General features: G+C 42.3%; 1 protein-coding gene and 1 long non-coding RNA gene across 6 annotated transcripts; one reads left to right on the forward strand and one right to left on the reverse strand.

Moving 5' to 3' along the window:
• The first annotated feature begins 17972 nt into the window (after nucleotides 1-17972).
• On the forward strand, nucleotides 17973-70018 carry LOC148054547 (uncharacterized). 2 transcript variants are annotated; one of them, XR_015706277.1, is made up of 4 exons: nucleotides 17973-18095; nucleotides 18822-18965; nucleotides 19745-19849; nucleotides 67573-70018. It is a non-coding gene; the product is annotated as an uncharacterized LOC148054547 (long non-coding RNA). The 2 variants fall into 2 exon arrangements; XR_015706278.1 differs by lacking the exon at nucleotides 67573-70018 and adding an exon at nucleotides 22967-23002.
• A 34846-nt stretch (nucleotides 70019-104864) lies between these two features.
• SLC38A4 (solute carrier family 38 member 4) lies at nucleotides 104865-140421 on the reverse strand. Of its 4 annotated transcripts, XM_087767148.1 has the most exons (17): nucleotides 140311-140360; nucleotides 131588-131729; nucleotides 123632-123862; nucleotides 122682-122772; nucleotides 121289-121404; nucleotides 118156-118229; nucleotides 117929-118021; nucleotides 116216-116297; nucleotides 116041-116123; nucleotides 115886-115944; nucleotides 115216-115494; nucleotides 115018-115097; nucleotides 113795-113895; nucleotides 112699-112823; nucleotides 109896-110040; nucleotides 108826-108923; nucleotides 104865-107396 (listed from the first exon to the last, which is right to left on the reverse strand). In XM_087767148.1, the coding sequence occupies exons 3-17, from the start codon at nucleotides 123748-123750 to the stop codon at nucleotides 107295-107297; spliced, it is 1647 nt and encodes a 548-aa protein (XP_087623274.1). In that variant the 5' UTR covers nucleotides 123751-123862; nucleotides 131588-131729; nucleotides 140311-140360; the 3' UTR covers nucleotides 104865-107294. The 4 variants fall into 4 exon arrangements, with proteins under 4 accessions (XP_087623274.1, XP_087623273.1, XP_009466945.1 ...); XM_087767147.1 differs by lacking the exon at nucleotides 131588-131729 and having other exon boundaries at nucleotides 140311-140421; XM_009468670.2 differs by lacking the exons at nucleotides 131588-131729; nucleotides 140311-140360 and adding an exon at nucleotides 127987-128104.
• Between the last annotated feature and the right edge of the window lie 3758 nt (nucleotides 140422-144179).

Below are 144179 nucleotides of genomic sequence, written 5' to 3' on the forward strand. Positions count from 1 at the left end.
ACGGGTTTTTTTGTAGCTGAAGAGCTATCTGCTGTGTGCTTCTAGATGTCAGCTTGCAGCTGAGTCTACACTGTAGATTCACCCCTCGCTGTAACATGGCCTACCAGTTCTCAGCCTGCCAACGCTTTCTTTTTAAATTGGATTAGTTGGTTTTACTTTTAGAAAAATAAGAAGTAGCTGGCAAGCGCCTGTGTTTTCTCTTTGCTCATGTTTTAGCAAATAAAAGGCCTTTGTAATACAGGAGGTTCTGTTTTCGTGCTGTTTCTTCCTACATATATAAACAAACCTTGTGGAATACTGTAAAACTATCTGTAGCACATGCCCAGTAGAGTCATTGATGTTTATGGTATGCATCGAAAAGTTACGTGTACAGTAATACTGTAAAAGTCAAGTCCATCCACATGGTTTTTAGATGATACTTCCTAAATTGCCCGACGAATATCTAGTGAAATATGTAATATGTTATGTCAAAGCAATCTGTACTAATAGCTACGTAGCATTCATTTTGCCTGTGCCTAGTATGAATAATGTAAAAATCCCAACAGAGTAAGGATCTGCATCGGGTGAAGTCCTCGGTCCTGCCAAGGGTCTGGGGAAGGATGATAATGCAGAGTAGCACCAGAGACCTGAGAGCTAGATGGTGTCCCGACTGAAGCACCTGTGCAGTGGTCCCCTCTACATGACGGACGTGGTCTGTCACGAGGAAGAGCTGGAAGTGGCGGGGAGTGGGGAAAACGAGGATTCACCATTTTGCTGCCTGGAATCAGTGGTCCCCAAAGACACAGGTGGGGCTGAGGGTTCCACCATCCTTCCAAGCAGTTTGGTTCATTATTCGTACCTCACATGGACTGCCGGTGGCGTGCAATTAATGAAATTATAGGTTCTGATTATATGCTTTCTCAAACAAAACTTCCACTGAAGCCAAGAGGTATTACGAGTGCGTAAGGAATGCAGGATTGCATATCCTGGCCCTTGGGCTTTATGATGGTGAGTTGGAGTTGCATATTAAATTCGGTTTAAGCCTTAATTTTTTCCCTCTGTGTTTATCCTAGTCTAGTTTCAGTTTTGCAATATGAAAACAACAAAATCACTACGTTAAGAACATAAGCAGCAGCATTCTTTTAAAAAATAGTACATTTACTATAATTATGACTTGGATTTAAACCAAAAATAGGCAGAGATTCTGAGTCTGAGTTCTAAAGCCATCTGATTATGCTGTCGTACTGCAATAAACTCAAAACAGTGCGTGCTGCATGAGATACATAGTACTAGTCATCCGCAAGAAATAGTCAGCCTTAAATGGACATTGCCAGCTGCTACAAAAATAATTTTTACTTTATATTTTTAACTCTGTAACATTTTTAGGGGTTTTAAAAATAGCATTTCTGTCTTAATCTTGATTCAGCTTTTCCACTCAGGAAACACTGATTTTTTTTCCTGTGTGAAATTAATGTAAGTTTTGGTTTTTTGTTGGTTTTTTTTTTTTTTTTGTATAGTACAAATCTAGAAAAGCTTTGGGAATGGTATTTGTTAATTAACTGAAACTCTCTCATTTTCTATAAGCCATCCCACGTATTTTTGTTTAGAACCTTACGGGAATAAGAGCTACTATTTTTGTTCTTTTACCATTTGCTGGTGGCAGAGAGTACAGTTTAAGATACACATTTGGATTCCCAGAGATGTTATTGCCATAATTACAGCAGTCCGTACATCAGCATCACTTTTTATGTCAGCAGATCTTTGAGGATATTGTTTGTCAACTAAATAATGCTTCACATCTTGGAAAAGTCACTTCCATTTTTGTGGCTCCCTTAAAAATAGCGTCAGTTTAAGAACGTAAAGTTCTCTAGGCAAGGCTCTATGCAGGAGCTGTATACAGAAGGGAACAAAACTGGAGTAATTGTGTAGTTATCAAGACGTTTCTGTGCTTTACTGGTTAGAGTAAGTGTGGATGCACTGACGGGGCAAAAAAAGGGCAAAGAAGGGCAGGAGATCAACAAGCACTATACTTTGATGGTAAACAAAGCCTCAGTGAACCAGCAAGATCAGTATTTCTTGACAAAAAATATAGTCCAAATGGATAGCAATAAAAACATATTATAATTGCATCTCCATTCTGTAAATGACTGTGTGCAAAATTGTATGTATATCCTTTTTTTGGTGAAATTGCTGATATTCCTAAATATGTCAAGGACTGGATGACTTGAGGACTTTGTGGATGACAACCATTATCTACTGAACTTAAAATTCCACTTTTAATCTACTGTACATAAAGCACAAGAATGGCTGTTTACAGTATCACAAAAGGTCTGTCAAATCTGAAACTTTTTCTCTGGCAGCAGCCAGTAGAGGATTCTTCTGCGACGAAGGGTGGGAAAGAGCGTAGGACCATGCAGTTGTATGTTCTCGCAGTCTGATAGTTAGGATTTACTGAGCCAAAGGTTGTATCCACGTGTTTGTGGATTTAGTAGTTGCTGGCACTTATTTGCATGAAATTGCTGAATCATTTTTGAACCCGTGTTTAATTTGATATCTGTCATAAGCAGTCAAAGCTTACTTAGGCATTTACAAAAGCTTCTTCCATTTGTTAATTTTTTTCCCCCAGACTTCTTCCTGATCAGTTCATTTGAGATCCCCATGTTTTGCACAGTAAAAATTGGGTTCTGTGTATCTTTATTATACTTTGCATGGTCGTCTTTCTTGAAGCCGAGGAGTCCTAGACCATCTAGTAGGTAGAAACTGTTTAGTGTCTTCAATTCACCTGGATTCCTGTACTAGAGAAAATGAGGATTGTTCAAGGTCTTATAGATGTCTTCTTTTTTGTTAGAGAATAACATTTAGACCTGGAGTCTCCTATAAAGTGGCAATAAGCAGATTTTACCTTTACATTTTTTGCTGTTGTGCTGTGTTCAGGCTGATGTATGTGCATCTGCACGTTCTGAGGAAGGACTTTTTCCCGGGCTTTTTAGATTGAGTGTTTGCTGTAGGTCTGCGTATTCTAAGTTGGCTGGTGTCCACGTGTAGAAAACTTGTAGCCATTTATTTTTTATTTTGGAAAGATGGTTTTTAGTTTTAAATAATTGTAAGCAGCATTTGTAAACATTTTGCATGTGGGAAGAAAAATCGCTCAGCTACTTGAATGTGCACAGTTTTTCAGTGGACAAATGCGCGTCTTTAATTTAGTCAGAGAATCTGCATGGATCAATTCCTGGCAAAAATTAGGAATGGTTAAATAAACCAGTTTATACAGTTTCCCTTATATGCAATGAGAAGATCTGAAATGAATTAGTGAAAAAATTATTACATAAATTCAGTATGGTGGGAAGGACATTTTTGTTTATATATGTACCAGAGAATTTCTTTGCTTGTAAAGACTTCGCCCCTCCTGTTTATCTCCTGTCTGCAGAGTACTTCTACGGAATAAGCAGCTGCTGAGTCACTGAATGACTGACAACCCCTGTTTCTACTAAGAATTGGTTGACTTTCTCTCCTGTGTATCAGGCGAGCAGTGTTACGCCCCTTACTTAGGAAATGAAAACATGACACAGCATTATAGCTGGCTTCATTGAAAATGCTATAAGCAGGAGAATGGAAATGTGTTTATGCAGCCATGTAAAGCAAATCAAAATCTATCCACATTAAATTATTTACTGGCAGTAATGATTTGTTATTAAAGAAAATAATATAATAGTGTTCATTTCAATGTGCTGAACTAGCAGTTCTGCAGTGCAGTTATTCAGAGGGAGTTTTGCCTGAATATATGAGTAGTAATACATCTGAGAGAGACATGGTGCTCTCTGTTGGCAATGTTTCCTGAACAAAGAAAAATATGTACATAACTAGAATGGTTAAGTCTAAACCTAGATAATCTACACTTTATGATACCAATATATAACCTATATTGAATAGTTTGTGAGGTCAAAATAAATTATGAGAAGCTGTAAACAATGCCTTCCTCTTCATAAATGTAGGAAGGTTTTATTATGGAACCATAAATATGTCCAATGCATTTATTTCCCCTTCCTATACGATGTTTTAAATTCTCTTTTCCTTGAATGTGTAAGTACATGTTTGGATTGTGACAAGCAGAATCCAGTTTACATTTATAGAAATATCTTCAGCTATTACTTACTTTAAAATCCTTTAAGTAGTTAGTTTATGTTGCTGGTAAAAGCATAATTATTCTATAAACAGCACAGTAGTTCATGTTTCGCTTAGCCATTGCTTTTTTTGTTAAATATATAGGTATAATCTTTTAACAGAGACTGAAATTTACCTTTGACCATTAAAGATTTTACTGTCATTTGTCATGTAAACAGACATCTTTTTGAGATTTATTGTACTCCCGTGCTCTTCCATAAAAAGGTTTGTCCGTGTGTTCAGCAGGGAAAGAGCGAGTCCATTTATTTGGTTGTTGCTGTGGAAGTGCTTATTACACCATTCTTCTGATGGCCTTCTTTGGATTGAAAACAGATTATGGTATGAACTTCAGGTTGTTTGGATTTTCTATAGCCCATGAGTACCTCAGTTGCCCTAATACTGAGACTTCACTGTGTAGGAAAGTTCATAATCTGAATAGGGTCATAGAGTCTTCACGTGCATGATTTTGCACGTGGACTGAAGCTTTTGCACGACTGGACGTGATGGATTTCGTGTTGCTCTATTTCTGATGGAGTATACTTTATTGAAATAATGGCACTGGAATTTGATATGGGACTTCGTCTTGTCATACTGAGAAGTCTTAAGCTTTCTTTGTGGCATGACATGAAGAAGTAACTATAAATTCTACAAATTATCTGAAGAATTTTAAAGTAGCAGACAGTTCTAACTAATGTGTGTAGAATACATAATGATGTTTTACTCTCGATTAGCACACATGTGGAACAATCTACATGACTCACAACCACCCCAAATGAAGAAACGCAGAAAGTCTAGATCACAAACTCTCCTTTTTATTCCACATACAGTATACTTGCACACACAGGTAAGCACATGCAGACAAACTTAACGAACAGGCGATCTTGGCTGCTGTTAATGAACGAGGAGGCTACGGGAAGGAATGGAATCCCTTCACCAGAAATTTAAGATCACTTAAAATATGATCTTGTGAGATATTGTTAAGTAGATTCACTAATTAATGTTGAAATAGGTAATATATTTAAAAAGAGAAACATGGTTTTAATGGGACTTTAGAGTTCATCATGGCTAGTGAACGCTGTTATTAAACACAATTTGTTCCTTTCTGTTCTGATTGCTAAGTTGTTTTGAACGTCATGTTAGTTTACAGAACTCCTCAAGGTCATGATCTAATTTGATATAATTTTCTAGTAAACAGTCTGAAATGGAAAAGTCTTACAGAAGAATAAAATCGTTGAGATAATAATATCAATTAAAATTTTGCTACAGGATGAAGGAAATGTAGGTTAGTTATTTTATCAGTGTACTAGACATGCCCATCATTTATTATTTTTTTCCTCAAACTTTACAAATCTTCTTTATTTTAATATTGTTGGGGTTGTTGTTGGGGTTCTATTTGACAACAAATACCATTTGTTGTCAAATAGAAACTTGCAGACCTTCACTGTTGCCAAAACAGACTTAGAACACATACAAATCTAGAAGATTTTTTTCCTCTGATGGGAGATATATGGGACAATATCACAGTAGAGAGAATAACTGACCTAGACAAAATCATACAAACATGTAGAAAATGAAACAAAACTAACAGTGTTGCCTTTCCACACCTATCCTTCCAGTTCCCCTAAGTGCTGTGAGGCATCTTTTGTTCTGTTGTTCTTTGTCTGCTTCGCTTCTTGCCGTCTACCTCACGTCCAGGATCCTTACTCCTCAGATCAGACTGGCACCTTGTAAAACTGTAATGACAAAAAAACTTCTCTGCAGTTTTTGTTTTTCTGCAAAGTTTTGAAATGAACCTATAATAAGGCTTTATAAGAATAAAATGAGATTAGAGGCAGAGGAGGGATCATTAGGAGGAGTTACAAAGAGGCAAGAAAGTCATCAAGAGGCCACTTTATCACTTTATTCACTAAAATGTCATTGAGATCTTGTCATGGACCCCTTACCACAGTACTCCCTAGGCTGGGTTTTTGCCTGCGTGAGTATAGTTTTGTTGACAGTCACTGGCACAAAACGGTCATACACCATCTTCCCAAAAATTGAAGGACCATAAGGCTGTCTATGACTAGCACAGAGCCGCTTTGGCAACTCATTTTTCATTTATTCGCGATGTCCCTAAAGGTTTGGGACAACCCAGAACAGGCTGTGCCTCTGCATACCCGGTTTTCTATATGAGCTCCATGCCGTGGGCAATGGCGGGGCCTTGCCTCTGGCTCCCCCAGGCCCCTGAAGGCACTAAGAGGCTGTAGCTGCCCTGAGCAGCCTCCCCGGGACCCCCACCCACGCCCTGCCTGTTTAAGCTCAGGTCTGGGCATCCCATTCTTGCATGGTGGTGTAGGCGTAGCTGTGTCCAGCTCTGTCTCTTGCAGTCCGGGTTTACTGGCTGCCTTCCTGGCTGGAACTTGGACCTACCTTACAGGCAGCCTTGTCCCTGGCGCTCTCCTGCAAGAACACCTGGCTGCACCCCTGGGATGGACCATGGATCTAGTTCAATACCCATGTCTGCGATTGTTGGTGAACTGTGACCTGACCACCACCCTGGCCCTACCTGATGTGGGACTGCCCTGTTGCTGGGGTGCTGGTGGTCTCTGCCTGCCTGTCCTGGGGTTCCCGTAGGCTCCTAGCTCATCCTCCCTTGTGGCACGCACAGGGTTTGAAACGAAAAAACCGTCGTGTGTCCGGGCAGCAGATGGGTGCAACTAATTCTGACAGCACTAAGGACCGACAAAGCTTTCCTTCCTTTTTGGATCCTGGCATCTAGTTTCATCCTTCTTTCAGGTGCCTGCAAAGCCTTTCAGCTGCTTTTACATTTACAAACCGCTGTAAAGTGTTTAAAAAGAAAAATGTGTCCATCTCTTTTCCTGACACTGCCTAACTTCACCGAACAGCTTGATAAGAGCACACCCTCAGATGGGCCCAGCTTCTATATACACCTCCATAGTCTACTAACCTTTGTGGCTCCTGGAAAGATGGTACAGCTTCATGCTAGCTAGCTATATCTTTCATGATGACTTTCAGCAGAAATAAATGTTTTTCCAAAATGTTACAGCATTTCAAGACACCTTTCACTACGGTGAGGATTTTGTATTTACATAATATTATGTTGCTTGCAGTTGGAGACCTTCAGTAGGAATTTGGCCCCGAATCCTGCAGTTAATAAAAGGAAGGTGTGGGAGTCTCTTTGTGTAGAGTCACTACAAGCTTTCGTGGGTCAACAAAATACTTCCTTACTGAGTGCTACACTTAAAAAACAATTAGTTCAATTCTGACGCTCCAGCTGCTTATAAATCATGATGAAGGCAGTATTAGATTAGATGATCTATTTTTGAAAGCATACCTTAGTTAATAGGTTTCTGTGTGGGCATCTGAACCCAGCATTCAGGGAACAGCCTTTGCCTTTTAAAGTATAGCTGATCTTCTTTCCTAACCAGTATCTGCAAACTAAACCAGTAATCTGCAAACTAAAAGTATTGAAGAACAGTAAGGTCTTATATTAGTTTATAGAATGCAAAACATGCCAGTACATTTATTGTAACATCTTCTCTCAAGGTTTTGTATTCTCTATTATTGAATGAATTAAACCAGCAGAATTCTACTTATATAAGTTAGCAGGGCTATGCGGATACTAGTATGTTTAAAGCACGTAGGATTGTTGTACTTTACAGTATTGTCTTATCAGGTTTCATGCTACTGTACACACAAACACACGCATACACACTATCATATGTAGATGATCATTGCTGTATGAGACCACATAATTATTTTAAAAAATATTCCAGTAGTAGAAGTTACAAATATTCTTGTTATTATGTGCCTGTAAAATGTATGCAGTTGCAGTAATCAATCTGTGATTCTTTTAAACATTATCAGAACTTGTATGACTAATTCAGCCCTTTATCTGTCTTTGGATGATCATGTAGAAGCTAGGCACATAGGAATGCCGAACAGATAATATAATTGGTAGTGTAAATCTGAGTGGGTAGGGAGTTGGATTTTCTTCAGTCAGTTCTTCCTAGCCGCTGTCTTTGAAGCTGTAATCCTTCTGAGCCAAGCATGGTCTCAGGTTCCAAACACCCATTAATACCACGATAAGAAACTTGCTGCGGAAAGGTTGTGCTGCGTTGGGGTGTCACTGCTCCCACAGCCAACCCGGCTGTGAAGTTTCCTCATTTGTTTCAGTGCAAAGTCAATAGCTTTCCAGGATAACTTTAAACAACCCAAGCTATTTTGCATGAAATGCATAAAGAAAGCTCACATGTCTTTCATCAGCTCAGCTCTGGACATAGTATCTTTCACTAAATTTGTAATCACAAACATCTGGTGACTGGTAGCTGTTCTTGCAGCTGGGCGGAGTTGAGATACATGGTGTGTTCTGGGGTGCAAATGAAGGGAAGAGGAGAAGAGACACAGGATGGTGTGATCTGCTCCACTTTTGTTAATGGTTTAACTTCTTTCAGCGGGGCATGTACGTCCTGGAGATCAGTGGAGTCACCAGGTCCCTGACAGGCACGCAGGCATTAGGATCGGGACCCAAGTTTGTAGTCTCTCATGCCCAGTGCTGGGTAGAACATTTAAAACTTTTCTTTCTGTTTAAATACTCAAATACAAATATTACCTTCTTTAAAACTAGTGAAGCTGCAAGAGAGTGAAGGCTAGTAAAACTCTTAGTTTTCTTCTGATATTTGAAGAAGTGCTGCTTATGCCAGATAAGTTAAAGAGATATAGGAAAAGAAATATCAAACTTAAAAATGTTTGTTTGTACTTCTCATTTTCATTCATTTCTACAACCAGATATCTTTAATACCATGCCTAAATATACAGGCAAAATAGCCTCAAAAGTTTCCTGAGATAAGCTGACATAGAGTTTCGTAGCAACATATGCATTCTTAAGTACAGTATTTCACCATTCTCCAGGTCTATAAATAAAAAATTATGCGAGTAATAAGTGATATTCTTGCCTTTCTATTTTTATAAATCTCCCATTTCCAGTGGAAATGAAACATAAAGTAACTAAACTTTGGTCTTCCTGTGCTGCTTCTGATCTTTATGATAGTATATTGTTGAGGAAGATATTCCATATTTTGTATGGAATAAATACTTACTGTGAAATTTTAAATTTATTTACATGCTTAAAGTTGCACAGAGGCTTGTTCAACCAATTAGCTGTATATTCACTTTTGGTTGCTGTATATACAAAATCTGAAATTCTAACTGGTAACTCTGGTTTGGTTGTTATTTCTTTTCCTTCCTTCCTTCCTTCCTTCCTTCCTTCCTTCCTTCCTTCCTTCCTTCCTTCCTTCCTTCCTTCCTTCCTTCCTTCCTTCCTTCCTTCCCTCCTTCCCTCCTTCTGTCCTTCCATCCTTCTTCCTTTCTGCCTGTCTCTCAAAGGTAATATTCTTCATTGTATGTCTCACAGACTTTTGTTTCAGTGCCCATCTTTTTTACTTTGGCGCAAAGATAGCTACACTTGAATGTTTAGCAAAATGATCTTGTAAAATTTATCCTCTCACAGTTGTAAAGCATGAAATTACTCTGATGGTATTGTACTCCTGTAGGTGTAAGATAACAATCATATAAGTGAGATGCAGGCATTGACTAACATCAAATACTACCACACAAGCAGTGCAAGACAGAGTCCCTACTGAGGCAGATTCTCTGCTAATATAATATTATTACCTGTAGCTGATCAGAGAATTTATTCCAGGCTATCTGTGCAATCCTTCCTCTAAGTTTAAAAAGCCAGATTATGCTTTCTGTGCACATGCACTTGTGACTGAAATCAATGACAGAGACATGCTACTTTAGGTACAGGAGAAGTATTTGACACAAAGCATTACCTTCTTTTCTCCTGCCAACTTAGACCATACCAGAAAATATATTCCCAAGCAAAGGGATAATTCAATTAAAACCCCAGTTAGAATTTATCTAGATTAAAAAAAAAAAAAAAAAAAGGAATACTGAGCCCACCCTGGAGTCCAAAGAGCAGGTTCTGGTTAATTGGAAGCCTAGGGAGCCAGTCTCCTTCCTTTTGTGGGTGGTGGTAAAATAGTTACAATAATTAATCTGTTCTAACTCTGCAGCTAAAATTCTCCTGTGGGAAAAAAACATTCCAAGAAAAAAATGACTTTGAAGAACGAGGTGAATACTTTATTCTGAAATGTTGTGTCTACTCAAGAAATAGTTGTTTTCCTAAAGCTTGTTGATTCATTTTGTTATGAAGGAAGTTCTTATAAAAGTCCTCAGCATTCATATAAAGTTGCCAGGCATTAACACAGTCATGAATATTTTGAGTAATCATCTTGTTACTGTGTTTTTTTCTTTTTTGGAAAATACTTGAATTCATTCCCAAGAAGCTATTTTTCTATTTTCTACCTTTTCTCACAGTTGGTGTAGAGATGTTGGTCTTTGACTTTTATTCTTAAATTTCAAGGTAGTAATTTTTAGTTGGGGAGTCCTACATTAACTTAAACATACACTGAAAAAAAAGTCTCCAAAGCTGCTGGCTTGTTTGTATTTTGCTTCTGGAGCAAGCAAAGATTTTATTGAACGTTGCATTAAAGAAGTCATGGAAAACAGACAAAGAAAGTAGCTCTCGAAAGTCAGCTAGTCCATCCTCTCTTCTCAAGGCATATCTAAGGATGCCTAAACCATTCTTGGCAGAGATTTGTCCAATTCTGCCTTGTTGCAATTTAAGTCCGCTACCGTCTCTTCTCTCTGCAGTAGCCTTTTACACATCTGAAGACCATTATCATGTCTCTCCGCAGTCTTCTCATTTGTAGATGATGAAGAGCCTGGTCCATTCAATGTTCCCCAGGCTTGGAGAGCTCTACCTGCTTTCCTCTGTGTTCTCTCCATTTGATTCCTGGCATTGCTGGAAACGATGCTTCAGACCGAAGATAGTACTCCATCTGAACAAAGCCTTCCTATTGACACTTTTCCAGGATGATATTTGCTTTTCTTGCAACCTTGTGGCATCACTGACGCATGTTCAGTCTGTGACCCACTGTGACCTCTGATCCCGTTTGTGGAACTGCTGCCCGGTCATCTCCATCTTATATTTGTTTAGTCGATTATTCCCAAGTGCTGTGCTTTGGATTTGTCCTTAGTGAAATGCATTCCGTTTGTTTAATGACCACATGCATCTTATTTTGGTAATGCATCCTCTCTATTTCTTCAGTTCATCCTTCTGAATTCAAATCCTGCTGCCTGTGTAGGGCTTACAGCTTTTCCAAACATTTCATCCTTCGCAAAGCTGATATGAGTCCTGTTGATTCCATTATACAAATCATTAATGACAATACTGAAAGGTGCCAGATCTGGGATAAGTATTGTACAATGTAATGCATATGGAATGTCCTGGTCAGTGACTCTTCATTACTGAAGCTCACAGGACAGGCATGGTGTGAACAGAGAATTATTCTGCCGATATGCCATGACTTGAGAGAGATGAAGCACAATTGTGTCAAGTTGTCCAGGCTTGGGGAGCACTGAGCATCTTTTGCAACAGTGCTGATGAGGGTCCTCATGAGGTCCAAAGCTGAGAAGACAATAGCCTGAAGCATCAGTGCCTCTTCCACACAACCAGGGGAGTTATATTTGCTACGGTCCCTTCCTCTTTGTGTTTGTGGACATAGAAATCAGCCCTACGTAATCAGACTAGAACTTTGGTTTAGTATTTTCATAATTTAAACTGTTTAATGAAAAATTAAATCGAGTTTAGCCTAGTTTCTCTTAAAAAAGAGCGTTCTCAAGTAGAAGGAAAGAGTTAAGAATATGAGTAGGAACTAGAAGTATTGTTGGAAGGGAACAAACATTCAGGAGCCAGAGTTGGTGTAGTGCTCTGACTAAGCCATGGTGTATATGTTTTCCTCTTCATGGAAAAACTTGTTAATTTTCACTTTTAAAAGTATATTTTTTTTCCTGACTTAAGTGCTATAAATGGCATGTTTCATTAGGAAATTGTATTTTTCTCAAAAAAATGCTGAGAGGTGTTTTTTTTTTATTTTCGTCAGTGCTTCTCCATGAAAATGAGCTACCCAATATATTTGGGTTTCACACAAGTTTTTCAAAATTTCATGTGTTTTAAACTAAGGTTTCTATTACAGTTATTTTTTTCAATAACTTCCAATAAACAGATACTTTACAAGAATAGTAATTGGACAATATATTTTTCGATGGAAAGTGCTTTTCTTTCTTACAACTTCCTGTAAAATCTTTTCTTATCTAAACTCATGATGAAGATGAACTTGCTGTTCTTGCTAACAATGATTGCACTCTTTCCCAAGGCCGGTTACAAGAAAATAAATAGTTTGAGCTGTACTGGCACTTACACTTTCTGTCATTTAGCTCAGCATAGGAAAAAGTAGAGATCCACAAACAAATATTTTAAAATGTTTTGCCTGCCCATCAACCTTGAAATTAGCTGCAAAAATAATGTACACTTATACATAAATCCTTTGTTTTAGGTATGGTAAGGCAGGATTCCTGAGACCAAAATTACATTTTTGTAAGGGCTCTTTAGGAGTACTTGCTTATTTAATGCAAGTAAATTACCGAATACCACACCTGTTATGTATTACATGGTTTCTAAAGTATAGCCCTGCATTTCCTTTCAAAGGAGTAATACATGGAAAAATTACATTAAAGAATGATGTGTCAGCCAGGTAATTTTCCCTTAAGATATAAATGATTCAGAGAGGTTGATTCTTGCTGCTGTGTTACTCAGTGAATAACAATACAGCCTGATATAAAGCAATGTTTTGCTTTATATTGCTTTACATTGCTCTTGACTGAGTGACACTGCATTGTATCAGGATAAAAAAAACCAGAATCACATCTATAGTATCTCAAACATTAGAATAATTAATAAGTGATTTTTGCCATCGAAAAGGTCCAGTTCTGGCACAGTCAAATTTTGAATGAACTGACATGGATTTAACTCAAGGTTTGCTCAGTACAAGACTAGTCCAAAAGAGAGCAAATGTAGTTACCAAATCAAGGACGTATAACCACAACTGAAACATAATTGATGGAAAAAAGGAACTTGAGGAATCCAAGACAATAAGATAAGGCAGTGGTCTCTCCATGGTTTATTAAAGTTTGGAAATGCACAACCTAAGAGACTAACTTGCCCCATAATTTTGCAACTCTCATTCAAAGCTGGTATTTTGTATTTCAAGTAGTATTGCTACTTGAAATGAAAAGTTGAAACTTAAATGGGTATTTTCAATTTTTTTATACTTTATGATGTGTAAACAAAAGCTCAAACTTTATATTTTTTAAATTTGGTATTTTTTTGTTATTACTTTTTCATCTTTTACCCCCAAATCCAGATACCATCTGGACTAGGGAACTCTTGAGTTATGTACTTGTTCTTGAGCAACAGATGCTGTTGACTGACTGAAAAGCATCAGTTAGGAGTAACTGAAGGGTTAGGTCTGACTTTGTTAGCCAGTATGAGACTAGCCTACATATGGTGGCTGGCAACGGGGTGAGGGACTGACTTACCCAGGTTGCTGTCACCTGCCTGCCACTTTCTTCCAACTGGAAATTTTTGTCCCCCTCCCTACCCCCAGCCTCCAGCAGAATTGAATGTCTGGTTACTCATTAACATTGTTCTGTCAAAATGATTTGAGTGAGTTTAAATACTTCATAGTGAGGGATTTAAAAAAAAAAACAAAAACCTGGATCAATTTTGACAGAACTGGGTTAGAGGAGACTATGCACGCAGTGACGCCAGCAGATGGGAAGGTGCAGCCATCTCACCCGGGACAGGTGGTGAGGCCTGAATAAGCAGCTTGGGGAAGTCTGCATGGGTAACCACTGACACTGGATCTGCCACAACCAGCGAAATTTGTCCGACTGGGCTTTCTTTAAATCTAGCCTCACCTTCAGTGCATTTTTCAATTAAGAAAAATATGTAAGGTGACAGCAGCGTTGGTGAAATAGCAACATCACAACATCTGAAGGAACAAGCAATCCCAAGGAAAGGAGGAATTTTTTAGCTGTAGTTTGTAGACTCTGGGGTGGTGGGATGAGTTTGTAACCTCTTTAATGCCTGTAATTAATATGCCTTTGGAAGTCACAGCTGCTGCTAAAGCCTCGGCGCCTTCTCCCCTTCACTGAAGGCATTGGGAACTTCCAGCAGAGTTCTTCACACCTCCCCATAGCTGCCTCCCAGCCACAAGAGGGTATTTCTCAGGATATCAGTCTGTGTTATGAAGACGATGTTAGTTTAAAGAGTCCTGCCTCCTCCCATGTACCTCTTGTGCTCATCTCTCATTCCTACCCCTACACCACATATTAGCCTCTCCAGGGTTACTTGTAACCTAGATCCTTTCAGCAATCCGTCTTCTTGCAGAGCCCCACCAATAGCTCTATGAGTATTGCTGGGGAGGAAGCAAACTGGTGTGGTGAAAGAAGAGAAGCCCAGGCTTCTTAAACTGGTTTTGCCACTGAAGCCAGTGACAAGTGAAGCAACCACTGAGACAATAATTTCCCAAATTATTTTAGGATAAATATGTTAAAATATTCTATAAATTATGTGGAAGACTGTGCAGATGACTGTGCACGGGTAGGACATTTTGTTCAACTTTTTTAGGACAAATAGTCCAAGAATATGTGCGGTTATTATGCTTTTCACCATGACAAAATAAGAGCATGCAAATTTTGTCTTTGGCTTTAAGATCAAGAGTACTTTGCAGTATGATGTATTAAATCTGATTGTAGCCACTTGCATTTGAAAGTTTCTATTTATAAGCATAAGAACTAAAGCACTGACTTAACATTTTAGCTTCTGTAAAAAAATTGCTCTTAAAACCCAGCTGTTTTGACCCCAGCCAAGAGTGTGAGAACCATTACAACATTGCTCATTGATGGAAGTCATGTGTCAGTTTGGTTAAACAGTTTTAAAACCTGTATCATCTGGGCAACAGTAAGTTCTTTTGTACTGTTTCTTCCTGTATTTGTGAAGCTGCTGTTGCAACAGAATTCCAGTCATTTGAGAATGCCAATAACACGAGCAACAATCATAGTTCAACTGGCCAAGCACTGATGTACAGTATTCTTTGTAGGAAGATTACTAACAGGCAACAGTCCAAAATACTTCAATGACCCTAAAAATGTTTCCAAGAAAATGTTACTGATTTTAATAATGGCTATGCAATACGTAGTAAACATAAACGCAAGAGGTTAAGAGATCAGCAAAGAGTTCTCAGCAGCACGGATTTAGCACAGGAAGCAACAGGGAAAGTCTAAGGTTAAAATGTTCAGTTAAAGCCAGAACGGAAATTGGGGCAAGAAAAAGAAAACATGGTGACATCTCTGTGCTAGGAAGATGACTCACAACACAGTTGTAAAACGTAGGTACAAAAAGTTCTTACAAATTCTAGAAAGTAAGGCAGAGTTGGTAATCGTGTCGTGTTTTCACCACAGAAAAATCTATTTCCTCTTTTGATTAAAAGGTCAGGCAGATCAAATGCAATCAGATAAAGCACATGGTAAATCACATACTTGAAGTACTCACTTTAATTAGTTATGAAATATAATAATGTGTCAATGAGTTCTTTTCAGGTTAGGCAGAGGAGGAGTTTTCTGAAACTATTTAGGCACACAATAAAAACGCAGTTTTAAGTGAAAAGGAAAGCACCTTGTTCTAACTTGCTTACTTCTAGAATATATCAACCAATTAAAACAGCTGAGGAAAGTGTCGAGACCATCTTTATAGTTCCAAATGGGGAGAAATACAAATGCTGTGAGAAGTTGAGTTCTCTGGCTTTGACTCAGCAAAGCTCTTAAGCACATTCTTAACTTTAAGCACAAACATTCCCATGGAAATCATTGGTGGTGACTCAACAACTTGCAAGATCAGGTCCTTAAAAATGTTTATTTTCTTTCATTATTTTGCCTATGTGTTGCAGGTTCTCCTACAGCAAAGCAGCAAGCTGCTACATGCCCCTGTGGGTACAGAGGAATTTACAATATAAGCATTTTGTAATATATTTTGTGAAATGTGTGCCGTCACCTCAAGTCTTTTCTGTAGATTCATTGTAGCACAGAAATGCTGCAGAACTAACACATATTCACTCAAGGGGGATGGAAGATATGGCTTCTTTATTGTGAAAAGACATTTATTTGTGGGAGAGTTTATGGAACAAGAGTAACGTATCGCAAGGTTTATTACTTTGCATGTGAGGTTGCATAACTACTTAATGAAACTGTATTGTTTGCTGACTGGAGTCATGGCATTTTGTAAAGGAAAGGAACCTCCTATGAAGTAATACAGAAATATTCTGGCTGTCACATTTGTAAAGGAAATAATCTGTGTTCATTTCTCAATAATAAAGTGTTTTGAGATTATGCAAGTACACCAATGCAAGATGGTCATTAACTATTTAAGAGACAGAGTCTAACTACTCCATTATGTCTTTTTTTTTTTAGTTCTTCCTGTTTTGTTCATATTAGTTTTACCATTTGTTCACACTTATAGCCTCCTTTTTGCTTCTAGAGAAAAAGAAAGAACCTTTCAGATGTAGGCAGTTTACTGCCTGCAATATATAAAACTGCAGTTTCCTTGCATTTCGGTGCAGCCTCTATCTTGATTCTGGGTTCAGTTAATACTTTGTGGAGTAGAATAACATCCTCTTCTCCTCCATTGTTCCTGTTGATTCTGCGTCTTGGGATTTTCACAGGAAAAGGGGCTCCAGTTTAAAGCCAGTCAGAGTTAGCAACTAAGGGTTTCAAGAATGCAGACTAAGCAATTACCACAGAAGTGGCCAGAGCAGCTAGTTTGAATGTGGGTCTAAGATTTTCCAAAATTTTCCTTTGAGCAGTGGTTCTGGTTACAGCTAACTAATAATCAACAGTTAATACTGACCTTCTTCACGAAGTCCTGTTTGCAGCATCTAGACAGGCAGAATCCTGATTTCTGCCAAGGACTTCCAGGCAACACAGTAATAGGCAAATGCTAATGCTAATGCTGCTGTCAGTAATAGGGAGTTTATCACTGTGCTTTAAAAGACTGTAAGCTGAGAATAGATTGACTTGTGTTGTCAGACTTTTCCTTAAAAATGCAACAAAAAGGTAAATTCAGAGCCAAAATCTACTTACTTGGTTTCTGGCAGTAGCTCTGATGCAACAAATGTTTCTAAATGTATACATGTGTGAAATAAAGTATGCCCAAAATCGATGATCACCTCCTGTTTTTTTACGTGAACATCTAAGGCAGTGCAGAGTGGCCAGCACTGCAACCCTTCTGACCTTCTGCTGGTCAGGGAGGCATGAGGCTCTGCACTGGGACACAAGAAAAGGATTTTATTTTACAGTCTGGAGAAGCAGTTGCAGTCTGTCAAAATATGGAAAATTGAATCACTGTAGCCTGTGAACCACTATACATTTTGTGACACAAGAAAGAACCAATAAACTGCATCCTCTGCACAAATGAGGCTCAGGAACAACAGCGTTTGCTGGCGTGAGAATGCACCTCTTTCTTCGCGTAAAAAATGTGACTTGTAAAACTTATGCCTCTGATAGCACATTATTTACTATTCTTTGGAAGTTATCTTGCTTTTTAAATGTTCAATTTTTCTGTCTTTGAACATTTTCGCCTTCAAGAATTAGCTTTTAATTTCTTCAAACTGGCCTGTATCTGCAATGATTTTAAGTGACCTGGAGAAGGTCTGATAAGGGAACTAGACTGAGGAGGTTGTCTAGTATATTTTGGGGGCTATTTGATAAACTCTGTTTTATAAAATAACTCTTCTCTGCAAGAAATAATATAATTTTGCAGATTAGGTACATTAAGCTGATTTCTACATTCCTTTTTCATTGTAGTTGTCTATGACTCTCAAGTAGCAGAAAGCAGAGGCTGCTTGGAAGATGCTGTTGGACTTTGAATTATCTGTGTCTGAGGAAGGAAGCTGGTTAGAAACCAGTGTTTTAGACGTTTTGCAGGAGGATAGGTAAGGATAGGTAAGATTTGAGGTGTGTGTCACTACTGGTGATGTGCATGATGACGTGCCACAATAATAGAAACTTGCTTCAGTTTTAAAGTTCCTCCTGGTGCTGGTGGTTGGCGGCTCTGGAGGTTGGACTGTTGCTTCGGAGTAGCTGAATGAGCCATTAATTCAACTCTGTCTCTGATAAAGCGTATGCTCAATATTTGTGCTGAGTACTTTACTGATACATACCTGTGTAAATTAGATTTTTTTCTTAAAGAAATCCCCATTAACTGTTTACAGCTATCTCAAATTTATTCAAAAACTTTTCCTGATAAATTCTAGGAATTCTTTTTGATCTTGGGGTCCTTCCCAGATGTTGAATTTTTTATGTATTTAGTTAAAATTAACTTCTGACGCTAACCAGTTCTGGCATCATTACACATATTGGCATATTCATGATGAGTGAATGCAAAAGGGAGCACAAACACATCCAAAAAAATTCAAATTTTAATTTGAGTGAATACTTCTTGAAGGTTTGGCCTGGTGCTATTCAAAACGCAGTGCTTCTGAATCAGAAGCGATAAACGCACAAGAGAGAGTGCTGGAAATAATCCACGGACATCCTGTTCTTATTAGACGTGGGCTAAAACATTCTGACAGATTTCAAACCTGCTGAAATATTATTCATTAAAAATTTTGACGTTGACTCCAGCATTATGGGGAGCACATCTTACTTATCTCTTTAAGGGTGACTGTGAAAAAGGGAGAAGACAGAAGTATATGTGGTGAAAAACAGGGTGAGAAAAGAAGCAGAGAGCTGACTGTGTGAAAAAGAAAGAGACACCCTGGGAAAGCAGCAGAGAAAAGGAAAAGAAAAAAATCCCAATTTTTGTAAGTATGTCTCTTTAGGACTGAGACTGTGCCAAACCTTGGACTTGGAGGCTGTTCTGTCCTTAATACATTGCACATGATTGTCTGAAGCTAGAAAAACATTTTTTGTGGTTTTTAAAAAATTGAATTATCCTTATATGAAATAAAACAAACTATGAGTTTAAATGACAGAGTAAAAAGAGACCAAATTCATTTTGCAAGCCCTCAGAGAGTTTAAAAATCCCTTAGGTTCACAAAAACTCAAACTCCATAAGGTTCATATATTCCTAGAGTAGGATGTACAATGGAGTTAATTCCATCTACTTTAATAAAGTTTTCATCAGACTCTTTCTGTTTAGCTAACTGATTCTCCTCTCAAGACATGTTTGTATTAAGAGCAAGATCCAAAATACCCAGTTGACACTTCTGTGCAATCTAAATAGGAGTTAAGTAAAGTGAGAGGTTATAAAACCTGTGTAACTTTTAAAGCTACAAGACCATAGGTGGTTTAGTATGATGATGAATGTTTATTTCAGCACCTGTGCCTTGTTCCAGATAGGCTCAGTTGCCTTTTAAGATCCGTGTCTTGACCCATTGGAAGTATTTAGTGTGTCTAAACCCTGGAGAGGGTGGCTCTTAGTGTATTCCTGAAAAAATGTATTTCCTATTGGCTACCTCTAGGTAGCTCCCCACTCAGCAGGGGTTTTTAGCTTGTTCCTTAGGAATGCCTTTCCCCACTCTATATGATGTTTAAGCTCCCAGCTTAGTGTCTTAACAGACTAAGAGGCTCCATTTTTCAGGTGTTGGACTGCCAACTGGGCAATGTGAAGCTGGCTTTAAGTGTTAGCTCCAATTAGAAGAAAAGCTTGCAACACTCAAACCTGCAATGCCAACGTACCTTCTAGGTAAGTAATACCTATCGAGTGGATGCCAAAGCAGGGGTGTGCATGGAGTTAGATACTGAAACAAGTTGATACTGATAGTCAATATCAGTTGACTCTGATAATCAATAGTGATACCATGGGGCTGGGTGAACATAAGAACGGCTGTGCTGGGTCAGAACGTGGATTCACCCAGCCAGCATGCTGTCTATGATACTTGTCTGACATGGAGGCATTCTGATCATGAAGGTGATTTTCGAGAGTGAGCCTCATCACTAGCACTTCAGGTAGGCTGACTCCTGCAGTTTCCCCAGATCCAGGGAACTTGACTGTAAAATTTGTGATGTGAGAGACTGTTTTTGTTCTTTTTCCTGAATTAAAACATATTCCTACCTCCAAACTACCAATACTCTTAAGTGGATGCTTAGGGAAGAACATAGGAAAAGGTGATCTGATAGCTGCTTAAGCCCATATAAACTTTTAGCATCTTTGATGTTCCTTGCAAGGAATTCCACCCATTTAATGAGAGCTACACTTTTCAGTTCAGTTTGAATTCTGATTTGGAGCTTCATTTGATATCCCTCACTCTTGAGTTGGTATATGCAGTACAAAATTGGTGCCAGACTGCCCTCTCCATAACACTTATGATTTCACACGCTTCTGCCCCATCCCTTGGTCATCTGTTTCCCAGACTGTGGAGTCCTGAATTATTTGATTGTTTCCTTACATGGAAGCTGTTGCAGACCTCTGACCAACAGTCCTTGCTCTTTCCCAGTTTTTCTTTATTATGAAGTATGTTCTGAGCCCCATTTCTTTACTCAGCTTTTGAGCTAACTCTAGGTTGTAGGTGGAGCCTTCCTCCAGTCAGGAGTCTTCCTTAGAGTTAGGTACCTTCACTATTAGTCTAAAAAATTATGTGTAGTGACTCCTTTTTCTTAGGACACATTTATATACATGCATGTATGTGAGTAGGTGTGAGTACTTGAGATTTGCTTGACCTTCTCTTCTACCATGGATGACACAAAGCTGTTTACTTATTATTGTACCTGGAGCAGGTTTGGAAACTCAGGTGTCCTGCCTTCTTGGCCAGTATGTGACTCCTTGACTGGAGAGTCACACAGGCTCTTTCTTGCACTCAAATTATAGGATCATCACTTATGCCATGTGCAGTGTGACTGCTTCAGGGACACCCTTTCTGCAGCATAGCCTCTCCTCCCGCTTCAGGCCATCTCTGAGAGACAGCAGAGGTGTATTTGCACTCGCTTGGGATCTGGGTGCAAGTTTTCCTTATCTGCTGTAATTGCTAAGCTATTGTGTAACAGGACTTTTCTCCTCCTTTAAGCGACATAGCAGCTGCTGCAATACTTTCTCCAGTGCTTGCTCCTATAGGTGTAGGGAGTGTGTTCATGTGCCACACAGCACTAGGAAGCATGCACAGTGGCACGGCAGGTATCATAGGAAGTGGGTCACGGAGCAGTTGCTGGTGACTTTGGGTCATGTGCAGACAACTGAAGAACTCTGCTGATGAAGATGTAGGTGCATACAGGATTAGGCAGCAGGAAAGATAGAGTCATAGAATCACAGAATGGTTTGGGTTGGAAGGGACCTTTAAAGGTCATCTAGTCCAACCTCCCCTGCAATGAGCAGGGACATCTTCAACTACATCAGGTTGCTCAGAGCCCCATTCAACCTGACCTTGAATGTTTCCAGGGATGGGGCATCTACGACCTCTCTGGGCAAACTGTTCCAGTGTTTCACCACCCTCATCGTAAAAAATGTCTTCCTTATATCTAGCCTGAATCTACCCTCCTTTAGTTTAAAACCATTACCCCTTTTCCTATCGCAACAGGCCCTACTGAAAAGTCTGTCCCCATCTTTGTTACAAGCCCCCTTTAAGTATTGAAAGGCTGCAGTAAGGTCTCCCTGGAGCCTTTTCTTCTCCAGCCTAAAAACCCCCAAATCTCTCAGCCTGTCCTCATAGGAGAGGTGTTCCAGCCCTCTGATAATTTTTATGGCCCTCCTCTGGACGTGCTACAACAGGTCCATGTCTTTCCTGTGCTGAGGACCCCAGAGCTGGACGCAGTACTCCGTGTGGAGTCTCACTGGAGCGGAGTAGAGGGGCAGAATTGCTTTCCTTGACCTCCTGGCCACGCTTCTTTTGATGCAGCCCAGGATACGGTTGGCTTTCTGTGCTGCGAGTGCATATTGCCAGCTCATGTCCAGTTTTTCATCCACCAGTACCCCCAAGTCCTTCCTTGCAAGGCTGCTCTCAATCTCTTCATCCCGCAGCCTGTACTGATAGCGGGGGTTGCCCCAACCCAGGTGCAGGACCCTGCACTTGTCCTTGTGAACCTTATGAGGTTCACATGGGCCCACTTCTCCAGCTTGTCCAGGTCCCTCTGGATGGCATCCCGTCCCTCAGGCGTGTCAATCGCAACACTCAGCTTGGTGTCGTCTGCAGACTCGCTGAGGGTGCACTCAATCCCACTGTCTATGTCATTGATGAAGATATTAAACAGTACTGGTCCCAATACAGACCCCCGAGGGACACCACTCATCACTGATGGTGTTTCAAGACTTGCAGTTTGGGCTTGGGCATTTAATAACCACTTACATCTAACTTAGATGCCCAAGATCTCATGAGAAACTATTTCTTACCCTCCTTATACATTAATATTTCTTTCTTCTGCAAGCAGTTGCCCACCTGAAGTGGGTACTTAAACACAGGCAGGTTAGATATGCTCAGACACTATTTTATTTGGGACTGAATAAGTGCACAAGGTTAAATGGATCTGCATTAGATGTTATGATATTGCGCAGAAAGTATTTGAGCAACTATTGCATCATCATAGTTGCCTACGTCATACAGCAGTGTCAACCCAGAGAAGAGGTCAATAATGTCCTAGGTGCCTGACATGGACTTACTAGGAGACAGCTATTACACTAAGGAACTATCTCTACAAATATGGTATTACTGTTATTCCTGCTTAACGTATGGACTTGGGGCCCAGAGGGATTTTGACTTAACCCAAGGTCACTCACAAAGTGTTTGACAGAACCCAGAAGTGCCATCTGTTGTCTAGCATCCCAGTATACTGGCCACCAAAGCTTTTTTTTTCCTTTTTTCTTTTCATTATTCAGATATTTTGGAAAAGTTGTGATCCCTGTTCTTATGCTTTCTACTCCCGTCCTGAGAAAGAAACAAATCCCTTGTAGGGAGCACAGAGAAAGGTATTGATGGTCCGTGGAGCTGGTGAGAATAATCTTCTTTCAGTGACTTTTCTTTCCTTCTAAGCATCTCCAAATCTTATTGCTTTCCATAGAGTAGTTTTAAAAAATAATGAGTGAGTCATATTATTTCTCTGTGAACAGAAAGGGCTGTCTGGTTTTCATCTGAAGAGGAAGTAAGTCAGCTTTCACATCCTTACTTGGGGACAGCTGGTTTAAAATCTAGATGATTAAAATTGGAAATTAACTGGAATAGAGATATTCAGTTTAGAAATGTATTAATAGAATACTACAGTTGGGATTTATACCCATGGCTAACAGAAGATTCATCTGTGTGTTTGTTGTGAAATTTCTACTCATTGTTATCTAGTGAGGCAAGACAAGTTTCCAGACAAGTATCTGTAATGTAACTATGAGCTAATTAGGGTAAAATAGTGTACTGAAGTGATATTAGTGAAAGGATGTGTCAGGTTTTCTTGGTTTGGGGCTTTGCTCATCTGTTGTTGTGGGTAAAAGCAAGGAAAGGTTTGAGAGAGAAGAATTCACCTTCACCTTTTTCAGAAGAGGAGAGGTAATGATTTAATGTGATTAATGATTTAATGTGATTAATGATTTAATGGTTTCATGATGCAGAGCTGTCCCAGCCAGAGCGAGTCACTTTGACTTCTGGCCAGGAGAGTTCTCAGCAGGGTCAAGACAGAGGCTGGAGCTGCATGGGTGCTGATCCTCTTGCCCACTGAGGTCCCATGTGGTGGCTGTCAAAGGAAACTTTTCAGATGGGACTCATTGGGTCCTGCACTTGAGTCACAACAACCCCATGCAACACTACAGGCTTGGGGAGGAGTGGCTGGAGAGCTGCCTGGCTGAAAAGTACCTGGGGGTGTTGGTCAACAGCTCCCTGAACATGAGCCAGCAGTGTGCTCAGGTGGCCAAGAAGGCCAGTGGCATCCTGCCTTGTATCAGGAATAGTGTGGCCAGTAGGACCAGGGAGGTGATAGTGCCCCTGTACTCGGCATTGGTGAGGCCGCACCTCGAGTACTGTGTTCAGTTTTGGGCCCCTCACTACAAGAAGGACATTGAGGTGCTGGAGCGTGTCCAGAGGAGGGCAACAAAGTTGGTGAAGGGTCTAGAGCACAAGTCTTATGAGGAGCAGCTGAGGGAGCTGGGGCTGTTTAGCCTGGAGAAAAGGAGGCTGAGGGGAGACCTTATTGCTCTCTACAACTACCTGAAAGGAGGTTGTAGCGAGGTGGGGGTCAGTCTCTTCTCCCTAGTAACAAGCGATAGGACGAGAGGAAAGAGCCTCAAGCTGTGCCAGGGGAAGTTTAGGTTGGATATTAGGAAAAACTTCTTCACCGAAAGGGTGGTCAGGCATTTGAACAGGCTGCCCAGGGAAGTGGTTGAGTCTCCATCCCTGGAGGTATTCAAAAGATGGGTAGATGTGGTGCTTGAGGACATGGTTTAGTGGTGGACTTGGCAGTGCTACGTTAACGGTTGGACTCGATGATCTTAAGGGTCTTTTCCAACCTTAACGATTCTATGATTCTATGATTTTGTGATTCTATGATCCTATGATCTTTAGATCTGTGCAATCAAGTGCATTAATGTAATGTTGCTAATTTCTCTGAGGAAGCTCCAGTACATGTGAAGGATACTGTGTCCCTTCACTGGTGTGTTGCTTCTCTGCCCACCGGGGATCAGGAGTGAGAGTGGCAATGGTGATGGCAGGGAGACAGTTCAAGGAGTATAATCCCACATGGGAGCTCCCCCTTCTGTGTATGCAAAGGAATAGGGGCTAAAATTCATGGCAAGACAGAAAAGAAGGGGCTCATTTCTCACTGGGGTAAACTAAGAAGGTAGGAGCATGAGAGTTTGTGTCTGAATTTGCCTATTTCAGTTTGCAGACATAATGAGTTGTAAATAAGAATGTTTGGATGAGGTTTTCTTTACAATTGACTATTACCTGTACAATAACAACACCCTGTTCTGTACAGCTGTTTGAAATGAGTAGAACTGATGCTGAAAAATGAAATAAAAACATCACCAAATTAACTGCATAACATCCAGATCAATATACCTTTCTATAGCAGAATAGCAGGTGCCACTCTGGTTCATAGTAAACAGTTGACCAATGGCTACTGATACATTATAGCACCAGATAGACCTGAGAAAATGCCAAGGAAAGATTTTCTTTTTTTGAAATATCATAATGAAACTCCATCTAGAATGGATTCCCTGCAGGGGATCTTAAGCTAGAAATCCAGAGATACCTAGAAGTAGCTTTAAACAATGAGCAAAAAATGATAATAATAAAAAACGCTTTGTATTTTATGTAGGGGAAAATAAGTGTTTTTTCAAATACGCATCATTTCCAGTAACATCCATCTCAGGAAGGTAAATACTGTAACCGCTTCACTGTGTGAAAGTGCTTGTTTATTATGGTCTGTGTGAGCCTTTTTTTGGCCATGCGTACAGAATAAGGAATTCTGCTCTCAAAGCCTTAAAAGCTCTGGTGCTAGTGAATACATGAGGATAATGCTGCTAACAAAAATAACTTCCTTTTTTTTGACCCATTGCCTCTTTATCCCTTTTTGAGTGACTAGTGTTAACATCATTGTCCACATGTATTCATGCACAGGAGCTTTTAATCTCAGCTTTCCTGCACTGAGTAGCTGTGCATATGTGAACACACAGTAGCTGTCATGTTAGAAGATGGTGAAATGACTTCTGCCCTAAGTATTCTCCTGCCATTTACTCTTTTCTGGAGTGTATTCACATAAATGTTCTTTCCAGCTTCCTTTATTTAATAATGTATAAGCAGTTACATCCTGCTATTGAAATTATTTTTTGCTTAATATTGAATGAATATAATATACATTATACACATGGATATAATATGCATTATACAGCGGTGCTCATGCTTGTTAGCTACTGTTTTACAAACAGCAAAAAATGAATAGGGACTGATCAAGTTATACAGTTCTTGATGTTTGCCTTAGCATTGTAACCTGCTAGTGTCAAAACAGACCTGCATGGTTATGTTTGCAAAATAAGGATAAAGGAATAGAACTACCAAAAATGCATTGGAACACAGGGAAAGATATATAATCAAAACATATTCTCAACTATATATAAAAAAAAAAATTACTGGATTGAACTTAATGTTATGTTCATGTATGAACTAAGAAATACATTAGTTCTGAAGAAATTTAGCAAATTCTATTTTACGGAACAGAGAGTTTTCAGAACGTAGATTGTACAGTTCATTGGTCAGATTGATTTCTTTGCATTATGGTCAAAACTATCTTTTGGGTGGTTTGTGAGTAACATCCTGCTGAATATATTTTTCATTCTTGTGTCTGCAAAATAAGAGCTGTTTATTATTTATGCAAGAAGCCTAATCAAAATAGTGTATAATGTAGCTCTGAACCAGATAAGGATGTAATATTTTTGGAAGCAATTGTATTTTTATTAGACAACAATGATTTGCCTTTAGTTTTGTGTCTAAGCATTTATTATTTTCATCTTGTTTTCCAGAGACACTTCATTACAATGCTGTTTATTTTATTGCTACTGGAGCATTAAAAAAATCTGTTACTTATAAATAGAAACTTAATATGGGTTATAGTTCTGATGAAAATTGAAAATAAACTCTCATTAGGTTATGGCGTCTCATATAAGAAATTATTAAGATCACTTATGATCTTATGAATGAACCACCTTTCATCTAAAAGAACTGGGAAAAGGCAAAGGCAACACAGTTTGTTTTTCTGCTGCACCGCATTTGCAGGCAACAGTACTGCAGACGAATATGCAGTAAAAAGAAACAAAGTCTGAAAGTTAATACCTCAGGCGCCAAACACGTCTGTGAAAGAGGAATGCAAGCAGACATTTCTATCTGCAGTACGTTAATTCCTAATAGGCTCTTTCTTTTTTACAAAGGTCAGATTATTGGACGGAACAGAATCCAGTCTCATGCAATGTATTACCTGCCTTGGTGTGCGTAGAGTAATGGCATAGCTGTATTTCCTTGCTATGGGGTTAACACCCCCCGTAAGTGATTAATACTTCTGCTGGTAAGACATGGACAACTCAACAGGTCAAGCCTATCAGAGCTGGCTGCGTACAAATCTGGCTTTTCAAAATATTCTCAGCTGCAAAGCGTTGAGTGTCCCCGTAACAACAGAGGGACGGGATGCTGAGGAGGGTGCATGCATAGCGGATCAGTCCCCTCCTGGTGTTTTGTTCCATATGGCACTTCATTTTTCAGTCTCCTGCTTCCCTTTTTAACTGCTGATGATGTGATGGAAAACATCAGGTTGATAATTCTACTGTCTGAAACCAGGGTGTGACATAGTCATAGTGTATGAAATCAGTGCAAGCCTTGCCATAGCCTCCAGTGAATTCAGGCTCACACCCTTGACGTTTTGCTACGGGAGAAGCTGAGCCTGGGCAGAGGCATTGGGAGGGTGACCAGTGTGTGCCCAGGCCCCAGCAGAGACCAGAGTCACTTTGTAGATGGCTTCCCATCTCCTGAACAAGTGCACAAATCGCTGCCAGCTGCAGGGGCAGTTTCTCGTTGTGGCCGGCTCTCCAGTAGTGACCACCAACCTACATCACTTACAGCCACCAAACAACTGAGAAAATGCAGCAGCTTTTCTGTGTTGTCACCCACAGCTGAACTTATAAAAGAATCCGAGAGGTTAAAAATAATAAGCAAGTCATTGAGTCTTTGACTCTTTTGGGACACATTTTCTTTCTAAATTGGTGCTCTTAATTTAGATTTTGGACTCATTTATACTGCCGTTTTCATATACAAACAAACAACTGCACAGCTTGTAACTGTGCAGGACTGCAGTTTGTGGTTCTGATTTGTCAACATTCCTCTTGGTTTCAAATGTAATTTTTCTCAACTAAGAACTACAAAATTTGGTCATAAAGCCAATCTTATGCAGGATTTAAACTATAATTAACAGGTAGTGTAATAGTAATAGATTAACTTTCGTCAAGGGAAGCTATGTGGAAGAAGAGTAATTGAGCCTGGAATTTCTCACTGCGTTTGTTATCCAAATATTTGACAAAAATAAAAATTGATCTTTAGATAAGTAAGTTATATTTTCCAAGAAGGAAATTGGTAGCATACAGTGTGAATTTGTGTTTCAATGATCCTTTATGACTAGATTTCCATACAAATATATAATCAGTATATACAGCTTGTGATTAGCATGGTTTGAATATCATAGATTTCACATAACTGTGATTATTATTTTTCTTCCAATTTTTCCTCTAACCTTTTCAGAACTAACTGAGAATCCTAAATGATCAATGTAACATTTTATGCAGGTGGTTCTTGTTGAAAATGCAGTGTTTTGTACCATGTAGTGAGAATAAAAGTTGTGAAGAGTGTCTAATAAAAATATGATCATACTAGAGAGTTTGAATCAGCTGAGTCTTGTTGACTCAGACTGTACCATTGACTGTGAAAATTTTAAGGGAGGAGGAGAAAAGCAGGTTCTGGAATTTATACCTGGTATTTTTTTCTCACCCATCATTCCTTTAGGAAAGAGTGAAGTTTGCACTTTACAAAGATGCAGGATGTGAAATCTCCAGATGCTCAGAAAGATGTGTTTTAGTGTTGCATAATGAAATCTGATGGGTGGAAATGCCCTTCAAAGGCTATTTCCTTCCCTTGAAAAACAAATGCTGTCATCAGCTATTTTTGATTAGCCTGTCAATTATGATCCTGTCAAGGCAATGGAGCTCTGGTTACAAATGTACCTTCAAGCCTAGCAAGAGAAATGTAATCACGAGAAAAACTTGGCCATTTGCAATGGCATAGAATTGTTCACATAGTCCATGATGAAATGCTGCATCAAGACTCATCTCTGTAGGACGTGCCTGAGTCTTAAGCACCCGTGACATTGGCTGTGGTTGTAATGCATTTGTTGCTGAGAGGAAACATAGTAACTCCTAGAATGCAGAGTTTGGAAATGTGGGGAGAGTGGAAATGAGAGATGCTCAATCAGCAGTAAAAAAAAAATCCACTCTTGTATCTTGGCTACCCTATAAGTATATTGAGAGAGAGAGAGAGAGCAAAATCTTCTGGGGAAGCAATTCAGTATACTATGGTGCTGTTATTCTAGAGAAAAAATTACACTAGTGTGTAAAGAAGTGGAAAACAAACATAGGAACAACAGATTTGAAACAAATCTGGTTCCTAATTTCCGCCTCCAAATGAGACTACTCAATACATGATGTTTATATTTCTTTAGTAATACAATGGGTAGGATAAGGTACTATTCTTACTTCCACTATTCTTACTTCTTAGTGTAGCAATCTAAACAGCTTAATTCCTTGCTGTTCACACTTTTCAAATATTTTGTAAGAGTTACCATTTTTTTCTTTTACCCTCAGGCTATGTGTTAACCTCTTTACTCTCTCAACATACATTAGTCTCTGTAGCTCTTTTATCTCCTCTGTTGCTCTTTGCTGAATTCCTTCCAATTTGTGGCTGTCATTCCGGTATTGAGGTATCCAGATCTGTATATAGAGTCATACAAGAAAGATCAGCATATCCTAGTTCTGTACCAACAGGCTTATAAACATTTTGACATTCAGTCTCAACTCAGTCTTTTCTGGTAGGGCTGCTCTTTCTCAAAGGATTTAGGGTTATTATTTCTTATATGCATTTTTTTCTAAACTAAATCTCACTTGCTTGTTTTCCACCAGACTTTTTTATCTCATGGTTTTATTTATGAATGCTGATCCAGTTTTGATGTTTATGTTGCATCTCACCCATCACCACAAGCAACCTCCTTTGCTGAGCACAATTGCAAGATCTTGACTTTGCACCGTTTCCAAAGAGAAATCCTATGCTGCTTACTCCTTTCTTCCATGTTTTAAATTAGCAAACTAGGTAGCAAATGTTTTAAATTAGCAAACGAGCTTTCCACTGATCTGTGGGACATTCACAAATCACCTCCAAATTCGGTATACAACTTTAGTGCTTCCTGGTCTTTCAGGAGTTTTGCGCTCTGTAGTCAAACCAAAGCAAAGACCAGTACACAAATTAGAAAAGAAAGAAAAGGGACGGCTGCTCTCAACCCTGCATGGGCTCCTCTTCAAGGAGCCGGAGGTGACAGACCCTGACAGCAGTCAGAGCCACCACCTTCAGACTGACCCTGCCCTTCCAAGCTGATCGAAAGCAACCCAAAAATTCCACCTGGATACCCACTAGCGGTTGTGCCTGCACCGCCTTTGATGAAGCGCTCCTCTGCTGTCAGTCCCCCTACAATAATAAAGGTGTTTTAACCCATGCGGGGAAGCCAGCAGCATGGGAGACAGCTTTCCCTGGAGTTACAGCTGCGTGGTGAAATGTGCTCCCACAAGACGTACGGATGGCCACGAACCTCCTTACTCTCAGGGCTAAATGCAAAACTCCTTCCTTTGATTTAGTACTTGCCTAAGACTCTCTCATGTGCAACAAACAAGTTATTTATTCTAGTAGCTGGAAGGGGAGAAAGAGAATTTGTGTTTGTTTAAGTATTTTGGTTGTACTTTGTTATTATGGTTGCGTGGGTTTCATGCTTACCTAAACAACCAAAAATATTCCAAAATACCCTGGTTAACCAAGTAATTTAGTTAACGCTTCAATGAAGGTTTGATATAATTCACCCTTTTTGAGCAAACGTCTTTTTCTACAAATGAAGTGACCCAGCTGAGTTCCTCAGCTGACAGGAAAGAGTGCGCAGGGCCTAAATCTGCCCGAATCATGTCATCCACAAGGAAAGCGTGGAGCATGAGGCTGCTGGGTTAATTACCCATCACTTCTCTGCTCCCTGCCGTTGGTGCCCACGAGGGACTTCGCCCTGGGCGCAGGTTATGGCACCCAGGTGTGGAGGGCTCCAGCCTCACGTGGGGAGAGGGGAGAGCAGATGTCAGGGCAGAGCTGTGACTCTCATCCGCAGGGCTGTTTTCTAACGTGCTGGTTTTGACTTTGTTGTCAGGAGTAAGAATGATGCAACTGCTCAGAAACGTTGAAGCAAAAACCCCTGCCTTTAAAAGTAATTGCTTCCTCCCTTTGTAAACTGCCTACTCTTTAAGCACCACGAATCATTGTAATTAATCCTTAATTCAAGTTGCTGTGTCTATGTTACATTGTTATGTTTACTTAGACGTAAAATGCATTATTCTTTACAAGATAATGGCATCAATCCACACAGTCTCTGTGACAGGCACAGGCAGCTCTAAACTAAAACATTAGGTGGAGTGTTAAAAAGCTAGTTAGGTGCCAATATGTTAATTAATTAATCACAGGCATGTTTCAAAGCATTCTTCATACCTCAGGTGGGGCTCCTGGGCTATTATGAAATGCCAAACTTCCCTTGGGGCTTTGAGGATTGCACTTCTAAATGCCTCAGAAGTTCAGGGAAGTAAAAGGGTATGTTTTTGGTGTGAGTCACTGAAATGAGGTTGGAGATAAAGATTTCTTGTTTTGTTTTATATTGGGGGAGGAGGGCAGTAATCAGCCAGCAAGCAAGCGTTTCAGGAAGGAACTAGGTGGAGGGCAAAGATATATTTTTCTAACCCTATGAGCCTATTTTTCTAAATGCATTTGATTTTTAATTTAAATTTTTTAGTTTAATTTTTCTGAACTTGCTTCATTTTAAGTTCAAGTCTCTGGTATATATCAGCCAGCCTTCTTTCAAGTTCTGGGGAGAAAACTGTGGTTAACCTTTGTGCCAGTTCCTTGTGCAGTAAAGGGTAAGTGAATATAAGCCACTTTTACTGTTCAGTACCAAGAACTTGAAAACAATGCGTTTTCTCCCTTGTTTTTGCAAACAAAACATTCTTGTTTTCTCTCAGCTTTTTGTATGTGAGGTACCTGCACGGCTGTATCTGTAGATCCCCCACAGCTCCTTTTTTTGTAATAAAAGAGGAGATGCCTTTCAAATAACTTCATTACGTTTTAGTGGAGGTCTGGGGTGGGCAGGAAATACCATGAGACTTGGAAAAAATAAAAAAAAAAAAAGAAAAAAGAAAGTAGACTTGATGATTATAGGAAAATCCGATTATTTTGTAAGCCACACAGCTCTAGCATGGGTATGTTTTGGAGAAGTGTAATCCACCAAGGAAGCTCCTGAGCTCTGTAGCTGTCTGGTGAGCCCTGTGCTGTGAGTGCAAGGCACAAGATGACACCTGAAAGGCACCCTTGATGAGGCTTGGTGAGACTGACACCTGAAAAGAACCGTGCCGACGAGAGACTGGAGTGTGTCAGAGACCTGAAAAGAGCTCTCAGCAGGACTGAGCTGAGAAAATGTGGCTGGTGGTGTCTGCACGCAGACAGCGATCCGCACTGTCACCCACTGTCTCACCTCAGCCTCTCACGCCAGAGGAAAAAAGCTAGCGAGTTGTGGGCCACCTGCTCTGCCTAAAACTTTCGCTTGACTTGGCAGGAAGAGTAAGTGTAATGGAATTTTTTTAAAGGGTTGGGCAACTCTGTTTATATCTGACTCACGTTGCATGTAGATTCATGAAATGTAAAGCGATTTCTGGATTAGATACAGCAGAGAAGTGCCTCGCGTGTCAGGACAAAGCCAGTACTATGTGGCATGTTAGCGCCGAGGGAAGGTCACTCAGTTTCGAATTTTTTCTAATTACCATTCCCACTCGGTATCTCGTGCTTTACCTGCGGCAAAGTTGTGCAACGCCCTGGGAATGCGTTTTTGCTTTCCCAGCGAAGGTGCAGAGGAGAGACGGCGTTCAGAGGATGGCCTAAGTCCTGCACAACTCAGCCTGGAATATGTTCAGGCAGGACTTTGGGAGTGCATCCAGTACTGCGCAGATATCACTGATGAAGCGAAAAGATATCCAAATAGTTGGTCTCTTTACTCTGATTCAAAGAGTTCTCGGTCCACTGGAGAAATGAGAAAAACAGGAAAAGTTTTTCCTCCTTTGGAAACTTTACAAAAGCTCCTTAGAATGAGGTCTTTGAGACCCACTCTGCAGTTAAAGTGCTTTGTGAAAGGTGCCTTGTTTCTGAAGAAAAAAAAACTTCAACAGCACTTTAAATATTTTGGTTGAATTCTTCTAAGATTTCAGTTGACGGTTTAAAAATATATCATCAGGAAAGGGGGAAAAATTCAGACGAATGTTGGTGTAGAACAAGAACAACTTTTCACCTGGATTTGTTCTGCAATAATCATGGGAATATGGGCATAAACCCAAACAAATATGGAAAGGGAGTGGCTTACTCAAAGCCTTATAAATAAAGTACAAAGGTATTGCAATAGGATCTTTAAACTTGGTAGAGCATTTGGTAACCAGGAAAGATTTGGCAAGGATCTCTTATTTACATTCTACTGGATTCAGCTGTTTTTAGCTATTTGTTTGTTGCTTTCAGCTGAAATGGCTAAATGCAAGCCCACAAGACAACTCTTCTTTTATCGATTTTAAAATTGTTGGGTATTACTCTGTATTCCTCTTGAGTGTGGTAGGAGAATATCCTGGATTAAAATGTTAAACAAATAGTCTAATAAAGCAATTGACCTTTTTTTTTTTTTTTTTCTCTCTCCCTGTTATGGTGGTTGCAAAAGTGTACAACAAATGCAGGTCTGTCAAAAACTCAGGAGTTAAATAATGTAGAAGGAAGACATGAAAAAAAAAAAGCTGCTTTATGCAGGCAAGTTTTGACTTTTAATAATGTATTTTATTTAACTTTTCTAGAACTGTGCTGCCAAGTGGCCCTTAATTTACAGAGCTGTCGTGCACTTGAATGCTGTGGAACAGCTTGTTTTGAAAGAAACTACAGAACAAAACTTGGTTTTATGTTACTGGAAAGATGTGTGCTTTCTTTCAGTATCAGCAGGCAATCGGAGTTTCTATGGACCTGGTGTTAAAAGAGTTATAACAGCATGAAACTGGAATAATACGGTGATGAATGAGCCTGCAGGTTGGGGAAAAAAATCATGTGCTTTGAAACAGAACGGTGTTTGGTAACCAAGGAAGATCCTGCCACTATATATGGTCACTTCTTTGTTCGTGTTCATTCAGGAAGAGCCGCACCTTAGACGCTTCATGGCTTGACACCGCAGGGTGATAACTGACTGTCACTTTTCTGTGTATGTGGGACGAGCACTCTAATATAATAGTCTGAGTTGGACTTGCCTGTTTGCATGTTGCAGCTTGTGTTATTTTTGTTTCAAGCTTGTGATCACAAATATGAACTGAATTTCTGCACCTCTGCTCATCGGCATTGATGGAGTGGGGTTTCTCAGAAACCATCTCTGAATAATTCTGGAAGGATTTGTATGTGCAGCACAACAACTTATGTACATTAGTAAATAGTCTGGCTTTATGACTAATTCATATCTTTGCCTGTTACTTAAATCTTTGTGTTTTCTTTCCATTGATAAAGACAGGGAGATGGGAAGTTCCCTGAAAGCCAATGGGAAATACCCATTGATATAGTGGAGTCGAGGACTAGCCTACTGTTGCTAAGCACAGGCAGAAAAGCAGATAGACAAATGAATTAAGTGGGAACGAGGAACAGAGGCTACATCTCTTTCAGGAAATGAATTATTATGTAGTAATTTATTCTTAAAGCTTAATTATATTAATTAGATATTACATAGATATCTACATTGCTCTTCAAAAGTGGCCTTGAGGACAAAAGTTGCTGCCATTTTGGTCTCTCTTGAGCATTTGGCTGTGCTTGACTCTGAGCCTGGCAGACACGCGGGATCCTGCCTGCCCCAGCAGGCACTCTCTGGCTGCTCCTGAGCTTTTACTATTCACATGGGCCACGAGTGTGGCATTGACAATGGCCTCCAAAGACAGCCTATATTCACCTGTCATACTTCCCACACTGATTACAGGATGAATGCAGGGAGGAAGCAGAGGGCTTATCTTCCATTTTGCAGCTCCCTCCTTACTGCCTGATATTCCCACTTGCCCTTGGTCTTACAGAAATCTGGCAATGGTGTTCTGTTGCTGAGATGGACCCTGACTCCATCCACCCAGGGTGTGGTGAAGGGGCACAGTAGAGCAAGCCTTGGAAATAGCAGGCTTCTGCCTCTGACATCAGGGGTCAGAAAGTCCGTGTTTAAAAAGATGCGTGAAACATTTCAGCAAAACTTGATTTTACTGTGGTGCCAACCCTGCAGAGGGCAGGATAAGAAGATGGACTACTTATCCAGGTAATATTTCAAGTGACTTCTTGCATTAGTTTAACTGACAAGACACACAATCAGCTCAGTGATTTTTCTCCTGCCTAAATGGGTATTTCTGGGGAAATGTGACACCTATATGTCTCCCAAGTTGGATCAGAGCCTATATCCACTGGATCTCACAAGCATACAAAAAAGCTGTTCAGTGCTAAGACTCAGCCCTAGAGGCTTATGTAGTCCCTGCACTGAAGACTTGCACCTTTATTTGGGTTGTAATTGCATCTAAAGAGCTGTGATATAAGGTATGAGAGACCAAAACAAAAACATATGTATGTAGCCGTGGTAACCTTCAGAAGTTCCCTCATGTCAAGAGAGTATGGGGGTATAGGAACAGTGAGAGGATGGGCTGCATACCTAATGGTGGGACATGGCCTGGCAGGGTTGTGATTTTGCTCCTGGTTGGTAGGAGAGCACAGAAACCCACCCTTCCCCGGTCTCAGTTTTGTAGTATGGCTGATTAGAATAAACTGCTACTTCTTCTGAATTAATTGGAAAGTCTGCATGAGTTCCTCATTTATACCCATATGGAATTCAAAGGCCTCTTCCCTGTTCAAAATTCTGGCGAGGCTCTTTTTGCCTGGTTACCCTGCCTTGGTAATGTCATGTCTCCCAAGGTGTGTCCACCCAGCTTGGATCAGGAATGTTTTTTGAAGAAAACCTTCCCATCATCACCATTTGCTGTGCTTTGAATTGAGCTGCAAGTCTTGGAGTACACGGCTTGACTGAATTCTTTTTGCATGAAGCTAATCCTGTTGATGTTCTCCAGGAGCACACCTAATGGGACACAGGGTCAGGCTAGAGCTCATCCAAAGTAAACCCTGAAATGCACATGGTGTGGTTGCTGGGTCCTCAAGCAGCAACCCTCTTGCTCTACAAATCTGCCTCTGTTGGGACACAGGCCTTGCAGGCAGAGATCTTCTTTCCACTGTTGTCTCTTTCCACTTTCTGCAGCTCCCTCCCAGTCATTCCAGATTGCTCCTTGCATTCTTCAAATCCTTCTTCAAAATCTGGCTTCTTTACAGTTTTCTTCCACTATTGCTTTCTAATGAGCAAGCTAGCTCTGAACATAGGGGAAACATGAAGCAGACCACAGGGTGGCCATAAGCCACAGTCCTGGTGTCTGCGTTGTCTGGGAAGAATTAACAAGCAAGACAAAGATGAATGCTGGGCTCTTAAGAATTTTTCTATCTATCTCCTGTTCCCAGTTCTCACCAGCCATGAGATCTACTCTCTCAGCTGGATGGATGTTTTCATAATTTTTTCAAATATGTGTATTTTATTAAATTTAAAAGGAGCTAGTTTAAAAATAGGATACAGCACTCTGGGCTGAGGCCTCTGTTAGCCAATATACACACAAAGGGTGTGTATGCGATTCCCGCTGTCCTGCATGACCGAAGTGTACATATTTTTACTGATGGAAAAGCAGCCAATCCAGTGATGTTGAAGGTGGTTGGAACTCGGTTTCTGCTTCTGAAAATGCTGGGGTGTATTTAACCTTGTGCATGGGAGTGGTATGGGTATATGTTGCCTACGTACATGCTTTGGGACTTTCAGGGGAACAAGGTACTTAACTAGTTAAGGACAAGCATGTGCACATATAGCAGGAATGATTAAACTTGGCTGCGCAAAGGCCTCCTCCCTCCCCTGGTCCTTTTCCCCCCACATCTTCTCTCCAAAAGTGCATTAAACAACTTCCAAACTGACTGATGTGCTCTGGGGATTGTAATTATTTGAGATCTCTATATTTCCCAAGTTCTGGAGGTAATTATCATTTGGCCATATCCTTCAAAGTGCGCTTGCTGAGTGTGGAGCTCTCATAACTGTGTGCCTCTGAGATATTTCTTACATAACTCCCAAGTTATGAAAATACAGTGTTTAATTTTTACAGGCGATGAGATTGTTTGGTCTATTGTTTCCTGTTAAATTCACCGCACAAAATTCCACCCCATGGGAACTGAAGGCAGTCAGTAACCGAGATGAGGATTTAGCCCATTCGTTTCCGACAAAATTGGGATATTTCACGTTTGATAGTGCATCTCTTAAAGGGACAAATTCCTATGCAGTGTGTTGGCCACTCCTTCTGCATTAAAATCTTACCTTAGATGTGTTAGGATTCCCATTCAAACTTGTCAAGTGATTTAATTTATCAAAAAAAAAAAAACAATATATGTTTTTTCTGTACTCATTGATCTTGTCTTTTGATGCCATGCCCATTGTGCTACAATGCATCTGGAAAATAGCCCGTGATTTTTCTTAAGGCAGGAAATAGTATTTATGGATGTACAATAATGTTTTACAGTGTATACGATCTGATCAAAAGATTACCAACTTCATTTTCAGATCAAGTCCAAACAATAACAGAAGCTATCAAGGTACTGTGCTTTGTTTCACAGTTTCTCAGGAATATGCCTGAAATTCTGCCTTCATTAGATATACTTTCCTCACTGCATGCTTTGGGGTCTGAACAGATGTGCTACAGCGTGAGAAAGCACAAAGCAAAGTGTAAAATGAAACAAATACAGCAGTGAAATATATCTGTAATGCACAGTTTTAATTGATGAAAATCTGCCTGTATGTTGCCCTAAAAGAAGCAATATGTTGAGCAAGGGTGAGCAGGAATACTTGTACTTCCTTTAATCATAAGTTCTATAGTTTCCAGGTAGCTGAATTTAGGGTGGATAGTCAAACAGCAACTTTTTCTTACAATATGTGATTAAAGAGTGGAGCTCATTGCCACTATGTGCTTTAGAAAATAATGGATAGCAAGATTCAACAATTCGTGTGAAAGTTCAGGTAGGCAGCTGCCATATAGCAGTATCCTCAGAAATGCTAGTAACAAGTGCTAAAAAAACCTCAGGCTGTGAAGTAACCTACAGTTCTTAATGGTTAGGATAACTTCAACGGGAAGCAGAGTCTTTACATCAGTCTTGTATATCTTTTTTTCCTTAACATATTTATTGGTGGTACTACTTGGGGATAATGAACTAGCTGGAGTAGAGATCTGGTTGTGTACTGGCAAATCCAGTGTTTTCTTTTCACTTTCCCTTCCATCTGCAAAAAATGTGTCATTTTGATTCTGCTGAGAGGAGGGTTTTGTGCAGGCTTCATAAGAAACATAATTTATTGGTGTAGCTTCTGAGGGGTGAAGTGGAATGAATCTTTCTCTTCAGGATGCAAGAAAACCAGCATTAACTCTCACCTCTCAGGCTTTCTTACTGGCAGTAAAGATCTACAACTGAACTGCATGCCATATGGGTTTGATTAAAGCCCTTTGAAACATAGTCTAGCTGTTCCAAAAGGAATTTGGTTTCTTATCCCTTATTTTCATGATAATGTAGTCTTTACAGTCTTGGAGCAGTCTTAAAGTAAGATATTGATATTGTCTAACATCAGCTGACTGATGATGCCACAGAGAGCCCATTCCAGTTATGGGACCTTTGGGAAGCCAAGGGACCGAAGTACCCAAGAGTCCCCTTTCTCCAGAGGTGCTGCAGGGGCAGGAGCATGCTCTGCAAGTGCTGTGGCATCTCTCTCCCCTTGTAGCAGGACGGAAGATGAAACAGCACACAGCAACTAGGAGTCATGCTGTCTGTCCCTGGCTTCAGCTGGCCACAGCCACCACTGGTATTGTGTGACTGTCACGCAGTGCCGGCACAGGTAGGAGCTTCTCTCTGTGATGTGGTACCTGGCAGAAGGGAATGGGAAACCGCACAGCTTTTTTGTTCACTCCTTCTGTGCCTTATTTATATCTCTGGGAATTGGGCTTTAGAGTAAAAATGGTGGAAACAAATGTTTTCCATATGGGACTATGGGGCTTACCAGCTGCACTGTGCAGGGAGACTGACTCCGTCTGATTGTTGCAGTGACCTGGGGTGTCCAGAGCTCTCCAGAGTCCTTGCAGAAATGAGTGTGTCATTGGGGTAGAAGCTGTCTGAAGTCTCCTGGAAGCTGACGATTGTAAAAGCCACCTTTGCCTTAGAACATATGTAAAAAAACCTGAAATGGTAGAGGCTGATGGCCATGACATGATACATCGAAGGTCATCTGGGACATGAGCTGTATCATTGCAAGGGTTTCAGAGGGGGATAGAAGGGAGGAACAGGGTATGTCTGGGTGTGGGCTGGATAAAACAGCGTGTAGGCAGTGCAGCCGGGTTACCACAAAAGCAGGCAGAGACCACTGGAGAAAGCCAAGAATGGTCAAATGAGCTTCAGTAATGGGGCCCTGGGAGGAGGAAAAAAAAATAACAAGAAAAAGGGTCATACTTTTTGGGTGAGGTGCTGGCTGGTGAATAAAAGGCTTGGAATAAAGAGCAAAGAAATTCCTTCTTAGTTTGATGATTGTATTAAGAGAAATACAATTTAATGCCCATTTTCAGTAAATAAACAGGGTTGCTACCCTGTTTATACACAAGTCAATCTTCAGTTTCCTCAACAAAAACAATCTGAACATTAGCTAAAGGCTCTGGCCCAAAGGGGTAATAGTAGTCTCTAACGGGAATAAATAGAGGGTAGGCAGTGCTCTTTCAACCCACTCTTTGAAGAGCGAGCTGAATACAGCCTTTAAGAAAGGTACAGGTACACAAATATTTACCTATTAGGTCTCTATTCACGATGAGTTCAACCCTATTGTACTCGATTGTTGCTTTCGCTCCTCCAGAGGTTTGCGTCCTGACATGTGACCTGCATTTGCAAGCAGTAATTAGTGAACCGGGTGGCTGTACACCCTCACCGGGCATTTTGAACGGGTGGCAATGGCAAGCTGCCTGTGCTGCACTGGCCAAACCCTGTGCGTTGTTTCCAGCTTCGGGGGCAGCGCAGAATTTGGCCCTGGATCAACCCGGGGGCTCCTGTTATTGATTCACATCCCAGGAGCCTGTGGTAATGCTAATAGAGCATTAGGGCATCGTTACAGTAATTGCTGGGTAGAAAGTGTCATATTTTGAAGATGCCTGTTGGCAGAGCTGCCTTTCTTATTTACCTGCCCTGTAATTAAGATACAACTGGGAAAGGTCTTAAGACTGTCACTTTCACATTGTGCCCGTCATGTAGTTTGATTGCAGTAAACCATTTTATGGGATTAATTAGTGTAATCTTGGATTTGCAGTTTTGTGAGATTAACCAAAATGGCATTTTTTTTTTTAACAGAAGTGGGCAGATGGTCTAGGATTAAAGTGAAGAATAGGAATTCTGCTCCAGCTAGACCAGCCTGAAGGAATGAGCTGCATTGTTCTGGGGGATTAATTTCCTCCTGGGAATGTGCAAGACAGGCAAAAACACACCGCAGGTGAAGAAAGGAGTCAGGGCTTTGCTTCGCTGGCCTTGTGCGATGTCTCACGTTTTGTTTTTCCTGTTGCCCAGGGCCCTGTGTGGAGCAGATCAGGGCTGGTGGCTCTGGGAGGAGGGCCTGGGGAGGCAGGCAGCAGGTCTGCGGGCAGGAGCAGCTCCAAGGTGCCACCGCTGACCCCCACGTGGCAGGCAACAAAGGCCCTATTGAGAGGGGACAGGGAGGCAGGGCTGCGGCCGGGGTGGAGGAACATGATAGCAGCCTCTCGAGGCCAGGGAATCTGTAAAATAAACCGCTGGGCAGCGTGAACGTGGAGGTGAGGAATGTGAAACCGGAGTCGAGTTATTTGGGAGCAGCACCCGTCCAGCGCTGCACTAGATGTTACTGGCCAACAGAAGCGGCATAGCTGGTTATAAAATATACCGTCAATGAGACAAACTCTTTGTTGGTAAAAATAACTTAAACTCTAGTCAGATCAACTGCCCACTTTTACCCGAGAATGAGGGCAGCGCATGTGGCTCACTGGCCGTTGGCTGGCCACCTTCCCCACCCTGGGTCCGGCCGGGCTGATACAGCCTGGCAGCTGGAGCCGGTGCAGCCTCTGCAACCCGCTTATGGAGGCAGGCGGCAAAATGACTGCTGCATCCTGGCCAAGGCTGTGCTTTCTCCTGCTTGTGGTTATGTCCCAGACGCATTCTTGGGCTATTCTGCCCAAGGATGAGGTTTAAGGCAAAATCAAAGCTGCACTCGCCGAGAGCTGTCATCCTGCATTCCCCCCTCGCGCTTTGTTTTGGCTCTTGTTTTCAGCCTTTCTATACTGATCATAGTTATATCTCTTGGGTTTTCCTTCTGTCAGCTCAGGTCTGGCCCACCACAAGTACTGGTGCTAGCATAAAGGGAGCTGATGGGTCCACACAGGCAGAGGGAAGAGGGGCAGAAGGGCACTGTCCCTTTCTGGGGAAGCACGTTCTCAAACTTGCCCCTGCTGCTCCCCAAGAGAGGCATCCCGGCCTCTCTAACCCAACTTGTGGCTATACTCTGCAGATGTCTTCAAGAAAGAGAATGTACCAATGGTTTGTGCAGAAAAAACTGCTGATCAGAAGGCAGAAAAAAAGGTTAAAATCCAGAAATGGCTTTGCAAGTGCTTTCCTATGGAGCAGGCAGTGGGTCCACTCTCCTCACGATCCTCATTTCTGCTCTTTCTCTACTAGATCAGCTGCTGGCAGAACAGCCCAAACCAGCTGAAAATAGTGACTGGTGCATTTCAGTTGAGGATAATTAGAGAAAGAAATGAAAATTAAACTTGAATTGGGCAATCAGTCTTCCCATCGATCCCCATGTTGTGCTATTTCACCCTTAAAAATCTTGCAATGCTAAGTGTTAAGGAATGTTGCTGTTCAGCAAAAAGAAAATAAGGACTGAAAAGAATCAATTCCTTTTGATGCAAACAAGCAAAGCACATGGTAGGCAAAGCCTGTTGTAACAACCAAGTCTTCCTATCTGACAAATTTTGTGTAACATCAACTTTGTTTATAGTTCATAACATTACTAAGAGGAGTACTCTGAACTGAGAGTTAGGTGTTTACTATCATAGCAAAGGAACAAACAAATAGAAAATGCAATAAGACCTGTTTTAAAAGGAAAAAGCCTGATTAATACTAAGACAACTGAGCTATTGTCTAAACAGTGGTTTTAAACTTGATTTAGCTTGTAACAAAATGTAACAGTACCCACCACAATATGCATTATGTCTAATGCTTTCCCTTGGGCTGCAATGGAGGAATAGTTCGTTCTTCTAACTTGTTCCAGGTATAAGAATAATGGTGGTTTTTATTACTTTAAAAATATCCCCAGAAGCTGATGGCATTATTTAACAAGAAGTGTCAGTATCCTGTGCTGTGTCCCTGAAGAACCTCTGCGGAACACGACCAACAGTTCATTAAACAGGAGGGACAAAGAATATAGCAATAAAAATCTGTTATGTGTGACTTTTGATTATCTCATTTAGTTTACATCTTACTTACCTGTATGCATTTCATCAACCTAAATTCTAATTAAACTGAACAATAAACTCTAACTTTTCAGTCATAATGTTCCTGCATCCTCTCTTTAACAGCAATATTTTAAGGAACCTGAAACATATTTGTACCTTCTCCAAGCTCTGGATCCATTTTCCTTGTTTAAGAGTTGGAATGGAACTGACTAAATATTTGTAACCAATAAAGAGTATTTGGCTTTATTTGTGGAGTAATTTTATTCATTCTTTGTATATATTGGGATGGCTTAATTTATACTGAGGTTCTTGAACAGATGTTTTCACATTTCAGAAGTCTCCTGGATTTTTATTTCAAATAATTATTCCTAAAATGGAAACAGTAAGTTGCTATTGGATGATGTTAACTCTTTGATGTTCTTAAGTTATAGTTCTGCCAGGACTTTACAGCCATGCTGTCTGGCTTCAATTACCTGGATGCTATTATCTGGGAAAAGGCAAAATGAATACTCTGCAAATTAACTGTAGATTGTGTTCTTTGCCTAATCTCTGAGAATTAAAGATAATCTAGCAACCTAGTCATCATTTCATGAACGTTTAAAAAATGCAAGTGAAAGAAAGGAAAAGGAGCTTATAATATGGAGCATCTCATTCCTCCATAGACTTTTCTTGTTTTTAGGATTCATGGTATTAGCTGCCGGTGAGATCTGTTGCTTTTATTTGTGTATCGCTATGCCCTCCTGTATGCGTGTGCATTACTTCATTTTCAGCGAAGCCTGAAAGTGTTCATCCGCATTCCCAGGAAAGAGGCTCTCCTAAGAAGCGCTTATTAATTCTGACTTGCTCGAGGAGTATCTGTCTTCCCCAGCGTGTCACATGTCTTTTGTTCTTGCCTGTAGCTCGCTGGCCTAGCAATGAAAGTTGAAATCTGGCTCTCGCCTAAGTCATGCCTATTTATGGTAGAGCCCAGATTTAGAGAGCAAAATCCTTCCTTTCCCCCTTTAAATGTAAATCAGTGCCATGATATGTGATGACAGTCCTGATGAAGTATCTGAAAGCCTGTCTTCTGGTGAAACAACATGTGCACTTAAACAGAATAATTTCTAGCTTCCTTCTAATATAGGAAAGCTATTTATTATGTAACTTTCAAATCCTTTTCTAAAGATAGACTTGCTTGTAAAAAATGCTTAAAGCATTGGAGACTGAAATTCCCAGTAAAGTGCCGCTGTCACTCCTGTGGTATTTTGCCTGTCCTCTTCTGGTCGGGCCACTAAGGATCAAGAGATGGGGCAGTGCTAGGCTCCTCTCAGAGAGGCTGGAAGGTTTCTGGCTGTATGCATTTTCTGGTGCTTCCCCTGCCACTTCTCTTCCTCACCTCTCCTCTGTCCCAATTTATCTGTGTGTCCAGAAAAAGCAGGATTGAGATCAGCTCATTTGTCTACTAGCAGATGTCTGCTGCTAGTGACTTTTTTGTCCTATACTCGCTCGGACTGTATGTAAAACAGTAAACTAGAGATGAAATGACCCATATGATGTTTGTAATCTCCCGTGCCATCTGATCTCCATTTAGGAATTTAGATTTAATTGTTCTTGTGTAGGCTGGTAGATAGTAATCTGTGATGTGGGATAGGCAGTCCTTAATATTGTTTTGGATTATGTATTTCAATTTTTGCACTCTTGTGCCCAGAGCATAGGATGTACATCAAATACTAGGTCAGACTAGGTCTGACTTCCACTGAAGTCAGAGCAGCAAGCGCAGGATTTGCCTCTTGTGTAAGATTTTATTAATCTAAAGAAATAGTTGTTCATCCTTGTTGTGTTTTGCCAGCTTTTAATATTATCTCATAAAAAAAAGAAAGAAAAACAAAGAAATGCCTCATATAGAAATGCTTTTATTGAAGCTGTATCACAAATTGAAATTAAGCATTGCCTTTTGGAGTATCATTCTTGCTGGGACTCTGTTCCCAAACATTTATGATTTAAACCAAAATATGAACACATTGTATAATAATATGAACATTCTTTTGAAGTACAAGCCGAAGAGATGAGGGTGAAGGGGAAAATGTGTGTGCGTGTTTTCTTAAAGCAGGGTACTGTATTGTGAGAAGACTACTGTACTTGCTCTCTTCATTCAGTTGGAAAAGAATCACAAGTCTTTCATGTCAAAATGAAGTGCTTTTCCAACTAAACTGTTATTCTTCGGCGTTGCTGCCCAGGAAACTGAATAGGAGATTAACAAAGTATCCGGCTAGAAGGCTGTCGTTTAAAAACAGTACCGCTGTGTTTATAGTTGTGCAAGACCAGGCAATAGATCACTTGAAAGTGCGGAAATTGGAAAATGGCACTCTACAGTTGTGGAAAATCCCATTGCTCAGAATTCGGGTGTTTTGTAAGGAGAGAATTTTCTTCAGCAGATTTGGCTGAATTTTTGACATTCTTGTATTATCTCATTCTTCTGGAGGAATATAAACAGTGCTCATCTTTCAGTATAGCTGTTGCAGCTGGATGGCCTTTGGGACTGAGATTTTTTAAAAAATGAAGACGTATCCTGAATGTGGTACTTACAAACTGGCAGCTCTAAACAATGAAATTTCCACTGTGATGGGTGAGGTATGACAGACAATTTGCTTTGTGTTGCCCCGTTGGTCTGTCTATTGTGACTTGCAGAGGAATTAATTCCAGGCTGGATATGTAATCAGATTTGATGCCTGACTTCCTGCTCCACTAAAGTGACCAATAAAGATGCCATTAATTAATAGTGAACGAGTGTGAAAGCCAAAACTAAAATCCCCTTTTTGTCTGTTTCTAGTACTATTTTTTAGAAGATTGGAAAGTTTTGCCTGTAATGATTAGAAAACATTCACTTTTCCTTGTCAGCATTGTCTACAAAACAGTAAAATTAATTGTAGTCCTGCAGTATGCTGCAGTACCCTGCATCTCCAGCTGCCTTGCAGAATATGATTTTCTCAACAGCTGTGAACTTCAGACTGGGAATTGCATAGACGTTAGCCACCCTTCTGTTTTCTTCCATCTACTTCACCAGCGCTACCCTTAGCCATGCATTCCCATTCCTTCCTTTTGTAAATGTTATGACTGTGCTACAAGAAGTTGGTGTAGATACCTGAGCTCAGCTTAAAAAAGCTAACTCTGGAGAACAGTCCAGAGCAGTGGAGCTAACTGTTCATCTCAGATACAGCTTCTTAAATTTATCATTTATATATCTTGTATTAACCAGAACAGGGCACAGGAGCATGAAGTCAGGACTCAGTACCAGGCTGCTGTCCTCTTCCTTGGTCTTACACTTCCTCTGAATATTGTATTCCTCCTTTCTATACACCAGCCCAGCTCCGAAGTGAGAATTCATCTCCATCTTTCTCTTCCCAGTAGTCCCATTTTTAAGGCAGGAGGTGATAGGTGAGAGTGCTGGGTCTGTACCTGGCAAGAATGGGGAAGGTGGTTGAACTTGCTGTCCTGTTCTGTGCTCACAACTTCCATGTTTTGGGCTAGGCTTAACCCAGTCTACAAGCAGAGTTTGGAGGTGCTCAGAAAACGCACAAGAGCCTGAGCCTCATTTGACTGATGAGAACTTGGATACCCCACAGCTTAGGCAGCTGGGTGGAGATCTTATGGATCACTTGCTTGAACTTGCATACCCAAATTTCTCCTAAATTGCTATAAGTGCCTATTTATTTATTTATTCATTCAGATTAGGCCCTTTCTTTTGCTCTGCTTCAGTCTCCATCCAGAAAAGAATAATAACAACAATTGCTGCCTCTGCAAGATGTTGTGTGATGAATATTCAAAGGCTTGGAAAACACCCATCTATGATGACAGCAGGGGTTACTACGTACTGAGCACAACTAAGTTACTTAGTCGCTGTAGCTTCTGGTCCAGGAGAAGCAGACTGAAGGGACAGTTATTTTTTCCCCCTTCTCTACGTGTATCTTTGTATTGATGAGAATTTATGGAAGGATACTTTTTCTTCATGCATCTCCCTCTTTGTTTTCTCTCTCATACGCACACAATATAAGCCACTCTCTGCAAATTTGCCTGGTCCAGCCATGGTGGATGAAATTCTTTTTTGATACTTGCTGTCATTTCAAAGTAAAGTGGGATTTTCGCCTCCTGTAAACATAGAGTCTTACATAAAAGTAGAAGTACGCTTATCTGTCAAAAGTTAAAATGTGTGTGTATATGCACCCCTGTATGCAAAGGTGAGGGTCATAGTTGCGGATAGATTTAACACTTATGTATAACATCAACTCAGTCATATACTTGTAATTTAAAAGATTTGTATGTAAAGCGTTTTTAAAAAGCATAATCCAATTGTATGTTTCATTAACAAAATGACTAATCTCACTAAATATTATGACAAAAGTGCTGACGGAACTTAAGCTCTAATCTGTGAATGCAGCATTATAATTTTACAAGAGTAGCTTGCTCTTAATAAACATCAAAGTGAATGTAATTATTATGTGACTTTAGCCCTTTTTTCCCACGATACTATAGTTAATCTTGACAACAGCTAGCATTTAAGTACTGTGTTTTAACTCCCCTGATGATAAAGTTTAAAAATACCTTCGGTTCAGATTGTTCCACTCTGCCATTATCCTCCTTCGGTTGGCTTGGGAATGACCTTCATTCACTCTTTTGTCTGGAGGCAGGTTTTGGATGTGCTGGACACTGTCTTTTGGAGGCTGTTCTGTGTGCGTCTTGGGAAATGGAGCTGGGGACAGCAGACAGTGTGAAATTTCCCATTTTCTTGCAGAAGAGTGCCCCCATTTTGAATAAGCTTAGGCTGTGTTAGTATTTGGAGGTTACCTTTATATTTCTCTAAAGTTCATTGAGCTCAAAAGCAAAGCAAAACAAAACCAGAGCAATTGTAGGATTTGGAGCAGAGATTGCCTCTCTAAAAAAGCAGATGTGGAGCAATGGAGGGTGCTTTATCATGGTCGGACCTGAGTGATGTTCTGTCCCGCTGATGAGGAACGCGCAGCATGGCCGTGAAGCCTGCAGCCTGCAAGAGGCCCTGTGGCCGGGCTTCTGCAAAGGCATTATTCTTTTGTCTAAATATTCTTGATGGAGGTTTTGATAATAACTTGGGAGAGCGGGGAGAATTTAACTTAAATCTTCCACAATTGATAAGTGCAATATGCAAGGGTCTGCTTTAGGGGATTTGAGGGACGATTGTGTTTCAGGCAAAGGAAACAGAATCAAAGCTGGAACAGCTCATCACTTACCTCTGTAGATCTTAGCCCTGTTTTATCTCCTTTCCACTAATGGTATCATCTGCCAAGCCCAAATCTGAAATATTTCTTTGAGAAATTCCCCTAAAATACAGACAAGTACGTTGCGTACAAAGATTTCAGCACATTTGCTGGCACTTGCAGTCTTTCCTTCTGTGCTCTTTTCCACCCTGTCCTTGACTTCTGGTTTGAACAGGTCATTTTCTGATAAAACACATTACAGCGTGAGTCCTAGTAAGTTACATTCTAGGGAGAAGAAAATACAGAGCTGAATCATGAATCTAATGAAAGAAATACTTATCATAGTCTACAGACATAGAAATATATTAGTAGGGACAGCACTGTTGTTGCATTTACTGGTATCTTTAGTTTATTTTCTGTCTTAATGGGCAGAAGCATTTGCTCTTTCTGCAAACAAAAGAGTATTCAAAACCCTTTACTAAAAACAAATGATCTCACATTGTACCTGTATTTCTTGAACTGAGAACAGAACAAAATCAAATGTTTTTGTCAGGCATGCTTTACAGCTGTGCATTCCTGCACATAAAGGCCCAAGCAGGATCCTTCTCGAATGACACAGATGATTATTATTTTGTTCCCAAGGGAAAGTGGTATTACAGCATCAGTATTATCCACTGGTAATGAGGTGCTTACAGATGAAAAGAGGAGGGGTAAGACAGATATAACATGAGTGACTACCCTGTGGCAAATATTGCTTTAAAAATGTTTTCATAACACTTCAAAGAGTCTGAGTGAGGGGATCATGTGGTAATACTGTCTAACTCTTGCTTTAAACAACGGGGACTTCCACCCTCAATCCTGGATAACCCTGTTAATATTGCTGGTAGTTCCTTTGCTTGATGCCAAGTGCACGATTAAGATTCTGATTCAACAAATCAGAGATGATCATTTAACCAGAAAGGATCATATGATAGATGAAAGGCTTCTGAGAGGGAGCTCTCCTCACTTCTGTGGATCTGCTTTGTGTTTCTTCCTTACCTCAGTCCCTGCCACTATTGCTAATATCTGTAAAGGGCTCTGGAAATAAAAACTTCGTGACAGTGTCTAAATGTTTTAACAGTGATGAGTGTTAGATGGAAGGATGGGGGAATACTGTCAGTGAAATATATTTGCTTTTGGTTCTCAAATGTTATGTGGTGAGGTTACCTTTTTGAAATGGCTGAGATAATGGGTGCAGCAGAGACCCAGACCTTACCGTCTCTATGAGATGGCTTCCTTGGAGGCTTTGCATGTCTGAAGACTGACAGGGTTTACTGATTTGCACAACGGTAGGAGCAGTTCTTTCTTCTGGCTTCACTAGGGATCTAATATGGAAAGTATTTCTGAACTGGTCCCTTTGCATGCAACAAAAGCAGAAACACAATTCAACTACTTGTAGAGAGATGCAGTAAAGAGTCATTAGCCAGTTTTTTTAATGTGAAACCTTCAACGTGCATAAAAGAATTGGCTCTCCACACCCGGGTGATACATCAAGTGCTGATAAGCTGTTCCTCCACAACTAAAGGGAGGGGTTCTCAATTTGCCTTGTATCTGAAAGACCTTTTTTCCTTTCCTTTTTTTTTTTTTACATTTTTTTTGTGTGTGGATGGTCACTTAACTTCAGTGACATAGGTGCTTCTTACACTGTGCGTGCATGTTAGTTACACTTTTCCTTGGTTAACTGGGCAGCTGAAGGGAATGCAGAAAAGGGAGAACTGCACGGACAAAACCCGGAGAAGCAGGAGATGTATGTGTGCTGTACCACAGGCAAGGCTGAGCAACCTGGTCTGCAGAGCGTGGCTGGCAGCTCGGCATGGGATCTGTACGTGGTGCAGCCCCTGGCCCTGCCTGGAGCAGTTCAGCTGCCCTGCCCCATGCTGCAGCTTGAAGGCTGCGCCTTTAGTGTTTTTAAGCAGAAGACCATCAGCCAGCTCTGAATGTGTTCATATCCCCGGTAATTCTGGCACATGAAAATTCCCCGATCAAAGCTTAAAATCTATCTCCTACGCTGATAGTGTGTGGGGAGTTAGTGGTTTAGTGAATGAGCTACTGCACTGGTAAAGCCTTCAAATCTCTCTGATACTGCTGTAGTGCAGGATGACCACAACCATGAATCCTTTCTTGGAAGCAGTGATCAGCAGCGGGGGGAGGTGGTGTTTTTCATTGGAAAGGCTCTCTTGTTGGGTGAGTTAAAAAAGGTAAGATGCCCGGTAAGAACCTGTGCCCAGCTGCTGAGGGAAAAGCAGCGTTGTAACGGGAGCAGGGCCAAGGAGGAGAGTACGTCAGAGGTGAGATGATCCTTCCCTTGAACTCTCTGCTGGAGCAGTGTGTGCAATGTTAAACACTTGAAATAAAGAAATACAGAGATCAATTGGAGATCGCTTTTTCCTAGGCCATGGGAATGATCAGAGGTGTACTTAAAATATAAGGAAAGACACAGAAAGCAAACTGTTCACTTTTCTCTGAGGAGTGAAGGAAAACATGGTGATAATCTTCAAACAAGTAAAAGGTTACTGCAGAATGAAAGGCAATGTGGTATTGTTATACATCCACTGTTGCTAGGACAAGAATTAATGGGTTTACGTTTAAAAAAAAAAGTTTAGGCAACAAGTTTCAGTGGAAAAAGGTATTAGGAAATACTTTCTCAGGAAAAGGATAGTGAAATGTGGAAAGTGGTTGCCTGAAGATGGTGAAGACTGATGCTGAAGCTTTTAAAAATAAGTTTGAGAAATATCTGTTGCAAATGATGTGTAGCCAGTCCTTAAAGCACAAGGATGTAGTACCTGAGTACTCAGGCCTCTTCTGGACCGTTTTTATGATTTATATGCTGTATTTTTTTTAGCCTTTCATGTAAAGGTTTTATCCTTCAAATTGATTTTTTTCTCTTCCCCTATTTTTTCTTAAATTCAGCCTTGTTCTTAATATTGTGATTTTTTAAAATGTCATTTCACTTCCTGTTTATCTCTATAAAATGATAAGCCATTTTCATAAAGTTCTTTATCAAACAAAATTACCTCTGCTGTTTGAGGGTATAAAATTGGTTCTTACTGTGAAGAAAATGCAGATGCTGTTCAGCCACCCATGTTAAAATTTACTTAAGCTACTGTAAACTGGCCAGAAACATTAAGAATACAAGTGGACCCCTCCTGGATTTATATAGGGTGCTTGTGGGAGCAGAGTGGGGCCATTTCAGTGTACAGGTATCCGGAGGACGGCTTGTGCTGCGATGCTCATAGTGAGTGGTAAGTTCCCTCTACCAGCAGTGAGCACTTAGAGACTGATGATATTACAGGTGTATGTAATGAAGCCAGCTTTGCAGTTTATTTTTGGGATGATAATGAATTATGGGATCTATCACATTATCCAGATGACTTACCTTAATCATGTCTTGCATCAGTGTTTATTGCTCGTTACCTTTCAGTGTGCCAAGCTGCTTGATGCATTTTGCATCAGTGATGCTTTTGAAGTTGGATAATTAAATCACACATTGCACTTAGTTTTAATGGAAAGGATTTTCTTGTCCTCTCTTCTTTCCCTGAATTCAGCAAGTAGCAGTAGCCACCATCCTAAAGCTTTTTTCCTTAGAAATGATGAATGCCTGACTTCTAAGCTTGGCTCTGCCACAGATTTGGCTTGCAACTCTCGCAAATAATTTCTTCCTTCTGCTCAGTGACTCTTTCACCCAAGTGGAACAGATGCTACTCAACTATATTTCAGCTTTGCCAGGTAACATGTTTGCATGCTATATTTTGCAGACAGCCTAGTAGAGCAACTGTAATTAAATCCTGGCAGAAGTCAACAGAAAGGCCAAATGATCCAGGGGTGCTGCTAATAGTAAAGCCAAAATACATTTCTCAGAGAAGTAACCCAAGTCCTTCCGTGCGCTTTAAAACTAGGGTGACCTCCTTTCTGAAGGCCAGGTTTTACTTCTTCACATTTGCTAGTCATTTCATCACTTGCTTCAAAGACTTCAGTTGAAACAGTATCGTGAGTGCTCTTTTCTTTTCCCTTTTCCTTTCCACTTTCTTAGATCTTCTTGAACCTTGTTTCTTCTTACGGCTGTCTGCTACACAGAAGACTGGCACTGCTTGAGGATAGAGACAGCACATTTGTTTAAATAATGTTCTAATATTATTCATCAATGTAGAATTTTCAGGTGTATGAAAGGGGAATGCCCAGATAAAGTGGTAGGCACTGTAGCTATTAGTGAAAACACTTTGTGTTACTTTATATTTTTAAATGGTCTCTGCTCTATCAACCAAGTTTGCTCCATTTATTTATTCAGAAGATTTTCTTTGATCCAATGTAGAGATTTCACACAACTCGGTGGGACTTGAAGGGGGATATATTGAAATATGGCTACACTGCCTGTGTTTTTCTGTATCTTTCATGGTCTCTCCAGTTCCAGAGAAGTCAGGTTGTTAAGATGCCAGAAGTGTCCCCACAGTGCATCAGAGTGTGTGCTTGAAGAAATCTCCCTGTTGTAATACTATCTGTGAGATTCTCAGAAACTGAGAGTGCTGGCCAAAATAACTCCGGAGGGACCACAGACAGGCCAATACTAACATGGTTTTAAAATCTAGCTCTATAAGCTTACATGCAGCTTTTCTAGGAGCTGTTTCTTCAGTGAGCATGCTGATGGGATTTCTGAAACTGAAATAAAATGAGGGTCTGTCCCTCAAGTATTTGTCCATACCACAGTCTGAAGTCACTTGCTAAGAGAGAGTGGATAGTAGTATATAATATGTATAAATAGCAGCTGGGTCCTCTTCCCTCTCATGAGCAGCTCGTGCCAGACTGCTGCATTCCCGGTCTGCGTGTTTGGGATGCAGAGTGAATTAGATTAGAAGAAATTGCATGGAAACAGTCTGCATAGTTTTGAAAATATCTACAAATCTGAAAAAATACACATAACTTACAGTCACTCGCAGTGATGACATCTGGCCTCTTGGTGACTCCCTGGGTTGATTTCCCAGGTGTCTGTCAGGCACTTCTGGACCTTGGGGATAAGCACTGATCTGATGTTGCCTCCAGTGATATTTGGGAATTGCACTGCCCTCCCTCCTATGTTTAATTTCTTTAGGAGACTTTTGAGAAGCGCTAGCAAACCCTTACAGATGCCAAAAGCTTTGCACGGGTGGTTTTTATCCCACAGTTGCTTTGCTCAGTGTTTAAGCACAGGCCTTTGCAGGCAGAGTGCAAAGCAGACTTGCTAAAGCATCTCCTGTCTCTAGAGATCTGCACGCCCTTGGGACTCCCTGGGAGTCTGTCTGAGCTGGATAAGCTACAATTTTCCTTTTTCCTTCACTGAGCCCCTGATTTGGGAGGATATTGAAAATCTCTGACAGGAGAAAAAAGGAGTTGCTGCTCCTTTCATAACTTTTTGCTTCCTCTGTTATCTCCTTGCTTCCCCTCTTGCCCCTCCTTCGGGGAATCCTGCCACGTGATTTGGTCCAGGGGGATCATGCCCCTGAAAAAAATTATTTTCCCTCTGTGAGAACCATCCTGTTGTTTAGGATTATCCCATTGCGGTGGAATTGTATTGAGCTGGGAGGATCTGTCTCGTTACTCCGTCCTACTGCTCCCTGCAGTATTAGCCCAATAGGGAGGTGGAGAGAAGGCACAAGTGTGCATATTCAAAATGGTGTTGGCAGCTTGTTAAAATAGAAAAAAAGGACCATAAACTGTCATCACACTGCATCTATGTAATTTTTCTGAGAAGTTCAACTTGGTGGCAAACCCCCACCTTTTGTTTGATCATAAATATGTCAGTGGAGGACTCTTTTGGTTGTTTAAAATTGCTTTTTTCTACCAGTTCATGTTGTATTTTTTGTTACCCACCCTCCATATTATCAAACACCACCAACACTGATGTTCTTACAGTTTCTTTAACCAGCCAGAAAAAAGAAGCTGTTCTTCTTTTTCTTCTCTCCTCTCACCAGCTAAAAGTGAAACAAAACTTTGTAGCTGCTTTAAAGACCTTCATACTATTGACCATGATATTCTTACTTCTGTGAGAAAGTACAAAATACCCTAAATTGAGTTTTCTAGTAGACTTCGCAATGGTTTTACTGTGGTAGGCTTGGGACTGAAGTGCCACTGCTCTGTTATGGATACACCATCACCTGGTGAGAAACAGAGGAGAGGTCCAGAGCTGGGTAGGGGCCCCGGGAAGCTTTCTGTCAGCATCTCTTAGCAAGCAAGTGAAAATACTGACCTTCAAATAACGCCTAGTTCTGTTATTGTGTGACAGGCTAGGCTAAATATGGTTAAAAAAAAAAGAGTAGCCTTTCAAATTTGGAAAGAATAAAAGGCAGTTTTCTGTCCTAGGAAAGAAAAGACAGAAGATCAGTACCTAATCTGTGTGGGAGCGGGGGGGGCTGCTTGGCCCAAATACAGTCTGGTATATTTGGGCAAGAGAGACTGGGAAGAGAAAGGAGGAAGGAACTTTGATGCAATAGGAAACTTCTGAATTTATCAAGGCAGGTCCTCTGCACAGCCCTGGAGCTGCGTCCTTATATATAGTCTATGCTATTCTTAGAGTGTGCAGCAGAACAATGGTTCCATTCGAAGAAGCTCTTTTATAGCTTGCCAATATAAAGAAGGCTGTGCAAAATGATATGATCATGTAATTGAACACTGTAAATAGCTATGCTGACCTAAACGATAACTTTAAATTAGCTCACTTTCCTGCCACATCTAAACTTTGTAGACTTAACAGAATGAGAAAGACCTGATTAATTTTTCTGGATTTATAAATGTTCATCTTACTTATATGTGATTTATAAAATCAAGCAATTTGATCGGACAATGATGGGAGCCTTTTTGGTGTTCACTGAAGTAGAAGCTGGATTAACTTAATCCCTTTGCTGGTTTGACCTTCATGTATAGTTATGAAACTAAGAGATGTGAATTCTGTGAAATCCAAACCTCAAATGTGAAGAAGGCCTTTTACTTGTTATGATAGTGCCACAGCTTCCCCTATTAATTAGGATTTATTGGGATTATTAAAATTGGTTTTGTGCAATGCAATAGAACTGGTGGTACAGGCTTGAGTCAGGCACGTATAGTCTACAATTGCATTTTGAATGGCCACTGCCAAGACAGCAAGCTAATGTGACAACTATCCCTGGTTGGTGCAAGCCACGAAGTGTCCCGGCTTGCATGGCATCAAGGCAGCTGCTTCATGCCCTGTGTACCATGGGATATGAGCAGTACTGCACTATGGAGGTGATTTTTGGTAGTTCCCTTCCTTACAGAGCCAGCTGTCACCAAGTGCAACAGCCTCTTGAAGGGATTCCCAACCGTCTCAGAGTAGACATCTCGCCCAGCACCTTTTCACTTTCGTCCTGAGCAGTGCAAGAAGGGCCTGATCTGCACCTAATCACACCCTTATCGGTGGTCGTGTAGTTATACCAAGTTGCTCAGCAGGCAGGCTTTGCTCTTCACAGCGGATGACGTACAGCAGCATGCGGCGGATGCAGAGAGGGAGCTGATGGCGCAGAGGTGGCAGGGCCGGGGGTGGTGCCTGGAGCGGCAGGGTCCTGCTGCAAGGGATAGTGCGAAGCCTCCTGGTAGTCAAAGTGGTCAAGGTGGGACAAAGCCGGTGTTTTGGGTTGCAGGGTGAGAGCAGGGCAGGGAGTGGTTGGGCTGGCCAAGGGCCCAGCATTCAGCTGTATGCCCAGAAAATAAGATCCCGAAAGGAAAAACAAAACCAGAGTATGCCAGAAGTAGTAAATGGTCTGCAAAGCAGGCGTTTTTATTTGATTGCCTGATGCTGGGATCGTCGCGGGAGCAGGTAGGAGCGGAGCAGGGCCTTGCACCTGCCGCTGGCCCAGGCATTGCGTTCCCCTTTGGGATGCTGCGGTACAAAGTTTTGGATCATCCCCTGAGTGCCCTTCTCAGAGGTCCAGCCTGACTTGTGGCACATAGTTAAACCATCAGAATCCTCTCTGGAGTGGTTTTGATCCAGCGTCATGAACTCACACCAGATGAATGTGTTGCGTCATGGGGCCGTGACGCTTTTCTTACAGCCTTTAGATACTGCATGTCTCAAAAAGAAATCAAGAACGTTGAAGTAAAGTGTTTCTAAAGCATTACCATACTGAATTTTAAGTGCACGGCACCTGGGAAATTATTAGCAGGACTGACATACAGCCATTTCATCTTGGCTGCTTCTTCCATATACCTTTGCTTAGTAGCTGGGACTTATGCTGAATTTCATTTTGTTTCCCTGCTGTAGCCTTAAGCTGTGGGCCAAGTGGCAGGCTGATATTAAATCAAGCTGCGTGGTAAAGGTGTCGCTGTGGAAAAGGGGTGCCCCTGCATTCACTAACGAGCGATAAGTAACTCCTTCCCGAGGTGATCACTCTGGGCGGCTTCTGGAGGGAGATCCTTTTTTCCTGTGTTCACTTTTGCTGTGGTGTTGGAATTCATGATAAATGTGGTGGTGGTTTCTCTCCTCTCTCTCTGGTGATTTAAACCATGCATTTTTAACATTGCGGCTAGAAAGAGAAAATGTGAGTGTCGAGGGCTGAGCTGGGAATGGGACCCAGAAGTTGGAGCTGCTCGACTTCTGTGTGTCTGGAGCCTCAGCTGGAAAGCTGCTTTGCGTTTGTTTGATTTGCATTGATATACTGTTACATCATATATGTGATACAATAGATTAAAAAAAGCCATGTGGCTCTTGTCAAGAAAAAGTGAACTATGCACTTCTAGTAATTATTACCATATGGTTCTTGCACTGTTTCTACATATATAGTTAAGTCACTCATATCCCACTGAAATGCTGGCTTTTTTGATCTGAGAGAACAGTTGAAACAACATGTTTATTGCTATAACAGTGACCTTTTCTCATTTCAGTTCCCTACATCTGTTCTGTAGCCACATCCTATGTGCACAGAGAATCTTTAGGAAAGAAAGTGAGCTTCAGATGTGTTTGCTTAATGTAATTTAGATAAATTTTAAGCAAATGGATTAAGCAAATAATTTTCCTTTTAAATGATTTAAAAACTGGTGATGATAATGCAAAACAGAGGCAGGAACGGTCTTACACGTGCGGTAATTTAACTTAGCAAGTTGAACTAGTTGTCACTTCACACGCAGATCTTACGCACCAAATCTTTTCTGAGTGAATTCACGTAGCGCCTGAGTGTGAATGGTCATATTTAATCTTGTCAGTGACATTTTAAATGCTGTACAGTTTGAACTAACCTGCTTTAAAGCTCTGCTCCTTTAACTCGTGCTGTTATTGTCTGCTGCAGTTGTTGACTCAGTAGATTTTCTGATGTGGTCTGGGAATGAGTTCTTTTGGACTTTCACATTATCATATTACAATATACACCACAGATTATTTATACTGGGGGTTAATTGCATCATCTGAGTGGAATTCATTTTCCATTGTGTCTACAAGTTTGCATTTTAAAATGGTATTTTTTTCTTATGGAAATTTGGAATAAAATGACATTGATTCTTAAGGAAATGGGCTCTGCATCATGATTTTTGGTATATGCTTGGCTTTAAAGAGACGTGTTTGATTGTAATAATTAACTGGGAATTATTATTACAGGATGAAATATATCACTTCTGAACTGTAATGGAATATGGAATCTGTCCAGCTAAATGTAGCAGATAGATAAATAAAATAAATAGTATTAAGCCTTTTCCAAGGGACAGAGTTGCTAAGTAAAACTTATCCATGCTTAGTATAATCTTAACTCTTCTCTTCTCCCAAGCATTTCTATTTCATTTTAAAATAAAATCTGGAAAAGTTTCCCGGGACCAGTAACTAGAAATATGTAATCTCATTCATGTGAAAAACAAGTGGAAGACAGAACTTCATTGTGTGAATACTTATTTTTTGTTTGGCTGTCAACACATAAATGTGAAAATAAATTGGAGGCGTTAACTCAAAAAAACATTTTTTGTCATGGCTTATTGGTGAATTTAAAACCTTGAAGTTCATTTTGGGTCAAGCAAACATTTCGTTTTTCCCCTGAAACAAAGCGCCTCATTGAATTGCACGAGATGCCACAGAAAGGAAGGGCAGATTCACAAGATGGAGGACACGGGGCCTCCCCCGCCGCTGTGCTGCCTTCGCCCGACGGCCCCGGGGTTACGGCAGGCTGTGGGACGTGGAAGCCCCTACTCCGGCCGCCGCATTTCACTGGGCTGTGTCGGATGAGGGTCGCCCACCTCCGGGAGAAGGCCCTGCCCGAAACTCGGGTGCGACTGGCGCCCAGCCTCCACATTTCCTTTTCTCCCTTTGATAGCAGTGTGCGGTGAACAGGCTTTAGCTACCAAAAATAAGAGAACTCTCTTCCTCCTCTTCATCCCGACTGAAAAACAACACGGGAGCTTTATTTTTTCCTCCCATCTCATAAATAAAACAATCCTTTCCCTCAGATGGCCTTGCAGGGGGAGTCTCACCAGGGCCCCGTCTGGGCCACACAATGGCCATGGGCGGCCTCTGAAGCAGCGCCAGCCCGGCAAGCGGCAGGAAAAGCGGGGCCAGCGTCCCCGAGCGGCGTGGCGCGGGGTGGCCAGGAGGAGCCCGGCCTGGTCTCGCTCCCATATCGGGGCGCTCGGTGCTGCTTCTGCGAGGCGGGGGAGCGGCTGCCACTTCGGTGGCTTGGGGAAAGAGCCTGTCCTCACACGGAGATCTTTCCAGAAAGCAGCCATGCTCTCTGGAGCACCCAGACTGGTGCACGCATGATTGTAAATGCCCAGATTTTGGGCACATTTTCACTTGACAATAGCGGCCTAGAGGTCTTGCAGAAAAAAGATGTTGTTTGCCACGGCTGTGTATTTCCTCACACGGATCTGCCCTGAGCTGGAAACAATTTAAACAAATCTGTTTGATAGGGCTTGCGAAGCTTTCCTGGTTGACCCCCCGTTGTGCTGTTGAAAACTGGGGTGAGCAGGAGGAAGGATTTGTCAAGATGAAAAAAGACCAAGTCGCCAGGCACGCATGTGTGTGTGCGTGTCTGCGCACACAGAACAAAAGAAAAGGGGGAATTCTGAAGCTGTTAATTTGTTAATAATGAACATATAGTTGCCAAGGCCCAGTCTGTGTTCATGGGCTGTGGTTATTTGCAAAGCAGAAAGGACCAAAACAGGGGCTTGGTAAGTCCTTTGCATTTCTGTTTTCTCTGGAGGTACCAAGGCTGGCTCGGCAGTTCTAGCCCCATACGATGCAGCATATCAAATTATCATTTAAAAAAAAAAAAAAATCACCCCAAACCTACTAGCATGCAAGAGCGGATTCATGAGTAACCAGAGGTATGACGATGCAAAATGCATGGAGAAACAGAAAACCAAAGTGTGCTTTCAGTCAAGTTGAAAGTTGATGAGTGAGAGGACTTTAATTTAAGACAAAAAGATTGCATTCAACTCAGTAAGAAACATATTTTTTCCTTGTGCCAGTCTCTCTAGAGGTACTTTCTACTATTCAAACAGCAAATCGTGCAATAGTTTGGAGAGCCCAGAGTCCCTTTCTTTTTCTCTATGCATGAGACTTTCTTGACTCCTTATATAAGGGAGCATCAGAAAACACCCTCCTGGGCTGGGGTTAATGTGGGCTAGGAAAGTAAGCACTCAACATGCTCTACTGCAGCAAAAGCTATCTTTTGGGTCTGTTTTTTATTTTCAATCTAGGAATGAGGGGGAAGTTCCTGGAGAGTTACCAAACCATTACAGGTGGTTGAAAATATTTAACTCTTCTTTTTTAATAACAAACATTTACACTTTTAAAAAATTGTTTCTAAAATCTAGCTGACTCCCTAGAGCCATTCAACGAGTTACTGACAAGATCAGTCTGGGATGTGGGAATTACTTCATGAAAACAACCTTTTCCCTTCTTCCCGGGCAGAAATTCGCTGCAGGTGCCAGTGGCCCCGTTTGCATCAGCCAAGATTAAGGTGAAGCTTTCTAGCTAAAATTAACACCTACCTTGCCCGTAAGGGGTCTTTTTCCTGATAAGTTACGAGAACTTAAAGACTGCTTTTTAACTTCGGAGAGGAAGCCATGTCTGTTGGAGGGTGGCAGCGCTTAGGTGGAAGGTTTCTCTCCCGCTGCCATACCTGGCCAGCCTGTGTTTCACGGCAATCCAGCTCCCAGATGTGTGTGAGTTCTGAGAGCCCGCGTGGGTGTGCAGGGAATGCGCATTTGCGGTTCAGTCGGTACAATGCTGATGGTTAACGAGGTTAGCATCCTCCAAGGTTGCTAATAAAGGATGTCCTGCCCCCTCCCTCTCTTTGGCTGGTGCTGTCAAGACCTGCCTGGGCGATTCAGCTGCTCCTCTATTAGTGAGGTGCTCTAGCTTCTTGGTTCAGACTCCTGTAAGCTCTCCAGGCCCAAAACTTGGGCCTAATATGTTTGGCTGGACATAAATCAAAGGAGAATTAAAAAAAAAAAAAGTTGTTTATGTTTGAGAGATATCATATCATTCGGACTTCAAAATATTAATTCTGTTTAAAGTCTTTTTCCCTCCCCTGTGGTTTAGATTCATTAGTTGCTAGACTTCCTTAGTCTCAGCTACAGTTTTAGTATAGATTAAGAAGAAAAACAGGATCTTTGTTTGCATTATAAATAAGTCTAGACTGTGCAGTGATTGCCAGTATATTTTTCTTATTCCAACTGTATGTCAGCTTGGGATGAACACTTCGTCACTGTCAAGCCACCTGTACAACTGCAAAGTACCAGCTGAATCTGTCAGTGGTGCAAAGAGGAAATGAAGAGACTTCAATCCTCTGAACAGAGTTCCTTATCACCTAAAGATGTTGATTCAGATTAGCTTTTGCTATGACCTTCAATATGAAAAATTTCCAAGCTTTTTATCTACCGCAGTATTGATCTGCCAAGGCTATTGTGAGATTGTGTGAAAATGAGCTGCAGTGATTTTACCCTGCTCTTGCGTGCTGCAGAGCTCGTGTGCCCCACACAACACCACGTGAGTGCCTGCTGGGTTTGTGCTCCCTGGGCCCCTGCGCAGAACATGGGGACGGCTGTTGCCTCAAGCTCTGCTGCAGGGCTCCCAGCTCAGCCTGCGCTTCCTCGCCTTGGTTCACCTCTGCCATTTCAGTGGCCGCTGACACGTGAAGAGCTGCACTGTTGTCAGTGCTGGCCGCTCCTGGGTTGCTAAAGGAAGTATTGTAGGGAATAGTTCCCCAGTGTAAGCAGGAGTAAACACGTTTTTTGTTTTGTTTTTTTCCCTTTCTGGAGATGCTTGGATTTCCTCACCTCCCAAGCTACTGACTGAGGTCACCTTAGGGATCGCTATGTGGCTGCAGCCTCACGGTCTGGTGTAAGTGCTATTTTTCCCCAAAGACTGTGGTTCTGTTCCCTGCTCCCACCTGTAATTTTCCCAGTCTTCCCTGTACTGGCATTAGTGCTTATGTGGCCAGCTATGTTGGTAACCCTTCTTTTTGCTGCGTTAGGTAACCAACCAGCAGAAAACTGATCATGAGACTGCATTGAGAGGGTGGCTTTTCTCCTGGCTGCATGTTCCTGCTGCTTCCCTCTCTCATTTGGACATCTTCAGGGAGCTGAATGCTCAGAAAACTAGCAGAACCACAGCAACAAAACCTAAGTGATTTCAATTTTCTTAGGGTTTAGCTCTCCCATATTTGCAAGCTGTATGAGTAACTGAGCCAGTTTAAGAGGTAGGACAGGGACTTTCACTTTTGGCAACCACTCAGCTCTACTTGGTTCAACTCTGATGAGAAGCAGAAGTCCCAGTCTCTAGCAGGCTCTGGCTGCCATTTAGTATCTCTTGGTATGTTAGAGATCTGACTCATGTTTGCTTGACAAGCAGCTAAAACGGGTTAAAGTATGCTTCTCCCTCAGGCACACATTGGCTGCTTTGCACCTGGGGTCAGGACACCGTGTTTTGGGCTGGCATGGCTGCAGCACATGATCTGCTCTGCTCCTGGGCAGCCGCCTGCAGCAGCAGGGTGGAGCAGAGGGCTGAAGGGAAACATCTCCCGGTGTTGTGGCCAGATTTGTGAGAGCTCATCTCCCAAAACCCATCCTGTGTAACGGGAGCCAGGGACTCTGTGTGGCGCACTGGGGCGAGTGGCCGGGGCTGTAAGCACCAGCTTTGCTGCCAGCAACTGCCTGATGGCAGCTCCAGCGGCGCTGAGAGGACCCTGCGCTGGCTTTGAGGAGAGGTGGTGCTGTATTTCATCGGGAGTGATATTTTTGCCCAGGAGTGTAATGTGAATGGATTGTAAGCGATGCACTGGGTCCCTTTCAGGCTCACAATGCAAGAATGGTGTTTTTGGTTTTTTTTCTTGTTGCCTTTTCTATCTCCTCCCCAGCAGCCATTTCTTCTGCAAGCAGTAATAACCCAGATCCTTTAGCTTCTTATCCTAGCTGAACCCTTTGATCAATCTAGTATCTCTCTGGACATTTTCCAACATGTTTCTAGTCTTTCCACCTTGAATGAGCCTCACAGAAAAATGTAAATCCTGTTTTTCAGGCAGAATATTTCTTGTTCTTCTGCTCTTCTGTGTTTTTTCTTAAAGAATACTCACAACACTTTACATAAAACCTAGACTGACATGTTTTAGGAATTTATTGAGTATTTCTGCTTATTCCTGGCATAGGGCCCAACCAAAGGCCCATTGAACTCTTTGGCGGGTTTAGAGCAATAACCTCTGTTTGAAAACTTCTGATGCTCCTTACTCTGGATAAGGGCTATATGTCAGGTTTTCTATCTTAAGACATACGCTCTCCCTCACTGCTTCTCTTGTCACTTGTGAATGTCACAGCATGGGACCATTTTGCCTACCTGAGCTGTGGAGCAGCACTGTGAGTCTGGAAAGAAAAGTGACAGTGCTGTAACTGCCAGTCAGTATTTGCTCCTGCCCGTGTCCGCTTCTGATTTGGGCCCCAGCAGCTACCATGCTGGTTGATATTAATGCTACAGTCTGTTCTCAGACCTGGTTCTGTTGCAAAAAACATATAAGGAGGAATGCTCAGGGGCCTTTTAGCTCTGCTAAAACAGACCTACTGGATTTCTTTTTCTTCTCCACTGCTTTCCTCTCCTTCGTCCTCTTAGTGTGGCATGAATGTGGGTTCATATAGTTGTGCAATGCAAAATACACTAGATTTAAAAACAATACAAAGCAAAAAACCCTGAACTGAAATTGCCTCTTTAAAGCTGCGGCATTAAGTTTGGCTGTGATCCAGCCTGGAGACTTTCCTTGGCAGCGACTGTGACGCAGATATCTCAGTTTGGAATTGCTCTTTCAGACCCAGATTCACACAAGAGTAACAGGAACATGATAAGCCAAGTTACGCGAGGCAGTGAAGCCCACTGCAGTCCGGTGAAGACAATCTGTCTGTTCACCTCCTATGGACTTCTCTGGGGCTGCTTGCATGTAAGAGGCGGGTAAGGGAAGGGGATGAGAGGACAGAAAAGTAGCTGTGATTTTAAGTCCACCTGTTTCTGAAGGATTTAAGTCATGTAGGTGAAATAGTTCAAGCTTCCGTTATGGAAAATGATTATCTTTGTTTCACATGTTCTTTCTGCTTTGCCTCATTAAAAGCTTGTTTCATTGTTGGACTGTGCTGAACTCTTACTGGGAAAATTACTGATCTTTGTTTTCTGGCCTGATCCAGCTGCCTTTAAAGCTAAAAGAGATCTGTTAGATTCAGTAGGTAAGTGGGGAGGTGAGAACAAGCGATGCAAAACCAAGTACTCAGTGCTCTGATTGACCCTGAATGGTAGGAGAGAGATCCAAAGACTGAAGTCCTTTTTAGGAGCAATGGTATAATTGAGGGCAAAAAGCACATAACTGTAGCTCATTCATTTCTAATTTGGGCAAGGAGGAGTCTACCCACTTCTTACTGTCTGGCTTGGAATGACAAACAGGTGAGCCTGCCCATTTTGCTTTCCACCAGGACATTGCTGGTTTGCAGGACCACCTCAAAACCAATGTGCATTTGTGTTGCTCCTCACAGCAAGCACTATGTAGGGGCATATACACTCTGCTGCTATTTAAAGCATCAATACTAAGTTAGTGTCTGAAATGCTACCTCTGACCTGGTTGGCAGAACTGAACCAGTGCAGTATGGATGGATTAACATCTCCTTGCTCTGCGTTGACTCAGAGGCAAGCTCTCGGAGGCAACAGTTAACTCAGGGCAAGGTCTTGTCCCAAATGTCTTGATCCTGCTCAATTTCCATGAATTTGTCATTACGTTTTGCTAACAAGAATGAAGTGGCCTCAAATGCTAGTGTAATATCTGCTTTTTTTTTTCCCCTTTTTTCTTTTTCTTCTGCTGGGAATGAAGTATTTCTTTCTGTTGCTTAGAAAGCCCAGCCAAAGCTCATCCATATTTCTGATGCTGGATGCAGTCCATGAGTGAATCATGATTTAGTTCTGCATGACATAGAGAGTTTTTCTTTATTTAAATAATATAGTTTATAGAATTGCATATGCTAGTTCTTTAAAAGCCCATCCACTGAGCTCTTTCTTCATAGTACTCAAATGAGAACACAGTGTTTTCTGTATTGTTTGGAATAGCCTGGGAAACAATGCCTCCCAGTGTGAACAGATCTCCTTCAGTGCGCTGGCAAACTCATCTCGGAGGAATGTGGTTATCGACTAACCCATGATTTCTGATAGCAATAGCTAAAAAGAGTGGAAAAGTACTCAGCTGCCTGCAGTCCAATAGCACAGCAGTTTACCGACGTGCATGATAAAGTTGCTTCTATTTAAAATGGTCATAAATCCTATTGGCCCAAACACAGCATCCTGGCTGCCCAGGAACAGCTGTGGACCAAGGCCTCTGGTGGTGTAAACTGGTGTGGCTCTGCTGGTTCCCGCGAAGCAGTTTCATCTGTGCCAGTTAAATATTTCATCTTACTATACGTTACAACACTGTTACTTGCAAAGAGAGTACTTTGAATTAATGCTTGTGCTTGTGGGAAAACATTGGGATGGAAAATGTAATCATCCATTGTTAACATGGGTGTCTGGATTCAATGACTGAAAGTTGGCATCGGTTCGTAAAATATAAAATAAGGAACACGCAGAACAAATACACTTGCATAGAGATTGATGCTTTTTTCCCCCTGGGGGGAGACTGGGAAGAGAACAGGTTTTGAGCTATTTCTCCAGTGAGCAGAAGGGAGCTGAGGGATTTTAGTTCTTGGAATACTGTAAAGGTCAGTGACATCTGTCCTTGCCTCAACTTGGACACTGCCCAGATTTTGGGAGCGAGCTTTTCTACTTCTACCCCATGTTCTGCGTGGACAGTGTTACGGCAAATTTCCGATCACAGATGAGCCATGTGCGGGCAGAGGGGACCCGTGCTCCTGTGTCTCCGTCTCCCCTTCCTTGCAGTGGCCCAGGGTTTTCTTCCTCCAGCAGCTGCTGTGGACTGAGTTCCCCAGGGTTTGCCAGGCTTCGGGGGCTGGGTGCAAGGGGGAGTGCGGCAGGAACGTGATGGTAGAGCAGAACATGGTTGTGCTTTCACCGTTCTTATTGGATTTCAGGGTGGTGCCTTATGAGGAACACCTGAAGGAGAGCAAAGTCTTGCAAACCTGAAGGAAAGCACTTCCAGCCATGGCCTGCCTTTGTTAGAACAGTTGGCTGAGATGGGGCTGGCAGCTCTCTGCACCGCACAGTTTGAGCTAAGGAGTGAGATTGTAACGATGGCCGACAAGGAACAGGGAAAGGGCCCTAAAGCCAAGGAGAGTGAAGGGGAGGATGTGCCTGCACTCCCTGCCCCAGTTGATCCCTCTGCCACCATGTGCTCAAGAGATGAGCCACTCTTGCTGCTACTGCCCTTCTTCAAGAGCATCCAGAACCCCCCCAAGACCCTCAGGTCTGCCCTGTGAAGCTGGATGACTCTATAAGCCGATTCATCTGCAGCACTTGCCTTGGTGATTTCGCTTAGCACTCTCATTTCTTTTGTTTTTACATAAATGTCTTTCTTAAGAAACATTTTTAGCTGGCAGGAAAAACAACAAAAGAAAAATCAGCATCAACACAACAGCTGTGTAGTTCATCAGAAAGATTTCCTAGGTCTGGCACCACCCTGGGCCCCCTCCTTCGTCTGCTGCCGCCGTCTCCGCTAGCTCAGATGTTAACACTTTAACCTCATGCACAGTAGGGGTAGGGAGGGAAAAAGTTCAGCTCCCTGGTACCATCGGGAACGTGGATTTCCTGGGTCCCAGGCTGCAGCCTGCGTTTCAGAGGCTTTTTGTTTTGGAACAAAAGGGTTTGAATTCCTCTTTCTGAGCAAGAAATAGATGAAATGTAGTTACTGCAAGCAGCCACACCATGGCACTAACAGTGAAAAACGGCTCTTGGCGAAAACCTAGAGCTCATGTCAAAACATGCTATAATAGCACATTTTACTACAGCACAGGAATGTTAATGTGATACCATTAAATATTATGTTGCAAGGAAATTACATGTCCCAAACCATTGCAATGTGTATCTGTGACCCCGGGGAAGCTCTTTCTCTCAGTGGTGTGTTTATACTCATGCCAATTTGCTTTTCCCATAACTCCCTTTTTGCCATCGCCCTGCAAATGTAATTCATGCTCCGAACTGGTCTGTGAGGCCATGGCTGCCTCTGACATCCAGCGTCTTGCGCAAGGAGGAGCGGGGCCAGCTGACCGGGCAGATTCAGGGAAGTCAGACATGGTTACCGCCAGCTTGTTTCGTAACGAGAGACCCTGAGAAAATGCTTTGCAGGGAGCACCTATGAGAAACCATGAGCTGCGTTGCCTCTTGTCGCTCAAGCAGTGTGTGTCCCAGCCTGGGGTAGGGGCTTTTGGAGGCTGAGACTCCTGCATTTTGCCCCTGCCGTGGCTTGTATGGAAGGATATTATGAACAGGTGCAGATTTAGTGGGGAATTTGCTCTCCCACGAGGGCCGACTGGTGCAATATATCCTGATGTGCCAGGCGATGTGGTTGTGGTCCGTCATAGTCCTCCCTTTTCTCCAACTTAGACAAGACTGGGTCTCCCTGGTCCAAGTCCTCCCTTAACAGCTGACACAAAGCTTAGTGCCTTGCTTTGAGAGCAAAGGATCATTTGCTCAGACTCCATTTGTTGAAACCTCAGATTAAAAAGCCCAGCTGCGAAGCGACTGGAGTGAAAGGCCCTCTGTAGCAGGAGAAGGTAGTACCTGGCTTGTCCTTTCACCTTGTCCTTTGCTCTTCCTCGGCACTGTCAGTGCTTGGGTGCTCTGCCAGCCACATGCACTTTGAGAGGCCTTTAGAGATGCTGGGGTAATAACCAGTGCCGCTGGAGCGGGCACAAGGGCTTCCCAGAGAGAGGCTGCTGTCACAGGGGTGTTCTCATGTGAGGGTAAAAATAGAGGCACGTAATTACATTTTTCACATGGGACTGATGTCTCAGATATTATTTCACTGACTGATTTGTGTTGAGTGAGGGGAAAACACCTCAATTAATGTGTGTCAGTGCTGTGTGATATCAAAATGTCTTTAAAAGTTGAAATTGCTCTCCTATATTCTGCAAGCTGGTGAGAGCGATTGCATGGGGAGATGATAGATTTGCAAGCAAAAGCCTTACATTAATCATTACCTGTCTCATTTTGCTAGTTCTAAGTTAGAGGACCAAAGCAGACTATGACATGAAGAACATTTAAGGAAGTCATTAATGTTATTTCACTCTGGAGGATGGTAGGCCTGCATTTTCTTGGGCTTTAGGGTTTGCTTTTTTTTTTTTTTTGTCAAGTCCCAGTCCTCTGTTCTGAAAAACTCCTGTTTTCCCCTTACTCTGCAGGTGAGAGGAGAGGACCAAGGTGGAGCTGCATGGAGAATCTGGCTCCTCAGCCAGAAAAAAACACCACAGCAGCACAGTGACCAGCCCTGGAATTAACTCTCCCAACATATAACTGAATTAAATCATGCTCTGAGTCCTGTGCCTGTCAGGACCCTTCCAAGGGCTCCTGGATACACTGGAGGAGGTTGGGCGCTCATCGTGCAGGCTGCCACCAATCTGCCCCAAGGAAGCAGCAAGGGGAGCAAGGCTGGGGCTGCGCTTCCTTCAAGGGTGCACACAGGGGCTGGCTGCGGCCTCGTCCCCTGGAAAGCTGATTCAGCCATGCCGGCCTCACACAGGCAGCGATGCAAACCTCAGGATGTGTTTGTTGCCACAGCCTGTGTGATTTTCATAAGCCGTTCAAATTGGAGCTAGTAATTTCCATTGTTGGTGGGAGAGGTGGTGGGGAAGAGGGGAAGAAGGCTGTGTTAAGGAAAAATTTGGAATTTTTTGTCCTTTTTCTGTCAACTGACAATTTTTTCTGTGGTCAGAACTACTGAAAGTTTATTTTTTGGATTTTTCTAAGGATGAACTGCTGCTATGGGGAAGCAAAGCAGCTATGAAAGCTGTAACACCCGTATCCTATTTTCTGTCAAAAAGGGAGAAAAAAAAGTCATTTTGCCTAATCACTGTTTTCAAAAGCCATTACCACGCTAACGCTTTAGTATGGGCTGCCTGTATCCTCGATACCATCACCCCAGGGAGTGAGCCTGCCTGCTGGCAGCCCAGGGAAGCACAGGCCCAAGGATCTCCAAAACCTGGATCTTCCTCACAAACCTCTCCAGGGCACCATTCCGTGCTGCCTGCTTCACCTGCTGATGGACATCTACCTGGCCAGCTCCTCAGACACTGCCTCTTCTGTTCAGACAGAATTGCGTCTTTTTTTTCTGGGCTGATTTGAATCGGGTCCCAAGCGCTAACAATCAGTGCATTCAGGACTTATTTTGGTGACACTTTGAACCTCAGCTGTGCTCTTCCAGGAAGGGCCCTGGCTCAGCGGTGCCCCTGCACATGGCTGGGAATGAGCATGGAGCCCTTCTGAGAGCAGAGAGCCATGCCCCAGCCCGATGAAATACTTTTTTATCTATTGTAAGCTGAATGGGCAGGAGAGCCAACAGTGTGCTCCTTGGCTCTCCCCTTAAACAGACTGGGGAGGCCCAGGCACCTCTCCAGATAACTGGGGGTTCAATCTTACCTTGCAACTTGCTAAGTTATCAAGACTTCTGCCGTTTAAGGTTGCATGTCTGTTCTCCACTCCACAAAGTACAGATACTCTTTTTCTTTTCCACACAGAACAATTCAAAGGTTGAACTGCAGGATGAGTGTAAATAATCCCTTCTGGTGAGCTCTCTAGACAAAATATTGCCTGTGAGCTAATACCATGAGGGCAGTTCCTCCATCTGTAATCCAAGAAAACTGCCTGAAATTCTAAGCAATGAGGGAGAGACTTTTTAAAGTTAAGCAGAAAAAAAATAACAGTTGCTCAGGTTGCAGAGATGACAAACCAGTAGTGTTTGCATTACTGTTTCTTTAGTGGTACTCATACTGAAGTCTGTTCTGGATGTACCCCACTTCTGACAACATGCATAATTAGATGTAGCAACTTCATGGTTTTTTTTTTATCTCTTAAAGACTCCTTGACTAATATTTGTGTTAGTTAAAGTTGTAATCTAATCGCATCTTCTGCAAGTCCACGCACATTTTTATGCACACAGTGGGTCAAGTTCTTTTCCGTAGGCAAGGTCTTTTTGGTGACAGATATTTGGAGAGCTGGTTATAACTCAGTGTAACACATCATCCTCCATTCTTTCCTTCCTTGCAGTGTCTGGACAATGTGGACACCAGTTAAAAACTGCTGTGATGTGAGCACATCTTCTTCCACCCCTTTGGCTCCTGTCCAGCTCATTGCACCCAAAGCTCAAAGGGAGGGTGGTACAGAAGGCACTGATGCACGTTTCTGCAGACTGGTCACTCATGCTGCAATAATGAAATTCCCAGTTGGGATGGAAAAGGAATTTCACTCCACTGGCACTGCTGACTAGCTCAAAAGGGAGAAAGGGAGACTTTGGCCTGGGCATCTCGATTCTGCACAATTTCTTGGCCATCGCACTGAGGAAGACTCCTGAAGGCTGATGGCCCTCCACCCAGCTGAGGGCCATCTCCCCATTGCAGTCACAGCTGCATGACTCCAGGGGCAGGAATTTTCTCCCTTATTAAAGAGAAGGGGCAGGAAAGGCTAACGTAAGTCTAGTTGGCAATTTCGCAAGTTGATTTTTGTACTTCAGGTAGATTAACAGCAACATATGTGAGTTCTTCTATGTTATGTAGCTTATTTCAGCCTCCGATTAGGTTACATCGTGTGCACAATCCCTTCCTTGACACTTGACACAACAGCTGCCAAGGTTGGTTTCTGGACAGGCCTGTCTTGGGAACAGTGTGTGCTGTGATCTGAATAAAGGGTGCTCAGGTTGGATGTGTGTCTCTGCTTGCCCCTTCCATTGCAACTTTGTTGTGGTAACTTTATGAAACCCAAACCAGCTGCTTCCTAGTTTTACACAAAACACATTAATTGAGACCTCTGGCTTTGGTGAAACAGCCAACTCCTACTTGTAGGAGTTGTTTACATATGATGCTCGTCTCCACAAATTGCAGAAGGTTACCTCGCCCCAGAATTTGATACAGGGAATATTAAGTATTGGTAAGTGAAAGTGTATAAAAACTTTGTAGTGAGTCCTTCATGGCCACGTACCTATTAAAAATAGCTGCTGACAGATCTGATTTCCACTCATCAGAGTAAAAAAGACTGCCAGGCGATTCATCTGTGTCTGTCACTGACTATATTTTCTGGTTGCCCTTTTAGTCAGCTCCTTGCACAAGTTCTCCCTGAAAAGTGTGTAGTGAAGCTACCTTCCTGAATCAGCTCCTCTGGAAGCTTATCAGCTACTAAAACCAAAACAGTCCCCAACTACAAAGGTAGCAGCAGCAGCAGGAGTGGAAATCTTTGCATCCCCTTGATATGTTTGACTCAATCATATTTCGATCAATGTATTTAATATATTTATATATGATTCTTGGTGCACTTTTAACAGGTACTTACAAATCTACAAATTCTGTGCCTCTTTTAAAACATGTTAACTTTTCAGGATTATTTAAGGCATGCTGGAAGATGGAGTCTATATCTCTTGTTATGAAGTCTTTTAAGCACTAACCACGTGAGCACCATTGATTTTGTGTCGAGGATCACAGTCCGAACCCTCCCAGCCTGTCCTTGGCCTGGCGCAACCTCTCAAGCCCCTGAAGTCAAGGGCAGAGCTTGTCTGACTTTAACAACAGGAATGAAGTCCTAATCCTTGTAAGCACCTTTTCTAGATAAGCCCTTGGTGCATGGAAGAGTGTGTTGCTCTGACTGTGTCAGCACAATCAGAGCAGGGCAACTCTCCCAGCGCAGTCGGATGCTGCAGCAGCTGCTCCGGCTTGCTTGTATCGGTACAGCTCTGTTTATGATGGGGCTTTTACAAAGGCACGTGCGGCAGTTTTTTTAAATAGTCACCCAGCAAAGCTTTGCTGCCCTCATCCTTGGCTGTAGCAGCTGGAGCATGTGCTGGCTCCCAGGCACAGCTGACCCAGTTTGGGTCCATCAGATGCAGGGTGATGAGGGTGAGCGGTGCAGAGGGACTGAGGCTGAGGGCAAGACCTGCATTTAAACTGGTAGTTGGAAGGGTGGTCCAGCTGTGCGTCAGCTGGGTGTGCCCTTCAGCAAACGCTCATGGCTAAAGCAAAAAAGCTTGATGCTTACCAACCACAGATACCTAGGGTATCTAATACAGCAGGCTTAAGTGCTGCTGCCCAGTGCCTGGGTCGCACTGGTTTTGTCAGTCAAACGGTTGATTTCACTGCCAACTATTTTAGTTCATTGACCTTCTGGAGAAACGAAATAGGAACAAAGTGGTTTTGTGGTTCAGAAGCATCAGTTTGTTTCCTAGCATGACAATCCTGCTGCTCTTCCCCAGGAAAGTTGCTTTCTTGGCTCATACCCTTGCAGCAGCAGCCAGAATAGTATCAGCAGCCTCATGCCTCAGTTAACTCAGCTTTACATGACATTAAAGAGCATGCCAAGCCAATAAAAATGGGAACCTGAGCAGTGGTAGGCGGTAGCCATTCATCTGCTCCTTGATGTTTTGGCTTGTTTTCACTGCCATAGAGCCCCCTGTCCTAGTCCGGTTGCCTCTGGCAATGGCAGGGTAGATAGGGCCATGCAGACACAGTATGTGAGAAAGAGTGACCTATTGTAGCAGGAGTTTTGTGTTTGTGGCTTGTGCTGTCATGCAATGAAATCATCCATGTTTGGACAGGGAAGGGATTGACTCTGCTGCGAGCTGGTAGCTGCGTGGAGTAGCTGGGGTTGCAGCGAGGCTCTGCTTCCCCAGATGAAAGCACCGTTTCACCTCAGCTTATCCCTGGTCCATGTTGATCGTGGCTTAGCCATGTTACAAACACTGGACTTTTAGCCACATCTTGGGGAATGATTGGAAATGAAAAGGAGAAAACACCGATTACTGTGTCTGCCCATATGCTCTGGTCTGTTCCCATTCAACAGGCTGTGAATCACATTTCCGTGGGGTGTGAAGAGGACTGGGGGATGGGGAGAGCTCCTGAGCACTGCATAGAGCTGCAGAGCCACAGGAGAGAACATGGGCAGTGGCTGCTGTGCCACTGGTGGAGGGGCGAGCAGCCAGGGAGCTGGGACAGGGGCTGCTCCCTGGGATGGCTGGCTGCAAGCCGGCTTCATGCTGGGGCTGCCTTAGCGTGGTACCATCCCGGGGCAGACATACTCTACTGCTCAGAAAGGCTTAGGAGCTCAAGCACAGCATCATGCTAATGCAGCTCTCAATTTTCTGCACTTTGAGTCTACAGCTTCTAGATAATGACACCCAGAGCCACAAAGATAGCCAAATCCTACCTGAACAGCATGTTTCATTGAAAACTGCCGCCATACCTGTGGGTCTGGAGGCACTCTAGTTTTTACTAGCAACTTTCCAGAGATGCTTTAAGTTTGGTCGCAGCACAGCACATCCCGGTGATGCCATACTGGCTGAGTGGTTCACTGCAAGGTGCTTCTCCCAGCTAAGACTGTGCATGGTTCAGCATCGGATGCTGAGACTTATCTCCTCAGCTGTGGGGGCCAACATCTCAGCTAGTCATCTCAGGCTCCCTTCCTAGGCCAGGAAGAGAATCGATTGTTCATGGAAAGAAGTTTATCTTATATTAAAATGGCTGGTTGCCATTGTTCTTATCCAGTAGCTCCATGCCTGGAGACCTGGTCGTGGGGTGTAAGGCAGGGATTTGGGTCTCCCCTCTGTCTGAGAGGATCCTCAAGCCAACTCCTTCCTCTGAGTCCTGAATCACTGGGCTATAAACCACCCTGTGGGGGCAGGAGTGAAGAGGAAAAGCATCATCCTTCACTGCCCCCGAGAGACTGGGTGGATGAGAAGACCACTGCCTTTACAAAACTCATGCAAAACTGACGAGCAGCAATGGGAGGTGTGGTGTGCCTCTTCTCAGCCAGCACTAATCTCTGAAGAAAAATGGTTATAGCTGAAAGACGTGGCCTCAGCCAGAAGTTTCCCACCACCTGAGGAGAGTGGTGTTCTAACTGCTGGGCTGTTATGTGAAAAGTTGGAGTGCAGCTCCATCCTCCACCTGTGTTTTAATTGAGAGGCAAGTGCCTGAGTAGCTGAGTCAAAACCGAGCTGCTCGGTGCAGTTGTGTGTTAGGAGAGGCACCTGGAAGAGACAAACCGTGGTGCGCACAGCACGGCACAGCACAGCCGAGCCTCCGGGGGCCAGGGAGGGCTGGGAGGAATGTGCAAAACTGAATTTTGGATGCAGGTGCAGGGACTGGTTGGCACGTCCCCTGGCCACGAAGGCAGCGCCTTGGCTGGCAGCTCGTGATGTGCAGCTGAATGTATCCCCAGAGGTGCTGGCAGCATCTGTGGGGCCTAGGGGGCTTTTGGAATCACAGGACGAGGGACTGCCGCAGGGGCTGGAGCACTGCTCTGCCTCCTTTGCAACAGGAGAAGCGATCTGCCCAGTCCCAAGTGAATCCTTTGATCTGCCAAGGACTGATAGGTGTGGGGCCCTGCTCCCCTTCCTTTTGAGGGAGGAAGTTTTGGCTGCAGGAGAGGTTTCACAGCAACGCCTTCTTGCCTTGCAATGGATGTAGGCTTTTTTAAAAGGCTCCAGGTTTAGGGATTTTTCCCTAGGCCAGTGTTGCTGTGACTCCTATACCCTGAATGCCTGCACTGCATCCGTGGGGCACCTCTCCCATGGGGCTGGGCACTCTGCTGTGTGGTGGAGCCCCCCGAGCCCTGAGGCAGTGCCCGGCCCTGTGTGGGATCTCCCTGAGCTGCTGCCCAGAGCCACGTGCAGGCTCCACCTTGCGAGCCACTCGCTCCTCCAAAGACATTGCCTTGGCTGTTACTAGCACTGGAAAAAGTGGTTGGCAATGGCTGGACTTGCCCATTTTCTTGTCTCCATGGGAAATATCTGCGGCTGGTCGCACCTGGCTGTGCTGCTGATGGGGCTGCCCGGGGCTGCAGGTGATGTGTTGAGGCAGTGCGGTGCTTACTGGCTTGGATCCGGGGACCAGCCTTCCCTGGCACATTTGAATGTGCTGGCAGAGAAGTAACTTGCAGTGTCATATCTTGAGCCATATTTTACCGGGATAATAATACTCACCTTTAAGTTTTCCTTATTGTGCTTTTCGTTAGTAGGTTGTAGAGGATGGCCTTTGCCTCACATGTGAGGCATGCTGTGCCAGAGCCAGGGAGGGAGCTCCCTGGATGGAGGTGGCTGCGGTCTACCTCTATCAGCCAGCAGCAGGGCTGGGCAGCGAGGAGCCTCCCAGACCCTGGTGTGGTTTCTGGAAGGCAGTCTCTCGCTTCCCAGGACCCAGCCTGTGCCTTCAGCTTGTGCACCGACATGAAAACCCAACATGGAGATGAGGAAAAGCAACAACAAACCAGGTGACTGAAAGCACATCTGAGCATTGGAGATATATTTTGGTAAACATGATGCTGCTTTTTCATCACATCCCTCCCCTCTCCCCTTGCTACCCCAGGATACTTTTAAAGCCTGCAGTGAGATGCCAGATTGCAGTTTATGCATTTCAGGGACCTAAATGAAAACAGATGCCGTGTTCCTGCGAGCCGCCTCCCCACGCTGGCCGCAGCAGCCCTAGCGTCGCGGGGGCTGCCAGCACATGGGGTACGCTGTGGGGGCACGGCCCCCCGCACAGGATGCTGCCGAGCAGATCACCCTGCCCTTCGCCTCTCCCCAGGGCCCTAGTACTATTTTTTTGTATTTTTTTAGTTTTAGTCACTTTCCTCACATGGAGACCAAGACCCCAAAAGGGAAACCAAGAGCAGCCTCCAACTTTCTTTATCCCTCCCCGAACCCCTCCTTATTGTTCGGGGAAAACAGAACTGAAACAAACTGTAATGTTTGGGAACGGGCTAAAATTAGGATTCCGCATGAATGATGAAACTCACCAGGAAAGAAATTAGTTAATTCCCGCCCCCCCCACCCAGGGCCTGCTTCTTCCTCGTGGTGGAGAGTGCTTTGCTGTGCAGCTGGGAAAAAGGTGTCCAAATCCCCTGCTTGCAGCCACAGCGAAGAGCTGGCTGTTGCTTCATTACAGGAGTTAAAAAGGGAATAAGTAACATGATAAAGACAATCATCAAGCGAGTTTGCTCTTTACTTCCCTGGACTTTTTCTGTGAAGACTGTGCTGGCATAAGAGCCCGGCGAGGCCATGGGAACCTGCATCATGGTCCCTGCAGGATTTAGCTGGAGCGACCGGAGACGTCGTGGTCCCCATGGGCTCGCCAGCAACAGCTCTGCTGTGCTGCGTCAAGGTCAGTGCCCATGAGGGACATGCGGACAGCCCATCCCCCTGACAGCAAATAAAACCTCAGCCAGGGAGGGCTGCTTGTGGCAAGCCGTGGCGTTGTTTCAAGGTTTCGTGAGCCTAAAGAAAAAGGGTGGTTGAAGGGAGAGAGGTGCCCTTTATGCATCTATTTATTAAATTCAGTTTGAGGGAGCTCTGCTATTGTGTTCTGAAGAAAAGAGGGCTGTTACGGAGCAAAGGAGCTGAAGTGTCTGCCAAAGTGTCTAATACGATGCAAAGTCTTTAGTCTTTACATAAAGAAACTATGCGGCTCAACTAAGTAGGCTGGTTAAACCCGAGCAGCCTCTTACACTTTAAACAAAAACTAGATAAAAGCTTCTCCCTGCCACGTGGCCGGGAATAATGGTGCTGCCTCCAGACTCTTTGAACCTGACCTGGGATGCACTAATTTATCTCCCTCGACTGGGCTGAACTGAAGAGCCCTTCCTGACTTCAGGGAAGCTGTAAATATGCACATTGTGAAAAATGCAGCTCTTGCTTACGCTACAGTAGAAAATGACAACTTGCTTAAAGAATACCTGGCTCTGAGTTGGCAAGTTTTGGAGACCATCAAGGCCGATCAAATCTTAAAAATCAATAAAAATATGCCATGGAATTAAAAAATGCTCTGGTGTGTAAAGTGTCTAGGTGTTTTTAAAGTGGTGATTACTATACTGACAGTGGAAGAAATTGTGATATGGGCTGCATTTCTCCACCTTAGCGTATTTTAACAACAGAAGAAATATTTTCAGATCTGGAATTCAGACACTGAGGTGGGTCTGTGTGGCCAGGGCCTGATTCTTTGAAAGTGGGGCCAAGCCTGGCGCATGGCGTGGCCCATCGTGTGGCTCTGTAAGAAAGCATTCGGATGCTCTTTTCCACCAAAATGTTAAAAATGAAAAGCCCAGTCCCTTAAAATAGGCTCTTTAGTTCATAGATGAGAATTTGTGTGTGGGGAGGGCTGAGTGCATCATTTCGGGTCAGGTAAAGTCGAAATGTTCAAAACGTGCCTGCTGCAGAAGGTGGAGCTCAACTGAAGCAGTGGCTGGATGGAGAATGGCTCCTCCTGATACAGCTGCTGGCATTAAAACTGCCCTTTGCATTTACGTCAGACAGTATCCTGGGCAGAACTGTTGATGGCCTGCAAAATACATATGTGCTTCTTTCATGACCCCACTTCTACGTACATACCCTGCTTTCTCTGTTTTTTTTCAGGATGTTTTCCAAGCAATAACTCCTGTTTCTATTGTGATACATCTACTGAGAATGGGACAATTTCCCACTGGCATTTGTCAAATTAATGTAAAATTTCACTTTATGCACGCATTTGTTTAATACAGTTACAGCGTCTTATTTTAAAACATGCCTGTTTTTGTTTAGGTAAGCGTAGCAAACTTAGTGGTTAGGAAGTAATGCTCATTACTGCTATTATTGTTAGTTAAGCCAAAGCTTAAGTGGATGAAAATAGAAAAAAAGTCACGTCCTAGCATGTATTCATCCCATGACAGGTTTTTTTTTTTCAATTGTGCTTGGAAAGTGTGTGTTTGTTTGTGTGTACTGTATTGGTGTATTTTAAAAAGCTGGTTTTATTGCCTTCGTTATTGGCTTTATCTCAGAAGTGAATGCCATGAGTGTGAGTAAAAGATGTGTGTGCGTGCTCTAGATGAAGCTTGGGGTGAAGGCATTTTTGCAAGTGTCTGTAGACATTTCTCCATTTTTCCAGCTACCAAAATCTGTCTGCCTGAGAGTAGAGGACCTGGTGTGGGAGACGCAGCGGGGCAGCGTCCTGCAGACCTGCCTGCCAATGTGGTGGGGGGCCTGATCCTGCCTGCATGAGGGTTATGGACCCTGTGGGGAGCATCACACCAGGACTGAGAGACCACCTGGCTCTGCTTGCCTTGTTTTCCCACCGGGTCTAGAGCTTGGTGCCCATGGCTTGCAGAGATGCATGCACATAAAATAAGACAGGGGTTTCCCCTCTGTGCTGGGGACAGGGAAAGGAGGAAGCCCCTGGGTTAGGATCAGCGGGGATTTTGTAACTGTGAGTCTGGTCACTGTGAATTTATAAATTGAAGCATGTTTTTGGAAAGCTGCTTATATGGTCTGAAGCCTTTCTCCAAAGTAATTATAGGATTTATTAAAAAATTTTACAAGACTACTTGATATGAAGGGAATCTCATTTATAGCAGGGACAAAACAGGAGAGGTTCATTGGCAGGAGTCATTAATAAGCTCAAAGGGGAAGAGACTGTCAGAAAAAGGAAATTCTCTGGCACGGCAGAATGGCAGGTAATTAATAATTACTGCAATTATAGTAGGTAATAACTAGCATACATTCTCACTGTTCATCAGTGGCTTGCCAGGCTTCATTAATTGCAGATTCTTTCTGGTAAAAAAAAAAACAAACAAAACAACAAAAAAACCCAAACAAAACAAAGTCAACAAACAAATCTCATCATGTTTTGGTGCAAGTTCAACTCTTCATGAAATCTAGAGGGTGACGTTTGATATTGAGCCAGAACAACTCTGTTTTCTTAATTAAGAGGGACGAGTCCTTCTGAAGGCTTCGACACAGCTTCACAGGGCTGTCACCAGGACTGCCAAAACCTGGGCTCCTGCAGGCAGTGCTTCCAGGGGTGAGGGAGTGTGACTTCTCCTTGGACCCACCAAGCCTGGAAACGCTGAACGCATTTGCTTTCCTAAAAGACAACATGGCTCAGTTCTTCAGAGTGTATCACAACAGGATGGCCTCAGAAGATGGAGCCTGGAAGGAAGTGATTTGTACTTCCAAAGCATTAAGATAAGGAAAAATACAGAAGCTGAAGTCTGCTGTTGGAGGAGAGTCCTGTCTTACAGCAAAAAGTAGATGCCTGGTGTGCCTTATGGGGCAATGAGGTGTTGTGTTAGTACTGCTGTTAAAAATGGTTAGGCTTTTAGGAGCATTTGCATCATATACGGGTTGCATAAGGGGTTCTCGGGATAATTGTCTTCAGGAAGCCAATAAGTCTGTGGAGACATTGCTTACATTGGGGATTCAAAGCTCTTCAGAGGAGATAACATAAAGGGAAGTGAATTTCTGTACTCTAAGAGGCATAAGAGCAGGAGAACAACTCTGCAGCAAGACCTCAGATTTTAAAAAATTGTGGAAGGAAGGTGTAGTGACTAAAAATTAGAGCTTTGGGTAATGTTAAAAATGGGAAGCTGAAGTCATTGTAAGCAAAATAGATGCTATCTTAGAATGGTGATCTCTGATAGCCATTAAAACTGTATGGGGAGAATGATTTATTTATTTACGTTCATGAAAAACAGACAAACCGCTTCTGCGTGTTGTCATCTAATGGTATGGGTGAGAACAGATCAATCAGTTGGCTTTTGTGGGAGTCCAATGAAAAAGTGCCTGAAGACTTCCTAGCTAGGATGGGAGATGCCTTGAAGAAATTAAGACGTTTCTTGATCAGGGAAAGGTAAGCTACATTACCATAGCCACAGTGAAATGAGCTTGGAGGCTGCTCTTGGGACAGCGTTTGCTAATAAGGAGGAATGTGCAGCTCTAGCAAATTAAATGTTTTGGGTGGGTACATTAGATTAATTTATTTGACTGACTGAGAATATCCACAGTGCCCTGAATTATGTGTCTTTTATTCTGCTGTGTGTAACTACTGGAGCATTGAAAAAGATGCCACTTTCAGTGACAGTCCTGTTTGAGCCAAGGCTGTGTAAGTGTGTGATTGCTGTTGTGAAATGTGCTGTTTTCACGTAACTGAGCCCCGGTGACCCAGGATAGAAATGATTACCTCATTTATTGTACAATGGATGTTGATTCTCTTTGTAAAAAAGCCTTGATGATCAAGGATGTCTTCCGAATACATGAAGAAACGTAGCATGTCTAGGGGACAATTTAAGGCTGAAAAAGTGCTTTAGACTATGAGACCAGTATAGCTACCTTCAGTTCATAGCACAGGCAGCAGCGATGCAAATGCTATTATTCACTAACGGGTGTTGGGAAGGAAGAAGGGGATGCAGAATTAACAGGTGAGATGGTGAACTTCAGAGGAGGATGTGAAGTTTTAAGCAGAACTCGTTGCCTCGCTCAGCACTGCCTCTGGAGGTGTGCGGACGTGAGGGAGGCCAGAGGGACTCAGCAACATCCTAGGTAGGAGTTTCGAGAGCGGTGCTCTTGTGTAAACAGTTGTACAGCTGTTGATGATAAGCCCAGAGCTTTTGGATGTGAGGGATGCCATTCCCACGAGCTTGGGAGGGTGAAAGGGTGCGCAGCCATTGAAAAGCCTCTGTTCATTGCTGTTACCAGAATTTTCTCAGAAAAAGGAAGTCTATAATTAGACCAATGTGGGGTCATGAATATAGCAAAGCAGATGAAGATCCCTAGAATTTCATCTAAACAGAGATGACTCAGAAAGGGTGTCAAATACTCTGGCAGGACTCTCCCATTGAGCGACCAAAGGCAGAGGAACAGTAAAAGTTTGTCATATTTGCCATTACCTTTTTTTGACATTAAGTAGGAGGTTTTATTTCTTTTTTTTTTTTTCTTCTACTCTTTTGGGTAAAAACCCCACAGTAATTGTCTCCCCCATCACCCTTTAAGTTGCATGCAGGCCTCTTGATGTTGGTTATATCCAGAAAGTTTATACTGTTTTAATAAATAGTTTAAAAGCCTGCTTAAAATTCTTTTCTCTGTTTCATCTGTAATTTTTCAAAATAGTTTAAAAGACCTTAGGGATTTCACTGCCCATCTTGTCTTTTTAGGCTTAAGGCCCAGGCATTTTTTGATAGACTGCCTGTATCACTGCGGATGTACTTTGAACCACAGTTTTATTTGGAGAGGTGCTGCATACCTTCACCCTGGAGTCTCCCGGTGTGCATCTGCAATTGACCCCTCCCACTGCTGCTTATAAAACTTAATTTTGCTCGTTTAGGGAAAATATAAACAGTCTACAGTTAGAGAGCTATATTTTTACCTGCCTCTGAATTATGATTTCTGGTTGCTGCAGAGCGTTTAAGCCCTTTCAACCCCAAAACCTCATTGGTGCTGCAATAAATCTTGAAGAGATCCTTCAGTGTAGACATGTCTGGTAGCTGCACTGTCACCTGCTAATGTCAGGATGGAGGACTTGCTCACACCACAAACATCGACAGCAAGATAAAGCACATTTATTAAGCACTTGGTGAAAGGTAACATTTCACAGCACTCTGAGGAGACACCTGTGCTGTTAGAAAGTTAAAGGTAGAGTCACTTGAAGCTGCACTTATTTAGCATGCTCTCTTAAACAGCCATGCCACAGACAGGGACAAAAATAGCTGCTAAATGAGAAAATATATGTATGGATTCGAAACACCTCCAATCAAGTTTCACATTCAATGTGAAGAGATTTCAAAAAAAAAAAAGTGAGGCTGGTGAGCCACAGTGTTGGGTTTGGACATTGCCAGGATCGTTTCCCAGCCATCCGCATTTGCTCCTGGATGCGTTTTTCTGCAGAGCCTTTTGGTTCAAACCACACCTTGAGCAGGCCCAGCATGGGCTGCCAGCCTGTCCTCTGTGCTCATTTGTTGTTAGCTCGTTAGCTAATGAGCCACTGCCCTCTCTTTCCCCTGCTCAGATCCTTGCTGCTGCTGCTCTCCTGCAGCCAGAGCCAGCTCCCTTTGGTCCAGGGTGCCCCCAGACAGCTGCTATCTGTCTCACAGCTCAGTGCTGGAGGGTGGGCTTGTGTCCTGCTGGAGACCTTCTGCAGAAGATCAGCACCAGGAGGCCCTGCTTTCTGCAGCTGCCCTTGAACTTCCTTCTCAGAGGAAAACGGCTTGTGGCAGAGGCCTCAAAGGCAGGATTTTGGATGTACATGGCCTGTACCATATTTAAGAGCAAATTGCTTAGCACAAGGTTAGGAGGTGTATAATCTGCTCAGATGTTTTTATATATCAGATCAGATGTACTCTGCTATTCCACAGTAAGTTGGGCTCCAGCCTTGTACTCTTGCAGCTACACTGAGCTCAGCTGCAAGCTGATACACATCTGTGGACCCCCTTAGTTGATACTGCTAGGATTGAGACTGTGTCCAGATGAGTGAGGCTATCTTGGGCATCAGAAGGCCTGTAACCTTGGAGTTATTGATCCCTGCCAGAAAAAGTTTGCAAAATTATTTGAGAAGGAAAGTGTGGCTGAATTCAGTAGTAGAACGGCACAGTCATAGCTTTTATTTCTACATGTGAATTCCCCTTGGAATGAAAAAAATAATCTGAATGTGTATTTTGTGCATTTAAATCTTTTGGCATGTTTGAGAAGGTATTAAACACCTAAAGCTCAGGTCTTCCAGATTGTTCTCTCTTTCTTTGCCTTTGGAGCTATGACAGGTGACACCAGCTGGAGTCTGTTATGCTCCAGCCCACCGGTGTTTCCAAATGGTGCAACCCAGTTAGAGAGGCAGCCTACTGCAAGGAGTTTGGTACTAAAAGATTGGATTACTTATTTGTAACCAGAGCCATTGTTCAAGTCTATTCTTCACAATGTACTTCCACAAAAAGTAATTTAAAAAAAATCGTTTGAGACTTTTATATTATCTTTAACATGTACCCAAATAATATGTCTGATGTTCCTGTCTGAAAGCTCAGCTATAAATCAGCTGGGACCAGGATTTTCACAGCTCTTTTCATTAATATAAATTCTGGGACAAGCAGTGAACAAATAAGCCTCATAATTTCAAGCTGGTGTTTTTGATTACAAAAGCTCATCCCATAACTGGAGTGTACACTTCTGAATATCTTTTAAAATCTGCTGATTGTTTCTTCTGAATATGCATGTATCTGAGATCATAATTGTGCTGCAGCGTTGTAAAACTGTTCAATTTGGGAGTCTTCGAAGTCTTGTACATCTCTATCTTCTGCAACAAAAATGAAATCAGAACATAAAATTAACTTTTTTCCATCAAAATAGCCTATTTCAGCTAGCATATTTTTAAACGAGTTGGAATATGATAGCAAATACTAGTGCTATTTGAAACTGCCTGTATTTGCTTTTCTATTTTGTGCTTGCAATAACTGAAATTAGGTAGAGGGTGAATACCAGCAGGTGTCCTAATTTCATTTTTTTTTTTTTTTAAATAAGCCAGAAATGAATACTAAAAAATGTGTACACATGTGATTCTAGGAAGATATTTGATATTTTTGATACAACTGTTACCTTTTAGAAGTTGTGAAACTTATTTTTGGCTGAGAATTATCCCTATTTCAGGTATGTGAATAACAGCAGAAAATTAAGAAGTGTTTTGATAGAGCAAAATGTCCTTTATATGTTAATGTGAATTCCAGAAGGTTTGTTCAGTTTAAATGTAATGCTTACTGGGCAACTGCTGTTACTGAAATGGGCTGCAATAACAAAGAGCTTAATAGTTAGCTTTGGTACAGGGAGACTTGCAGGAGCCAGGAACTTCCTGAAAGCACAAGTCAAAGGGGCAACTTTTTAGATTTTTATCCTAAATATAGCTCTTTCGGGCAATCCCAGAAGTTAAACAAGCATTAGATGTTGTCATTACAGTTGCTGGAGTGAGACTCGAGGTATGCGAGAGGCTCCACCTCGGGCTCCCCTGGACGTCAGGGGCCGGAGAGCAGAGGTGAGGGGTGGGTGAGGCAGGTGGTGCAGCCACATAGAACTGAGTAATGCAGAGTTTGGATAACCTAGCGGGAGTCTATCTTGATACAATCCTGAGGGATGGGGCTGGAAAGGTGAAAGAAAGTATGAGTTACGTCAATATGGGATTTATCTAGACTCCTTCCAGGCTCTTGATTTTGGCTGTGCGTGACAAGGATGTGCAGCCCCTCCTGTCTCATGCTGTGATTTAGAGCTGTATTCTTGCCTCTTGGTGGCTGTGAGGATTTTGACATGGGCAAGTTTTCCAGAAACTTATTTCTTAAAGTTTCCCTCTTTGTCCGTGTTTGAAAAAATAAATCACTGTTGCTTGTCTTAAAATCCATTTGGATATTAAAACAGGCTGTTTTTTCTTTTTTTTTTTTTTTTTGTCTCATCACATAGTTTGTGCTCTGCAAATGCAATTTCGGCCTAGCAGTGGGTGCCTATGGATTGCGGACAAGCTTGGCAACAGTATGAATGAACAGAACAAGGAACAACTTCTCAGAATTGTCTGAATGGTTTAGTTTGATATTTCAGAAATAAACCAAATCTGCTACATAGACAGATTCAAAAAAGAAGCCAAGGGCTTAGGGGGTAACTGGTGGAGTCAACCTTTTTTCTTCCCTCTCCCATCAAATGTCCTATAGTCTCCTGGCTGGGATGCTTCCTGAGATGCTGGTTTGCAAGCCTCCTCTGAATTGGACCTGTTCTCCCTCTGTGAGCTTGTCCTACCTGCCAGGAAATAGGGAATTTGGAGAAAGGTCTCCTTCAGCCTCTGCACTGACAGTGTTGTCTAGTGGCATGGAAAATACAGTAACTGAATAAAGGTTAATGTTTGTCAGGAATTAAAAAAAATCAATATATATTTTAAATTAATTTCTTCTTCCATTCTCCTGTCTCAATGTACCTCAACTCCTGCCCATCATGAGAGAAGCTGTGGGTAACTACTGGGAAGAACAGTCCTGTTCCCATGCTCCTGCTGCCCTTCCCTTCCCTACTGCAGGTTTTAGTAGCTGGAGATGTTTACCAGTAGCAATATTTGGTGCAAAGACTGCTGTACTGTGCTTAATGGTGAAGAACAGGAATTGGCTCTGCCCTAATGTATTTGTTCAAAGAAGGAAAAGGCACAGAAGTACCATAAAGGACCTTCTGTTTCCAAAATCAGCTCTGAGGCACTCTGTGCCCACCACGGTGCTATGAATCTTCCCACAAACTCAGCATGGGTTTCCAAATGCTAGGGTGTGAAAGGTGCCAAGGGGACAATCCTCCCTCCCATCGGTAGCACTGCCATCATAACTGCACCGTGGTGTGGTGGCTGTCCCCTCCTACACGCACAAATACTTGTCCCTCTCCACTTGCACAGGGCTAGTGTCATGCTTTTGATGGAGAACCTTTTTATTCTCCTCTCCCAGAGGTGGTGGTGGTGCCTTGGTGTCATTCACACAGTGATTTAATTTTGGTGATGGGTCTTGGCAGGCTCATCCTCAGATGCCTTGCCAAGGCTTTACTTGGAGCTGGCTTCAGGCCACCCTTGAGGGCACCCATCCCTTGCAGACCAGAGCTAGGTTGTGTCTGCGTTGGGAAGGGAGGGCCACTGGGCAAGATGCAGCAGGGTGGCAACTTCATGAAGAGGATCTTGGAAAGCGACAGATCCCCCTTGCAAGGGGATCTGTGAGAAGTGCAGTGGGGGAAAGGAGGGGTCTCTCCTGGGGGAGGGTCATGGCTTGTTGTGATAGCTACTAAGTCACCTGCCTGACTTACTTTCACTTGGCATCAGCAGCTACACTAACTATCCTGAGAGAGGCCAAGCAACAAGGCAACCTGGTCCATTTTGCTCTCCTCAATTAGTCTGCTGCCTGTTCTGCCTATACCAGGAACCAGCCCTGCCTCTGATACACCCTAGTGCTGGTGCTGTCATTTGGTGCAGCCCCTTCCAGCCAGCCACCTCCAAGGAGTTCCCTGGATCAAGCTCCTCACTCATGAAGGGTGATACCTGTCACAGTCCAACAGCTGTGGCAAGGTAGCTAGTCCCTCCTGGGGCATGCATGGACAGTTATGGGTTGCTGCCTACCATTAAAAAGCTTCTTCATAACGAAGAATGACTTACATGTCTGAAGTACTTGGACTTCTGAGACATTGATTTAAAACAGCAGAAACATATTTACACGCTGCCATCCTGTACTCAGCACTCCCCTCATGCCCATGAGTAGATAAGACTGTACAAGTCGATGAGACTTTGTTCTCTTGGAGACCAAGCCACAACTTGCCTAGGGCCCACTTCATGCCTCTGTCAGCCTCATGAGCCTAAAAGAGCTTTTGCAGCCCTTTCTCCCCTGGTCCTTCTGCAGGCTTGATCTTTACCCTTTGATCTCTGGATCTACAGCCTTAGAAAAACAACAGTTTCACTGGGGTTGGGGCAGAGCCTTCACATCTTCCAGGCTGTAAATCTAACTATTGTGTTTGAGCATTGCCTGTGATGCTTCTTATCGAGATCATTGTTCCACCCTTTCCTGTTTGGTTTCTTTCACAATTCCTTTTGAATGGGCTCCCTAGTAAAGAGCCCATCATAAACAAACACATCGAGCTTTGCACAATGCAAAATAACATGGATTTCCCAGTTTTCCTCCCTCGCGGCATAAAAAATGCACCCCAAATATAAAATGAAAGAATCCCAAAGGGATGGAAAACATCTAAGAAAGTCATAGCCTCGAGTGGCAAACCACCGCTGGTGCAGCTGAGAACCCCCATCCAGTTTCCAGCTTTCCCAGGGTTTTCATAAGTGGGAGAAGGCGGTGGTGTGGGCCCACAGAGCCTCCCCAGCAGCACCCCCGGACCAGCCCTCCAGCAAGGGGTCTCATGTTGATTCAGTGTCCTCTAGTGGCAAACCTGCGGCACAGGCACGATAGCAGTGGGAAATAGGGACCCCTTTCTGCCTGGCTTCAGGAGACTCAGCAGAATGTGGCCTTGGAGTAAATATCTTGGGGGAAGGAGGGCTGTTGCACGGGTCATCCAAGCCATGGGTATAACGTGTAGCACCTATATGTGTTGGCCAAGTCACAGTGTCACTGCCGTCTGCTTCGGCCTTTGGTGTTAGACATGCCACAGAGGCTTCTGGGGAGTGCCGTTACTGCAATCCTTCAGGATATTCTTACAGCTGAGCAAACAGTCCAGAATTTTTCAGGGTTGTTCACTGTGAATGACTGAGATATACTTTCTTAAGAGAAAATTTTACTGTTTCACCTGGGTGAGAGAGAAAAAAGTTAAGCTGCAATAGGGAGATGGAGCCCTCTCCATCCCTGCAGCTGGCCGGGAGCCAGGCGCATTGCGCAGCAGCAGCAGTGCTCAGGAGGGCTGACGGGCCGGCCCTAAAATCCCTCCCCCACAAGCACTGAGAATAACACGCTCATTCTTGATGTTTTCAGCATATTGGCACAAATTCTTCTCGTCACATTGAGTAGCCTTTGATTGCTCCAAGTATCATAACCAAACTGCATTTAAAGCGCTCTCATTGATCTCCTTTTCTAAGTTCTGTTGTGATTTCTTGCTCTCCCCCCCTGCCATTCCCATCATCCCAAATTCTTCCAAACTCTGCTGTTGGATGCTGTTTCCCGACCTATGATTTAGTGATTTCAAATCCCTTCAGACTCTGGCTATGTTTTCTGTCTGGAGATGAACTCTGGCTAAGCTCATTTCTAGCGGTGACATGAAGGCATGACTTGTTATTTTGGCACGCAGCACAAAGTCGATAGAGAAATCAGAAGATCAAATGGATCTCTGCATTAGGCTAGCTTCCTGGAAAAGATGATGCACTTTTAGTTGTTATCAACACAAGCTCCCAATTAAAAATATGTCATAACACTACCATTGAGGAATAATGATTCAGCTTCTCAGATAATGGAAGCTGGTTTATCCACACCAGAAACACTTCATTTCAGTGGCTGCAACCCCCCCAGAATATCTTTCTGTGTTGCAAAACCACATATCAAACCTTTGGCTCTAATCATTCTCCCACAAATGTGAAGTCTAGCACTATATCTAGTGTTTTCCTTAAACAGATGTAGAAAAGCTTTTTTTTTGGTTTTTTTTTTTTTTTGGCCTACTTTTGCTATTCCTGAAGGGGGCAAGGAAAACTCTTCAAAATGTCTGAGGTTTTTCAGATGACACTGGTTGGCTGACTTTATTCACTGTATTGGGGGAAATCGAGACTGCAAAATTACTTTATTTCTACTTCTGTTTGCACAACGTTTTGCATCAGACAAACTGGTTTTGAACATCTCCAACAGATTTTTTTCTTTAACAATCCACACTGTTTGGATAAAATGCAGAGCTGGTTCTTGAAGATCGTACAGGAGCCCAGACCTTTCCCCTGCCTTGCTAAGTGTTGAGAACCTACAAATTTCACCGAGGACATCCTCCCTCTCTGGTCTCAGTGAAGTTTTCTTGCAAAGTGGAACACTTCAGAAAACAGGGTTAAGGACTTCAAAGTTAAAGGCTGCTCTCAGGATCCAGCTAGAAGGGAAGCAGCAGCTGCTGTCTTCTGGGAGAAATCCAGACCTGGCTCTACACTCGGGTGAGGCAGGCACTGGCTGAGGATGGCAGATCACTAGGATGGTAAAACAGTTCTGGTCTTACCACCTGCTTGGACCAAGCCACAGCTCTGAAAAGCCAGGTTTGCTGCTTTCTGCAACTTAGGGATGCATTTGGGTAGATGCTGAGCTCGTGTCTGGCCATTGCCAGTGGCAGCAGTCACCCCATCACCACCCTGTCACAGTGGGCTGTAGAAGTGGACAGCCTGGCTCTTGTGCCCCACGCCATCCCTTCCTCTTCCTCCCCTGGCAGGAACGGCCACTTCCCAACCCGTCAAAGACAGTGTGGCAGAACCCAACTTTGCCCTTGTGGCTAAAAGCCTGGAGCTGATTCAGATGGCATCCACCACATTGCTCATGCTCAAGGAATGGGTGGAAAAGGCAGGGCTCACACTGGGGGAAGGAAGTGAGGCTGGTTTAGGGCTCAGCTGGAGGTTTTATCTGATCAGAAGTATTTTGCCTCAGATGCTCCTAGTTCCTGCTGGACATGGAAGCCCAGGGGAGCTGGGAGCAGCTGCCTCTGTGCTAACTGAGCTGGGCTGCTCCTCTATGTCTACAGAAATAATGTTCCTTGTAGCTCTTGGCAATCTTTCCTTTTTCCCACCACGTGCCTTAAACCTATCTATAGTACCCTGCCCTTTCTCCTAACTGCTGGCTGGGCAAGAGGCAAGACATTTTGTGTTTGGCTGGAGATATGGCCAAATGGACAAACAGGCCAGAGGAAGAAGGCTCAATTTTCAGCCTTTCCCCTGGCAAAGGCCCTGATTTGGATCTCTTCTTTCTCTAGATGCTGATTTTCATGCAACTCTTAGAAACATTAATTTCTTGAAGGCTGCGAGGTTCTGTCAGATCGCACCAAAATGGGCCAAAAATTGGTCCAGAAAACAGCAGGAAGAGCTGACAGAAAGAGAGAAAAAGAAATTGCACAATCTTCATTTCCATGGGAACCCAGGCTAACGTGAAGATCTTTATCCTATCAGTCCATTCTTAGCAGTGAGAATAGATAAAAGATAGTATGATTTGTAAAACTGCAGGCTGTGACTTCCAGCATGTCTTTATGCCCTCATGCTTCTCCACCATCTGCTGCTCATTACCAGCCCTCCTGACCCTTGCCTCCGTGCCAGCAAAGCTTTCCCCATGGTCTTGCAGGGGACCAGCCTGCAGAGCAACAGTTCTCTGACCAGCTCTCACTCCCACTCACTTTGTATATGGCAGGGTAGATGGAAACTCAACAGAGATGTGAAGAAATGTGTTGTTTGACTGAAGTGTCTAGATCCTCCTTTCATGTGCCCAAATTCTTTTGTTGTTGGACCGGAGTGCCTTGAAATGAGACAAAAGCTGCTGAGCAGCTTTCCAATCGATCCTATGTGAGAAATTCATAGAATCATAGGATAGCTTGGCTTGGAAGGGACTTTAAAGATCATCTAGTTCCAACCCCTCTGACATGGGCAGGAACATCTTTCACCAGATCAGGTTGCTCAAAGCCCCATTCAACCTGGCCTTGAACACTTCCAGGCAGGGGGGCATCCACAGCTTCTCTGGGCAATATCTTCCAGTGTCTCACCACCCTCACAGTAAAGAATTTCTTCCTAATATCTAATTTAAATCTACCCTCTTTCAGGTAAAAACCATTAGCCCTCATCCTAGGGGTACATAGTCAATTCTTACTGAGTTGAAGCACCCTCCCACAAACAGTATTGATGGACCATGGTTTTCATTTGATGTGATCTTTTGCTTCAGACTATCTAAAAAGTTTATATGTTTGTGTTCTAAATAGTTATGTAAAGACATCCTAAATAATCCTTTCTTGGTTCATCCTTCCAATCACCTCTTTTTTTCTGTACTGTAGAGGAGATGAGCAACAATTTGATACCCAGGAAGAAATGGGAAGTTTCTACACTATTCTACTAGTGTGGTATCACCTTTCTTCCTAGAGAGACAAGGTGATGTCATGATAGTGCATATGCCTTCCTCTGAATAGGGGTTTTGACAAAAGTCCCCACAATTAGCTGTTCAGTAAGCAAGTGGATGAAGGTCAGACCTGATCATGTAACTGGTTAGAAAACAGGAGGAGCTGACTTGATAACACATGGATCTGTCTTGACTGATGTTTTAAAAAAATGTCTTCTTCTTAAGCTGGTGGAAGAGGGAGTGAAGAAGATCAGACATAAATCTTGCAGATAATGGTTTATCTAGGTTAATAAAAATACTGTGTGACTCACTAGGTAGAGGGACCAAACTAAGCGACCCAACACAATGATACAATAGCATATTAAATACTGCATATGCATGTGGGAAGAGTAATTTGAGTTGGAAATGATTTGTAGTCACTCAGGAAATCAGATGTCATTGTGGATAGCTCAGTGAAAACATCTGGTACACAGGATCAAAGGCAAATGCTATTTTGGGTTGGAGTAGAGTGCTGTTGAAAGTAATATGATAACATAATGTTTCAATCAATAGTGTTTGGTAGGTTGCGTTCAGTTTCAAATGTAGAGGTACAGCCAAGGAAGCACGGTGGAAAGGACTAGATTTTCAGAGGTGGTGGTTTTGAAGAGAGAGGTGGACGCTGGGGCCACGAGGCGGCCGGGCTTTCCTCCTGATACTGCTGTTGGACTGTGGGACACTTACGTCAAGGCACCATAAAACAAGCATTGGAATTTTTTTCTTATGGCAATGGTAGATACTCCAGCACTAGAAATCTTTACCTCAGGGCTTGATTTTTTTCCCCACAAGAATTCAGGGAGTCTTCTGATCTGTGCTCTCACGAAGTGAGGGTAGATAGTGGTCCCTAGCCTTAAAATATATCGGTTAAGATGGAATGAGAGGGGAAAGAAAACTTAAGGAGAATATGTGTGACAGTTTACAGATGATATAAAGATTCTAGAAACACATTTGAAGTACAGGAAGAAACATGCAGATTAATATCTTAATAGGGAAGACTAGTGAACTGTAACAGACCCAACAGAATACTTGTGTTGCTAGTTCACCCACACTTATGTGGCCAGATTATCCAGGTTTAAAATCCCCAAATCTAAAATCTTTTGATCATGTCTGAAAACTTTTCCTTGCACTAGGATGAAATACTTCCCGTGTGCCAAAACAGTACCTGAATTTTTTCCTTTGACCAGTCTGTAAAGGACAAGAAGAGGATGAAATATTCACTATGTTGTTTTTTTTCCAGACTTCTGGTTCTGACACAATTTTACCCATGAGGGGCTCAGAGCATGGTCTAGAACAGCAAATTTTGGTAAATTAGTTGTCTTAACAGGAGCTGAAGAACTTTATCATGAGGTAGTGGAGAAACACAAGGCCTAAGCAATCTAAGAGGGATGGGGATTACTGTGGAGAGCAGGAGAATTCCAAATTAAATCAATTGGGGAAATGTCAAATGTCATCTGATTGATTTCATAGCAAGTAAAAAGTTCTGTGTCTAGTGAGGCAAAATCAAATGCAGAATTACCAATAACATGCAAGTGTTTATGCAGCAGCAAAGCAAAAAAGGGCATCTGGGAGTTATAATGGAGCACAAACCAAATAGCAGTCAGCCATACGCAGAGACAGAGTAGAAAGCACGGGGGGCCATTGCCCTTCCTCTCTGCATGCTGTGAACTAACTTGAGCATTGAGATAGGCTGCTTGCCTATTCTCCCATTCTGTGGACTTGCTGTATAAAGCTTATTCTGCCATTTTAAAGGTTGCGCGTGTGGTTCTGGAGCATATGAGCAAGATCTGGAACAGAAAATGCAAATTAGATGGAGACCAGAGGTGGGCAAAAGAGAAACTCCTGAAGGTTTGAAAAACAGCCCCCGTGAAAAAGGCTGGGGCAAATATGTGATTCTTTGGGTTCAATGTTCTGTTTAAGACAGCTCAGAGAGAAAAAAAAAGTAACATCGAGAGTGGCCATTTTAATGAGCTCTGCTGCATATTTAGCTTGGGTACCACATGTTTCAGAAGGGCATACCACCTTGAAATAAAATCTTGGAAGGAGGACAGCTCTTCTGCTGTTGATGACATGACCCCAGTGTTTGCTCCCAGAGAACTGCTCCGGGGTTCTGGGTTTCAGACCTTGGATGAGGATGGGCAGGGCAGGCCCTGTGGCCCCTGGCAGTATGTGGCATCTAGTGCCCATGACAAGGATATAAAAAAGTGGATTTCATAGTGTTGTGCCATATTGCTGCATCAGGAAATGGAGACTCTTTGGTAAGGGGTTCCTCCTGAGGTGGTGTTACAGACTTGGCAAACAGAGGCATGGCTAAGCTGTGGGGTATTATCTTCAAAGGCTCTTCTTAGGGTCCTTTGTGCGGTGAAGTCTAATAATTCACAAGGACATGTAAAATCTAAAGGGGTTGTCTTGGCAATTACATGCTGTTTGAAGACTGTTTACCAATAGCCTGCTCTGGAGTGGCCAACCTTTCATGGCCTGGGAGCCAGGAAACAGAAAAAACGGGTGGCACTGAAGGGCAACGGGTCTTGAAGTGCTCAATTTATGATTTCATGGATGTTATGAGTATACCACATGCTATTCGCTTGATCTTTGCTTTCTTTGACTCTTTTTTAAACATACTTATTGTTTGTATATATCTACAAAATCCTGTTCTTACAGCAAACTCATCAGTTGCAGTTATCCGGAGGCAGAACTACAAAAAGAAGCCATCTGGGATTAGTCTCTCTGTGACTGTTTCATGCTACCCTGCAGCACTTGTAAGGCTGAAGCTTGGCACCCCTGACACATACTGCTAACTAACCCCCAGGTGCTGCAGCCTCTCCTTGAAGTCCTGGGACCCTACATCTTTGCTTTCAAGTACACAAACAGGAAAAGGCTTATTTTAGCAGTTCCCGGCTGCTGTAAGCCATGGTTTCCAGTGCTCTCCAGCCTGAAAGAATAAACCCCAGCTGCCCAGCCAAATAAAAACGCAGTGGGGAACAGCGCACACTCAGATGCCTTTCTACGAGGCTGACCGCTGCCAAGGTGCAGCACAATTTCAGGGTGCAGCAGAGGCGACAGGAGTCATGGGGCAGCAGGAACATGCTTTCCCTCAGGACTCTGCCAGGTATTTGCAGTCAGAGGGACCAAGTGGCCAAGCAAAGTCAGCTCTAGGACTTTATTGCCTCAGATTGTGCCTTTTGCGGGGGTAAAACATGGCCAAACCAGGCAGGCTAGTCATAGGTGGTACCGTGGAGGGGATACACAACTTTTTTCCAGTCACACTGGAATGTGTCAGTCCAAGCATCTGAGGAACATGATTCAACAAGTTCAATATGGGGCCATTGGTCACCAAACTAAAAAAATGCCCCATGTGTTGCAGTGGTTGAATTTACAACTTTGTTACACACAGAGAGCGAAGGCAGTGTGAGACCAAAGCCAGAGATCAGTCTTTTTAAAAGCAGTTGCTGGTGCATTCAGGAATATCTCATAAAGCTGGCTGAAATTTCTGCAAATGCCCATTTATACATGGAGAATGACGGACCCCTGTATTCAGCAGCAAGGCATACCGCTCTGAAGAGCCAGATGTGAAAATCTGGAGGGACTGAGGCTTTCACTTTTCTTCCTCAAATTTGGTTCCAGTTCCAGAATGAAAGGTATTGAGCTAGCAGTGACCACACTATCTGTAGGGACAGCCCTCACCTGGGAACCTCTTCTTCTCTGCCCCAGTTTCCTGGCTTAAAGGACCAACAGGTCACCTCTCAGATGGGCAAAGTATCAGTGATGTAGGGCTTTGGGCTACAGGGTGAACTTGAACCCCGAGGTGCAGATAAAGTCATTGGTGTGGCACTTAGCCTAGTGGAGCCCAAGCTAGCCAGAGCCCTTTAGCACAGCAGCAGTACTAATGTTAATAATAAATCAGTGAATAGCTGAGAGATTTGCCCTAAAAGGAAATCTCTCCAGCTCTATTCTTTCCAGCTATGTTGTTCCTGGGACATTGGTGTGCTCTTTTCCTATAAAAAAGGCCCTTTTTTTCTACTTGATGCAAGATGCCAAGTCTTGCAGTCCCACTGCTCTGAATAATTAAGAACACAAAGTCCTTTCCTACAATGTGACTTAGGCCTTGTGATCTGCTATGGTCTTCTCATTCCTTGTTCTGACTTCAAGTGACCAGATTTTGAATCCTAAACGAGGCTGAATAAGTAGTTACTCATACGCGCAACCTGATTTCATTGAATGGAGCTAGCTGAGGATGACTGCTTAGCTGCTGGCGTAAAGACCTCATGACCTGCCTGAAGTGACAGTATAGTCATTTTTAGCGACAGTACGTTTTCCTTCCTTTTCAGACTTGGAGCGAGTATGTTCCCTGACGCAGGAAAGAAACACAGTATCTGAGGTCCCTTGTGAAACAGAGGAACTGACTAACCAAACAAAAAGGGGGGGGGGGGGGAAGAGTCCTCAGCTGAGCATGTCAAACCCATGAATGAAGTTGTGTTATTACATTTTGTAGTTTTTTTAGCCAACTTGCTAACCCAGTGATTCAAGCAGATCTTAGGAGGCAGGGGAGGGCATTCTGACCTCTTTTAGCCCCCAAGGGATGCCACGGCACTATTTCCAAAGCAGCAGGTGTTAATTCCAGAGCCCTGCCAAAATCTGAGCCCTGGATTAGAGCTGCTGTCCTTCAGTAGCTACTACTGAATCGGTAAAAACTTCCCTTCAATATGAGCTGGATGCCTACCAAAGATTGTCTCAGGATCTGACCACGGAGGTCCTACCTATAATTCTTTTTGTTTTCAGTTGAAAAATCTGTTTTGTGGCTGTTTTCCTGCCTGTAGTTTTGCTGTTATGTAGTTCTGTGTTTCAGCCCAGAAATGGTAACATTTACTAACAGCTGAATACCTCATCTGTTACCTCATCGGTTAAAGAGGTGTTAGATAATGATACTTTATCAGTTAAAGAGCAATTCAGGACACTTTGTATTTCATATGAAGATATATTTGTAGATGTTAAGCCTGTAGATCAGACTTTTGTGGGCCTAATTTGATTATAGAAGTAAGTTCTGCATGATCAGAAGGTATGGAAGGTGATGTAATTATTGTGCAGAACCCCGTGAGAGACTGGGAGACAACCTGACAGAGACAAAACTGGGAAGAGACGTATCTGGGAATTACTCGGTATAAATTTCCCCTATTATCAAATTTCCCTGTGACCTCCACAACCAGTAGAAATCTCTCTATCTATAGAAAAGCTTATAGACAGCTGCCAGGAGATGATGCCTGGAAATCAGGAATGGGACAGCTGGTGCTTGACCTTGCTTTACATGATCCTGTTTTATAAAAAACGCTGGAAATCTCAGGACTCCCATGACTCCAGTGGGAATCACCCTTTCCAGTCCTGTGCAACAGCCTTCTCAACAAGATCTATAAGCCACAAGTGAAATTTTCCATGTTCCCTGGAGCCTTCCCCTGGCTAGCCATTGATTCACACCCCCAATGGGAGTTTCAAAGATGTTAATTGGTGGTGGTTGATTTTTTTTTCCAAACCTCTCACTGGAGTCTTGGAATAAGACATGTAATTGCAACTTGAGAAAAATCTACCTAATAACCATGCAACAGATTCAGAAAATTGAACACACAGTGAGAGCTAAAAAATCTCAGCATATAGCCTGAGTGGCATGAGAGTTTTCAGAGGTGCATTGATAATTAAAATAATAAACATGGCACATTGACTAAAACCTGGAGGAAAAAGAGTGAGTTATATAGGAGTTTTCCAATGCTTTAATCCATGGCTAAGAACCAAACAAAAAAATTCTAACTCCCCTCTGTCTTCTTCTTGATCCCCTGCTGCTGTGATCTGTCTTCTCAACCTAGCAAAAGTAGCTCAGAAAAATTTAACACTTCATATTAATTTCCAGAATTCCGGGGTCTTCCAGTAGAGGGAAGTATTGTTTCATTTCCTTTGGCTTTGAAAGGTTTTGCACAAAGAGATGATCAATATTATACAAATAAGGAGATGAAAACGGTCACTTAGACCTTAGTCCTGCAGGCAGATGTACACCACACCTTCTTGCAGGAGCAGACACTCAAAATAAGTGAACATATAAATGCTTCAGGATCAGGCCCTACATCATTTAATATGCATGAGAAGGGCAAAGAAACTGTACCAAACAAAAGTCCTGCCATGGAAGCTGAAAGTGCAAATTAAAGTTTTATTTATACTATTTTAAGTGCTTTCCTGGATGACAGTCTGTAGCCTAAGCTTTTGCTTGTTTCCTTACTGATGTTGTATCCTGTCAGCTCTCTGTTGCCCAAGGGAAAGTGGGGCTGGAAGACCTGCGTCATACAGGTACTATGGCTTCCCAAGGTGGCTCCACATAAAGCCAGCTTGAATTTCTGCATCACGCTGCCAGATGCGCTCATTCAGGTAGGGCTTCCCGGCTCACGTGTGCTGTCGCGTGGGTGCTGGAAGCCAGCTCAAGTGGGATCAGAGGCATCAATCCTGAGCTTCTGGAGCAGGGAGCAGGAGGGAGCTGGGTGCAGAGTTACAGAGCCAGCTCAGGTTTACCAGCTCCTGGTTTTGCACTCAGGGCTGCCCACACGCTGCTTTCAGCTGGCTCAGCCGTGAGCAGAGCCGTGCCTGACCCAGATGAACCTGATTCAGGTACCTTGGCTGTAGTAAAAATGTTAGGGCCAGACTATAGACTTGGATAGTGGCCCTTAATTGTTCATACAGTCCTTGGTATGATTTTCCCCAGTGCCAAGTAACTCTCTTGCAGACTGAGGTAGGCAGGGACAGTTTGGAGGGTGTGGGCTGTAGGCAACATGGACATGGCTATCTCTCCTGGAGGGGGAAGCAAATTTGTCATGTGGGCATGAACTACATGGTACTGCTCAGACGCATTTTCTGTGCTAGCGTCAGAAAGGTAGATGCACCTGCTCCCTCCCAGTTCAATGGTATATTAGCCTAGGGACTGGCCTGGCATTTCCTCAATTATAGTTGGGGAAACCTCTTTTTTTTTCCTTCTAACATCTATTGTGGGAAATTTGTCATTTTACAGTCAACTGTGTTTCTGCCACCCCACCTGTGCTGACTGCCTGATGCTTCAGGAACTATGTGAAATTACCCTGGATGCAGCAGTTCATGGCGTCTTCCTCAAAGCATGAGTCAAAGGGTTGGACAGACAGCACCCAGTGCTCTCTGCAAGGTGGCATAGAGCAGCAGTGACTGTGTGTGTTCTGTCGCCATACCAGGCTCTTATTCAATCAGTCTGAAGGTGATGCTTTAAAGGACTGGAGTGGGTATGGCAGAAATTCCTCCTCAGTTTGTTTGTGGTAGTTTTGAGGATTAGTATGTCATGCTCTGCAGGATCTCAAGAACTTGTTACACTCCTTACACAGGCAGGAACAATCAGGAAACAGCAATGTGGAGATTATTCCAAAATGCTTATTTCTCATGTGCACGTTGTGTGTTACTGAGTGCAGAGCTGTTTGACCTTGCCAGAAAATGTCAAAGAGAAATTTTCTGTCCTCATACAAAGAATCAAATGCAAGCAGAAGCAGTTTTGTTGGTTACAATAGACAGATTAGCTCAGAGAACAAGTATCAGTCGATTTGTTTTAGCATTGACTTTACTCATAACTTGAAAGTTAAAAGGTATCAGGCAGCTGCCTTCAGTGACCCTGCATATGATGATGGACAGGCACGCATTTACTGAAGAAAGGGCTTCAGCATTTGAAATATCACTTGCCCTCTGAAGCTTGTTACTGCCCTTTGTTGGAAATGCAGTCCCCACAGCAGAGCCACTGGAAGAGACACGTGAGTGCTCGTCTGTAGTTTCAGAGCACAATCAGCCTGTTGGGTTCAAGCAGGTCTGGTGAGCTCTGGAAAGGATCTCTGGGCACTGTTGGGTGCAACGCCAGGGTGGGTGATCCCAATGGCCGGCGAGCAGCCATGCCTGTTGTGGCTACGGCCACTTCTCTCCCCTCTTGTGGAAAGATTTAATGTCTGACTGTTAGCAGCTTATATTTTTTTTGCTAATGCTGAAAACTCCTGTCAGAGATATGTGGATGGATGCTTTCTCCAGGCAGAAGTGCCAGTGGGATTGTCCAAAGGCACCAGTCAGGGCAAGTGTCTGGCTGTTTCTGATTCCTTTGGCTAAAGGCTGTTGCTGGGGCTAAGAGTTCACGTGGAGGCATGCTGATGAGCAGTGCCAATTAGGAAAGGGAATTTAACACAAAAAAGATCTAATCGGTGCCTAATAAACAAAGACGTCTTGCCTTGTGTCAGCAATACACTGTGCACAAAGCTACGGCTTCCTCCAACCCTGTGACCTCTGTGATATGTAGCTTTGTCCAACAATGTTTAAAATAGCCACCCATGTAGGCTTAAAAATGACATTGTTCTAGACTAAGGGTCATCAGTGCGATGAGAAACACTGAAAAAGAAAATGCAAAATACAATTCCTTAAATTGCATAAACTTCAGGACTGGATTCACGAGCGTCCTGCTGTCAGATTGCACCTCTGCCTTCCTTCTGCCTATCCTTTGACAAGGATATAGCTATGAACAGATGTGACAGAGGATAGCTGTCAAACATGCTTTCTGAAGATGGGACAAAATTTCAACTACTACTACAACTACTACTACTACTACTACTATTACTACTACTTCTACTATGACTGCCTTATATTTTTGGTGTCTGTTTGGGATTTTATTACCTCACTGAGGTTAAAATCTATTTGAACTTTGGATGTAACTGAGCTGAATGCTTTCAAAGGACACATTAATATTATCCATAGATCAGTGGAAACTAAATCCAAATGTATCGTTTGACATTCAACTGAATTCTCTGTATGCAGGATAAATGTAAATATAAGGTGATTTTAACTACGAAGTTAGAAATATTACATATTTTGTTCAATATGTCAGGTGCTTGACACATCATATTTTGTGTTCCTGGTTTCAATGAATATCAGGAAACAATGACAGCCCAGAAAAGAGCCCAGAGGGTTATGCTGAAACTGATATTTTATACAGGAGTGACAGACATGATGGAATAAAACACATGCTTAAAGTTAATCTGTATTAATGGTTGCATGATTTCCTTCCATTAAAAGATAATATATGGGGATCCTCAAAGCAGAAGAAGGGAAGTTTTTTCAGGAACATGTTTAATGTGTTCCTTCTTGTGATTTGGTTGCCACTTGTCTTTGGGTGCATGTGAATTTTTCTACTTGCTATTGGAGTAACTTCATGCCAGCCAGTACTAGATAGATGGTGTATCAAGTCTGCATACCTTAGCAGAGATGATCTAACTCTTCAGGGCAAGCAGTTAACTCCATATTTACTGATTTCTGTGCATTGTCATGGGAAGACTTGGATTTTTATGAATCCGTTTGTTATTTAGTTAGTTCTGGATGGTTTTAGTCAGATGCTGCATTTCTCACAAACTATTTCCCGTCACTTGTTTCAGCCCCAAGTGACCAGTAATTCACACAACATATGGTGCATTGGCCGTCTCCATCTCACGGGATTGCGCCTGCTCTCTCATTGGCAAGCTGAAACTTTTCATGAAGGCTTGAATGAGTCCCTCGAGGCTTGGACCTTTGTGCAAACATATATTAGTGTGAGTGTTGCTATAACGACGTGTGTTTGTGTATTATCCATTACAGATTGCATGTCTCCCCGAAGTGGCAGCAGTCATTCTGGTGAATTCATTTGCACATCGCCGCTCTCCAGGCCACCTCCTTGCACAAGAATTGTCATGAGCAAAGTATTTTTGTGTTCAGGAATGAGGAGAGCAGAGCACATGGGTGATATTCAAGCAAATGTTGGAGAAAAGTTAGTATTTTCCTAGTTCCCCGCCGTCTGCACTGCAGTTGAGAGAGAGAGGTTTTCATGTCTCCCCTCCGAAGTGAGAGTCAGATGGTGGAACCTGTCATTCTGGTGAATCTTCATCCCTTGTCTTCTGTTCACCACCTTCAACATGGCTATATACCAATATGAATCTACTGGTGAATTTACCAAAGCAAATAAAAAAGTTTTTCTTCATTGTTCCTTAAGGGGACAGATATAACTAGTGGGTTTTTTTTAATCCCTGGTAATTTTTACAATACATGCTAAAATACAATGTTTAGATAGCTGTAGTAACGAGCATAGATCTCCAATGTGGACGCTAGCAAATATCAAAGGATTAAGATAGCCAGAATATAAGAATCAAAGAAGATGATGGAGTAGTTCCCAGTGCTCACATGAAATCTCAGCACACAGAAACTGGGAGCACAAACACCACAGGTCTTCACAGGTGCTGAACGCTGCATGGCAGAAGCTAAAAGTCTCTGTCTCCCCTCTCCTCCCCAGTCACTCAGTAATAATGTTTAAAAACTCTGAAGTTCTCTCCATTTCACTGCCTTTTGCTGTTTTTTATCCCAAGCAGGTTTGCAGGAAAGCTATTTTTAGCTTTTGGGAGGGGAATCTGGACTACAATGAGCAATTTCTAGTTGGAGCTCCCAGAGACAGAAAGCTGCTCTGGGCAGCTGCTGCTGAAGCTGGAGTGTGTGGCACAGCCTTCTGTGACAGGCAGGGTGGCCTTGGACATTCGGGGTGACCTACTACTGGTTTCAAATGGTTTCTTGTGCAACTCGTAGTTTGTTGTGTCCAACAGGCAAAAAAGTTGCCTACCTCACTTGTTGCTGATTAAAGAAGAGAAAATGCTGTGTCTGTCTCCATGGTGCCAGAAGGCAATGGTCAGCACACCCTGCAGGCCCTCTTCTCCTAGGATTCACATTTTAGTGCTAGTACCCGTACACTGCTTAGTTCATATTATTCACTGATTGTGGGGCATGAGGTTAATAGAAAAACTGAAAGTGAAACTGAAAAAAATCTCCTTTGGCATGGGAACAATCCCGTTTGACTGTAGGAGAGTTTTCTTATTCTAGTAGTTTGCTTCCTCGTATTTACCGTGACAAAATATTCTATCAGGCTGTACTAAGTATTGTAAAAAACTTTTTCACATGGGCACACAGCTGTGAGGCCTTTCTCTGATTTGGCATTGAATCTGGAAGATGCTGGGTAAAGACTTCGGGACTTTGGATGACTCCAGTGTTTTAACAAAACTTCCCCTGTACTGAATAAGTAACCCAGCCCTCATGGTAACTCTTGTGCTTCAAAGCGTCTGGAGCACAGACTGAACTGGTATTAACTGCACGCTCCCAGATTCTGAAGTTAAGGATCCCTTTGCTGCTTGTGGCACAGTGTCTAAGGCAGGGAAACAGTTTTGGTCCCATCTGGAGGACTGCGGTGATACAGAAATATTGAGCTTGTCCTTGTCTTGTACCTGAAGCCAGGTAAGATATTCCCATTTAACCAAAATGTCTGTTCATGGCTCTGGCAGCGTGAATGAGTGTATATGAGAAAATGAATCATCCCTGACTAGGTTGCCTGACTCACCCCACCATGAATGCAATTTGATGTATTTCACATAGTAGTATGAGAGCTCGGGCACTGGAGACAATTTCAGGGAAACTTGCTCTCTGAGTAATCTTGTCTTGATTTCCCAGTCGCTTCTAGGAGCATAGTTGCTTTAGTTGCTTACTGTTGCTTTAGCTGCATGTTGTGCAGATGTTTGCACAGCTCGCTATGGGTGAGGTTAGTAGCAGGATTCGGTGTCTCTCAGACTCTTAATGAGCAATATAAGGAACCACATTCCCTGTGGCAGCCTCGGGTTTGACATAAGGTTTCCTGGAGAAAATCATGGGGAATATAATTCTCTACTGAGCCTGTATCTGCACAGTTACTCACAGGTGTAAAAGCAGGGGTAATTCAAATGTTTGTTTTCTTTGAGGTTGCATTAAAAAAAAGGTCTGAATTGCATCTTGCAGAAGGTTTATAAAATGAACTGTAGACTGCAAAAACATTATTAAGAGCAAAAGTGCGTATTAAGACAGCCCAGGTCCCATTGGAAGATTTATATCAGTTCATTGCAGGTTCCAGATATACGTAACATATCACTTTGTAGCTGAAGGAGGGAAACAGGTGGCTCTTAGCCCCTGCAACGGGGCTTTGAGGACAAAAGTAGGCACTTATTTCTGTCCACTAGTGATATATTAGGCTGAAGCGCCTCTGAATGGTGGGGAGGTGTTGTTGCAAGCCAAAAGGAGAACATCAAGCAACCTGTAGGAAATGGTAAATAATGTGGAGTATGTGAAAAGGTGTCTGCCTCAGCAGCTGCTTCTTCCTGGGGAAGTTCAGAAGTGTTTTGTGCTAAGCCCTCTAAGTTTCCTCAGGATGACCAAGTTCAAGGTGGGGATTCAAAGGAGAAGTGTCAATCTTAGTGTGCGCACTTGTATTAACTCATGCCCCTGAAGCTGTTTGTTGGGTTAGTTTGACCATGGCAATCTGGAAACTGGGCCAATTGCTTCAGCTGCTTGTGTAAAAGCTAAACCAAGCCATCTCTGAAAGAAAGGGTGGGATGAGACGGGTGCTCTGTGGCAGAAGAGGCAGAAGTTTCACCTCGGTCAGAGGGGGAAAAGGAGGCTGACACGGATGGCACAGAGCCATTGCTTCTTGCTGTCAGCAAGCTTCCCCCTGAGAGGAGGTATGAACTCTCCTTTTGGGAATAAACAGCTAGGTAATAAATTGTGTGTAGGCAATCTGTTACTTAGAACAGGGTAACTTTCCCAAGCCTTAAGATAAACGTGCCAGGAGAGGCACGTGCTGCATGTAAAGATGAATGAATGGTGTGAACACTTTCCATTTGACCACGTGGAACTTGAAACATCCACTTCAGTGTGTCCTGGCGAGCTGTGGCCAAGCGAGCGACCTTTTATATTTAGTTTTGCTTCTGCTGGGAGATAAACACTTTCTGTTTTATTGTTAGCAACAGAACAAGGTCTCCATCTTATTTTATGCAGCAAGATTAAGACAGTGTATTGATTTAGAAAGCTATTTATCATTGTACGATGCCAATTGAAAAAAAAACCAAAACCATTATCCAATGGTTTAGAACTTGCCTCACCAGGTGGGCAGGGGTACTAAGGCTCCACATGATGTGACTTCTTTCAGCATTATGCTCTGCTGACAAAGGCAGCAGCTCTGTGAATGCCACCAGGCCATCGCAGCTGCAGGGGAGCTTAGGGGCCCCCCGGCACCTCAGCAGCCAGAGGGTACTGGGGTGTCAGCAGTGTCTCCTGTGTAGCTGGAAAGAGTGGCTCTTCACAGGCATTAGTGGTTGTGAGACCAGCTAGCGCAGCAGTTTTTTTTTTTCCCATGTAGTTTACTAAATGTCTGAAATGAGCAGCTGAAGCCAATGTTGTTGCCTGCAGACACTAACTTAAGACTGTTATCTAACTCAGGTGTGGAATGGGAGGTTACTTGACATCCCTTCCAGCTTCATAAATCTCATGCTTTCATGAAAACAGTCTTTATCACCCAGGTTCAGCGCAAGCTTTTAAGTGTTTGCAGTAAGGGATAATTTAATTAACTAAAGACATTCTCCAGGTGGGTTTTTTTTTCCAGGATGCTACTAGACAGCACAATATACCATGGAAATGCTGATGGGATTGTCACCACAGCACTGAGGCCAAGGTCCATGGGAGGAACCCCTGTGACCCCGAGCTCACTCTGGTCCTCCAGCCAAAGCACTTGGGCTGCCCGGGCTGGGTGTCAGCAGGATGGCCCCACAGCAGGTCCCCAGCCCGGGGGGACTCAGCTGCCAGGGGAGGTGGGGGCCAGGAGCTGTAACCCCCAGGAACCCCCAGCACCTTGCCAGGCGGGTTAATGGAAAACCAGGCAGGTTTCCACTTGGGTCTGCCTGGGCTCCACCAAAATTTAGTTGCAATAAGACATTTTCAGTAAAACTTCCGTTGAAATTTAAAGTCAAATGAATGGAAATTTTCCACCTATAGCACCAACGAGACTTCTCAGTGAGTAATTGCTGACTTGTTCTAATTACTATTACGTCAGCCATTGAGAACTAGCCAAGCATGCCAGGGTTTACTAAAAATTAACACCAGAGCCAGCTGCTTTGTGGCTTATCTAGGCCTGCTGCCCTTCTTTCAGATAGATGTTGTTTAACATCATCTTTGGTTATTTATGGACTAGGGAGGACTTTGCCCTCTAATGAGTGTCCCTTGTTCTGCCTTTTTCCAAATCCAGAACTGAAACAGTTATTGAGTACTTCTGGTTTTTTTTTTTTTTTTCTATATCACTTCTGGCATTCTTAACATGTCCATTTAATGACACACCTACCACTAACATTTCTAATACATTTTCGTTGCTTTCTTTTTTGTTCTTGAAGACATGCCTTTTCCTTTTCTTTAACTCTCCTCATTCACTTGGCACAATTTTAATTGTTTAGTTAAAAAAACCTCCTGCCACAAGAAGTTTACAGCTCAAGAACCGTCAAGACAGAGCAAAGGAGATGGTGCAGGGAATTAAGGATACCTAACCTCAAGGGGAGGAGAAAATCGGGGAGGATGTTCATGTCACAGGTGTTGAGCAAACGTCTGGGTCTGCAGTGCCTCCCGTGCTACTGGGCAGGTTGCAAACGCTGGCTGGCCGCGTCTGCGAGCGTGTTTCTCACATGAGCTCATCAGTGCTGGAGTGGCGCGTAGACCAGTATATTTTGGGCTACGATTATACACCAGACAAATATGTAACAGCAGGAAAACCTACAGCTGCAATGATAGGAAGTATTTATACAGAGCAGTACCATCTGGTGCGCGCTCCTAATAGTGACTATACTTAGCTGCTATACTGTGTATCCTGGCTAATCCCACGCTCCAGAGAATGAGGCATTCAGTATCTCGTAGATAACCCCAATTTTAACGCCAGCCATTCTCTACCCGGTGATGTATATGCAGGTCCATGAATAGATATAAAAATAGATATAGGTATGCAAAAGAGTTATTATATGAAGGGGCTGTCCTGTCTGCTGTCTTGCTTGTCTGCAGATACATGGACACACAAATTTCTCTCTTAAAAGGGAATGCAGTTTTAGTGATGCTCGTTAGGGCTACCAGTTTGAGTCTGCTTGATTTTCAAAAAATTCCTTCTCTGCTGGCCTAAAACAGAAGAAAAAAGTTCTGCAGTCTTTGAAAAATTAATTTATTGTACATCAATGGATGGTTTTGTAATAAAAATACTCACAAGGCCTATCGTCAACATTACAAAATGAACAAGAAACTCCAACATCCACCATTCCCAGCAGTGCTAATAAGTTAGTGTGCAATACTACCCTTACTCCCAGTATGTGCGGAAGCTGCATATTGCTATGACCAATGTATTTTAACTTGAAAAATAGACATTTTACAGACTCTCTACCTCTATTTTGGACACCGATAGTTTTGTGCCATTAAAAGGCGGTGACTTCTGCCATTGTTCCATAGTTTTCTGTTACTTTTCTTGCGGTCATCTATATTTTAGGTGGGCTACATGAATTCCTAAGTCTCTACATGCAGCTGCAGTCACTATATGTGCTTTTTGCTCTGAAGCAAAGATGCAGTTACAGTTCAGTTCTTCCATACACGTAACTCTCAGGAATGGCAACAGGAAGAAAGATGTGTAGGTGTGTTACTATTAACTCTAGTCCATGTTAAAGGTCTCTTCAGTAATAATGCAGCATTATTTGTATTAGTCTGCTTAAAATAGAGCAAAAGATTATTGGCACATTTTTCTTTAAAACATGCAAACCCAGACTTAGCATTCGCAAGGAAGTGTGCTCCAGTATATTAAGGATACAGTACTCAAGTGAGCATAAAATACTGCTCAGAAATATAGCAGTTGACATCGAATGTATATTTGATATGCTTTTCCCGTTAACCTGTAAGTAGACACACATTTACACGCACACACACACATTTATACACACACACACACACACTGAATTTTGTGCAAAGCTGACGAGTGAGCAGAGTCAACTTTTGTGTGCTTTATGGCTTTCTGAGTTCACAGGTGTGTACTCAACAGATTTCTAAGCTGGAAAATGAATACTCCAATTACATGAGCCTGGATTTGTGTAAGCGTGTTAAAACCAACAGTCGCACCTTCCCACTCATTCCCTCTGCTATGGAGTTAATGTGCCTTCTCTGACTATTTTTCCCTGGTGTGTACAGAGACCATATGTAGAGGGTGCTCCACAGCATAGACAAAATCACAGTCTGGAGGGTACTGAGTGTTAATTAAGCATCCATATAACACAGAACTTAACCTTTTTTTTTTCTGTCTTGCACAGCTGCATAGCATGATACACTTGAGCTTGTCAGTAATGTCTTTTTCTTTGCATAGCTTAATTATCTATGTTGTTGAATGCTAGCATATGCATAGACAAGCTCAGGTACAGCAACAGAGCAAGTTACCCAAATTTGTGGTTTACAATGGTAATACAGAGGCATGTATTATAAATTCTCAAGAGGAAAACATCTTGCAATTTATTGTAACATAAGTAGTAAACATCTGAATGTGTTTTTACATAGGTAACAGTCAGGGCTTGCTACAGGTATATTTCAAACACTGCTGAATAAAAATGAACCTTTTACAAACCCACCAATCCAATATGTTTTCTTCAAAACAATATTAAGTGTGTGGCTATGAAAACAGAGTGACACATAAAAAAATTTTCAAAAATCATTTACCACAGAGTAATATTTTTATAACTAGAGGAAAACAAAAAATTATGTACATAAATACATATATTTTTATATATAGCAAATTACAGTTTCCTGCACTGAACTTTTATCAAATACACAAGTACTGAACAATACTGGATAGGGTGCTTCGCCACACCTTGTGGTCTCCTTAAATTCCCGTGAGAATGGAAGACAAGTTTCTATGGAGGATACAACTTGTTCAGTGATGCAAGCTCACACAAGAATTAAAAAAGTAAAGAAAACCAAAAAAAGCCACAGTAGAAATGCCTGGCATTTCCAGCACAGGAATCTTTCTTTAACAAAAAATGCAAATGCTCAACTGTTCTTCAAGCACATGCCCCAGCGCAGTCTGTGCCAGAGATCTTTATTCTGTACAACAGCAGTCACCTGCCAAGGGTGACGAATTTGGGCAACAAATCTGATGCTCAGCTTTGTCCACTGGCTTGTCAAAGCTGTCACCGTTCTGATAGACAGATTGGTGGGAGCAGTCACCTTTCAGTATCCCTACAGAAACTGTACCCTTTCTCTTGAAGCTGGGCAGCCACTCCCACGAGCTTCAGATAGAAAACAAGGCGCTAGCTGGTTTTCTGGCCATTACCTTCCCAGGGCTCTAGGAACTGTGGTTATTAGCATGATGGGAGAGGTTGACACCAAGCTATTTTTGAGGACTATGTACACAGTTATTTTGGTTTTGAAAATAGAAAGCATCCACACCACACATTTCATTTAACCTGGCCAGAAATGCTAAGCTCAGGTTCCTAATGCATAAATAACGATCCTTAGTGAAAAGGATGATGTAGACTCCATTGGGTTCTGGTGACCTTACGAGAAACTGTCTTCAAAATACTGCAGTTACTAGCTAGGAATAACAGTCCCGTTTCGGTGTCCTTTGGAGCACACAATACAAATATTTATGGTATAAAAAGCACTTGGTTGTCTCCACAGGTTAGTCATGTCTAGAACTTGGGGAATTGTAAATCCAGTCCATTACAATAAGAGTCATACTCACAAACATGAAGATTATGCCAAGTATGAGAAAAATTAGAGCCTGCAATTGGAAAATGAAATTGTATTAATAAAGCAAGTGATTGAGCAGACTGTAGTTCATAGACTGTCTCACTGGACCTACATGTATGTAACACCCAGGGCCTGAGTTTGGGTCATTCTCTGTGGCCCAAGTAATGTCATACATGGATACGTGAATCAGCGCTAGTCTTGTGTGAATTTCAGTCCGAGAGAGCCAGGCTTTACAAGACTAGACCTGAAAAACCCCCACTTTGTTATGAACAATAATACAAAACATAACAGAGGAACAGGTTTTTTCTTTAAACCTGACCAGTTTTCAATGAATGATCATTGTCTCGGATATCAAGAACAGCTTCAGAGTTAATCCTTTTCATCATTATTAGACAAACAAGTAAGCCAATCTCTCTTCTCTGAAGGCGTTTCTGTATATACTCAAGTGATTCAGCTGCTTACATTCCCCCTTTGCTTTAGCAGGGCTTTAGTTTACTGTAATCTGTCCACACTTAACAATATTCTGCCTCACAACACAAAGGTGAATATTGTATGTGATCTCAGTGCAGGGTGTGAAATTCTAGATGTGCCTAACACACAGCAACACGAAGAATGAACAGAGACATGAACAAATATTCACAGTCTCTCTATAATAACAGCTCCAAAAGTCATCCTCAGAAATCATTTTACGGTAACAAACCTTTTCTTTTATACTTCCAGTATGTATCGATTGAACTTCCACTTCGATGTTTTTTGTGAACATGTATATAAATGTGTTTACATGTGTTTACACGTGTTTACATTATGTGCCTGCATATATATTTCATCAATAACTCTTCTGATTAAATTTTCAAAGGACATCTCCTTGGTGATATTGTTAAATGTGCAGATAGCTATTGATGTTCAGGATGAAAGGTACTGCTGCAGCAGTCCAACACGACATATAAACACATGCTGTGTGTAAATGATAGACCTTCATATATGTGTCCTGTAGGTGTATGGATCTATCTCAGTGGGGAACTCACCATTACTTAATTATCTCTGCAGTACAACTCCCTTCTTAACCTCGGCCTCAAATCTTCCTGTTAATACACAGCTGGCCTTCTCGCATGAACCAACAGCTCCTTATACACTGTCTAGGTGTTATTTATACAAGTGCAGGTGTTACCTAGAGCTTAGATTGGATTAAATAAATGCCTTTTCGTAGTGATTTAAGACACACTTTAACCTAGACACTTACTGTTGTGTATTAGTAGCAGTAGGGCGCTAAAGGCTTTGGCTTGTGAAGCCTGGCTTTCCATGCTAAGGTGAATCACACTGCCCAGCCTATATTTTGAGTGAGACACTACCATTTGTGATCAACTGCCAGGTGTTGCAAGTCAAAGGGCTGAGTATTTGTGACCAGTGGAAAGCACACACCCTCCCATCCTTCCTTTTGCAATTGCTGCCAGTTCCCTTACCCCGATCTTCTGGGGAGACCTCAGGGGCTCCTTCTCAACGAGCCGCAGGTAGAAGGCAGCAGGGAGGATGAAAATCAGCATCGTAGCAGAAGAGGCACCTGGAAGAGAAAGCAGAGCTGAGTACTGTGTGGTCTGACACATAAGCAACGTAGTGCACCTGTAAAAGAGAGCATGCGGGGACGCAACTGCTCTTCCAAGCCCAGCTGCACAAAGGGCTCTCTCTGTAGACAGCATTCATGCCAAGCTGTAGATGTCCAAACACTTATTTGAGTGCCCAGGGCCCAAAGAGGCACTCGTAGCTGAGAGGATTTTTTCAAACCAGTGTGGCTGCCTATGATACGGACGTGAGCTGGTCAAGGGGGGACAAACAGGCACTCCCAGGGCATGATGACCTTGGAAAGCAGGTGCTGAAAACAGGACGGATGAGCTGTGCCCTGGAAGTGCCTATTCCTCTCCTCTTGGCAGAGCCCAGCGCAGTGGCCCAGGTGTAAAAGCCAGGGAGGTGCAAACTGACTGCTTGCATGGAGTATAAAATACGAAAAAGGCAGAAACCCCATGGAGGTATCTTTCTCAAGGGCATCTGCATCCCTGAGTCCTCAAGCAGCTCAGAGCATGGAGGCTCTTCGTGGACCTCTTTGGTCAGAGGCCAAAACTGACCAAAAGAAAGAGGTAGGGAGAGAACTGTGAATGCCAAAAGAAATGTGTCACTTTTCTCCTTTTTCTAACATCACAGTTTGGTAGTCAATACATTTTGTCCATTTGAAAACTAAAGGTGATTTCCCTCTCCCCCACAAGCACTAAATGCCCTTTTTGTCAAAATGGGAATTCCTTACCAGTTTTTATACTGGGATTATTGGATTCCTTGTGCCTCATGCAAAGTTACAATGAAGTTGGGTAGCATTTCGCTTTGTCTGTCAGCAGTTTGGGAATTTTTATTTCCCTTTTAACTTTAATCTGTGTTTATATTACTCTACTGTAAGACCCAAACTGAGACTGTCATTCAGTCCATGAAGGTAAATATGTTGTTGAAAGGATTAACAGAGTAAACAAGAAATATTTATGAAACCTACCAATAAATCCGAAGATGTCTTTAATAGTCGGGACAAAAATTACAAGCAGGTTAGTAAAAGCCAGAATTACTGCTGCAATCAGGAAATGTCTTATCCAGCTGAACGGCCTTTTGGGAAACAGCAACGCACTGATAGATGAACGGATCTGTAAGACGAAAGCCATCAGGGAAAATAAAACAGCAATTAATTTATCTTTGTTTTTCACTTTTTTAAATGATCTATGCTAGTTACTTTTGCTGTGAGAAATTCTGACTGAAGAAATGTGTTTTCTGTCTTTGATTCCCTTAATGTAATCTCACTCTGATGTAGATTTTTGAGAACTAGGTTCACAGTTTAATGCAGAAACTCAAATATTTGTAGTGTAGAAGAAAGTTAAGTAAATAGGGTGTAAAATCAGGGACATGAAATCTGTTCAACTGAAAGATGCTAATACCAGCACACCCCTCCCCCCCCCCCCCCCCTCCAAACCCCCACTACGAATACTAATCAGCAGGCAAAAAATGCAGGGGTGAAATACGAGTTGCTGTATTCCTGAACCTGATCCCTCTGAAAATCCCACAGGAGTTCTGTCATTTACTTTTGTGAGAGAATGAGCAAGCTGTTGTTTTACTTACATTAAATATATACATATATCTCTCTCTCAAAATAGAAGCATATTTTTCAATGCCACTTGGAAATTATAAACCTAAAACCTATTGCAGAGGATCCTTTTTGCTCTGCTGACTTTCTCACACAACACAGAGAGACTTTTCTTGCTTTTTTGTCAGCAAAGGTGGTAAGTAGGAAAAAGGTCAACAGCAAATCCCTTTGGTGGCGGAAGATAGTGTTACTCTGAAGTACTGGGATTAACTTAAAAGATTTGAAATGTAGAAGTTGAACAAAAATGTTTTTATACTGAAAAAAGCTCAACAACCACCTCTGTTTTGTTGTTTTAAAATAACAAACAACTGTTTCTGGATGAATTTGGCAATTCAATAAATGTATGGAGTGCTCTCAGACTTGGAGCCCATCATTTGAAAACATAGCATGAATTTTGCTTTTTATGTTTTTCAGATTGATGTGAGCCAATATTAGGAAGAGGGAGACAGATTGCAAAAATTTTGTCCAGTCCCTGAGTTGGTGTAAAACAGCTTTATTCTACCAAAGGACTGCTGCCTGCATTCCTGTTCACTTATTGTCAGCACCTTGTGCATTATTCCTGCTGTGACATTGTCCTTCAAATGAAGCTATCAAACTGAAGTTTTACAGTGACTAATGGTACATAGATCTATATTTAATTTTATTTTTTAGCATTGAAATGATTTCTTTTTTTTTTTTTTTTTGAAAAGAATAAACTCTGACTACTTTAAGAAAATACAAATGTGGTAGTTCATAAAAAAAGTAGTTGATACAACTATACTGCTTATTTGGAGTAATTAGATCTGCTGAGCTGGCTGTCCTGGTAGGCCATATAGAATTGTTTGATATGCTGGCTTACAAACAAATGGTATTTTCTTGGGAGTTCCTTTAATAGAGCAATTAGTGCTGTGGTATGTAACTGCTAACCCTTCGCACACTATTCAGATATAAAAATGATTATACAGAAAGATAAAAATGCAAAATGCTGCATCTGACAGATAGAGCCTTTTGCAATGCCCTTAGCTTGTTTTCCCATGAATAGTGATCAGTTAGTTAAGACTAATTTAAGCATTTAATCACTGGTTTAAACACGACATTTAAGGCAGAGCACTGGAGCACTCTGTAAGCTAGATGGACTGATCACTCTGGGTGCTTTATACCAGAAGATTTTTTTCTTAGACAACCTTGAATGGTGATCCCTGCTCTTAGATGTTTGACAGCAAGCCTGGAAACAGTACCTACACAGAGCTAGTGTTTTCATCCTGGACAACGGAGCAACAGGACCGCAGGATTACTGCTCTCATCAGAAGGGAACACTACGGTGTGACGCAGATTGCTGGGAAGCTGCTGGCAGCATGGTGCTGGGCTTGTACGTGTCATACAAATGGCACACCAGCTTCCCAAAACTTACTGACCAGGATCAACTATTTTCTCCCCTGCTGTGTAGCAGCTCAGAGAAGGCATGAGGGACAGTTCTGGACATTCAGGAGCCTGGAGGTCTGCTCTTCAGGTGGGGATTGGTCCCTGAGGAGGGTCAGTCCCTCTGCAGAGTGGTTTGTTTAGCTGTGTCTTTCTGTCCCTGCTACCGTGGATATTGCATTTTGCCCTGTGAACAGTACCTAGAAGCCCCAAACTTTGCTCAGGCATCTGACTATGTGGCTGGGTCTTGACTGCATCTGTTTTCCTGGTGCTTAGCTTCCTCCCCTGTCCATAGACTCAAGTATGTAAGGTGTGCACAGGGCCTGCCTCTCTACCTTAGCAGCCAGGTCTGGCAGTCCTGCACAGCGCATGGCCTGAGCTGCACGTGTCTTTCTTGAGTTTGGATGCTATAGTAGGTGCTTATGTCTGTATTAAGAAATCTCATAAGTGGTTTCAGTACATCCTCAAGTCTTCAGTACTTACACTGCTGCTCTGTTAAATATAGTACAGAGAGAGCCAGAGAGAGACAGGGCAGTTGTTCCTGATTTATTTCTGATTTATTTATAAAGATGGATTTATTTCAGTCTTTCAAAGTTTGCAACCCCAACTACCTTGCTTTAGTCAAACTGCATATGAGAAAACAGACCCTCCCAAATAAAAACTTAGGCTTACTTTTCTTCAATGTTTAAGTGTGCCTGTGCTAAGTACATACAGTCAGTGTATACAAGCTAGACCTGATTTCAGCTTCAGTAGCTGTGTTACTTACAGGGAAAAGGACGAGGGGCACGGTCAGGGTTACAGCCACCAGCACTGCCAGGCGAACTGACAGCAAAAGGGTGTCGAAGGTGTACACTTTGGTGTACGTATGGAGTAGCTCATCTTCAACTTCTCCTATGAAAAGGAAACAGAAAGGAGTTAAATCACTTAAGCAATATCCGCACATGCAAAAAGGTCTTTATATTGCAGCCAGATAAGATTAGCTCTTGCCCAGCTGCTGTCATCAGAGACATGTTATGGGCTAGGCACGAAAGAGGAATTTTCCCAGCATGACCAATACAAGTCCATCATTCAGAGACTATGAGGGTAATACAGCTCTGAGGTGATGCTTTGTACTCCAGTATCTCAAATGACTTTCTCAAAGTCATTAAGTGGATGTGGAACCCAAGGTAAAAATAATTTCTCTGTTACTAAATAGGAAACAACTGACTGAACTGGGACCGGATCCCTTGACCTCCACCCAGGTGTCCCAGCTCTCGGACAGAGCCCTCTCGCCCCAGCGATAGAGAGCAGATTGTGCTGTGTCATTCACTTCTCTGCTGTAATGGAGGAACTAACGAGGTAAAAAGACGTGGCGTTTGCATAAAACGGTGTGCTAATACAGAGGCTACTCTGTTTACCTACCGGTTAGTCTAGCTCATCCATATGTTTTTTACACCGGAATGATTTGCGCTTGTTTTTCAGCATAGGTGAAGCTGAATTAGTGGTGTCAGAGCCAGGGTGAGTAGCACTTAATAGTGTCATGTAAAACTGTTGAGCACTAGAGTATTTTTAGTACGGTCACTCTTGGCCTTTGCCAAGAGCCAAGTTTACAGCAGCTTGTTGTCTGAGTTCACAAACCCAAGAGATATACCTTGTAGGTGCCCCTGAGTCTCTCACGGGTGGGGAATTTGCGGCCTGACAGCCGGGTAAGTCCTACCGCTTATTCAGGAGGTTACACACTACATATTATGTTTGAATAATGCTTACACCTGGATTCAGACCCACAGAAAATACATGAGCACTGGAGCCTCAGTGTAACAAATCCATCTCACACGCTTTAAAATGAGAGGCAAAACTGTTCAGAGAACAGGGCTTTGACCTACCGTAGAAGGTAAGATATCCAAAGAGGGCAGCCAGAAGATACATGATAAGCATGCCAGTGATGGAGATATTTGAGACATTCTGCATCCGCTTTCGGGAACGACTGAAGTAGGAGAGAAAGAGAGTAACAAACAGTGCTATTCTTATAAAGCCTCTATTTGTACAAGAAGTACTCTGAAGAGTCGTAGCTCTACTGACATCCCCTCACTGGCTAGTAAGTTCATAACAACTATATTAGTTATACAGAACTCTTTACTTGAAGCTTCGCTGCTCTATGCAGAACAGCGCAGACTTATAAAAGTGTGTTGAAACTCCATTTCTACTGCTTACTTAGTGACAACATACAAATGTGCCATGTCATTTTGTATATCATTATTTATATACTATCAATCTCAAATGGTGTATTTAAAAAAATGGAGTGGCTAAAATTACAGGGCTGGTAATAATAATAGACGAGCTTTCAGTCAGCTCTATGTGAACATACCCTTATATCTACATAGGGCTGTTCTGCAGGTTCAAGAATGTCCTGCAGGTCAAATCCTTTCTTTAGAAATCATTTGGTTAAAGATTTGGTGTAAGAAAATCTTCAGCATATAGGACCTGGAAGCAGGTTCCTAAGTCATCTGAGAATTTTTATTTCTTCTGAGGTTAAACCTGCTGAAATAGGGGGTAATGGGTCTTGGCCTCCTTGAGTTTTGCAGCAAAACCTCCTGTAATGTAATTCTTGCTGTTGAACAAATGTGTTTTCTTAGCCCCTCCCAACTGTCAACTCTGTGCTGATTTAAGCAAGTGTTTTTGATTTTGGATATTTGATAGGCAAAATAGTCTGGGTTAGGAGCCTATGTAAGACACTCAAAACAATGGCATCCCAAGAAACTTTAAGTAGCAGCTGACCCAGACGCAGAACTCATTAAGATATTTTTAGAAAACAGAATTATCTGTTTCAGTGCAACCAAGTTCCCCAGTATATTTCACATCATTTGAAGGACTGTCCAGATTTCTCCTTCCCTAAGTAAATAACAGTCAATGTGGCTATCTGAACAATGGTTCTCTGTCACCAGTATCTGACTATTAGGTCAAAGCAAAGCCAGTATCTGCTTACTATGGAATGCAATAAATCATTAGTGGGTGGGTGTCTACACACCACCAATCAAGGCAGAAGACATAGAAAGTGATTTCTAGCTATGGTTAACTGGAAGTATGGGACAAAATTTAAGAACCTTACTCTTTCAGTTCACTGTATATTGGTAGCACCTCAGGGTGGCATACGAATGCAAATGCCAGGATGGGTATTGCATAGGCAGTCTGTAAAATAAAGCTCCCATTAGTAAGAATGGTCACTGCTGTACCTCTGACTTTTGGCAGGCAGCAGTTTAGCTGTGGTACGAATGGCTAAAGTCAAATTCTACAGAATCTCCCTTACCCGTGAGTTGAACACAAAGTACTTTGGCTGACACATGTCACTACTGTCGCTGTGTGCTTCGTATTCTACACCACTTTTGGGTGAGATGTCCTTTGGTTCCTCAAGGCCCGGCAAGTGCCCAGCTGTGTTGTCCATCATGAAATTCACACCAGAACTGAGAGACTCATTTGGTAACATGACCAGGTGCATTGGCACTGTGTTGTTGGTGGCGGTCCAGTTTTCAACCCCGTGGTCCATGATGGGGAGAGGACAGGGTATTTGGGATTTCTTGAAGATTACCTAAAGAGTAAACAATGTCATCAGAAGAGTACCACCACAGGAGATTATGCTTACAGCCATGATATACCAACAGAAATATAAACAGTCACACAGACAAGAGAGGGGAAAGAGTGGGAGCAAGAAACCAAGTGCTATCACTTCTGCTTCTCCTGCAAGTATTTGTTGTTACTCTGCTTCTGCTGTTGTCCTGCTTTATTTTTTATTCTCAAGTGTTGTTTTTAGGCTGATCTTTTTTATTCTGGCTTTGTTCAGAAATAGGCTTGTTGCTTTGATTCACTTGCAGGTGCTATTCTAACATCTACATTAAATTGCCATGGTAAGAAATAGAAGAGCATTGCACAGTTTACAGGCTCTATATTTGCTTAGAGACAATACCCAAACAGTCACCTACCACAGTGACAAAGAAAACCATACAGGTCAGCGAAAAACCACTCGTATATCCAAGATAACCTGTGATGCAAGAAAAAAAATATACAGCTCAGCTACATATAAATTCACTATCCTAATAGAAATAACAAATGATGTTAAGTGGAGCATTAATCTTACCTAAACTCTTTAGAAGGGAGAGGGGAAGAATAATCCCAACTGTTACGAGTATGACTAGGTAGTTCCCATTTAGGTACCATTCTCTAAAGAGGAGGAATAAAAAATAACAATCATTATCGTTGACATCAAAGTGAAAAAAATTCATCTGAGGTTCAGGGTGGGCAAAGGTACCTACCCAGATGTCTCCTCAAGTTTCATAAATGCTCTGATCACTTCAGGAAGTTCATATTTAATAATAAAGAGGTAGCTTGACATTGCTGAAAAAAACAAACACACACTTTCAGAGAAAACAGTGTAGTTCCAATAAAAATAATTTGTTTTAAAAAACATTAATGCTGCATGAAAAACGTATTATTTTAGGAAACCAGTTTCTCCTAAAATAGAGAAATGAGTTTTGTTCAAATAACAGTGTGACTGAATAGATCATATATTCCCTTGATGTTGTTATGTTCACCTCCTGAATGGCATTCTAGCATTCAGTATTAGAATACAATACAGTTATTACTGAATTAACAACATGCTTAAATCACTGTTCTGATGAAATTTACACTCTTTAACTTTTTCTTTTGCTTTTCTGTTGTAATTGTTGGTTTTCCAGTGGACACTGTCCATCCACATTCTGTAGTAACTTTAGTTGTTACTGTCTCTAAATCTCTTCTCTACCATATCCCTTCTATTTTCAGCTTCTTTCTTCTAATACACTACTCCATATATAAAAAAACAGATATCAAGATGTCAAGTTATCAAGATTCCTGATGGAAGGGTGGACTTCTATACATCTCATTTAAATGTACTGCCAGAAGGCATGCTTTTTTCAGTTATTTTATGTTGGCCACAGAGAGGTCTCTGGAGACCTATGGATCAATCTAGACAAGAGGTTGAAAATCACTGGACTAGAGGAACAGCTATTCTCTAACAAGGAAGCATACTTCCTTCCTGAGTTCAACCACATTTGATATCCAGGCTTGAGGAAGGAAAGGAAGACCATGGAATAGGATTTTCTATGAAAAAAATCAAAAAGTCTCTTGTAGTAGAGAGATGTGAACTGCTTCTGCCTGGGTAGAAAAGTTGATGATGGAGATTTGCAAAACATACCAAGTTCCAAGCAAGAGATCACAAAAAAATCTACATACGTTAATGGACCAATGGTGCATTTAATTTATATTTCAACTACCTCTCCTTAAGAAACCTGGAAAAAATTACAAAATCCCATGAGCTTTCTGATATGGTGTTCTCCAGTCTCCTAAAAGGCTTCTCCCAGGGTAGTAAAAGGAAATAAGCTTTGTTGCATGAAGGCACAGCCCTACCCCTACTGCTTATGTCAGTAAGTAAAGAGTCTCCTGTTCTGAGAGGATGGAGGATACTTGATAGATATTTCACAGGAAGTATCTGTGTGGATCAATACTTTCAACAATCACTCTTAAACACTCAACATCTTAGAGAGATCACAACCCGACTGTCATTTCAAGGAGAGAATTCAGCTGGAAAATGAACTACTGAAGAGAAGTCAGAACCATGTGCTTTTCCTTTTAGGTGGGATTCATCTTTCCTAAGTTGAAGCAGATGATGTCTAGTCTAAGCTGTACTCAGTGAAGAGAAATGGCCACTCCTTGAGGATGGTCAGCCAAGCCATTTTAGCCATCACTGAAGGCTCTTCACTGGTCATGGGGAGATCCTAGGCAACTAGCTTTCACCAGACACTGAAGTGTCAGATAGCTGAAACAAGGCAAGATGAATTCCTCCTGCCCTTCCTTATTACAATATACTGTATACTGTACCTGGCTCATGTCTGACACCATTTAGCCCCACAGAGGAGAGAAAGCACTTATGTTCTGTAGAAAAGCATCGGAAGTTAGGAAACATTTTTCTAAAAACTTTTGCCCCTTACCTCCAATGTTCTGCATTGTAACTGAAATGAAAACACCACACTTCCCAGGCCAGCCAAATGCCTTTTCTCCCAGTTTTTCATATATTAGTGATCCTGGGGAAAAAAGAAAAAAAAAAGAAAAAAAAGAAACATGGGCCACTCCATTGGACACACTTGGTGAATTACATTCCAAGGTAAAATACATGCATGCAGTAGGGACTCTGTCAGTCATAGCCCGATCCTCATACCGCCTTCTTTTGATGTCTTCAGTAAGAGGTGGACTGAGTAGAGCGACAGTATTGCTACACTGAGCAGCAGAACTCTGCAAGGCAAAACAGAAATCAGAGTCAGGACATCAGAGACACTCAGTTAATTTGAATGTCCGCTTGCTCATTCTCATGAAGTTCAATGTGTAAATAGTTTTCAGCACGTTTGTGCTTTGGATTCCCAGTGCTAAATGCAGACATAAGTGTCAACTGTAGCTTACTTGTGAGTGCAATTGCACCTTACACACTCCAGAAGCCCCTCAAGGCTTGTTTAAGTCCAGGTAGGTGCAAATTTTGTGCTATTCCACAAGGATTGAATCTTGCATCTTAACAAGACCCTACTAAAGTAAACAGATTTCTATGCAAGAGTCAGGTCTTTCATCTCTTACCTGCTCACTGACCTACTGACCTCTCATTTTAATCTCTCTCCTTATTCAGAGCTATAAAAAAAAAAAACAAAAACCCAAACCATGATTGTGACAACTTCACTGCCAGCTCCTGGCTAGTCACTACTTTTGACTTCTGCCATGTCATCGTGAAGTTGTAGAGTTTAGCTTGAAATGCTCACTTTGCAAACTACATTAGAAATCTTGCATAACACTAAAGCATGGCATGACACTGGAAAACCTGTTCTTGGAGTCCTTGCAGCATACTCTTCTAGCCTAGTCTGCTTGAAGGTACTGGTGCCTGAACTCGTTAATTCTAATTACTGTCATGTTCCTTCCACACTTTGCATCTTGTGACCTGCTGGTAAAAAATGTAGCTTTGTATGACATTTTCAGGGCACAACACCATGGGCAGCATATCTTATTACCATAACTGTCTTGTCATCAGCCTGCACAAGTGTTGGTGCAGAAGGGTATGCGATGATAACATGACAGAGCTAGGAAATACTGATGTGCCTTACTCCATGGCTGAACAGGAGGTTATGCCCACACCTTCCACTCCACTGAACACACGGTTTGGTATAGCTACGGGAGACACTGACAGCCAAGTTCATAAATGAGTTACAATCTAAGAGGAGACATAGGCCCTGGGGCCAGGTGATGGCCACCAGACCATCACTTTTCTCTCAGGTTTATTTCTCCAAGAGAGACAGACAACAATACAGACTTCATGTAAGCAGGGTCATCTCTCATGCTGTGGGCTCATGCAATATGGGAAGAGGGGATCGTGTCTGAGCTTGCAGTGTATCCTGCCAAGATGGCATCCTTCTTGATCAGGGGAACCCATGCAGCTGCCATTCAGAGACATGGTCTCCGTGTCCTGACACATGAGGTGTAGTAAACCAAAGCCATGCTGGTTGCACTTGCTAGATCATGCCAGGCAGCAGAAGAGATGCTCTAGTGTGTGCTCCGTGCCGTTGCAAACCTCCCCCACGGGAGAGGAGGATGTAATGGGAGCTTCTGGAGAGCTTCTGAGTTTTAGGAGCCCTCCTTCCGCCTTCACCCTGTAGAACATCTTCCAGCAAGAGAGCACTTGGGCAACATGAGAACAGTAAATTACAAAAATTTAGCCGATGATGCTAGCATCATCTAAATTAGAATTAGTGTCCAGCAGTTTCCATTTAGTAGATGGGATTTTTCTGTCCTGCTAATGTTAACATCATGATCTGTGAAAACAGAGGAACCTTTGGCAAGTGGATGCATGCCATCAGGGTAACAATATCCCTACACAGTTTTGTACTTTTAAATAAAACTCCTTCCTCTACCAGAAGGGTGAGTGTTCTCATGCAGAAAGTATGGAAGTATGACAGAAAAGAAAATGAGTTGTGGGGTGGAGTCGTCCTTTGTTTTTGCTGTATAAGACTCCATAGGATTGCTCCATAGGATTATTCCTTGCTTTAGCACTGCCAACAGAGCTAATGTCATTAGGCTTATATCAGATTTGTTTAGCCACCTGTGTGAATGAACAGAGCCTTAAAAATAAAGATATTACAAAGGTAATTTTTTTTCCCTTAGCGAGGCTTGATGTACCACGGTTTTCTTTCCAGCAATAATTTATGGCCATACTAGTTAGTACAAGTGCTCAGAGAAAGTTGGAGAAAAAAAAAAATCCTACATTTTTCAGACTCTAATGCAGTCAATTTTAGAACTGGCTTCCATTTTTGTATCTGCAAATACTATATCTAGACCATTTGAGCACAGGTGCTGGGAAGTATTTATCCAGGACAGCATTTGCATCTACAATTAATTTTCAGTTAAAAATTCTACTGGCAAAACAGGAGGTGTTTCTTAGCAACTGGAAGCTACATGTAGCATTTCAAATGCTATTGCTGTCGGAGTTACACAATCTCCAGAAGAAAGAAGCCGTACAAAGATAGCCATGCAACCTGATTTAAAGGCTTGTTAGATTTCAGTAAAGTAAAACAATGGCCTATTGTCTTACAGTACTGTCATGCTTTATTCCAGCCTAATGGGGGATTAAAATTAAGGCTTCAGTTAAAATTAAAACCAGTTATTAAAAAAAGAAAATAAACATTTTTTTTTGTACAGTCTCTCTCATTTTACAAGATTAGCTATAAATTAAAAAAGTTCACATGGCTACCTGGTACTGTCTATCAAAACTCATTTTGTATAGATACTGTATGTCAGCCACATAACATTGCTGTCATCTGTGCACATTGAGTACAAACAGGCTTGAGGGAGCAACATTAAATCTGAATAAATCTGTGAATGTCTTTGCATTCAAAACATGCTGCTATTTCAGACTTATATAGAATATTCTTCTTCCATTTCTACATAGTGATTAGATAGTTGGGATGATGTAAATATATACTTTATGGGTGATTTATTTCCCTTCTTGAATTCACATACTGAACCAGCAAGATTGCTGTTGTTATTTTAGGATCAGCATACTGTTCTTCCCCTCTGTTTTTTAACTGCATAGTATCAATTCACAGTTATGTTCCTGATACAAAACTGGGCTAAAATAAAAAAAAATGGTTTGTCAGCAGTGGATGGTTCCTTGCGGTGCAGCTAAAATGTTTTCCTTGCAGATGATCTTACAAAACTTTTCAGCTAACAAAACAAGCTTAATGTACCTCTCTAACCACAAAAACTTTAGCTCCAGCTCACTGCTTATATTCTGTTTGCTTTTCTTTCTATGTACTTACATGAAAATGATAATTCCTGTGTTGGCCATGGCATAGGAGAGCCCTAAGATGCCGCTGCCCATAATGGCGTTGCTGAGGTTGAACGAGGACATTCCAAAGGAAGCTCTGCCCCGGTGCTGTTGGGAGCAAGAACAGAAAATGGCAATTAATTTGCATTTTACTGAGCATGACAGACTAATTATCTTCATTGCTGGTGTTCCCTGTATTGCTCTCTCGATCCTTAGAGGTTGAGCCTTATCAAGGTTCCTGAGCACACAGGTGCTTGCCACCATAAAGTGTCTCTTTTACCCCCAAAGCCAGCTGTGCTGGTAGGCATTTGCCTCTTCCCACTCTCCCCTTGTCTCAGTGGGAAGAAGGGCTACATCCCCGACAGCCGACTTAAGTGACATAGCCACAACTGGCTGTGTTGGCTAGCCTCTATAGAAATACATGCTGTTATCTAACAGATTTCCCAATTAATGATTTAAAAAATTCAGATTATTTCTTAAAAATAATCCAATTGATATTATTGATTTTTTCCTCTAAGTAGGTTGTGCTGCTTTTGTTGGGGAACTAAAAGTGTGTCTGGGGGAGAAAAGAAGGAAGCACTGTGTGGCTTGGGATGGAGGCAGGAGAGTGGGAGAGGGCAAAAAAACTAGGAGAGGAGGGATGGTGTGTGAGAGAGTCACATCTGCCACAAATGGAAAGGGAAGGGGTGGGTATTTGCTTTCAATTTTAGCTTGCAATCACAAATAATATTTTTTGGTTTTATTTGAATCTTAATAAAACCTCTAACATGACCAATGAAACAATGCCTTTCTTTGTATCAACTTCAGGAAAACTTTGAACAAAGTTAAATCCTGAGGAGAGAGAGACCCACACGCACACTCCAGGAACTGGTGCTGTGCTTCCATTTGCACATGGAGTTGCCTAATAGTTGTGCTGAGCGTGTAATGTTCAGCACTGTCAAGCCAAACATGAATGTCCCTTCTTTAAGGGGATGCGGATTCATTTACACTGGTGCTGGAAACAAACAGCACAACCACTCACACACTAAGGTCCAGCTCTACCTTGATGTAGGAGTAAAAAAGTTTCTCTGCACCAAATCTCCTGTCAGAAATATGGGTGCAGACCCACCCCTGGCTGAACATCTCGAGTGAGATAAGCGTACTACTGAAGTCCAAGTATGATCTGAGGAGTTTCTCTGATTACTTGTGAAGGAAAGACCCAGTTTTACTTGCAAGACAACAAAAAGGGTTTGCTGCACTAACTGTTAGAAAATGTGTTTATTCTTCCAAAGCCAAGATTATGCTGCTCAAGCTCCAGAGTAACTTTGTTTACTGAAACTTTTGGAAAAAGATTCGGTTCAATAAGATTTACTTTGCAATTACCCTTGAAAATGAATAAAACTTACATATTCTTCATTGTATTCTTCCAATTTCTTTTTACCCAGATATCCATTTGTAAGGAACTTCTGACTTTCTGCATCATCACTAGCAAATGGACTGAACACAAAGAAAAATAAGAAAATATTAGATAAGGCTTATGGCACACATTATGTTCAAGCAGTGCCTTTTGTCATTAGTAGAAACTTTCCTTTGACATTGCAATGAGTATTTAAAAATCCTTCAGAAAAAAACCCTCTTTTCTCCAGTAAGATTCTCATGTCCAATGGCATGTTTAATAGATCTTTGCTTTGTCTTGGAATTCAGTTTTAAAACCAGTAATCTTCAAATTATATCTGATTGCAGATGTTGGAAAGTAACAATTCCTTACTGCCAGCAATGTGCTAAAGCTGAGCACGTACTTCACATCCGAGGAACAAAGCGCCTTGAGATTGCCCTGTTGGAGATACGTGCCGGGGGGTTCAGGAATCTGAGAGCTGGAGACTGATGGCTGGTTTTGAGATGTCTTTCTCAGGCCACCCAGGTGCTGGTACTATGGGTTGTCCCCACGGGAGCGCTTAGCTGCTGCACTCCATACCCTGCCCGGGAAAGTATTCCCCCTCTCAGCGTGCTCAGGTTGCACTGCCCTGAGAGCGTATTAAGTTACACGTGTACTATCTGACTGGAGTGGTTGGAAGTTGCCAAGTGGGTGCTCGGGGCTGGGAGCCTGCAGAGGTCACCCAGGCGGTGGCCGGCAAGGGGGACCCGGGCTGCCCCTGCTGTGCTGGGCACACCAACCTCCAGGGCACAGAGCAGGGAGGGTCGGTGCTGTGGGAAAACGCTATCTAAACAATCACACTAATTTATTTCAATGTATTACCTAGGAAATGTTTTGAGTCCCAGATGCCATTAGTGAAGCTTGTTTTTTGATTACTGCTTTCTAGCCTTAACAGAAGAGCCTTCCCATTTAAATGCTTACCTCCTAATTGCAGCCTTTTCCGAATCAACCAGCTCCGTGTAGTTGTCTTCGAGGCTTTCCCCGCTGTTGCTCTGATCATCCAGTTCAATGTTGACTTTTTGCAGCTCCATGCGATCCATTAGAGCGGTCAGCGCTTTCCAGCACACACACTCGCTTCTTCAGGGTAAACAGCACTGCGCCGTCTGCTTGCGGGTCCTCTCTACCACGCGGGGACTGCCAGAACACTCTGTTCTGCAAACAAAACACAACAAAACTCATTAGAGTTTTCCTCAAATTAGATAAACCAGTATGAATCGTTGGGTTTGTGTTTGTTCTTTGTAACAGCATTAAGAGGAGAAACTGTTGCAGACTGGGAAAATTCTGGGCAAGCATAATGTCCCTTTATATGCCAGCACTTGGCCCTCCTGTCTCTCTTCAAATGGTAAAGAGTGCAGGGGCCAAGGGATGCACAGTGGATGTCCAACATCTGGCAAAATTAGAAAGCCAGCAGAAAATAATTTCTTGAACTGCTGCTTTTGCATTTCTAGGGGATGGTGATGCAGAAGTGCTTGCTGTTAGAAATGAAGGGAGTATATCAGGGTTTTCCTACCACTGCTTCAAAACATACATACTCTTAAGGGTAATCCTCAGTGTTTTGAATCATTTGTTGTAAGATTAATGTTGTCACAGATTTAAATGTTTTTACGATTTCTCCCTTTCACTGGGATCTGACAGAGGCGAGCATCTCTGTATGATCACTTCTTTGGTAATTAAGAGGTACAATTCTCATATAGCAGTTTCTGGTTTTCAGTATATCTGTGTTTAATTCTTACTTGTCCCACAACTAGAAGCTCTTCTCACCTAGGATTATTACATGGATGTAAGACTGACTATCTTTACCTTTGTTAGAAAAATTCCTGCCTTTTAAAAATCATGTGAATTAATGCTCAACTCTATTTCTGTGCAGACCAAAGGAAACTGTAGAAACCAAAGTTACAAAGAGGACTTCACCTCTGGTATTTCAGTAGCTTTATGTTACAGTCTCATCTGCAGATACACATTTACATTCATTTGCTCATTCCCAGATTCAAGAGGAAAACACCGTGCAAGAAATGTTGCAGTTTTACAATACATTTCGTTTCCCAAAGATATTCCTTGAGGCATCTTATATCTCCATTTCACAGCTGAGGAGACAAAGGGGCACACCAGTGAAGGCAGCGAGCACAGACCAGGTAGCATGTTGCTGGCACACCTGGGGCCAGAATTGCAGACTCCTGGCTCTTTACCTGCTACCTTGCAATCAGGCGCACTGGCTGGACCCATTACATTTTTTGTAAATATCACATGCTAACTGCAGCCCAGCACTGCGTGACGACAATATCAGAAAACAACACGACAAATAATTTTTATGTCTGGCCTTTTGTAGCACTAAACCTGCAATTATTTAAACAGCTTCTTTCCTTGTTTTGCATTTATGGGTGTATAGGTCCTTGTTCGATCACCAGACCTTCACTATCCTCTGCTACTGATCACATGCTGTTCTTAAGAACATCTACAAACATATTTGTAGTGGCAAAATGTTAGAGTGCATGTGCTTAAAATGTAAATGTAAACTTTAAATACCAATCCTGGAGGCTAAAACTGACTCCAGGCCAGAAACTAAAGTCAGCTTCCTTGCTTCTTTCTAAAAACATTCACCCAGACCAGACAACTGAAAAGCAAAAACAATATCACAGTGCATTAGGAGATTTCCTACCAGAGAGAGCGGCTGTGTTTACTCCTTTCAGCTGCCACGCAGGGAGTGTGCGTGAGAGGACGAGTGACTCGGGCATCGGGGCAGAGCCACCGGCTCTCGCATTCCAGCGGCCGGGGGATTCTGCCTGCTCGGCATATGAATAACTCCAGGAGACAAAAAAATAATAAAAAAACCCCGATGGAGCCATCCCATCTGTGGTTTCATTCACAGAACCGTCTTCAAACGCAGACACTGCCCTGTCAGAGGAACAGAGTCCTTCCAATTCCTGATGCTTATTTTTAAACATCTGTGGTGTAAAAGTCAGGCAGACAAATCGGACTGTGCTTAGCCTTGTTCTTGTAAAGGGTAAAATCTCTGCTGTGTGCACTGCCTAACACTTGTCAGAGAAACATCTTTTCCAGAAGTGGCAGTCTAAAAAATACAGATCTTTAAAGAGTTGGGAAACAGAGGAAAAGTAAGCAAAAAAGCTGCCAGGAGCTAAGTTACACAAAGATTAGGGTGAGGAAGAAAGTCTGTGCAGCACAGCAAACACAATTTGGAAAGGGGAGGAAAAATTGACTGGAAATACATGTTACAGCGTAAGAGTTATCTGGACATTGTCCTGTCAAACATTTACACAAGTAATCTGATTTATGGGTGTCACCTCAAGAGGCTTTGGAATTACTGCATAAAGCAGTAATTTTGCTTTATTTTATTGTATTTTTTAATTTGTAAATTCCTAAATGTCTTCTGTTGAAGGTGCAAAGCTTCAGGTGGCGAAATTAAATCTGTTGAGAATCTGCTTTCTTGCAGTTATCACTTTTTAGGAAGTGGCTGGTAGAGCTCAAGGGGTCTGCAAACCATGAGACGAAAGCCAATGGCATAAAAGTGGGCAGGATGAGACCCATGAAACAGGCTCAGTATTAGATTTGAATCCTGCAATCACTAATAGCTGTAATTACAACCAATGGTGCCTTTGAACTTCAGCAGAAATTGGCAGCTGGTCCTTAGCTGGTGGAAATCCGTTTCTGCAGGTTCCTGACGCTGCAGGTACTGAAGGGTTTGGGAGGATGCTGAGGTACCGGTAGCGCGTGCTCCCCGTACGTAACATAGAAGGGGCAGGGCTGCCACCCCTTCACCTGAGGAGGAAATGGGGTAGCCCCGTGCCTCTTGGGTTGCTGCTTGACCTGCGAGGTATTATTTAGAAAATTTAGAATATTTAGAGGATGCACTAGCTGGTTCTGTTTCAAATAAAATGCTGGCTACAGCTGCAATGCCCAAGCCCACTGCCAGGTTGCACCCCTGCAGGCGTTCGTGCTGGCTAGACCGCTGCTCCTGGGTGCTGGCCAGGCACCAGGGCAGTGATGGCATGACAGAGCACAGCCACCAAGGTCGGGCAGGACCGGGCCCTGCCAGAAGCTTAACATGTGATATTGGAGGAGAAACACCAAAGTTCATCTGCTTTAGCTTCCCTGGGATGTAATGCTTTCTGCTTCAGAATCCTGAATTTACTGCCTGTACCCTGTTTTAGGCATCCAAACCCTTCGTGACTTGCCTGGCTTCATTTCCTTACAGAGGAATTTTTTAAGTTCAGAAGTAACCAAAAAGCTCTCCACTTCTTTTTTCTACCCTTTAGGTAAAATCAATACATTTTCTCCTTATGTTTACCTACAAGAAAAATCTCTTAGCTCTACAGTGTTCCTTAAACTCGGCTTCAATACAGTGATGATATTGCTGCCTCCTATGGCATTTGGCTGAACAGAAAAGATTTTTCTTGAAGTATGGCATTAAAATGGAAATACTGGTTGCAAAAGAGATTCACTTATTATTAGAAGAGATTTACCTATTATTAGAGGGAAGTTATTTATCCCTATAAAACTGTTTTTCTCTTCAAGTATAGGGTACTATTCTGCATCATTTATTAAGTAACGGTTTTCAGCAATGATTCAGAAAATGATGAAATTTTTGGCATCTGATTTCACAACATTATTGATCTCTGTCCAGTCTGCAGTTAGGACATTAAGAGAATGGATAACCATCAGGCAAATAATGCCAGGTCACAGATATGACTAACATTTTCATGGGTTTTGCAGTATCAAGATTTGTAAGCTCTGCTATGGTATCTGATTTAGCAGATTTTGCCAGATTCTTCATCTTCATGACAGTGACTTTATAATATTATTTTCTGCGCAGCTATTTCAAAATGAAATACGTGTTGTCACTGTGAAATAAACAATTAAAATGCAAAGCCTGCTTTCACAAATTCATTTATTTATAGAAATGTTAGCCAAGTAAATTAAGAGCCTTGAAAAAAATTCTCGGAAGTTAGCCAAGGGCTGCAAAGGAAAACAAGCATTCATTTTTTAATTGCCTGGTCAATTTAAACACCTTTTGCTGCTTCTCTGGTTGCTTAGGTTTTGATTTGCTGTATAAAAAAAAAGACTAAATTTCATTCCTGAAGAAATACCAAAGATATTTGCCAACATAAATTACCATGTCAGTAAATCTTAAGAAGCCCACCTTTCACAATTAACTTATATTTACAGATTAATTACATTTCTAATTCTCAATTTTAAAAGATGTAGCCAGTGTCTGAAATATATTGATCAAACATTGTAAAGAAAAAAAGTTTTAGGTTTACCTCTGAGTCAAGCAGGTTCTCTTGCTTGCTTGCTAAGCAGGTTATATCTTTTAAGAATTGCACCTGTGATGAAAAGTTTGCTCATGTGCCACCTAGAGCAGTTGGACAGTGATTTAAAGACAAATGGGAGTGTATCAGATGAACCAATCAACAGCTGCTAAACCCCACCAACTCCCTTTGATAAACTTGCGTCAGCTCTTTTTAAAAAAAAGGAAAAAAAAAAAAAGAAGAAAGGTAAATCAGTTTATTGGAGCACACTGAGGGTAAACATCTCAGTTACCAGAGCTATTTGCTCTCGGAGTTTAGCACTATTACAAAATGCATATCCACAGAATGCTTCACCCAGGCTTGATCATGCTTTCATTTGATAGTCTTGATTTTTGAATGATGCATGTGCATTAAACTTGCAGTAGCACAACAGAAATAAGCCTGGAAAATAGGACCTGGGAGAAATATCTAAGGGCTCCCACACTGCTCTTATCTCTGTGACTACAGAGCTGCATCTTGCAATTGCAGGGAGGTGTGCATGGCAGGACTTGGTTGGAAGTGCATGCTTTCAAATAGGCTGGTTGACCTGTGCCTTAGTTTCCCAGTTGAAATATTTACTGTAATTGCAGTTGTGGAGGTATATGTCAAGTGACAAATGTTATTCATTTAACAGCAACATAGACCCGTGGAGAAGTATTTCATTACCTGTGATGTGCCTGTAATACTGTAGAATTTACAACCTTTTATCCAATTACATAATGACCATAAAAAAACCCGAACAACCCTCCAGCCCTCGCTCCCATGTAGGTTTATGATTAAAGCCCTCAGACTGCCCTGGCTGCGAAGGCAGGAAGGCAAGGGAGGGGATGTAATTTTTAATTCTTAGAGTTTCCTGCAGAGCACTTCAGACTGCTTTAGCTCAGGCTGGGTGACAACCTGTGGGAACCCAACCCTGCTCCTCCATGAGCAGGGCTTGCTGCCGGCACCGGCTGTGGTGTGCCATTTCATGGTTCCCCTCTCCAAAAACATCCTAGTTCCAATATAGACTCAGACAAATAGTTTAACAGAAATAAGCTCTGTCTCCCTCAGTTCTGCATTCCCCTGAAAATGCAACTGATCATAAGGCCTGTCATGCCATATGATGCCAAAAGTAGTGCAGTCCAAAGATTAAGAGGTGCAAGGTTCAGAGCTAGAGATCCTATCTTGCTTTAAACCTATCACACATTGGAAAAATGAACAAATTTTTGGGCTTGGACTGGTTGAAGGCATTTTGAGTCTGAAAGCTGCCCGTATTTTCTGTTGCATAAGCTGGTCTAATGAGGGAAGCCCGCTATCCCTCTAAAGCATACGACAAAGTATAGGTGTTCTTAATGAATTAAAGCAGCTGCGGTTTGACACCAAACCGTTCTATGCCATTGCTAGGGTGAGAGGAGCAGAGCTGCAGGAGGGGCTGGGGAAGGCAGTCCTGCTCCGTTTGCGCCTGTTTGCTTTGCACACTTGACAGGACTGTGGGTATAGGCAGTTTCCTCGTTGCGCTGTTGTTCATGTGGATGCCTCATGGAATGACAGGGGAGAGAAAAACATTTCTTTAAACAAATGAAAATAAGATTGTAAACCATAAAGCAAACAGCAGGGAGATTTGGGGACAGATGTACTAACAAATCAGAAACAGCTGTGAAAGTTACTGCTGATACATTTTTTGAACCTGATTAAAAAAATAATAATCAAGATTAGAGTTCATTTCCTTTTCAAATACCACAGATATCGATGTCTATGTCTGATATACATTGAGCCTAAGCAGCGTGGCACAATTCTCTCTGTAGCCACATCAGGGTACTTGGGTGGGTCTTTCCTCAGTGCGTGGAGGGACGGAGTCATAGGGACTGATGGTGCTCAGCGGTGCCCCTGCCCCAGCACTTGATGCCCTGAAAATGCCAGGCAGCATAAGGTATACGGGCAGGTGGGGCTGGCAGAAACCATTCACATGTTTGTAGGCCATTTTGTCTGCAGAGGAGGAGCCACCTGTATTAACATGGGGTTTCTTCACACTGCCAGCTCTTTCTGCCTATCCCTAACTAGAAAAACATTGCTTAATTTTCACCAGGAAAGACTTCTCTCAGCAGAGCAAATGTCAGTGTCTAGTCTTCAGAATGAAGGGAGGCACATCGACTGCAGACCCCTTTCTATCTTATTTTCAGCATGGCTGTATTTGATTTCACTATTTCTAAAGAACACTATGTATTTGCTAGGATTACTTGATATTGTGCAAGAGTTTAAAGAAAAAAATATGTTTTCTTGTTTTCTGGCAAAGAATAGGATTAAATTCTTGATTATAATGTTGGAAACAGTGAACAAAAGAAAGCACAACCTTTTGATATTCATCACACCTATGCCTGTTTGTAGCTGGCACTAGCTTTCTGTGAGACATGTTTCTGCCATAGATACTTTGCAGCCAGAGTAGCTTCTCTTGCATTCAAAGAAGGGCCAAGTGTCCTACTTTTGACCAACTCTCCCCCGCCCAGGGTTGCTAAATAAATCTCTTCTTTCTCCGTTAATTTGTGGGATCATACTACAAGCTCCAATAGTCACCTCAGCGCCTATGGAGCACCCTGAAGCTCACCAGGGAGTGTTTCCCCCACAGTGCCCAGACCCCTGTTTACCCTTTCTCTGAGGAAGCCAGGTCAACTGCAGCTAGAACTATGATATTTGGTAGATGTTATATTATACTTTCCTCTTGTGGTGGCTTTTGGCTAGCTACCATCTCATAGAGACAACACATGATGCAGTAATACCTGCCATTGTTTACCAGAGAGAAATTTCCAGACATGGCAGATGTGAGGACTGAGGGCACATTTCCTGCACAGAGAAGGCCTCCCCTGAGCAATCTTCTATAGCTAGAAGGGTGTTTCCAGAGCAAAGGTTTTCAGCAAGGAGTGGAGATACCAGTGGTGGCTGTGCAATTAGATAGGGCTCAGTGGTCCCTGTGCTCCAGGTACAACTTCCCACATTCTCCATGTCAGCAGGTTCCATTTTCTGAACACTGTGATGCTCTTTAGGGAGCAAAACCTACCAGCTATTGCTCAAAGCCCTCATGTGGGGCAAAGAGCAACCAAGAGCTGGTCTGGTTGTGTGAACTGGAGGTGCTGGCTCAAAGCTTGGTACTTCAGGTCCCCCATGGGGACCACTGGGGCACTGATGGGGGGGGTCCAGTGTGCTCTGCTGCCTGCCTCTGCCCCAGCTGCTGTCCCACACACTTGGGCTGCAGTGGTCAGCCTCTGGGATTTGGGCTTAGGCAAAGCAGGTCAGGGCTGTGCTGCTGTTGCTGTAGCTGCTTACTTTGTTATGCCTGGAGCCTAGGTTGGCAAAAAGGCTCTATGGGGTGAAAAAACGTTGGTACTGAAGGTGTAGGAGATGCTTTTACCAAAATGCTAAGCACATTTTTCCTGCATTTCAGCCTTGTTTTTTAGAATGTGAGGTTGTGTTAAATGTTAAATGTGTCATTAACATTTTCCTTTTGTCTACAAGCAAGGAATCCCATTTTCACCTATAAACTAAAAAAAATAATGATAATATGCCTGTTTTGAAGTAACTGCTGCTCTCTGACTCATATTACCTTCCTCTTGGTACAAGAGCCTTATGTCTGTCTGTTTGCTTCTTGCTCAAATACTATCTTCTGAAGTTGCAGGAGATTTTGTTGGAGCTCTGAGTTTAGTTTTCAGGCTGTACTCATTGTCATTGTCATTGAGGCAGCCAGTCTGTAGAGGAAAGCAAAGTGTATTTTTTTATTTTGTTGTGGCTATCTGTTCTTCACCAGTACACTAGAAGACAAAGTAATCCTAGTGATTATAAAGAAGCTGCATTCAAAGCGCCTGCCCCTACACACACATCTACACACAGGTCCAAATCCACACTTCAAAAGGGTTAGAAAGCTTTTTGCAGGGAGCATTTCAGTATTAGCTGACTCTTGCTATGCTTTATCCTTAGATATACACATAAAAAAAAATTAGTTTTTATTTCACAGGCCAAGAGGAGTAATGTCATCTGTATCTGAAACACACTGAATTCTCACCCAGATCCTGCGAATCCAAGGAACCACATGACTTCAGCTGGACTAAAACATTTGGATTTTCAGAATAGAAAAGGTTGGAAACGCAGGGATCGTTTAAGCTGGCAAAGGGGAAGCTAAGGGGAGGCATGAGAGCAAGCTATAGTTACTTGAAGGGTAGTTACAAAGATGACAGAGCCAGATTCTTCTCCATAGTGCCAGACAGTCCAGACATGGGGCAGGAGCCACATACCAGAGTGTGGGAGGTTCAGGTTGGACATTAGCAGAATGGTAGTGCAACTCCGGAACACATTGCTCAGGGAGGCTGCAGAGTCACGGTCCTTGAAGGTTTTTGAGACTTTGCAAGGCAAAGCCATGTCTGAGCTGACCTGATGTTCGTGGCAGCCCCACTTTGTGGAGGCGGCTGGACCAGCTGTCCCCCACAGGTCCCTTCCAACCAGTCTTCTGACTCTGTGAAACCGCTTAGTGCCACAAGCAGGAACACAAAGATATTAAAGATGGCCTCAAAACTACTGATGGCAGGAATGCTGTTAGGTGAGACATGGCCAGACGTTAGGCAAACAACACTCCATGCATCAGAAGCAAGTTAAAAAAAAGACTTAGTGCGGAATTCAATAGTCCATTGATTTCTTGAGGAGACTTGATGGAGAAAGAGTGGCAGGTTTTGGCTTAAGAAATCTTTTAGTCTTCACACATAACTGTAAATACATAACTATGCACAAAAGAGCTCAAAGTGCTCTTTTAAAATATTAATATTCACAAATTTTGCAAAAAAATCCTAAGGATAGTTGGTAAAGGTATTAAATTCTCTATAGCAGAATAACTGGTATGTTCTGAAAAAAGGCTGCAACATCCTGTTTTTTTCCTTTCCAAAACCATAATTTCTTCTTATCCCCAAGTTTATTCCAGTCTCTTTGGCAATAATGAGCTTCACAGGGCTAGTACAAAAAGATGCATTTATAATTGGCTACAGTGAACTGAGGAAGAGCTAAAATAGGGTATTAAATAAAACTCAAGTGATTCATTTTAAGAAATAGGATTCCTTATAATAAACACACGTTTCATAATCATGGCTATAATCTACAATATATTAATTGCTTTACTACTGTGCTTTTTGACTTAGTGTGCTTACAACATTGAGTATGACTACAGATGGCACACGATATTTTCTTTGCAACATTACCACATCTCCCTGTTGTAATTCCTGCCACTGCAGAGTGTAAGTATTTATTGTTGCCCAGTATGTTTAAGAAGAAGGGAAAGACAGAGAGTTTCAGGTTCATAACACCTAACAAAAGGCACTTCACTGCAATGTCTAAGAAAGGAGATCGTTTGCCTTAGGGTCTGTATAGTCTCAATGGAGGGAGACAGGAACATCTCAGGAAGTGATTCAGACCACCTAGAAGGAGCTTATTGTCACCAAGCAGCTTCTTTAATATGCTTCAGTCAGGTGCTTAAAGGTTGATGGTGTGAGTCTGGGCTTTGGGAAGGATATATGTGTTATTTATACTATTTAGAAGAAGGACTTACCATGCAAAATTTGTTTTGCCTTCTTTCTATTTGAATGATGTCAGGAATGGACAAAAACATCCTCTCTAGATTTTTACCCCAGGCCTTCTGTTGTTCCACACTCTTACATAAAAACGATTACTTCAGTGGCGCCAATCCCCCCTCCATTATTTTCAGAACACATTTGGGAACATCTTGCACTGTCAGTACAATTATTCCTGGCTTCAATCCGTGCCTGAGCAAAGGCAGGGACTACCTGGAGATTTTCACTGCAAGCCTGTCTCTATTGTTTGCTCTGAAACTACCCACATGTGCTAGAAAGAACATATTGTCCATGCTCTACATGGAACAAGACGGAGCAAACAAAGCTGCAGGGCAGAGGAATGATGAATTCACTAGGTAGTGTGTAGCCACTGCTGGATAACATGCAATATAATACCATGGTTTTATATGTTTTTAAATATAACAGCTCACTGAGGAATATTGAGGTGTTAGATCACTTTAGCCTAGCCCCTTTCTATACTGATATATATGAGAAGTCTTAACATCCCTGATTGTTTGGAGCTATATATTGCAATTTATCGAGTCTCTTTACATTGTGCCATTTGCTAAGTGTAGAAAACTGCCCTTTCAGGTGACTAACAGAGTGCCTGTGCTTTCTCATAGCTGCTGCCATGTTCTGCCCAAATGTGAGCGAGTGATTTCAGGCTCTTGAATGTACCACTGGTTTGACACCTCTAACTTGGGCAGTGAGTGGTGCTGAGACTCAGGGGCCCTGGGAGCATCCAGAGCTGCACATTAGACATGTCTTTAGGACCTCTGCTTCGTTTAAGATCTGGAAAGGTTGCAGGTCCAGATCTGCTGGGTAAGAAGGAGTTAAACCTAGTTTGATATTTTGGTCTCCATCCTCATTTGAGGACGCTAATTTTTGCAGCAGCTGCAATGACCCCTGCATCCTGAGCAATTCATCAGAAGCAGCCCAGCTCAGGTCCAGCCTGCCAGAACATTTCATCCAGGTGGTCACCATCTCTGCTGCCACATCTTGTGGAGGCCCTTCAGATGTGAGTAAGGAAAGGTTTCCAGCAGGATTACTTGCTAGGCTAGCCTGCTTGCGACTCCGTCTTCCCTGGGGCCCAGTGCCTGCCCTATCCATGACTAGACGTGTGTCCACCATGGCATGTGTCCATGGTTATCTACCATGAGATAAATACACTTCCAGTCACACAGGTTTGGGAGAGCTCACCATTCATCATTTAATAGGGAACACATACATATATTTTTGTTCATGTCTAGTCAGCCAGAGAAGCCTGTATTTGTTTCGTAGTGTACAGCTCTCAAATGCCTCCATATGTGCCGGCATGATGTGCTGGGACCGAAGAGCTGGCCACCACTACTCCTCACTTCAAGGTCACAGCGTGAAGGCCTGGAAGAGCTCTCATGAAACCATCTGGATTGTCTTAGCTAGAGTGCAGCCAGCAGGTCAAAGGCAAGGAAGGGATTCTTCCCATCCATCAGGCACTTTTGAGTTCGTGTTCCCCACCTGCCCCAAGGAGTACAGCAAGATGGCAGTGGAGTGCAAGGCATGCAAAGAGAGGTTGAGGGAGCTTGGCTTGGTCAGCCTGCAGAAAAGATGGCTAAGGAGAGATATTGCTGTCTACAACAACCTAATGGGGATGTGCAGAAGAGAGAGCCAGGCTGTCCTTGGAGGCAGAGAGGCACTGAACACAGTTCAGCCGAAGTAGGGTTAGCAACACCTGGGTCCTTCCTGACTGAGACAACAAGCATAGTTGTAGCTCACACAAGGGGGATAGGGCCCCACTTTTATCAGACCATTGACCTAGCTAGAAAAAGTGGGTAAGTTCTTCCTAACAAGCATTTGTCTAGTCTGCCCTTGACTGTGTTTGTGTTAACCATGATTTGGCCATTTGTATTTCAGTTGTTGTTACACTAGGAGTCAACAAGTTTTATAAAACTTGTGAAAAAAGCCACTGATAACTTAGCTTCACCAGTAATATTTAGGATCCCGTGACTACATTTCTGTTTATAAAAATAACAACGTGTTCATATAAACTATATGCGATTAAAATCAGCCCATGAAAACAATCAGATTTCCCTTTCATTAGCAGACTCTGCGGGAGAGCAATACTGTTATTTAGGCTGTCTGAGCAGTGTATAACACTTTGCAGCACTTAACAACGTTACTTAGACCCCGAGAGCAGAGTCAGCTCTTTAGAAGGAATCAGGATGAGGTACCACTCTTAAAAAACGTTTATATTTACATGAGGGGAAAAGCATGCCTGTGGAGACCTGTGGGTGTTGACAGCTTACAAGGATTTCCCATTTATTAAAATGAATGAAAAAGAGGTGAAACCAATACATTCCTGGTCCGGTAGAGTGCGAGCCCATTAGTCTCTTCTGGCAATGAGAGGGAGATGCCGTACACCTAGTCCTGATCTCCTCAGGTGCCCTGCAGCTAGTCCAGGGCATAAAACTGAATTCCTGGTTCCGCTGCAGACTTTTTCTGCCATCTTGAACACACCTCTAAGGCAACATTTGTGGAGAGCTTAGGCTCCAGAGTGGCAGTTAGAGCTCACACTAGTGTGTTAGGCACTGACACTTTCCCTGGGGAGGTCCCCAAGGCGCACGGAACCCTGTCTGGTGTGGCCACCACCCAGACAGGGCTGAGCAGCTCAGGACCTGGGCAACTCAGGTTCTACAAAGGCAAAGTTTCTTCACTGTTCAATCTGCCCAATCTGAAATACACCAAACACACACCTACTGGTATAAGATATGGCAGCCTAACAAAGTTTCAGTTCTCTCCTGAACTCCTAACGGCTCCATGGGTTGGACTGACTTTGAGCATGGGAAGTGTCAGTGCATGTCTGCCCAAAATACTCCTTGGAGACAAACTCACAGTAGCTCAGAATAAGATGTCGTAATGTCCTTAATGGATCTAATCCACTCTCTGCTCCCCACTCCTCCATCCGCAAAACTGGGGATGTAGTACATCCCTATTTCGCTTGGACATCACAGCGATAAGTATATTCAAGGCTAAGCAGCAAAGGAGCATGTAGGCCTTCAAAGAAAACTGGCTGCCATTTATCAGCTAGTTAATGAATTAATGATATACTAAAGCCACATAAAAAAGACAAGATGCAAAAAGGGTTAAAAAAAGATCAAAACTGTACTCTGTGTAAACCATTCTTGTTCTTACTTGTTGAAACTTCGTATCTAGAAAAGCTTTGTCTCTTTCTGTTCCACATACTTCTCTTGATAGTGTTCCTCACCCCGTGGTAATGACTTTTTGTAATGCTTTATTAGTTTCTAAAAAAAATAAAAAAAATCACCAGATGACTTAAAACAATGATTCATGTTATTGTTATTGCTCATTATTATCATTTGTCATATGAGACAATGCCTGGCTGTGCATTTTTCCTCTTCTAAAAGAGAAATCTGGATCAGCTCTAAAGGCTCCAAATTCTGTTTATTATACTAGGTGAAACATGTTTATTACACTGTCATGTTTTTATATCCCTCCTGCTACCTTGTGCAAAACATACTTTTGCTCTGACCAAACTGTGAAAATTCTGCAAGGTTTTGCCCTCTCTGATCAAGCCATTGATCCACCAAGTTCAACAGCCTCACGTAATGGTAGCCAGTATCTGACCCAGCGGATTGTTCTCCACCTCTCAGTACCACACCTAATCTTGGGAGGCCCTCCACGGGGAAGATGTCTTCATGAATTACAGTCCTAATTTGTGAGATTTCCTGAGTTTTAAGCTCTACTCTTTCCTAAAAAATGTGAGTTAGAGACGGTCATGTATTGCCTGTCTGTATGGTTGTTAGTATAATGGCGTTTGATCAAAAGAAGCCGCAGGAGACATATGTAATAGCTAAAAATAACAGTGATAAAGCAATAGTAATGACAACCCTATTTTCATATGCAGCTGCAATGAATTTTTGCAGAACCTTGGCTGAGAGGCTCTCCAGGCACTTAACTGAACCTTTTGGACCCCTGAGCCACACTGACTCTCATAGCTTGATGGCAAGAACTCTGCCAAGTGACTTTCTGAACACAAATAGCAATCAAAGAAAGTCATCGTATGGGAACTCAGTCATTGTTGATAACTCCTTGATTGTGGACCATATCTGAAAGACTAACCAGGCCTTTTGGACCTGGTGTCTGTAAATGTGAATGTTCCCTCCTGAATTCTGCGATTGGGTCTAATGAATTACATTACCTTCTTCTACAGATATTGCGCTGTCAGGATTGTCTGTGATTCAACAAGCAATGGGATGTTGCTAGAAACACACTAAAGGTTCGCTGTGGCATGAAAACCTCCCAAAGAGTTTGCTTGGCTTTGCAGCGATGTCAATATTTATTGTCACTGTCACAGACCCAGAAAGATTACACAGACATGGCCAGGACGCTGCACTTGCAGTTCATATAGGGATACATAAAGCACTCTCCCTCTGCTTTTGAGTTTAAGGGATATTGCATCAGAACTGGTGCCAATGACGTGAGTTTTTCAATCAGTCCAAACACTGTTGGGAAAGGAAGGGAACCAGTGACCGACATATCTGGGCTCCCGCTTCTTGCTCCACAGACCCCGGCTGGGTTTAAACCCTGGAGGAGCGAACCTGACACTATAGTCCCACAACTCCCTTAAGTCAACATAAGCAAATGCTGATTCTAAAAGAGGCAGTGCCAGCTTCCCACTGACCCAATCGCTGTTTTCACTCTCTTTGCTTCCCCAGTGACCACAAATAGTCATAAATACATATGGGAGGAAAAAAAAAAAAGAGGCTAGTTTTAACCGAGTGTTGTCCTGTTTGCACTCATCATGTGGCGGCATGAACATCTGGCAGAAGGGAGAGAGAAATGCAAGTGGCAATAAGCAGGCAGAGGACTGGAAGGTAAGCCAGGACTGCTTATTCCAGTTTAAACTGATTGTGGAGCTAGAGAGTAACCTACAGAACTTATACAATGTTCCCTCAGGGCTAAAGAGGAGTGGAGGGTGGGTGCGCAAAAGCAGGAGGCAGACTTCTCTGGTCCATTATATCCGGATTAGGCAGATAGATGAAACCAATTTTCTGACTTCGAAAAAATGCTGTCAGAAATGTTTAAGCTCGTCTAAACATAGCTAAAGTACCCTTCACTCACAAAGTGCTTCACATTATCCATGATGACATCCAAAATCAAGTACTGATAATTTCTAATGAAACATAACCTAGTCAAGTTGCTCTTTTAAATCAAAACCGTTGTCTCATCTTTTTTTCTGAAATTAAAATCACTTGCCTCATAAAAATTTTTTATGTTTCAGAAAATTATATTGAGAATAATGTTTCTTAACGATGACTCTTATAACAGCATTACTTAAAACAATTAAATCAATTAGTTCAATAAAATTCTTCAACTGAACTGCAATATTTTGGCACTGTGACTGATTGAGTTTACTGCTTTTCCAATTAATGAAAGATTCATTCCTTTAGCAATTACACTCTGATTAGTCCGCAGCAAGAACATTTTCCATTACTCATCCCTCACTGCTATCAAAGGGCCTTTATTGCTGGATTTTCATTCTCTCTTTAATCTTAAATTAACAGAGTTTATCACAATCCTTGCTCAGTAGAACTCTTGGAGAAAAATTGATTTTGAATTTTATCCATGCTAAAACATCACCGACATAGGCAAATCCAAGAAGTGACATTACTAGACACTGAAGTGTCATGCCAGCCACAACCACCTAATGTTTTTGGCTTATTTTTAAAAATTGTAACTGTGCTGTTCAGGAACAAGTAAGAGTTAATGTCAAAAAGTGGGATAAAAAAGTAACTGTTTATCACAAAATAATGCAAAGAATCTTTTCATAGCCCAAGTAATCAAGCTTCTGTCAAGGTGAGATAATTGTCAATCAAGCTCTCAATTCAAACACAGCTGCTAAAAATCAGAGACAAATGAAGCCAGGCACTTCACTGCAGTTTGAGCATCAAACTCAGAAGTGAGTACAGTCTTGGCAGTAGCTGAGCCCCTGTTGTAACTCCATACAGTTGTAAATGCACTCAGAAAAGAAGTCCAAATTGACCAAATTGAGTTTTGTCTTTCTGAAGCTGAAAACAAATGTATTGACCATGCTGGTTAAAATGGTACTTAATGAGAAAAATCTGTTAGTATATAAGCTTTTTTTTAAAAAAAATAATTATTAAAAAACAGTGGTTCTTGACTTCCAATAGGCAATTAGTATTTTCATCAAATCCTATTAGCAAAAGCTTTTTCCTGGCTCAGCAGCCTGAATGAACATGCCAGAGAAGACCGTTAGCACGCTGCAATGAGCCATCACCATTCCTTCAAAGACTAAGGCTTCTTTACTTTCTTTGCTCTTGCCTGTTGAAAGTAGTCAGAAATTACACATACAGGTATTGCTAAAACAGATCTGTATTTATATTTATGTTTTGTCAGCATTAGTTTCCATGTCTTTCTTTTTTTCTCAAATTTAAAAAATTATTTATAAGTTTTGTCACTTACTTGACTCTGTTAAGTGCAGTTTAAAGTAAAATCTGGAAATCAACAATTCTCACAGGAAATTAACTTTTTTCTTTTATGTGCTGCACATTCATACACCACTATAGTTTATTATATTATTGTGTAATTTTGCACAAATATCGATTAGTAATTTCGTAAATCTGAAAACCACAATTGCCAGGTGATGACCATGACCCTAGAAAAAGTCTAGAGAAAACAACCTCATTACGAGACATACCTTGCAATAGATGTTTGTTTAACTGGAAATCCACAAGAGCAGCTGCCCAGTGCAATGGTACATATTTGCTTCTGAATCCTTTCTCAAAGGCACTATTTAAACATGTTGATGAATTGAGCTGGATTTCTCCCCACCTCCATTCCAGCAAAACAAGGAGACTCAGAAGATTTTTTTTTTTTTTTTTGTTTGTTATTGCAAGTAGTGCTATGTGGTAAGTGAGAAATTTACTTTCTATAGTCCTATTTAAATATGAAGGTGGGAAACTTCCATATTCCTGTACAGATGCAGTGTCTGTGTGTACTGCTCAGTGACATTTCTATTTGAAAACGAATATACTTCTCTTTCTAGAAGTGTTTGTGTATAGAGCTCCTTCTTGTCCATATTTGGCTTGCTATTTAAGCTCTGGCTACTTTAGCTTCACCACTTTGGCAAGAGGGAAACAAGAATTACTGTATAGAGGATGTCAGTCCAATTCAAGATATACGACTTGTTTCAGATCTGGTTCTGATTTATGTTAAACTATAAACAGCTGAGAATGATAACAAGGGTTTTATGATGTGTGCAGCTGGACTAGCTATCACGAAATTTCACACAGCATCCTGAATAGAAACAGCGATAACAGAGATTTTTTTTAATCATCGCCCCTTTTCCGGGCTAAGTTTGATGCTTTGACCTAGAGGGGAAAGTTTGTGTCTCCTGAGCCAGTTACACTTTACACTTCCCTTCTGGACTATGTTTTAACCTTTCTTCTGCTAATGTCTGGATGGGAATCCCTTCAGCCTGTCAACACTTAACTTTAATTAGCTGAAGAAATTTTTCAAAGTGCTCCTTCTCTCTTGGAGCTGCTTTCTGCAACCATTCTAGGTCCAAATAAAAAAAAATCAGGAGTGACAAAAGACAGGTCATTAATGGACCATGGTTGAGGTGGTGTCACTCATCTTCTCCTCCACCATTGTCCAACAATGTAAATTGTCAGAAAAGGCTTAATCCAGTGTCCCTTCTACTCCTGTGGGCAGCATTTATGCATGTGACCCACTCTTGCATGGAGGAAGATCTGAGCTAACAGTACACTAAGTGCCACAAACCCAGACTTGCTCAGAGCAGGAATGATGTTTTCCACGGTAAAATAGAAACAAAAAAGTACAAGATGAGTCACACTTTTAAGATGTGTGTGAGTTCCATATCACCTATTTCAAACAAAACTAGAAGTGTCCATCAGCCACTGACTCTTTTGTTTGCTTTGTGTCTTCACCTGCATTGATGTCTGTAGGCAATAAACCATAAAGTAGAAACATGGACTGAATCCTGAGATACTCATTCAGGCTAAACTCTTATTACTGGCAAAGGAAGATCTGTCTGAGTAACCTTATAATCCCCTAATTTTTTTCACTGTAAAAAGGAAAAATACTAAAAATCATATTCCTGCAGCATCCAGCAATTTTGCTCCTCTCAGTTTCAATAATCAGAACATTACCCACTAATCTGGTTTAAAAACAGAAGGGTAGACCCATGCTTCCTAACAGGACTTGTGGTGGGCTTGAGAAGCAAAGGTTTGTTCCTTAAATGTCAACGTTTGGTTTCACAGTGGAATTTTCTGACTTTTGTTAACTTACCTTGTCTTTTCTTCTCCTGTGCAACGTCTTTAACATTAATTTCTGAAATATGACTTTTAAATTTTCAGATCTAGTTGCTGGATAAATTAAAGAAGAAAAGCAGAAAATAAGCTATATTAGGAATCAGAAGTTTCTGTAAACTAAGGTCATGAATTGCTAGAAAAACAGGAAGATGTTATATTTTTGTTGCAATGTTATGAAATTTGCTTTTTACTCTGAAGCAAACTCTACTTTACTTTGAAGCAACAGGGGCTAGCTCAACCATTTTTCATAGTGTATAGAGAAACTGTCCGTGGTGATTATGAACTCCAAATCATCAAATGAATTATCAAGACTAGATGGTAATCTCGTCTACTACTTCTTGCAAAACTCATCAGTGGTAGTGGCATATGATACATTTTTCTAGTCCTAATATTCAGCTCTGATGATAGGAAAAGCGTGATAATATTTTCCTCCCTATTTCACAATGATTTTGTGACAACCAGTTAGTGCTTGTAGAATGTTTTGATTGGCTAAACTGCTGCATGAGTGCTCATCTTTTAATTGGACGTCTGACCTTGATGCAATATTCTTAAATATTCTTAATGTATTTCTTAATAACATAATTCTTAAAATTTTGTTTATTTTTAAGCTGATATCTTACACAGAGCTGTATTTGCATGATTTGAAAGTGAAATTTAAAGTATTGAGAAGATGATGAATCTTCCCCTTCTCTGAACTTTACGCACTCGGCTAATACTATCGTTTTTTTTAGTGATGAAAATTATCACACTGTGGTTCTGAATTTTTGCTTTCTGCTGATAATAATTTGCAGCAACAGACTAAAACAATGTCAAATTATGTACCAGGAGTCTCTGTCTCATGACTTTCAAGATTTAGAATCTGTGGCTCACTGGTGGCCCATAAGACTTTTCATAAAGACGTAACACACAAGGTCATATTTCCACATTTACGTGATACATTTTCTATCACAAGAATAATGAAGGTAACCACAAGAAGCCTTAGCCACCAGTGAGGTTCACAAAGAAGTGCTAGATTTATCACAAAACAAAAGCAATGAAAATTTATAATTAACTTCAAAACAATCCATTGTGCATCAGAAAAGTGGTACATACAATAAATGGTATGACACTGGTACAACTTTTTAAGCATGGACCAAGAATTTTTCCATCTCTTGAAGGTCTTTTAATCCATACCTTTGTCATCTCAAGGTTATACTTTGAATGCATTCTGCTCGGTACTGTCCATAAGGAAACCAGAGAAGCGTCAACTGTTTTAACATGTAGACACTGACTTCCTAAGGGACGGTGAGAAGTTGCTCTTAACACATTGCTCTGGTGCATCACACTGTTTTCTGCTGCTTTTTTCAAGATAGCTCAAGTGCTACTTTCTTGGATCCACTTACTTGAAAAGCTCATTTGTGTCTTACCATGAATAAGATCGACAGAGCTGCTGTGGTTTACCCTGCTATTGTATGGGTATTCACCCTTGGGGTCTGAAAACTGTTTTCCAATGAAGAACCTTAAATGTGGAATTTAGCCCTCTCCTTCCAGTCCTCCTTGCTCCAGTTTTATATACACAAGTGAAGGAAAGAGATGATAGAAAGAGAAAGAAAGAATACACTGACATGCTGTCTTAGAAGGATTTCTTTGCACATTGATGAATAAGACTGAAGACAACTGGTATGCAAAATATGAATACAGGATCTTAATGGAAAAAAAAAAAGATGAATTACTAGTGCTTCATGGTGATAATGGTCTTTTGAAAAGTGGATAGATTGGTGTTCTAGTCATATTCTGTTCATAGGTAGGTGCCATAAGACCTGTAGAATTCATTATGTTCTATTGTTCCTTTATTTATATTACTGGACCGTATTTTCTAAATTTTTTAGTGTTGCAGCTTTTGGCCCTGAATACTGCAATGTTAGATACTGGCTTGTATTTGGAAAGAATGCCTTGCAACAGAAGGTTGAAAGTGCATGATCTATTTCTCATCTTCTAGTGCTGTAATACTTGACTTTGTGGAGCCTGAGATCTGTCCTGTTATATGGTGCTGCAGAAACTGAAAAATGTTAGGCAGTAACATCCAAATACTGTAGGACTTCAAAAGAGTCGCCCACCAAAACACCATCAAAATTATTTCAAGGATCTCTATGACACAATTTAACATGAAGGGCTTTGATTTATGCTGTGTAAAAAAACAGCTTCTATAGTTTATATCAGGGCAACATCTGAAACATATCACATCTCTCTTTTT

Source organism: Nipponia nippon, unplaced genomic scaffold (assembly GCF_047370975.1).
Source record: "Nipponia nippon isolate SJK-2023a ecotype South Korea unplaced genomic scaffold, ASM4737097v1 scaffold_3, whole genome shotgun sequence".
Lineage (NCBI taxonomy): Eukaryota > Metazoa > Chordata > Aves > Pelecaniformes > Threskiornithidae > Nipponia > Nipponia nippon.

Bases quoted from the DNA above. Each gene is read 5' to 3' on its own strand.
- SLC38A4 (XM_087767147.1), bottom strand. From the start codon at position 123,750: ATGGATCGCATGGAGCTGCAAAAAGTCAACATTGAACTGGATGATCAG. The intron at 118,022-118,155 runs GTATGAGGATCG...TTTTTTCCCCAG, and splicing joins GAAGACATCAAAAGAAGGCG to GATCACTAATATATGAAAAA. The intron at 108,924-109,895 runs GTAGGTTTCATA...TTTCTCTTCCAG, and splicing joins AGACATCTTCGGATTTATTG to GTGCCTCTTCTGCTACGATG.